General features: G+C 39.4%; 6 protein-coding genes across 30 annotated transcripts; all 6 read left to right on the top strand.

The window, feature by feature from the left end:
* The first annotated feature begins 18,876 nt into the window (after positions 1–18,876).
* LOC105357199 (triadin) lies at positions 18,877–32,273 on the top strand. Of its 7 annotated transcripts, none has more exons than XM_023953164.2 (7): positions 18,877–19,721; positions 23,260–23,458; positions 25,481–25,522; positions 30,908–30,931; positions 31,215–31,262; positions 31,426–31,587; positions 32,090–32,273. In XM_023953164.2, the coding sequence occupies exons 2-7, from the start codon at positions 23,272–23,274 to the stop codon at positions 32,110–32,112; spliced, it is 486 nt and encodes a 161-aa protein (XP_023808932.1). In that variant the 5' UTR covers positions 18,877–19,721; positions 23,260–23,271; the 3' UTR covers positions 32,113–32,273. The 7 variants fall into 7 exon arrangements, with proteins under 7 accessions (XP_023808932.1, XP_023808933.1, XP_011490166.3 ...); XM_023953165.2 differs by having other exon boundaries at positions 19,340–19,721; positions 31,426–31,557; XM_011491864.4 differs by lacking the exon at positions 25,481–25,522 and having other exon boundaries at positions 19,340–19,721.
* A 17,733-nt stretch (positions 32,274–50,006) lies between these two features.
* Positions 50,007–85,145, top strand: LOC101170142 (uncharacterized). The gene is made up of 22 exons (XM_078942778.1): positions 50,007–50,208; positions 50,633–50,701; positions 50,941–51,062; positions 51,158–51,218; positions 51,303–51,449; positions 52,738–52,821; positions 53,100–53,291; positions 53,517–54,484; positions 56,643–56,831; positions 56,903–56,957; positions 57,273–57,338; positions 58,205–58,276; positions 58,637–58,705; positions 65,963–66,145; positions 79,254–81,170; positions 81,277–81,354; positions 82,392–82,525; positions 82,659–82,709; positions 83,091–83,152; positions 84,008–84,076; positions 84,260–84,439; positions 84,613–85,145. Exons 2-8 carry the CDS (start codon positions 50,641–50,643, stop codon positions 53,891–53,893), a joined length of 1,044 nt encoding a protein of 347 aa, XP_078798904.1. The 5' UTR covers positions 50,007–50,208; positions 50,633–50,640; the 3' UTR covers positions 53,894–54,484; positions 56,643–56,831; positions 56,903–56,957; positions 57,273–57,338; positions 58,205–58,276; positions 58,637–58,705; positions 65,963–66,145; positions 79,254–81,170; positions 81,277–81,354; positions 82,392–82,525; positions 82,659–82,709; positions 83,091–83,152; positions 84,008–84,076; positions 84,260–84,439; positions 84,613–85,145.
* An 820-nt stretch (positions 85,146–85,965) lies between these two features.
* Positions 85,966–91,663, top strand: LOC101160036 (uncharacterized). Of its 13 annotated transcripts, none has more exons than XM_078942769.1 (13): positions 85,966–86,048; positions 86,288–86,408; positions 86,522–86,643; positions 86,715–86,775; positions 86,863–86,991; positions 88,152–88,235; positions 88,355–88,476; positions 88,544–88,604; positions 88,702–88,830; positions 88,998–89,069; positions 90,155–90,223; positions 90,818–91,003; positions 91,103–91,663. In XM_078942769.1, the coding sequence occupies exons 2-13, from the start codon at positions 86,348–86,350 to the stop codon at positions 91,330–91,332; spliced, it is 1,326 nt and encodes a 441-aa protein (XP_078798895.1). In that variant the 5' UTR covers positions 85,966–86,048; positions 86,288–86,347; the 3' UTR covers positions 91,333–91,663. The 13 variants fall into 13 exon arrangements, with proteins under 13 accessions (XP_078798895.1, XP_020570512.1, XP_078798900.1 ...); XM_020714853.3 differs by having other exon boundaries at positions 88,672–88,830; XM_078942774.1 differs by lacking the exon at positions 88,152–88,235.
* Positions 91,664–95,554: 3,891 nt separating this feature from the next.
* Positions 95,555–101,854, top strand: LOC101170389 (uncharacterized). 7 transcript variants are annotated; one of them, XM_011491878.4, is made up of 15 exons: positions 95,555–95,676; positions 95,950–96,019; positions 96,133–96,254; positions 96,326–96,386; positions 96,474–96,602; positions 97,368–97,439; positions 97,688–97,762; positions 98,567–98,650; positions 98,760–98,881; positions 98,949–99,009; positions 99,107–99,235; positions 99,405–99,476; positions 100,344–100,412; positions 101,039–101,224; positions 101,319–101,854. In XM_011491878.4, the coding sequence occupies exons 2-15, from the start codon at positions 95,959–95,961 to the stop codon at positions 101,564–101,566; spliced, it is 1,491 nt and encodes a 496-aa protein (XP_011490180.1). In that variant the 5' UTR covers positions 95,555–95,676; positions 95,950–95,958; the 3' UTR covers positions 101,567–101,854. The 7 variants fall into 7 exon arrangements, with proteins under 7 accessions (XP_011490180.1, XP_078798890.1, XP_078798889.1 ...); XM_011491879.4 differs by lacking the exon at positions 95,555–95,676 and adding an exon at positions 95,721–95,884; XM_078942764.1 differs by lacking the exon at positions 97,368–97,439.
* Positions 101,855–102,771: 917 nt separating this feature from the next.
* On the top strand, positions 102,772–110,942 carry LOC101160281 (uncharacterized). Its single transcript, XM_023952773.2, has 11 exons — positions 102,772–102,815; positions 106,249–106,318; positions 106,432–106,553; positions 106,625–106,685; positions 106,773–106,901; positions 107,557–107,678; positions 107,746–107,806; positions 107,904–108,023; positions 109,324–109,395; positions 110,027–110,212; positions 110,437–110,942. Exons 2-11 carry the CDS (start codon positions 106,258–106,260, stop codon positions 110,703–110,705), a joined length of 1,203 nt encoding a protein of 400 aa, XP_023808541.1. The 5' UTR covers positions 102,772–102,815; positions 106,249–106,257; the 3' UTR covers positions 110,706–110,942.
* Positions 110,943–116,659: 5,717 nt separating this feature from the next.
* On the top strand, positions 116,660–140,879 carry akap7 (A kinase (PRKA) anchor protein 7). Its single transcript, XM_078942885.1, has 12 exons — positions 116,660–116,792; positions 117,210–117,244; positions 117,358–117,568; positions 118,298–118,456; positions 118,533–118,681; positions 118,972–119,108; positions 119,484–119,644; positions 120,827–120,939; positions 121,435–121,481; positions 121,607–121,707; positions 135,487–135,522; positions 138,852–140,879. Exons 3-12 carry the CDS (start codon positions 117,391–117,393, stop codon positions 139,067–139,069), a joined length of 1,299 nt encoding a protein of 432 aa, XP_078799011.1. The 5' UTR covers positions 116,660–116,792; positions 117,210–117,244; positions 117,358–117,390; the 3' UTR covers positions 139,070–140,879.
* The last annotated feature ends 2,468 nt before the right edge of the window (positions 140,880–143,347 follow it).

Below are 143,347 nucleotides of genomic sequence, written 5' to 3'. Positions count from 1 at the left end.
GTGTGCCAAAGTGCAAACCATGACATAAATGTAAGACTGCACTCGACAGTGAACCTAATCATCTGACTGCTGCTGTTATGGGGATTTCTAAAGACTTTATGGATATCTGTCAGAGAAAAGAAGTGTTTATGTTCGTCATTGAACATATTCAAAGCATTTCCATCTGTTTTTTACAAGAATGGCAGCATTTCCTGAGCTTTAAAAGGGCAAAAGTGTCACGGTGCCTGGCGGTCTCCTCCCCCCTCCAGCTCTGCCCTAATGTTCCTGATTGCCACCAGCTGCCATCACTCTCCTCATCATCTTCTGTGGATTCAAAAGGAGATCAACGCCACTACTCGACGCCAGTTTGTTACCCCTTATGGATCCTACCGCTCACGAGTGACGGCAGCACGGACCTTCCATTCTACGCCTCAGGAGCACGGAAACTCTCGGCAGCCGCTAACCGCTTCAAGACCCTCCAGCCACGCCACAGCCACGTCTAACCTGGACACTCCTCAAACCAGCCATCTTCACATCTGGAGCAAACAATAAATCCATTCTCATCCTCCACTTACCTGTCTTCCTTCTGGGTTGCAGCATCTGGGTTCCTCATCCTTGTGAAATCATGACAGAACAAACTGGCCAACTTCCGGACCCAGCTGATCCAGAGGGACTTCGTTTTGCCGTCAGCCAGCAAGGCATCGCCCTGGGCCGCCAAGCCGACGCTCTGTCGCAAGTATCCTCTGCCCAACAGGAACTTTTTCGGCGCCTGGATGGTCTAACGCAAACTTTGATGAATTTAACTGTCCAGGGGGCTACCCCCGCACCATCACCTCCCGCTTCCAGCATCGCCGCAGTTTCCGCTTCCGGTCCGTCACCTGAAAACTACCGACTACAGCCGGAACCATTCTTCGGCGACGTCGAAGCTTGTGGAGGGTTCCTGCTGCAATGTAGTCTCCTGTTCCAGCAAGCCCCGAGGTATTATGACTCCGACCTCAGCAAGATTACCCTGATCATAAACTCACTCCGCAATAAAGCGCTGCAGTGGGCTCAGGCTTTCCTGGCCGCCAATCCTGTCACCCACCTATCGTACGAGCACTTCATTAATGAATTCAGGCTGGTTTTTGACCAACCCCGTAAGCGGGAGGAAGCCTCACGAAAGCTTCTGGCTCTTAAGCAGCGAAGTCGCTCAGTGAGCGACCACGTCATAGACTTCAGAATCCTGGCGGTGGAAGCCGGCTGGACGGATCCAGCATTGAGAGGGGTCTTCTATCAGTCTTTAAATGAAGTCATTAAGGACCACCTGTGTTCGCAACCAGAAACCCACTCTTTTGAGGAGCTCGTCACGGCGGCTCTCCGTTCGGACACCCGCTTACGTGAACGACAGCATGAAAGACCTCAGCCTCCACGCAGAAGTCCTGCTAATCCACCACAAGGTACGGCGGCACACATTTCTCCTATAACCCAGTCTGAAACCTCTCGCAGTCAGACCGACGAGCCCATGCAGATTGGACACTCCAAGCTTTCCGCAGAGGAGAGGCAGCGACGCCGGATCGAAGGGGCATGCTTTTACTGCGGAAAACCAGGACACCAGGTACACCAATGTAGCCTGCGTTTAAACTCCAAAACCCCCCGCTAGAGGACAGGCCGCGGGCGGGTCAAGTCTTGTCATCTTCTAAAGATTTTCTCCGCATTCCTGTCAAGTTAAGTCATGTTTCTGAAACTCTGGATCTCCACGCTTTGATTGACTCCGGCGCTGAACAGAATCTTATAGATCACAGCCTAGTTACTCGCCTGTCCCTGCCTACAGAGTCCCTTCCTTCCCCTATTAGAGCCGCTGGGTTGGGGGGTCAACACCTTTCGGTGATTACTCACCGTACGGAACCGGTGTTATTAATTACTTCTGGTAATCATAGAGAACTCGCCCGGTTCTTCGTAACTCAAACCCCCCAGAACCCCATTATTCTGGGGTACTCTTGGCTTCGTCACCACAACCCGCAATTTGATTGGGTCCATCGTCGTATTATTGGTTGGAGCGAGTTCTGCCTCGCTAACTGTTTGCAATCCGCTGTTCCACCCGCTAATTCTGCCTCCGTTAAATCTCCTGAGGAGATCGATCTGTCTAACGTGCCTAGTTGCTACCACGATCTTCACACCGTTTTCAGCAAAGTTAAGGCTGGTGCCTTACCTCCCCACCGGCCTTACGACTGTTCAATCACTTTATTGGACGGCGCTCCTCTCCCTAAAAGTAGGCTGTTCAATCTCTCTGGCCCCGAGAAAGCCGCTATGGAGGTTTACATTCAAGAGGCACTTTCCTCGGGGCACATTCGTCCTTCTTCCTCCCCTGTCGGTGCAGGGTTTTTTTTTGTCGAGAAGAAGGACAAAACCCTCCGACCGTGCGTAGATTATCGAGAACTAAATCAGATCACGGTAAAAGACAAGTATTCCCTTTCGCTCATCAGCTCTGTCTTTGACTCGATTCAGGAGGCCCGTATCTTTTCCAAGCTTGACCTACGAAATGCTTATCATCTCGTACGGGTCAAGGAGGGTGATGAATGGAAAACCGCTTTCAAAACTCCTCTCGGTCATTATGAGTATCTCGTCATGCCATTCGGGTTAACAAACGCTCCTGCCGTGTTCCAGCGCCTCATAAACGACGTTCTACGGGACTTTATCGACCGCTTCGTTTTTGTCTACCTTGACGACATACTGATCTACTCTAAACATCCTGATCAGCACAGAAACCACGTTCGTCAGGTACTCCAACGATTGTCTGAAAATCAGCTTTTTGTCAAAGCCGAAAAATGTCTGTTTCATTCCACCGTCGTCCCCTTCTTAGGGTACATCTTCGAGGCAGGTAGCATTCGACCCGACCCCGCTAAAATCGAGGCTGTCTCCAAGTGGGAACCCCCTACCACGCGTAAGAAACTTCAGCAATTTTTAGGGTTCGCTAATTTCTATAGGCGGTTTATTAGAAATTACAGCTCCATCGCGGCTCCCCTCACGCGACTCACTTCCACTGTTCGGGCCTACCAATGGAACTCGGATGCCCAAGAAGCTTTTGACACTCTCAAGAACCTCTTCGTTACAGCCCCCATACTAATACAACCCGACCCAGCTAGACAATTCGTGGTCGAGGTTGACGCCTCCGACTCAGGCGTCGGGGCAGTATTATCTCAGCGGGAAGAGTCCTCCAACAAATTGAAGCCCTGCGCTTTCTTTTCTAAGAAACTGACCCCTGCTGAGCGCAACTATGATGTGGGCAACCGTGAACTTCTCGCTATTAAATTAGCATTGGAAGAATGGCGACACTGGCTGGAGGGTGCGGTTCATCCATTTATTGTCTGGACTGATCACAGGAACCTTTCATATCTTCGCTCCGCCAAGAGACTGAATTCCCGTCAAGCCCGCTGGTGCCTGTTCTTTGACCGTTTCAATTTCACCATAACCTACAGACCAGGAAGCCGCAATATTAAGCCCGACGCCCTCTCACGGAAGTACTGCTCCTCTGATGACCAGGACGGCACCACGAACCCCATCATTCCCTCCACCTGCATCGTTGGAAACGTTACCTGGGACATTGAGAATAAAGTGATGCAAGCTCAAGGTGAGGAACCCAATCACCCTGAACCTCCTGACGGAACACTTTATGTACCCCGATCTCTCAGGTCCGACGTCATCACGTGGGCCCACGCCTCACGTCTTGCCTGTCACGGCAGGGTCACCAGGACTCTCTGCCTCCTCCGTCGGCGTTTTTTCTGGCCCTCCATGACTAAGGACGTTAAGGAGTATGTGGCTGCCTGTACCACCTGCGCCCGCTCCAAGACCTCCAACTCACCACCGTCTGGTCTCCTCCATCCGCTGTCCACTCCCGGGCGTCCTTGGTCCCACATTGCCCTGGACTTTGTAACCGGTCTCCCTCCTTCTCAGGGAAACACGGTCGTCCTCACCGTCATAGACCGCTTCTCTAAATTTGTCCTTTTCATCCCGCTCCCACAGTTGCCCACGGCCACCGAAACCACGGAGATCCTGGTCCAGCATGTATTCCGTCACCATGGTATTCCTGTGGACATTGTCTCGGATCGGGGCCCCCAGTTTGTCTCCCAGGTTTGGAAGGCTTTCTGTGGGGCCTTGGGGGCCACAGTCAGCCTGTCCTCAGGCTATCATCCCCAATCTAACGGCCAAGCTGAAAGAGCTAACCAGGAGCTCGAAACATCACTGCGTTGTCTCGCCGACCGGAACTCCTCTGACTGATCCAGGTATCTGGTTTGGGCCGAATATGCGCACAACACTCACCCCTCTTCTGCCACAGGCCTGTCCCCGTTCGAGGCTGCTCTGGGGTTCCCGCCTCCGCTGTTTCCTTCCCACGAGTTAGACCTCGCTGTCCCCTCTGTTCAGGACCATCTCCGCCGATGCCAGAGCATCTGGCATCAGACCAAGGCTGCTCTGCTCCAGACTAAGGAGACCAATCGCCGTACGGCCAACCGTCATCGTGTGGTGGGTCCTACATATCACCCTGGTCAGAAAGTCTGGTTGTCATCCCGTAATATTCCTCTTCAGGCCACCTCCCGCAAGCTCGCCCCCCGCTTCATCGGTCCCTATACTGTGGAAAAGGTCATCAATCCCACCTGTGTCCGCCTCCGCCTCCCAGCGGCTCTCAAAGTCCATCCCACCTTTCATGTCTCTCAGGTCAAGCCTGTCGTTGACAGCGCGCTTTGCCCGCCATCCGCCTCCCCTCCACCCGCCCGGCTCATCGATGGTGCCCCGGCTTATACGGTCAGTTGGATTTTGGATGTCCGCCGCCGGGGTCGCGGCCACCAGTTCCTCGTGGATTGGGAGGGTTACGGTCCGGAGGAACGCTCTTGGGTCTCCCGTTCCCTGATCCTGGACCGTGCCCTCCTTGCTGACTTTTTCCGTGCCCACCCGGATCGGCGTCCCGGACCGCCTGGAGGCGGTCGTTGAGGGGGGGGTACTGTCACGGTGCCTGGCGGTCTCCTCCCCCCTCCAGCTCTGCCCTAATGTTCCTGATTGCCACCAGCTGCCATCACTCTCCTCATCATCTTCTGTGGATTCAAAAGGAGATCAACGCCACTACTCGACGCCAGTTTGTTACCCCTTATGGATCCTACCGCTCACGAGTGACGGCAGCACGGACCTTCCATTCTACGCCTCAGGAGCACGGAAACTCTCGGCAGCCGCTAACCGCTTCAAGACCCTCCAGCCACGCCACAGCCACGTCTAACCTGGACACTCCTCAAACCAGCCATCTTCACATCTGGAGCAAACAATAAATCCATTCTCATCCTCCACTTACCTGTCTTCCTTCTGGGTTGCAGCATCTGGGTTCCTCATCCTTGTGAAATCATGACAAAAAGGGTAATTTAAACTGCTTTTGGAAAAGAATCTTGGACTAGAATTTGTTTTTTTAAAAACCCTTGTGCTATCTTAGATGACCCCACCCTTACATTGATGTTTTCCTCCTACCATGACAAAGGTGAATAAAGGTGGACAGATTTCATGCAATCCATGGACACCAGTGAGGTTCACAAATCATTGAAGAAAAAAGGTTCAGAGCACTGTCTAGTGGGTCTAGATCAGTGTTTTTCAACCAGTGTGCCGCGGCACACTAGTGTGCCGTGGGAGATGGTCAAGTGTGCCGTGGAAAATTGCCCTCATAACTGATCTAAAAACATTTCCCCTCTCCAGGAAATCAGCTCTTTGTTCATCCAAACAGGTCCTGAGAAAATACTGAGTAGTTAGGAATATGAAAGATCATAAAATACTTTTTTCTTTGTGTTTATTTGATTCTATTAAAGACATTTTGATAAGAATGACAGTACCGCGATTTAGCTGCAGCTATAACTGTTTTCTGAAAAGTCCCGCAGCTTTTACCGTCTCCACGACTCCACCAATCATTCTTGAAGGCAAAATCACATGTCATCAGTCTGACCAATCAGAAGTGTTTAAAGTCTTCACTTCCTTGTTCCGATTCTTCTCATAAAGTCTCTCAGTTCCAACAAAAACACCAGCTAAAGCTCGTCTTTAGCGGTGTAGCTTTCCACAGAATCTGGTATCAGACCGTGGAACAAGTGAACAAAACAATGAAACTCAGAGACGCGAGTCTTTCTGCCGTTTTCTCGCAGTATTCACACTACATCACCCATGATGCATTGGCTTAAAGCGACAGCGCCTCAGCGTACAATGAGTCGTTCTTGTTACACGTCTTGAAATCACAACGAACATACAGTTTGTATGTAACTTAACTTTTATTACATCTTTTAGAAAAAACAACTGCAACTTCCTGCTTTTTCTGCCACAATTATCACAGAAATGCACGTCAGATTGCCGGGGGGGGGGGGGGGGTAGATCAAAACAGACTGATTTTCTGCTTTTTTGTTTTGTTTTGGGATGCTGGTGTGCCGCGGGATTTTTGTCAAGGTTAAAGTGTGCCGTGGCTCCAAAAAGGTTGAAAAACACTGGTCTAGATGACCCAACCCCCAATGGTAAAGTGCCTAGGATAGCACAAGGGTTACAGACGACATCGTATAATTGTGGCAAATGGACCTCGAGTCTGTAATAAAGCTTCTTCCTCTTTAAGAACACATTTTGAAAGTCAATAATTGTTTATTTTTTCTTTATGAGCATTTTTGTATTTAAAAATTGCATGTTGATTTGACACTGGCGCAAGGAATGGTTTATTTTAATATTAACAGTTGGCCTCACTTCTTTATCTTCTCCAGAATTGCTAATAGTCAAGGTGTTGGGAGCTTTTTTGTTAACAGCAAACAATACAAGACTAAAATATGGAGAATACTTTTGTTTTACAGTTAGACTTTCTGCATGTCTTGAAGCATGTTTGTGCACAAATGTTTGGATTACTCTATAGCATCAGTAAAAATAGGTTGAATTGTAAAAAATCCCAATAAAAATTTAAAATTTTTTAAGATGGGGGACAAGTAAGAATGCTGAGTTGCATCCAAAGAACACCATACCTACTGTAAAGCATGGGGGTGGAAACATCATGCTTTGGGGTTGTTTTTCAGCAAAGGGACCAGGACGACTAATCGATGTAAAGGAAAGAATAAATGGGGCCCTGTATCGTCAGATTTTCAGTGAAAATCTCCCTCCATCAGCAAAGACAATGAAGATGAAATGTTCCTGGATCTTTTAGCATGACAATGATCCCAAACACACTGCCCGGATAACGAAGGAGTGGCTTCATAAGAAGCACTTCAAGGTCCTGGAGTGGCCTAGCCAGTCTCCAGATCTCAACCCATAGAAAATCTTTGGAGGGAGTTGAAAATCGTGTTGCTCAGCAACAGCCCCAAAACATCACTGCTCTAGAGGAGATCTGCGAGGAGGAAGGGGTCAAAATACCAGCAACAGTTTGTGAAAACCGTGTGAAGACTTAAAAAAAAAAACGTTTTACTGTGCCAACAAAGGGTATATATCAAAGTATGCAGTTGAATTTTTGTTATTGACCAAATAGTTATTTTACATCTTAATTTAAAAATAAATTCTTTTAAAATCAGACAATGAGATTTTCTGAAATTTCTTTCTCATTTTGTCTTTCATAATTGAGGTATGTCTATGATGAAAATCACAGGCCTCCCACATCTTTTTAAGAGGGATAACTTGCCAGATTTTTTTGCTGACTAAATATTTTTTTGCCCCACTGTATGGAAAAACAGAGACGGAGAGGAGGTGCTGTTTCCCAACAGATGAGGCTACGTGGGGCCCCTGCTGAGATGGCCCTTGAAGACTGACAAACTGTGACTCATTCCCCATCTCACAGTGTATTTTATTTTTCAAGCAGAATTTTGTTCTTTTATTTACATTTTGACTATTTTCATTTCAGAAAGTTTTCAGAGCACCGGAAGTTCATAATGTTTTTTACACAATTTTTGTTCAAACTTATTCAAGCGTTTGTCTTTATTAATGTTTTTCTTGCTCCTTCAATTGAGTCGGTTAGTTCAAAAGGGGCCCAAGTCCAAGAGGTTTGTTTTTCCAGGAAACAATTTTAACTAAACTATTCTATTTATTTCAGTTTTTTCTAAAATGTCCCATCATGCAATCGAGATCTTTTCTTTCCACATTTCTCTTTCTTGTTTTTGTATTTTTATCATGTGAGAACATTGCTGAGGTTGTGAAATGTTGTTGTTTTTTTTGCCTCAGATGAATGAATTTAGCAGTACTCCTATTTAAAACCCTCATTAAAGATTTATGCTTAATCTTAGTTATCTTTTTCTCTTATTCAAAATTCAATCGCCGCCTTTCCTATCATTCTTCTGACACAAGGGAAAAGTGCAAATGAAAGGGGGGAAAAACAGACATTGAGAAATAGGCGCCCTGTCTGTCTAGATAGTGAGATAGAACACGTTTCTTACCTTATCAGTGCACTGCAGATGTCATCAGATGTCTGCTGCTGCCTGTCTCTCTCTGCCCACACACACATATATCTATCATCCAGACCCTCTGCCATGCTGAACTTGAAAAATACAGGTCTTTGCCTGACGTGGAAAATGGGAATGTATATTTTTATATTGACCAAATGGTGATTTAACCCTTCAACAGGGAGAGTGGAGTTAGGTAGCAGCTGCAGTGATGGAGAGAAAACGGACTGACTAAAAAGACATGCAAAAGATGAAAGAAAAGAACGAAGAAGAGCATTTAAGAGGCACAAGAAGAATGTAAAAAACAATTTATTTGTAGAAACTGATATAAAAATACAAAAGAAAAAAAGCCATAAACATGAAAGACCCACTTCAATGAAAATTGTGTTTTTGGTGTTTTTAACATGTTCTTGTGGTATTTTTCTAATGGTGGAGGACATATATACAACAAAATAAGATTGAAATTGCATGTCCAAGTATTTCTTTATTAAAATTGTTGTAAATCACGAGCAAAAACCTCTTGAGTGACGCAGGTGCTGCAGTAGGCAGGCAACAGCCCCCCTGCTCCTCTCCGTTCTGATAGACAAATAGATCTATTTACGTCTTAGTTTTCCTCGTCCGAGCTGCTATCTGGCTCAAAACTGTACGGCTGGATAGTTCCAATATTGATCTCCATTTTTGTTGCATCGCTAATGTTAGTTGGGGTTGTGAGGGGCCGTAAGCTAGCAGGAGAGAGTTAAAACACATGGATGATGGGAAATGAGAAAGGGTTACTCCACACCAACAGTCCCATCCACAAGTCAGAAGTTAATGAACTTCTGCTGGTTCATTTATTTATTAATCTATTTTTAAAAAAAGCTATTTTTTTAAATCAATTTTAAGTATTTTTTACTGGATCAGTTTCCAGGAAAAACATAGTTGCCCTCTTTGGGAGCAACTAAGACACTCTCAGTGCTGCATAGTGTTTGTGTGTGTTATTTATCTGCTTGGTGGATATAGACATTTATGCCATGAATCACACACTAATTCAGTTTGATTTGTGCTCGCTGTCCAAAGAAGCAGTTTCTCTGTTTAATAGGCTAGCCTCTGGTGCGCGTGTGAGCAGGGACGCGTGCTGCATGGATTCAGTTTTGTGAGTGCTCGCAGGCAGAACTAAAACTGTTACTAGGCCAAGACTTTGCAGCAGTGGCTCACCCGGGCACAATGCAATTCAAAGCGTTTGTCATTTTCATCAACAGACAGGAAATGTATAATGCAAATGGCAAAAAAAAAAAAGGTTTTATGTCATCTTATCAAATCCACCCACATATAATTTTGTATTTAACTCTGCAAGTTTTTTCCTGCATATCCTGGAAAATCCACTCCTATTTGCATTCACTTTTGGTCTTTTTTTATGGCTCTTTTTTGACATTTGCTTTCTTTTCAGTCCAGATCTTTTTACTTCATAGTTATATCAAATAATCTAAATCTTTTGAGTGATCTTACCATATAGACTTCAGATACTCTGAAAATTGCACAACTTTTGATGTTTCTTTAAATGCAACTGTGCAACATATAGGTTATACAATATTATTTACCATGCATACCATAGATGATAAAAATAATACATGGGTGAATATATTTACTTTTTAACAATAACTGCTTAAGCCTTTATGTATAATTTTACAGAAAAAAGTTAAATGTTGGAATAATTTGTTTATGTGAAAGTAGATTGTTTTAAATTATTTTTGACTGGAAAACAGAATTTGTTGATTGATCTTTTTTTTCTATAAATAAAAAAGGAAAATGGTTTGGATCTACTCTGTTGTGAACACATGTGATAGTTTCACATGTATTTGTGAGCAAAGCTGTGAATATAACGTAACATTTCTTCTTTAAATAATGATGGAACAAAAGTAACAATAATTAGGCTATATGAACACAAAATAAATGTTATGCAAAAGATTGTAGCCTTCTAGTTATCTCCCACATGGAGGGGCAAGGCTAAATTTAAAGGTTAAAGAAAGTGACCCAATAAAGATTGAGAGCTTTGTTGCTGGATGCATTTTGTTGTTCTCTTTTGTTTGACAAAAGAGGTCCTGATTTCAAAATGTGCTTGAGCAAATAACTGGACGACTTGTACTGTCCACATTTAACTTTTGCAGGAGGAGCAGCAATCTACAGTCAGAACTATAAATATTTGGACAGAGACACATTCTTTCTAATTTAGTTTCTGTACATTACCACAGTGAATTTTAAATACAACAACTCAGATGCCATTGAAGTGCAGACTTTCCGCTTTTATTCCCTAGGTTGAACAAAAAGATTGCATAAAAATATGAGAAACTAAAGCATTTTTAAACACAATCCCTTCATTTCATGGGCTTGTAAGTAATTGGACAATTGTCTTCCATGCTATTGCATGGGCAGGTGTGGGCAATTCCCTTATTATGTGTTATGAGTAAAGCAGATAAAAGGCGTGGAATTGATTAGAGGACTCATGCTTGCATTTTGAAGATTTTGCTGTGAACAGACAACATGCGGTCAAAGGAGCTCTCCATGCAGGTGAAAGGAGCCATCATTAAGCTGAGAAAACAGAAAAAAACCATGCCAGAAATTGCTACAGTATTAGGAGTGGCAAAATCAACAGCGTGGTATATCCTGAGAAAGAAAGAAAGCACTGGTGAACTCAGCAACGCAAAAAGACCTGGACGTCCACGTAAGACAACAGTGGTGGATGATGGCAGAGTCATTTCCATGGTGAAAAGGAAAAGTTCACAACAGCCAACCAAGTGAACAACACTCTTTAGGAGGTAGGCGTATCAAGATCCAAGTCTACCATCAAAAGAAGACTACATGAAAGTAGATACAGAGGGTACACTGCAAGATGCAAGCCACTCATAAGCCTCAAGAATAGGAAGGCTAGATTGGACTCTGCTAAAAAGCATCTAAAAAAAGCCAGCGCAGTTCTGGAAAAACATTCTTTGGACAGATGAAACCAAAATCAACCTCTACCACAATGATGGCAAGAGCAAAGTATGGAGAAGGCGTGGAGAAGCTCATGATCCAAAGCACACTACATCATCAGTAAAACACTGTGGAGGCTGTGTGATGTCTGGGCGTGCCATGGCTGCTAGTGGCACTGGGACACTAGTGTGTATTGATGATGTGACACAGGACAGAAGCAGCCCAATGAATTCTGAGGTGTTCAGAGACATACTGTCTGCACAGATCCAGGTTTCATAATACAGATGGACAATGGCCCAAAACATACAGCCAAAGCAACTCAGGAGTTTATTAAAGCAAAGACACGGAATATTCGTGAATGGCCAAGTCAGTCACCTAATCTTAACCCAATTGAGTATGCATTTCACTTGTTGAAGACTAAACTTCAGACAGAAAGGCCCCACAAACAAACAGCAACTTAAAGCCGCTGCAGTAAAGGCCTGGCAGAGCATTCAGAACGCTGCAGTAAAGGCCTGGCAGAGCATTCAGAAGGAGAAAACCCAGCATCTGGTGACGTCCATGAGTTCAAGACTTCAGGCTGTCATTGCCAACAAAGGGTTTTCAACCAAATATTAGTAATGACCATTTTGTTTTTCAGGTATTTCTTTGTCCAATTACTTACGAGCCCATGAAATGAAGGGATTGTGTTTAAAAAAATCCTTTAGTTTTTCACATTTTTATGAAATCTTTTTGTTCAACCCATGGAAGAAAAGCTGAAAGTCTGCACTTCCATGGCATCTGAGTCATTTTATTTAAAATTCACTATGGTAATGTATAGAAATAAATTAGAAAAAATGTGTCTCAGTCCAACTACGGTATTTATAGTCCTGACTGAATATACCAGACAAGCTTTTAACACCTTAATGCATTACATTTGTACAACTTATTACAAAAGATCTTATCATATGCTTTTAAAGTTTTTCTTAACACAGGCGTAAGGCATTGGAGGTAACTTGCACAGCACCGGACGAGTCACACATCATTGTTCCACACTCAGATTAATCTTGTGCACAGTCAGCACTTTGTGATGAGATTGGTGAACAGGCCAGTGCACAGCTACCTCATTACTTTATGCAAAGTTCTCCATTGCAGTGCGGTAACAGTCTTTAACTACCACTAAAACTAAACAAAGCATCAAGCCAAACTACCAACCAACATTCCACCCAATAAAACCTTGAAAAGCAATGAAAATAGTAGAAAATAACAGAAAAAAATGTCAAACAAAAGCGCAGGAAGCACAAAAGCATTATGCCATGCTTTTATTCTGAAAAAAGTTGATAAAAAGACATAAGAATAGGATACTATAATTTATTTATTATATAAAGTAACCTAAAGGTCCGTACAAACCGGGACGAATATTCGCCAGCGTTTTTCGCCACGTTTTTCGCCACGTTTTTTGTGTTCACACCCAGGCGATTTCCGCTGACGATGAGCCGAGAGAACATGAAATTTCATTCCCTGACGTTAGATGGCGCTTAATGTAAAACAGAAATACCCCCTGTACACAAGGTGGCGCTGCGCAACTTCACGCTTCTTAAAGTCGCTTTTCACTCAGAAGAAGAGAGCAAGTATTTACGCGCTTGTCAGAATCAAACAAAGAAAACATTAACATTTCTAGCACCAGTAGCTCTAGCTCCAGTTCCAGCGATGAAGAAATTATTGTTCTGTTGAATGATGAAAGACGGCGGAAAAGACGTCGATTCTGGGTACATCCCATAGTTACGAGCAGAGAAGAACATGGGGAGTTTAATCGACTGTTACAAGAGCTGAAAATGTATCATGAGCGTTTTCGGGGATATTTTAGAATGTCCGTCAGTGAGTGCATCTTCCTCATCTTATTTCTTTGCAGCAGTGTAGACGCTACTTAGCTTATATCTTCTTTGCCGTGACGTATGTGTGCTCAGCAAGACAGTTTTGTGTTTGAGCGCCCCCAAGTTGTGTTTTACTGTAACTTCAGAAGCTCCAGACACGTGTGCAAAAGCGCCATTCTCATTGGTCGTATAGTTTTTGACGCGGCCCGTCAAACCAAAAAAACGAACCCGAGGCGTTTTTTAAAAAGTGACTCTTTGACGCGTGGCGTTTTTTTGCGTCGGTGTGCACACTGTCATTGGTGCCCTTTGTTTAGTCACGAGGCGTTAAACGTCGGCAAATGTCGCGCGAAATTCGTCCCGGTGTATACGGGCCTTAAGTGACATATTCATGAAAAAAACGGCACGTCTTCAAGTTGATTTATTGTTTTAAGCCATCATAGAAAACCTGATGGCCTATAACTGCTTTTGCATTAAAACACGATCAAAACTAGATTTATTCACAATTTAACCGTAAGCGTTTAAAGATTTTTTTTTTTGACAAGTGTGGATGGGACTGTAGGGGAGCCGGTTTAGCTCGTGCTGGTTTGCGGCGCCTTCCGTCCGTGAAACCAGGGTTCGACTCCGGGCTGCTCCCTGTTCCCTTCTCTACCTCTGTGCCGGTTCCAAGCCCGGTTTGAGAAGGTTGCGTCAGGAAGGGCATCCGGCGTAAAACATTGCCAAGTTTACCATGCAACTTGTTCGCTGTGGCAACCCCTGATGGGAGAAGCCGAAAGAGGAAGAAGAAGAAGGATGGGACTGTAGAAGTTTAGTCACATCAAAAAGCCAATTTGGTGTCACCTGCTCATGAGGAACCAGTGTAATGATGCAATAAAAGGTCAAAGGTTTGGGCTTCAACAGCCTTCAAGTAATGCACCAAAGCCCAAAATAGAATAAAATAAAAGGATGGAAGAAGACAATTATGTAAATGAATAATTTGATTGGTTAAAAATCTACAAACCTCTGATATACAAATTATTTTTAATACTTTCTGACTAGACTGTCCCTCATCAGAACATATTGCTATGTTTGATAGCTCCTTTTGCATTATTTATTCTATAAAAAGCCTTTAGTCCTGAAAGGCAGCTGGAAAGAGAACCATAAAATGAGTAAATTGTTTATTCAAGTTATTAGATGTACATTTTATACCACCTTGTTCGAAAATGGTCCAAAGCTACTTCATTTCAGCCACCTGGTGCTTATGCTTCAAGTTATGTTGAGCCACTCGAACGCCTAAAGGCTTTTCTACGCTTTTATACAGTCGCTGACGGCCTTGTTTGCTGCATGCGAAGGTTTCTTTTCTGCATTTACCTTATCTTTTAATGACATTAACTGGTTTCACGTAATCCCCAAATTCTTTACAATACAATGCAGAGTTTTTTGTTGTTTTCAACAGTTATTTTAAAGTTTGTGCAACCCATGTTTCTATTGTCAGTCATGCTGTTGGAACTTTCTCTGTCTATCCGTCTGTCTGTGATATACATAGAATTTGTGTATTATACAGTGATTCAATTTAATTAAAAAGTAAAAAATCTTTTTTATACCATACTGTTCGTACAAATGGTATCCTGTCCTCTGTTGTGCTTTCATCTGTAATTATTATTTCCACAAATAAAATAGCATTTCATGTGCCCACATATACAATTGTGATCATATTCAAAGTAAATTCAAACCTAAGGAGGTCTTTTTTAATTCCCTTGTTTTTAGTTTTCTATGCACACAGCCCTTTGTCTCCACAGTCACACCAGTGAGCACACCAGCATGAAAGTGGCATTCAGTGTTTTGCCAGAGGACACCATGACACACAGCAGGAGGAGGAGAGGGGGATTCGTCACACGTTTCTTCCTGGATGTTATTACTCTGCAACCTGCAAAACAAAGAAAGGACACTAACATTTAAAAAAACTCTTTTAAAAATGTGAACTTGAACTGTTTTTTATTTTATAATAAAAACCATAATGTTTATTTCTGAATGAAAGGATGAAAGTTTTTTTTTTTGAAAAATTAGAAAAAAGGTTTGTGCTGAAATGACCTAATTTTGGGATCAAGGATGCTTTTCCTTGATCATCATAGATGAGTGAAAAATCAAAAGCAGGGTGGAAAAAAACAAGTTTGACTCAAAAAACTACAAGAAAATACAAACCCTAAAGACCTAACAACCCCCCCTGCAAAAAACAAAGCTGGAAACAGTATGATGTAAGAGAAGATGCAAACTCAGATTTAAAGTGCTAAATAATGACTAAAATAACACGTGAAAGGGTGAAAAAGGAGGGAACCAATATATCTAAAGACATGAAACCTCATGGAATTAATAAATTATTAAAAAAAGATAAAATAGCTAATATTATTTAATCCTGTGCAAATATATTTTCTGTCAATCACACGACAAGCCATTAGCCTTTTATATTCATCAGACTTCATCTTAATACACACATCAAAGCCACTGATTGATATAATTACCTCAAACAGCAAGACCTTTTTTTTTTCTTTTTTCACTTTTGCCAGCACAACAAACTCATGTTAGTGCGCCTGTCTGGTACATCAACAGTATAGCTTTGGGCTGGTTTATATTTGCATAATGAAGTCAATAACACTGCCTCCTGGGAGGAGGCATAGTGACATTATTACTAATTTATTAAGAAGGGATGCTCATTTGTGTTTGTATATATGTTTGGGCCAAGAGACGAACAGAGATGCAAAGGCCAAAACAGAAATGTGAAAAGATGAAGGAAAAAATAAGTGTAGAGAAGATGAATACATTTGAAGAGAAAAGCAACTAAGAGGTGAGGATGATGAGAAAGCACAGAAGTAGCAAGAAGATGAAGATGAGGAAAAGGTATGGGGAAGGTTAGAGGGTCAGACAGTAATGAAGGGATGGAGAACATTGCAGGGAAGCGGATGGTTGATGTTTGATAGCTGTGTTCTTCACATTTGTTTTAACTCAGCGTCCTGACCGTCCTTGCTGTTTAAAAGTCTGCAGCCGCTTGCACGCTCACATCAGGGCCTCCAGCGCAATTATTCTCATCTTGCAAGAATACATTTTCATGCGATGATTCAAACGCATCTTTCATTACTGCATCTCCTGAACATGTACCTGTAGGGTACCACATACTGGTTAACAATCTCACGGATGAGCTCATCATTTCAGTGTTTGGACTGTATTCTATTAAAGGGCTGTTTTGATTTGCATGTCTCTGTAACTATGCATCATAAAAAAAGTCTAGGATTTGCCCCACTGAAGATCGGCAGCCTAAATGAATTAAAATGTGAAGTAATATAAAATAAAATTTCCCGAAGAGCTGCCCCTGCAGTTAGTTAAAAAACTTTGTCTAAAAATAGCTTTTTTTTTTTATTCTGTACTTGTTTTTAAAATCAAAAATAAATAGGAAAATAGCATGTGGAATCGTATGATCAAGCCTCCAATGTGTCTGTAAAAATCTCCAACAATTATTCCTCCCAAATTAGCAACTCGTTTGCATTTCATAAGATTTATAACACTTTCTGCCATCCCAGTTAATTGTTGGTTGATTTTCATCATTTCAAAGCTTGATTTGTCAATTTTTTTCCCAGCAGTGAATGTGTGTTTTGAACTGTGAAATGCTAATTCTTTCCTGTTTTATGTCCGTCCCCCCCCCCCCCCCCCCCCCCCCCCATGCCATCTTAATGTCAGCTGCAATCTGTAATTAGCACTAAACAAGACAAATCGGTGGTTGGACGTCATTAGGCGTTTTGTCATTGTGTTTTTGTGATAAAATCAAAATATTCATTGGAAAAATTGATGGTGTTACTACAGTGTTAAAAGGAGGTGGGAGCTGTCTAATTTGCACCCCAAATTGTTTATTAAAAACATTAAAATTTAATGATGATTGAAGAAATCAGAGCATGATAGCGCCAGTAAATAGTTTATTTAACTAAACAGACATTTATAGTTTACATTTTTTTTCTAAAATTTAAAGGATCCTTCACTGCAAATGTGCAGCCTATAGTCTAAAATCCTCTAAAAAGTGGAAAAACACTGTAAAGGTTTCATAGAAACACTGGCAGCAGAAAGAAACCCGATTCCGTTCCCCACATGCAGACATGAGAAAGCTTTAAAGGCTTAAAGGTGTAAACTTACAGACCTTAGTTTACCTTGAGGCTTTTTTCTTGATCATATGATGTCCAGCTTTGTCTATAAGAAGCCTCTGGTGTGAAAGGCTTTTTGTTTAGCAGCTGGTAGGAGTCTGAGAGTGTCAAAACATCACCAAAACTGGAAAGGCAATGTTATACGATCCTTTTTCCGAAATACTTTGGTGAAAACAAACCCCTCAAGTGTTAGAAATGGCCCAAAAATTCTTGCAATGGAATTCACCTTTGGTTCTTTCAATTAAAGTTAAAGAATTTTTGTGTAAATTTAAATGCCACTGACTTGTGTGCACTCTAAACCTAAATTTAGTCAATTTATTGGATGAGGGGAAAAAAACTTGAATGTCTTTGCTGTTCCTCTGGGATTTTATTTTATACCCACCCTGCAGTTTTAGACATGCTTTATCAAGCCTTTAGCTTATCTGTGAATGACCATTTTCTATTGTCAGACTCCATTTATGCTGCACTATCTTTCTGTACAGAAGTACAAATTAGCTTTTAATGAAAATCGTTGAGCCTCTACTGTCATCGTTTGATTTTCACTGCCGTGGCTCAGATCTAATTGTCCTTGTGCATGCAGTCAGATCAACAGGAAAGATGTCTGCTGTGTTTACCTGGATAGTATAGTCAGAAGTGATGTCTCAAAATGACTAACCGTTTAGCTTAAGGTTCACATTTCATGTGACTGAGAGTCATTTTACCTTAGAAAAAGACTGCATCTTATTGTTTTCATCCTTTGTTTTTTTGGGGTTGATAAATCCAATAATTGAGCTTAATACAAATTTCTTTTTATACTTGCAAACTAATAAATACCTGTCCTGTTACGAGCACATATGCGCATTTCGGCTTCATGTCATATACAGTAATTCCATCCGGGCAGAAAAAGGCAATTATTAATTTTTCCTTCATGATAATAAATTTAGAACAGTTGTTACTTCCGTGTTATGAAAAGGACACGACCCACACGTCACTACCAAATCCAAGTCTGTGATTGTTCACAGATTTCATAATGAAGTCAAGAAGTTTAAGTGGTTTTCAGCAACTGATTTGTTTATGAGCAGACATACAAAAACTTGCGTAGCGATTCGTGAACGCGAGAATTCTGAACGCAGAAGCCCGAAATTCAGGTTGATGCGCGTTTACATAGAGTTTTTATTGAAAGTGGCCGCTTAAACGTGAGTAGCGTGCGTAGCAAATGGAACCAGCCTACTAAACGACATACTTCTACAGCAGCTCATGAAAACAGAAATCATTTCTGTGATGTGATGCATTTATTTATTTATTTCAAAATCCTTTTGGTTGTTTTTCAGTCAAATGCGTGTCAAACAGTTGGATCCGCTTTCATGAAACCAAAAGACTAATTTTAAGCAAATATTCGGGGTGTGATTTGGTTCACGTCCCTGAACCCCCTTTGCCCACCCTATATTTCAAACTGTCCAGTCCAATATGACCAGCAGCTGTTGTCAGTGCCTCTAATTATAGCCTTTGCGCAGGCTCCCAGGGAAAGACTGGAGGTCAGGTTACAACTACTCAGTGCTCTCACACACAGACCCACACCATACTCAGGCACAGACACACAAATATGTTCATTAATGTAATATTTTAGGACTTCTTGGTAATTTTCATTTATTGGATAAAAAGCCGAAAAGAAGGAATTTACATTAATCTTAAATTTGTTGATAAGGAGTCTGTTTGATGTTATAAAATAGGTTTTGGAACACAGAAAGATGCAACGTTTTATTGTTTTTTACATAACACTTTCTAATTTCCATTAGATCCTTAATCATTTTCATTTAAGTATTGATTTTACTTAGATAAATAAGTTTAAGTGTTTCTTAAGGTAGCACAATTTAAAAATCAACTGTCATTTCTCAGCATTGCAACATTAATTTATAATAACTTTATAAAATTTTCCTTCCACCTTTTTTTGAAATGTGGTTGTTTACATATGAGGTTTTCTTCTCCGTCGCTCTCAGCTGCTCTCATTTCAAACTCTTGTTCCTCTTCATCCCTCTCTATTTTGGACTGTCAGAGGGGGCAGGGTGACTCAAAGAGTTGACCTCTTTCTGCCGGCCCTGCTTTCTTCTCCCTCTTTCGTCGATATTTCAAGATAAAACATTGAAAACTTTTGGGTATTTCTTGTTCCTGAAATTACAACTCCGAAAGAAACCTAAAAAGCTGTTTTTTCCTCTCTGTGTGTGGATATTTTCTCATGTATTTCCAGACCTTGTGTGATCCATCTGGAGTACCTTTTTGCCTTTTCTCAATCAAGCGGAACCCAAAAAGGATTTAACAAAGGAGTTTATTATTTGTTTCTATGGTAACTCTGCATTTCCAGAACCTCTGAGGACCAAAGGGTTATCATTTAACGTCCAGCAAACGCAAAGATTAAGGTACATTTAAAAAAATCTATTAAACCTTGGCTGAACTTTATGAGCTGATACAGATCTATTTCAAACCTGAGGGCTTTTTCACCATCTGTGCTGTTATCTTTTATCGTATTAATTTCAAATACTTTCAGAAGGCCAGCTGCTATTGATGATATCCTGCTTATCTCTTGAGCTGAGGGACTGTTTCTCCTCAAAGTTCACGTGAAGCTTCTCAGTGTCATTGTTCCTTCGATTGGAGGTTCTGAAGTGCACCTTCTCATCCAGCTGCATTTATTAATGTCACATTTGCATTTGCTTTCCACTATTCAGCATCACTTTCACCCACCAGTTCTTGGAAATAAAAACAGGGAATATCTTTTATGCTGAATTTCATCCCTAACCCTGAATTACATTTACAGTAATACCCTGATCATCCTACTCATTTTAAATGATGAGACTGGTTGACTTGTTCAACAGATGAAACCATAAAAAACAGGCACTAACTTTAAAAACTCATTTTGAATGTAATTTCCCACCTTGAAATTTATACCCTAATTTTTCTAACCTTTTTCGCAATTGTTTTTTAGTCTTTTCATTCCCAGCCTGTCATAAAGGAGGACTATTCATAGCCGAATGACAGTTTTCTATTTGCACGATTTGCATGTGGGAGAACATGCAAGGCAGCAGGATGTTGGGTCATGTTTCCATGCAGGGTGGTTGTTAATAACAAGCACTGATCTGTGATGTGGGGGGCGGTTCATTGACTGGTCCTGTACCTAAGAGTAGTGTCAGCAAATCCTGGTTGTTGTTTTTTTTTCTCCATGTGATTATATATACAATTTAAGCTCAAAATAGCATTTCTTAGTACAGTATTTCTTTGTTCAAATCGTACTGAATCAGGAGTAGATGAAAAAATGCCACAAGCTTCATGCTCCACTCCATTCTGATGCATCCACTTGCAGACAAATAGATCTGTGTACGTCTTTGTTTTCCCCATCTGAGCTGGAATCTGGATGCTCGCCGTTTTTGTTGTACCGGTAATGTTAGGTTGGGAGTGGGAAGGGCTGTAAACCAGAAAGTGAGTGTCACCTCTCTGGATGATGGAAGTGGGGGCAGGCTCATTCTGCAGCATTAGCTCCTCCCACAAATCAAAGGGAAATTTATGATGAACATCTGCCACTTTGCAGAAACCACGGCTATGTCTGAAATCCTTCACTACTCACTACAAAGTGCACTGTATAGTGTGATCGCCATTTTATAGTGCTGTCCAAATCTACAATTCTAAAATGGAGTACATTTCCCAGAAGTCTCTGCAAAATACCAGTGTGCATCGATGCATATTTAGACCACAATTTATGCGAGAAAAAAGTACTTCAATGTATTGTTTTTAATAATCAAAAGTTTTGTCATCAGAACCTGTTAATATCGATTTGATTTTCACTTTGTGAAATCAGTGATGTCATAATAAGTGGTGAGCATGGTGTCATAATTGCTTTTAAAGTCCAGGGCACTAGGTAGTCCTGCACTAAATGTTTTTTGGCAGTTAGGAATCAGGGTGGGAATTCGGACATAGTCCATTTCCTAGAATTATTCCGTTTTTGACTAAAAGCGGTATAATCATATTTTAAAGACCACTGGGAATGCTTTCAAATAGATCAAAAGATGATTGGAGTAGGACTGTATTTTTACTCAAGAATTGTAAAATTTGAATAACTTAGTGTCTCTCTCTTAGATGTCTACTTATAGCCTTGGAAAATAAATCCTTATTTTCATGCCCACTACGTTTAATCCGTACGTCATAGGACGACCATTTGTCAGAAAGGTGGGCAGTCCTCACAGCATCCTTCGCTTCTCATTTACAAGCAGGCTGCTGTCGCCTTTCATTTGCCCTCAGATACCAGTTAGAAACCAGCTCCCACAACGTTCTAATTCTGTCCTGTCCTCTGGTGTGGAGGCAGCAACAGTTGGTGTCCATGAGTGTTTGTGAATATCGGCTCAGCTCTTAACATTAACAACAGGTGGGCTGGGTCATTTCAACTCGAACAGAACAAAGATGTACAAGAAGAAAAGAAAAAAAAAAATATATATATATATATATATATATATATATATATATATATATATATATATATATATATATATGTGTGTGAGTGCTGTTTATTTCTGCAAACCTGTTTGACCTATAGTCTAATATCATCATATCATTGTCGATTTTTTTGCTACTGCTGGTCAATAAGTTGGTCTGAGAAGCTGATGCTGAGGTGCTGCTTGATCAATGGACGGTTTTTACATCGCATGGATGTAAAAACTAGACGCACATGGATGCGTGCACCCCCCACACGCTGGCTATTGTTTAGCAGATCAATGCTTACCCTTTTCGAACTGGACCCACACACAAATACACATTAGAGTAAGTGAAGGGTGGAATTATGTTAAATTGATTTTGCAGTTTGTTAACCGAAAGCTGCCACAGAAAGGTCAGTCTGAGATAAACGAGGGAATCAAAACACATCAAGTTCTCATGTTGGCGGAAATGCTGGATTGTGTGTGTGGTTCTGTGCTGCTGCTGCTTACATTTTTGCTTGTTTAGCAGCAGAGAAGATGAACGTGAAGCCGCCACAATGGATCCTCCAATTAAACCTTTACAGCATGGTCCTTACACTGATCTGTCAGAGCAAGTATCACTTCATATCGTTGGAAACGCGATGTGACAGTCAGGCAGAGAAACAGAGACAGAAATAAATCCAATCAAGAGCCACATAATGAGCACAAACAAGCTATTGCACACGCATAATCACGTTATTTTAGCACGGGCCGCTCAGCCATACATGATGAAAACTTTCTTTGGAAGGAGTAATTTGCCTCATAACTCAAATGCAATCTTCTCATCTCTTGGCTCCTTTTTTTTTCCTCCCACAATTCCCTCCAACCCTCTCACTTGCTCACATCTCTCCTCCTCACTCCTGCATAGCTAAACAGAGAGTGCGCTTATGAGTCACCAGTATCTGCGTAAATAAACAGCTTGTTTTGGGCATTAATCATATTGCTTGTATTTATGTTGATAGAGACCGAATTGAACACATTTGGCTCCGTTTTGAATTCCTCTTGTCAAGATACAAATGTTTTGACATTTACTTTCAACTAGCTCTTCGAATGAAAACATAAAGGCGGCCGACACTCTGGAGTCTGGAGTTTGTATGATTTCTAGAAATATCTTCTGTTTATGGTAGCCTCCTAAGATCTGTCAAAAACACTCGTCTCTTCCTGCAATAAGCTCAAACTGGAGTCAAAACTCACAAGAACTTAAAACATTTTGCTCTTTCTCTTGTCATATTAATCATCTAAAACGCAGTTAAGGCAGTTCTACTGTGCAAGGTTTTCACAAGTTTGTGCTGCAAAAAACACAATGTAACTCATTTCTGAAGATCACACAGTTTGTGGGAAACAGTAAGTCCTCCAAATGATGTTCATAACTTGAACTTCTGTGTGGGTGTAGCCACCCAGCATCTCCAGAACTGTGGAGCATTAATTAAAATCTCTTCTTTTTCTACTCGTCTTCAAGCTCCGTCCTTCCATGAGCCATCAGAGCAGCAGCGGGGAGGCAGCCTCTCCATCAAAGTCAAGTCAGAGGACGTTTTTGGATGACATCATGTTAACCTTCAGCAACCCCATGGCCTGGCTGCTGATTGTGGCCCTGATCATCACGTGGTCAGCAGTAGCCGTTGTTTTGTTCGATCTGCTTGATTACAAGACTCTAACCGGTAAGTGTTTGGAAATTACTCCTAATAGTATATTATTTCATTTTAATTTTGATTTTTCTCACATGTAATTTCCCCTAGAAATAATCCTATAAATAATAATCCCATAAAAATTTGATATATTTTTCTCGAGACGTCCCATCTCGCTGTGCATCACCCATCTTTCACTTGTGACTCCATTTTTCATCCAAACCCGGGACATTTTTGAAGCAGACTTCAAAAGTGGGCATCACAATTATCATCCTTTTCAACAGCATCCATGCATCAAGATACAGAAACACATACTTTTTTTTTGTCAACCACAAAAACAAACACCTAACATTTGTGGCGCTTTAGTCCATCTAAAGTGACACAAAGTGTGTTTCCCTCTCAGCAGATGCTTTGAAAATCAACACATTGCCCTCCTCTTTTTTAACCATTTAAAACTTCATCTTCAGAAGCTGTGTACGTATACCCCCTCCTTTTTGTCCCAATGGTTTGGCTCACCCTGGCAGAACAGATTGAAAGGAGTCTCATTTTGTTAGGGTGCACACAGCTAATGGAGTCAAACTGGTTGATTAAATCAAAGAGTTGAAAGTAATATGATGTAATAACCTGGTTTACATGGTTTCATATGTGTTGCTCCTGCAGCTCAGTTTCTGCACATTTTTTTGTTATCTCTGCTTCACAGCTTAATTGTCTGAAGCGATCCCATTTGTTTTTACTGTGATCATACTTAAACGGCCTCAGTGCTGTGAGATAAATGAAAATGCACTCCTTTGAGCTTGAAGCTGTGCGTGAGTGATTGAGGTAGATTAAGACGTCCCCTTTTCAAACACTTTAGGAGATGCTTACTGGCTCGGTGATCAAACCAACTACACATATCGGCCGCAACAATAAAAAAAAAGTCTCGGAAATCAATCGGATTGATTTTCCTATTTCAGTGGTCAGTGGCAAAAGGAAGCAAATATATAGTCAGTATTCAGAGAGAATAGATCTTCACAAGATTAAGCTGAATTTTTAAAACGTGTTGTGAAGTATTTCTTTTTTTCTAAACTCCGTTAGATATCTGTAAATGTAGATGGATAGTGGATGTATAAGATGAGTCACTGGTTTGAAACCATTTTTTTCAGCTCGACGGGTGTTGCCATTTGGATCAAATTTGCATTCGCCAAAAAATACGATTGGTGCCGAGCTGTGCTTGAAACTTTCACCTGTCCTTCAAATGAACACACCTATAATGTTTATGAAATTCCCCCCTGCTATAAATATAACAGAACCAAAAAAAAGGTTGGCCTTTCAGGCTTTTCTTTCAAACCTGCCTGAAAAACAAAACGCAAATGTTGCCTTAACTTGCAAGTCGTTGTCAAAATGTCTGAAGGCTAAATTGTTTTGGACACTCAGATTGCACCTAAACAGTGCACAACCAAACATCCCCTTTCAGCGTCACAGAAGGGAGAGGTGGTTAAGGGGCAACTTTTATTTTGCTGATCCAATGGATGCATGCATTTTATAAGAAACTACAGTATTTGTTTTTTTACTGAATTCAAGTTAAATCTCCAAACTTTGTGAGATTATTGTCTGCTGGTAGCTATTTGTTCCAAAGTGGTATTCTGCTCATGAAAACATGACTGTAGATATCTTTTTAAATGTGTGTTCAAATGTCATAGAAAAGCTGCAGCAGCTGTTTTGAAGCACATTCAATGGACTCCTGTTTAAAACTCAGAGTCCTGGCTTGCTTGTGGAAGTTACTTTTCAGTCTTCTTACTATAAATCCTCTTAAATAACATTGCAAGGTTTCTCTCTTTATAGTTTAATAAAGACTTTCTTTCCATCAATTTGATTGACACCTGAGTCAGATCTCTATGCATTGGGATTACCCCCCCCCCCCCAGTGGGGGGACAGTCCTTTGGGCACGTGTGTAAAATAAACTGCCATATTTAACTCCTTTCCTCAATCTCCCCCTATCTTCAACCCTTTCCAACTTCCACCCGTCCAAATCTTCTCCATCCTCATGCTGTCAATCATCTGTCATCCCACACAAAGACTACACATCATACTGTGACGACCCCGTGTGTTTATCACCTGGTAAAAGAAAAGGCGAAAAAACGACTAAACCTTAGCTTGACTGCACTGCTTGCTTCTAGACTGCTGCATGTTGTGAACCACTTTATAGATCTCCATCCAAAAAGGGGTCAATATTCCACTTTGAATTTAGCTTTTTTAAAGGGTAAATCAACATCAGATCGATGCAAAAACTGCCATTCACATGGCTAGAACTTTTTTATTTTCCACTTTCAACTAAAATCTTAATGTCTGCTTTTAAGATATGTATTTATTCATTTGGAAGTATTTCAAATTCTTAACTTCTTGAACAAACAAAACCAAAAAAAAAAAAAATCTGCAACATTTGCAGCATAACTTATTGTGTATTATGCAAATGTCTTGGGGCCTAAATAACACCAAAAACAGTTTTGCAACAATAGTTTAGTTTTCTACACAGTTTTGCTAAACCCAAAGCCTAAAAACGGTACTAAAAATGTGCATTGCGTGTGCAATGTGCGTGAACGTGTGAGTTTAAAACGCCAAAGCTAGCAATTTGCATTTACGCACGTTTACATTGACTTCAGAGGGCGATGTGAACATAGCTTAGAACAAAATGTTCTCCAATTTTTCTTCCCCTACATTTTTCTCCCAATGCAAACTCTCAGGGCAGTTTGAGCAAATCTGTTTCCTTGCAATGAAAAATTCAAGTGCTTTGCTTTCACCATATTGACAAAAATGTCAATTTTAAGTATTTATTGAACTGACTTTCATTCCAGCTATTTATTTGAGTTGAGTCTCCACTTTACCCACAGCCTCAAGAAGAAAAAATAGGTACCTAATGGTCCAAGAGCTTAAGAAGACTATAATATGCATGATTACCAGGCTCCACAAGCCAACACAACACATTGTTGATTTGCCCTTTAGCCATTTAACACCCCATGTCAAGCATGTCTGTACTGGTGTGATGTCAAGTGTGCAAACCCTGTGTTTGTCAACCTGCTCCACATAAACTGGATGACACATGAAGAGGCAAGAGAAAGAGAGATTCGGAAACGCCTCCTCAAGATGATTTGGCAAGAGTATTTTGCTGCCATTGATTGATGTGCTGATGGTTAAAATGCTTCCCAAAAAAATTGCCATCCATTCTTGTGGTTGTGTTTCTTTACCAAAGTAACGTGTGTGTTTGTAATAAGTGTGGAACAGCATGTGTGCTTTTGTTGGGTTTGCTGTTCCTCCCAGACAAACAGCGGCTTCGGATCGCGGCGTCACTCCATCCAATCTGTGAACCGCTTTTGAATTTTGTCTTCTTTTTGTAGTTATCTAATTTGCCTAAACAAAGTGAAAACAAAGTGAAACTTCACATGTGCCACTCATGTGCCACATGTGAAACTTTTCTCCTGTGTTAAATAATAATTTTTAATAGAAGCAAACGTTTCCCTTCATGTTTCAGCCATCTCCAGTGCAAACATTTGCAAGGTGACTGTGGCAAAATGTGACGCTGAATCTTTAATCACTTTGCTTTTTGAATGAAGAGGCGTGGGTGTCTGTGAAGTGGCACAAGGGGTCACATTTGTTCTTTAAAATCCCTTTTTTGCTAAAGAGACTGAATAAAACATGTTAGGAGGACACAAATCTATTGCATTTGAGCCAACAGCAGGTTCTCACTAAACAACCCAAGTGTATGTGGAAACAATAGCGATGCAGAAGGAGAATAAATACATAAATATTCATGGGTAGACACACTGCATAGAAAAATACAGTGTTTCTGAGATTTAAGCAGCAGAGCTGAAACAAATAGTGGGATAGCTGCAAAAATCCACGACAAAGTAGCTGCCAAAATGTTGATTTCTTCCATTGTAAATCAGTTTTTTCTTTACAAATGGCTTCCTTCAAAATTAAACTAGAAAGTGCAGCAGTAATAACAAATACTAGTAATCCAGTGTTTATTTTCTATTCCACACATCCATTTTGGAATTTCAAAAGGTGCTCACATTTCCAGACAGACAGCCAGGGACGGTATATATCTTTTCTCATCCATTTCCGAAGTAGCGCTGTTATTTTGGAGTCCTAAAACTTTGTATTTTTACAGCACAGCAACATTTGTGTTGTTATTTTTGCTTCTCTAGCCTTTATAGTCACCTATTGATCTGAAAAGAAAGTAAAGCTGACATAAAAACCCCAAAGACAAAAATAAATCAGGCTTAAAAGATTTCTGACACTTAAAGAGAGTTGAACACAACAGTTTTTAGAAAACTAATTTGGTGTCAAAAAAAAAAGCAGGAGCAGAGCAGTGAATGACATAGCAACAAGAAATAATGGAAGTCAGACAATTACCAAGTGAAATGCTGGTCTTTTATTCCTGGTTTCTCTGGCAGTGTGTGTGGAGTGCCAATCAAAGAAATGTCAGTGCATTAATCAGATGTTTATGAGGCTCCATTAGCCTATGCAACTCCTCCGCACGGGGAGAAAAACAGGCAAAAAGGGCCCTCCATCTGGCAAAAGGAAAATTAAAGACATCCACAGAGAAAATCCAAACAATGCATTTAGCACTTTAGAGGAGATGGTTCTCATAACACTCACAGAGCTGTGATGAATATGCCATTTTACTCGTTCCTTGGAGAAACAAATGCAAAACACTTCGCTGCAGGAGCAGAGCGTGATCAGTTGGATTTAACACTGTTAGCAGGTTAGGCGGATTTCTTTTCACACCACATGCAAAACGAAGCCCAGCTTTGTGCTTTCCAACAGCAGAAAGATGCCATTGTTTGGTTTCCTTCGCACTGTTGCATACAAATGTGCGTATGAGTTCGATGTTAGGTTATTGAAAAAGAAAACCCAGCAATTCTACATAAATAAATACAACTCTATTTAAAAGGAACAGTGAGCTTCTGTTGATGAAATTCTGTGCTCGTGCTGCCTTACTCACTGAAAACACATTTTTAATTCTGTAAATACATGTATTTTTTTTACAAACCTGACAAGTTTAACATGTGAAATATATGATCAAATTTAATTTGATCAAATTAAATTGAAAAAGAAATTTGTAGAGGCAGAGTGTCAGAAACGATTAACTTTTAATGACACAACTAAACAGTTTTCTCACATTTCAGAAGAATGTGTCAAAGGGAAATCTGGTCTATCATAGGACTAACTAATACTCAATTCGCCTTTTTATTTAGTGACAAACTAACCTTTGCAAAGTCCTAACCCAGGGGTCTGTAACCTGAGGATCCAGACCCATGTGAGGCTCTTTATCTCCTCCATTATGGCTCTCTAGTTGAATGAAAATATAAAATTCATATACTTTTTAAAATTAACATTATTTTTGAAGGCAAATCCAGCGAAACATAATAGTTTGATTAGCTAAGCTTTATTCACAAACAGTACGTATTGCTCCACAAGGCTCCTCACTACTGTAGCCATGATGCTTCAACAATCCATCTAGCGGTGCAGCTTTGTAATTTACTGAAGTCACAATAAAACACTTTGACAGATATTTGAGCAATGTGTGCCACAGAAAATCAATTTAAGGCCAGTAAGCACAACCAGAACTCACACATACAGGAAAGCTCACTGGATTGTAAAGCTGATTTAACTATTTTTGAACAAATTCAAGGATTTTTACGGAGCCCGTGACCTGACATTAAAAAACTAGACTATATCTCGTTCCCACAGATTAATATCTTGTTCTCACAAATTAATATGTCGTTCCCACAAGATAATATTCCGATAATATTTTGAGGCAAGTAGTATTTGCCTCGAAATTAAGTTGGCGAATGAAACAATTATTCACGTCATTAGTCATTCATAAACACCGATATGCTCTAGTCCATCCGGCCGTAAAAGCCGCTTTCAGCGGTAACGTCCGTGTCTCTTTGACCCACATTCGTTCAAGAAAGGAAAAAGAAAAACAAGAATGATCAATTTTCTTATTGTCTCAATGAATACAAGATAAAAATCATAAAATTTATGATACCTAGGCTGCTTTGCCATACGATTCACCGGACATAGCTCCTAGCTCCATCGCGGAACTCTTTTGGTTGTTATTTTAAAAAGCACAAAAGCATCGGTAATCATGTTCATTCACGTCCTGGTGGTACGCTCTCCGTCCATCTTGCTGCAAAATCAGCTTTCTGCCGCTACTTCCGTTTCTCTGTAAGCATTCAAAAGGGGTAAAAATAAAAGCCAGAATGATTAATCTATTATTGTCTCGTTGAAAATTAGAAAAATATCATAAGATCAGGCTGGCTGCTTTGCCTACCGGACTTAGCTCTTAGCTAAGTGTCTGCAAGATGTGAGCAATGTCCCGTCATGCATCACGCATACCCAAGATGCATTTCGACCAATCATAGTGTTCCTGTAACTGAAGTATAACAACAAGACCAATGATTGGCTGGTCAAATTGCATCTAGTATTTCGAGGGAACGGAATATTATCTTGTGGGAACGAGATATTAATTTGTGGGAACGAGATGCATTTTAGGTTTTTAACCCTTGCGCAACCCTAGGTGACCCCACCCTTACATTGACGTGTTCTCCCTACCATGACAAAGGTGGATAAAGGTGGATAGATTTCATGGAATCCATGGATACCAGTGAGGTTCACAAATCATTGAAGAAAAAAGGTTCAACGCACTGTCTATTGGGTCTAGATGACCCAACTCCCAATGTTAAAGTGCCTGGGATAGCACAAGGGTTAATGTCAGGACACGGGCTCCGTCGATTTTAAATGCTCCATATGGTCTGAAAAATACGGAAAGGGTTACTTAATTAGCTCTGATTTACTTTTAGTTGGTTAAATTTATGATTGTATGGCTTGGATGCACCAAAAATGGTAACATTAAATACAAATATTTTATCTTTTTTTTGTTTTTTTACAGTTGCAGACATTACACACTCTACTACCACATTTGCTGCACATGGTACAGATTGGCTTTTATTTTGAAAGGAAGTCATGTAAACCACTCTAAAAAGTTGTATTTAGAAAAAAAAAGGCTAATTTCTCTTTATATTTTATGTAGGCCAAAAATGTCCATTTATATTGATCATAATAGTAACATTGACAAATATGCACAGCAGTGTTTCATTTTTCTAAAGGGTGAAGTGAGACTCTGTGGCTCCTATTGGGTTGTGGTCAGTGAGAAATCAACCCAAATGGCAAAGTGTTAAAGGCTGGAAATCCCTGTCCAAAGCCTTTTTTTGCATTCTGTTAAATATTTACATAATTTTGTGTTTTATTAATGGGTAAGTGTACGTTTTTTTCCTCAGACGTACTTGTTTATGACTGAAATAACCTCTGCTTAAACGTTTTTCATGGGTGCCCTAATAGAAACATCTCTAACGTGTTTTTTTTGCACATGTATTGGTTAACTATCTCAAATAAATTTTGGAAGAAGTTGGTAACTGACAGTGTCATATTCTTACACAGACAATGTCAGACATGGAAGAGCAGGTAATAGAGAGCACGAACATCTGCCTGACACTTTCCTCCTGGGTTTATGTTGCTGTGTTCTCACCAAGCATGTTTGCACCGTGACAAATAAAAAAAACAAAAAGAAGTCTTTAAAAAGTCAGTTTGATGCATTCCTTTTAGCATACCTGTGGCTCCATAGAGGCAAAGCTCTGAACTGTGAGCTTGTTTTAGCTGTAATGCATGTTTTATTATTGTTCCCCTGATTTTTCTTGTGATCTGCTTCATATGATGCTCCTTTTGTTAACCTGTCTCTCCTGTTAAGGTCTCCCACCTCCTTCTGCCATTGCCAGAAAAGCTATAAGGTCTAGAGGTAAGTGGACCACACAGCCTTTATGGATCAAACCTGGAACTAATGAAGCTTTTTCTGTTTCTTCTTGCATAAATCAACTTGAAAGACCTAATCACAGTGTCTGTGCAGAAGAAAGTCACAGATTAGGTGTGGTGCCCCTCAGCATCTGTACTCTTTTCTTCAGGTGGGGCTCGAGTTGTAAAATCAAGATCGGCTGAAATTCATGGTGACACTACGGCTCACGAGGGAAATGACTGGCTGGACATGATGTGGACGTTTGTAATCAGTTTGGTCGCTCCTGATGAAGAAGAGGAAGGTATTCATCAGCTCACTGAAACCTTCACATGTAAGAAAGTTTCCCACACCAATCAAAATGTCCTACATAAAAATATGATTGTTTTTCAAAACTCGCCTGCTAAATACAAAGCTTCACCCGCTGGATACTTTTATTATCATTTTAATTTGAGATTTCTTAGATGTGTATTGGTTGTTGAAGAATTTAGCACTTTCTGAATAAAGGATTAGAGTGTATTTAAAAGTGATTTTAGCTTTAATAAATACATTCAACTAAAAATGTTGGTCGATTTTGGTCAAAAATGGCATTTATGTGAATCTAGATTAAAAAGCTACACTCATTCTGATGGGCAATGGGCAAAAAAGGCGTTTACCTCAAAGAAGGAGCCTGAAATTAGCAGAAGTTAAGAATAAACTGCAGAAAGATGGAGAAGTAAAAGTAATTTTCCGTTATAAACTGCAACCGTCAATGATTTGGATGTCAGTCTTCTACAGCTGAAATGTACTGAATTCTGGAGCAATTGGACTAAAACCTTTGTGGGTTTTTTTTTCAGCCATGCACTCAGAGGAGCTCTGAAGAAGGACTGCGTTGAAAGAGCGTCTAAAAAAGAGAAGGATAAGAGGCAGTGAGAGGAAGCTGTTATTGTTAATATTATCACGCTAACACTATGTACTAACTTTCTTTTTTTCTCTCAAACTGTAATTTGACCAATAAAATCTACCATATTGATAACTTTATTGATGTTTTATTCTTGAAAAAAGGGTAAAAAACACCCTAAAATATTCTGGTCACATATATTATTATGAGAACTGCACATTTCTGTTTGTACCTTTTTTGAGTTTCATCTTGAAAATGTAGTATCTACACATCAATGCATTTCATATTCAGCATTTGAAGTTGTAAAGAATGGGAGCAGGTGAACAAAATGCAACTAAATTGCTGACTTAACCAGGTGAATATGTGAGTTCAAACATAACTAAACTTAAATAACTCAAAGTTCAGTTACCTTGAGAAAGAGTTTTTGATTTAACCCCTCCACGCCTGACTTTGTTTCAAGCTTCCAAAGGAGATGTTAAATTAAGGTAAGTTTGCAGCGGAAGTGGGATGATGCACATTTGCATCAATAAACGTCAAAAGAATAACAAAGGAAACCTGTAACTGAAAGCAATCAGCTGATCCAGTGAACAGGAACCAGATAGGATCTTTTTGTCTGTGTAGTTCAAGATTCTCTGACATCAGGGGTTCAGAATTTCTACCAAAACAGCATCTAATAGAAACAGATTCGATACATGCAGGTTCTTTTCCTATTAATGTATAACATTCAATATAAGTAACATATGGTACAAAGAAAACACAACCACAATGGGTCACTTTCTATGGACTACCATGTGTGGTTAGATCTTTTGGATTTTCTTGACACCAAAAACTGAAACTTAAAAAAGTAAGAAGAACCTTGTTTCAAGAAAATGGGTCTTATTTTCTGTCTTCCAAGATAAAAATATTTTTTTAAGAAAGCTTTTTAATAGCAAAATAATCTTAGTTAGAGAAAACATGTCATAGTGACTAGAATTTTTCCTTAATATAAGAAGAATTCTTGGTAAGACTATTTTCTTATCACATTGACAGATTTTTATTTTTGCCAATTTAAAGAAAATCTACCAATGGGGTTAAAATGTTTGCTTATTTAGAAGAGGCCTGTTTTTGCAATGAGAAATATCCGTCTTAGTTTCAAAATTAGACAACATACACTCACCAGACTGCCAGACGGGCTGGTCTGAGAATTTCAGAAACTGCTGATCTACTGGGATTTTCACCCTCAACCATCTAGGGTTTACAGAGAATGGTTAAAAAAAAGAGAAAATATCCAGTGAGCGGCGGTTCAGTGGGCAGAAATTGTTGATACCAGAGATGAAGGGAAAAATGACCAGACTGGTTTCAGCTGATAGAAAGGCATCAGTAACTCAAATAACCACTGGTTACAACTGAGGTCTACAGAACATCCAACCTTGAGGCAGATGGGCCACAGCAGCAGCAGAAGACCACACCGGGTGTCACTCCTGTCAGCGAAGAACAGGAAACTGAGGCTACAATTAACACAAACTCACCAAAACTGGACAATAGAAGATTGGAAAAACGCTGTCTGGTCTAATGAGTCTCTGTTTCTTCTGGCATCATTTTGCATTAATAACATAAAAGCATGGATCCATCCTTCCTTGCCTCAATGGTTCAGGCTGGTGGTGGTGAGCCCCTTAGTATCAACGGAGCATGGTTCCAACACCACAGCCTACCCAACAAATCTGCAGCAACAGTGTGTTGCTGTCATGTCAATATGGACCAAATTCTCTGAGGAATATTTCTAGTACCTAGTTTAATCTATGCCAAAGGGGATCCAACCCAGGACTAGCAAGGTGGTCCTAACAAAGTGGCCGGTGAGTGTAGACAGTGAGTGATGAAGGTGTCCTGAGAGTCTCCCCAGTTATTTCAGCATGGGGAGCAGGTTCAACAGTGACCACTGTGGTCTTGCTGCTGGTATCAAAGAAAAAATGGTTGTCAATTTCATCAGCAAGATAATTTAATGGAGTAAGGGGGGGGGGGGGGGGGGTAACGCAAGGTGGGTAATGTTTGAGTAATTGACCAAAAATACTGACTCACAAATACTTGCTCTCTCATTCCGGGCAGTAAAAGCTATGAATAATGGATCCCGTTTTTCTTGGCCTGAGGGAGAAGCTTTTAAACATAATTTGTTGCCTTAATTTATTTACACAACCTGGCTACACCAACCCTGAGGGTGGATGTGTTTCAGGACTGGACCAGAAGAAGAAGGACACAATGAATTTGTAACACACACAGGCTACCGATAAACATTAAAAAGAAAACAATAAATCACAACAAATGTTTCTGGTTTCAATTTTACAGTAATAAACAAGTTAAAAAACACTTGTGCCACTTTTATTCAAGTGCAATACTATAAAGTCATGTGAAAGCGACCCATTAAAAGTGTTTCTTTACAATGATGTTTGAGTACAAATAATACAAAGAAAATGTTTAATTAAATGCAATAAACAGTGAACCTACCATGACAAAAATCACATTTTAAACATGTAAGATTATGGATTCGTCTTCCTCTTTGCCTTTCAGCTCCTCCCTTTTGGAGTTGGCATGGCCAATCCTCTGCCTCAATCGAAAAATGGCCACCACAATACTCCTCTATTCCTCTATTCCTCTCACTCTTCAACAGTCCAGTCATACTCTTTCACCACTTCTCCTAAACACAACATCTTCATCGCTTCATCTTTGCCTCCTGCTCCAAAACAGCCACAATTTCTTCTTTGTGCTCCCCGACATTTCCTTATTCATTCACTCTTTCACATTCTTCTATCCACTCACTTTTTATTAGCTTTCTGTTCCTTTTAACCAACTCTTGAACTTCTTCATTCCGTCACCAAGTCTCCTTATCTGTGTTCCTTTCTGCCATATGTCACTCCAAGTTCCTTCCTCCCAGTCTCCCTGATCATCTGGAAGAAACTCACCTGCTCAGCTTCCTCACCACCAAAGTCATCCTACACACCACCACTCTGTCATTTGTCTACATTTTCCCCACCCATGGCAGGTCTTGATGCCCATATCCGATTTTCTGACTATATCCGAATTTTTTGATGACCCGCTTACATCATCTTTTAAAAGTGACCCGTATCCGATTTTTGCATTTACACTATACAATGCTAAAACTATCAAACGTAGACGTTGTGAGGACTACGTAGCAGCATTTCCGCCTTCCGCGGACCTCTTTTGGACTTTCGTGTGACTGCGGTTGTCATGGAGGCCACGCAGCGACGGGCGCTCCTGAGGGGATGCACGGGGGAGTAAAAAGGAGGGCTGCTCGGCCGTCTTATGTGCTCTTTCTGAGTTTTGAATGAGGAAGTGTTTGCAGACGTGCTGTACTAACACTTTGATCCAAGTGTTGAACATTTCCTGCGCGACAACTTCTCTTTTTCCCACAGTGGGAGATTTTCTCCAGGGCCGAAGGCGGATTCTGCACAGAATGGGTTAAGAAAGACTCCAAAACTTTTGGGGGAGACACATTATTTTTAAATTACGGTTCTCCGACACTCTCCCGCTCCGCGCTCACACCCCCTTTCCTCTCCTTACACACACACACAGCACGCGCGGTCGCCATCATACACGCCCACACTCCGCATTACACGCAAAGAAATAAACGGCTTCTAGCCTGTTCCAGAGCAATGGTGTCCCGCTTGATTAGTTACCGTTTGCGTCCCGACCGGGACCGGACCGGACCGGAAATAACAGCGGTTTCCGACTACGGTCTGAAGCCTGAGGCTGAAAGGTGACACGCTGACAGCAAAATCAGCGCACAAAAGCACCTTAATAAGTCATGTGATGTCAGCTGGTGGTCTCCTGAGTTGATGTCACTGACGTACGACTCGCATTTACTGGGGAATATCCGATTTGTCTGCTTACATGACACACGCAAATGCACGTATCCGATTCGTATCCGATTTATTTCCACATATGAGTGAGGCCTGTATCCGATCTGAGAAAATCGGAATCCATGCGCTTTTTCCTGCTTACACGCTCACCGGTCATATCCGATCTGTGCCACAGGAGAGGAAAAAATCGGAATTGGGTCACTTGAACCATGCAGTGTAAATGCGGCCTTTGATGCTACACTTATGTGGAGCATGTGACGTGTGTTCAAGAAAATGCTTTTAGTGAGTTCCTGCATGCATGATTAGCATATGATATTTACACTGGACTATTGCTACTCGATCCTAGCACATGTGCCTGCAGTTGGAAGAGGCTTGGTGCAAAAATGTAGTAAAATCTTGCTCCCAGCTTTTAGTTTCACAAATTTATTTCAACGTATGAAAGAACTGGTGTCATAAAGCTCCGACGTTTTACTCGTGTTTATATAAACTTTTCATTGGAAATGGGCTATGTGACCTTATGTGAAGTATCTCAACCCAAGCATCTCTCTTTTATGGTAAAATGAGTTCACCTTTGACCTTTCCATTCTTTTTGCTAACTCTGGATTCCTGCCCTGAACACACACCCACCAAGCTTACCCATATACCAGTTAAAGTCTACAGCAATCACCACTCTGACACTTTCTTCACTTTCAGAACTTTCTTAGCAAACTCCTTCCTCAGTGTGATTCCTACTCTAGTCCTTTTTTCATCCCCACCATGCTAACACAACTTAAACCTCATCATCAACAAAAAGTGGTTTCTTGTGCATGAGGCTGTAAGCTATGTTTCCTCCTCTGCTGTTTGATTCTAAGCTCCTGCTAGTGACAGACTCAGACCTTAGCAACGGGGACATTTTTGTTTAATTTCCCAGCCTAAGCCTTTCTGTGGTAGTTTTACATCTGGCAGTCGCTGCAAAATCCTGGCACCATTGTCAAAACCACTTGGGCTGTAATGCATGAGAAAATGCATCTGCATTTGACTGTGATCAATGCCTGGGATTCTCTAAACCTGACACCAAGGAAAATCATGTGAGAATTCAGATCACAACTTGCTGTTATCTATATTGTCTAGAATTTATTTTTGAGTTATTTGCTTCAATTGAAGACAGGCTTGCTTTTTATATCCTAGGCTTTTTGGTAGCAGGTTGCTTTTACATTTAAAAAAAAGAAAGCTTCATTTAGTAAAAATAAATCTTTGATCACACTTACCTCCCATTGTGCAAGACTTGCATCATATCCTGGTTGTTTTTAATGCTCATAAGTTAAAAAAGAAATTTGCTTTCAATACAACTCATGACTGATTTAACAAAACAAAAATAAATCCTAAAAGTGCAAAATATGAGCTTTTTGATGAATTATATGCAGTTTTCCTTATTTTATTTAAATGTATTTGGCTCTAAACAGTTGCAATCATATATGATGACATTATAGCACATTTTAAACCCATGAGAGCAGTTCTATACTGAGACAGCAATAAGCACTCTAAGTTGGACCACAGCTGCAGTTTCCTTTGGCCCACATTTGACCATGAATGATGGTGGTGACTCAGGGTGAGTGTTGTAGCCTAAGCTCATTCGTGTGCCCACATGTTCAGGCCTCTGGGTCACACCTGATCCTCATCACGGTCACCAGCGCAGGAAGTGAAGCGTGCGTGCCAGAAGCAGCTCACACAAGGCCCATCTGTGTCTGCTGTCATGTTGCAGTTGGAGGAAAGCTGTACAATAGCCAGTAATATTAATGAGAGTTTACATGCAGCTGAATGGTGCAAGCAAGTCTGGCAGCTGACCAAAACCTTTTTGCTTTTGCAGCAAAGAAGCCAGAAGCATTAAGCAATGAGATTTATTTGAATTGTTGTGTCAACACCATTGCAGTATTTAGCCACGTAACTTGAACAGAGTGAAAAATTATAAGTTATTTATTTTAAATGTTCATGTTTCTGGAATTGATTTTGATAATCATGACTGATGACTCCTCAGATGCATTTACACTTGTAGATGCGGAAAAGAGAATCTTTTTTTATACATTATATTGGCAGCATGCATGTTGAATACTATCCATGTTTGCACTTATGAAATTATTTATTGCAGCATACTACACGAAAAAAAATTTTTTTGCACCCCTCATATGTGCCAAACAATTCATATTCAATCTAAACATAACTGGAGACACACAAAACAATGTATGTTTTTAACCCTGAGATGGTAAATTATCTGAAGATTGTACTTCTAATATTTTCCATATCGTGTTCAAACACAATGCAACTTTTTCCAACGTTGGACAATAATCAAAAAAGAAAAGAAAAGGAAACATAAATCAGCACTGTGTGCACTGAAGTGATGCTTCCTAACAGGTTAAGCTGGCAAATGCATGACAAGGAGGAAACACCAAGTTCTGAACAATTATAAATCATAAATGTGTGACGGGGGAGGCCAGGGGGGAGACCCAATAGCAGGAAGGAACGACTCGAAACCAGATTCCAAAACGAGAAGGGATTTAATGCCAAAACCACAAGAGTAAACTGGAGCATAGACAGAAGATGCTTCGGCACAGAATCAGAAAAATACATGGCTTAAGTAGACCCAAACATAATTAACACAGAATTAAAACACCTGTGCCACTCGCAGGAAACCTCAGGAAGGAGGAGGAGGGACTCCAGGAGGGATCCCACAGAGAAAGTCAAGCCTTTTCATGACAGAACCCCACCCCCTACGTCCGGCTACCAGACGGACGACGAGGTTGATCAGGGTGATCACGATGGAAACGGGCAACCAGGGATCGGTCAACAACGAAACGGTCAGGAACCCACTGTCGATCCGCCGGGCCGTAACCCTCCCAGTCAACCAGATATTGCAACCCACGACCCACCCTTCTGGAACCAAGGAGAGTCTTGACCGTATAAACAGGACCTCCACCCACGATACGGGGGGCTGGAGGAGATGCTGGCGCGGGTTGAAGAGGGGAGACCCTGGCAGGTTTCAGCTTGCTCACATGAAACACAGGATGGATGCGTAGGGTGCGAGGAAGATCCAATCTAACAGCAACGGGATTGATGATCCTCGAGATAGAGTAAGGACCAATGTAGCGTGGATGTAACTTTTTGGAACCCCCCTTCAGCGGAACATCTGCTGAGGACAGCCAAACTCTGTCTCCCACCTTATACTCCGGAGCACTGGTTCTCCGGCGATTGGCCACCACCGTGATACGCTCCTGGTTACGCAAGAGTTCGAGCCTGTATCTGCTCCAGGTTCGGCGACAACGTCTCACGAAGGCAGCAGGACCAGAAGAGGAGGCCTGTTGTTCTTGACGAGGAAACAGAGGCGGCTGATAACCATAGGCAGCCTGGAAAGGGGAGTATCCGGATGAGTTGACTAGAGAGTTATGGGAGTACTCCGCCCATGGGAGCTGAGAAGACCAGGTCTTGGGGCTTTTGCTGCACATAGCTCGTAACGTGGTCTCCAAGTCCTGGTTGTACCTCTCTACCTGGCCGTTAGTCTGAGGATGGAAGCCAGAACTCAGACTGACCTTGATCCCAAGGAGGTTGCAGAACTCCCTCCAGAAAGCAGCAATGAACTGGGGACCACGGTCTGAGGTGATGTTCTGAGGAAGTCCATGTAAACGAAACAGGTGTTGACTGACGAGCACAGCCAATTCCTTAGATGACGGAAGTCTCCGCAGGGAAATGGCGTGTACCAGCTTGGAAAAACGATCAATGATGGTAAGAATGACCGTCTTACCTCGTGAGTTGGGTAGACCAGTGATAAAGTCCATGGCAACATGGGACCAAGGTCTAGACGGCACAGGTAGAGGGTGAAGCAATCCAGCAGGTGGGGTCCGGGGTGTCTTGACACTGGAACATATAGGACAAGCAGCCACAAAGGCCTTAATGTCAGAGGACATCGAGGGCCACCAAAAACGCTGGGCCACCAGAAAACTGGTTCTGGTCACTCCGGGATGACAGGCCAGTCGGGAGGAATGACCCCACTTTAATACCAGGGTGCGTAGGGATGGAGGTACAAACAGGCACCCTTCCGGACAGCCAGCAGGTATGGCGGCAGGATCAGGAACCGAAGCCTTTACCTTGCGCTCCAGCGACCAGCGAGTGGTTCCCAACACCAAGTGAGGAGGGATAATGGTGGTGGTGGCTGCAGGTATTGCAGAATCCTCCTCCGTCTGGAACTGCCGTGAAAGGGCGTCAGGCTTGATGTTTTTGCTCCCCGGACGGTAGGATATAGAAAAATTGAACCTGTCGAAGAACAGAGCCCACCTGGCTTGGCGAGGGTTTAGACGCTTGGCAGTTCGGATATATTCTAAATTTTTATGATCGGTCCATACTAAAAATGGTTGTTCAGCCCCCTCCAACCAGTGACGCCACTCCTCCAAGGCAAGTTTAACTGCTAGCAGCTCCCTGTTCCCAATGTCGTAGTTTCTCTCTGCAGGAGTGAGCTTGCAGGAGAAATACGCGCAGGGATGGACTTTGTTATCGGCCGCTCTCTGTGACAAAACAGCTCCTACCCCAGACTCAGACGCATCCACCTCCACAATGAATTGTTTGGAGGAGTCAGGCTGAGTCAGAATAGGAGCTGTAGAGAAACAACTCTTCAGCTCGGTAAACGCCCCATCGGCCCCCTCATTCCAGACAAAATGTACCTTAGCTGATGTGAGTTTATGGAGGGGTGCAGCAACGCCACTGAAACCTCTGATGAAACGTCTGTAGAAATTGGCAAACCCGAGAAAGCGCTGGAGTGGTTTGCGTCCAGAAGGAACAGGCCATTCCAGAACAGCTTTAACCTTAGAGCCATCCATCTGGACACTCCCAGGAGAAACCACATGACCCAGGAACCGAGTTTGCGTGGTGTGAAACTCGCACTTCTCTGCCTTACAGTAGAGCTGGTTCTCCAGCAGGCGCTGGAGTACGGCTCTGACGTGCTGCACATGAGTGTCGAGGTCTGGGGAGAAAATCAATATGTCGTCAAGATAAACAAAGACAAACTTGTTTATCATATCTTTCAGGACGTCATTGATTAGGCTTTGGAAAACTGCTGGGGCATTTGTGAGGCCAAAAGGCATAACCAAATACTCAAAATGTCCATTAGGAGTATTGAAGGCCGTCTTCCACTCATCCCCCTCTCTGATGCGGACCAGATGATATGCGTTCCTGAGGTCCAGTTTAGAAAATACCTGGGCTCCGCTCAACAGGTCAAAAGCAGTCTGTAACAGAGGTAGGGGATAAGTATTGCGAACTGTAATACTGTTCAGACCTCTGTAATCAATACAAGGGCGTAGTCCTCCATCACGCTTCCCCACAAAAAAGAATCCCGCTCCAGCAGGAGAGGAGGACGGTCGAATGACCCCTGCTTGAAGACACTCCTGTAGGCAACAGTCCATAGCTTCCCGTTCAGGTGGTGACAGGGGGTAAATGTGACCCCTAGGTGGTTGCGTACCTGGCAAGAGGTCAATAGCACAGTCATACGGACGGTGGGGAGGAAGAGACCCAGCTCGAACCTTACAGAAAACGGTGCTTAAGTCATGATACACAGAAGGAACATTGCTGAGATCAGGGGGAGCAGCAGGCTGTTGACCTTTAACAACATTACGAACAGCAGCAGAAGAGAGACAGTTAAGCAAGCAAAAAGAACTCCAAGACAATACCCGTCCTGTGGACCAGTCTATGTGAGGGGTATGTTGACACAACCAAGGAAAACCCAAAATTATAGGTGGGTTCAACGACTCCACAACATAAAAACTTAGGAGTTCAGAGTGGTTACCAGACACAGAAACAGAGACCTTGACGGTGCGGAAAGACACTTTGTGGATAACAGAACCATTTATGGCTTTGATAACTAAGGCAGGAGACAAAGGTTCCACAGGAATCTTAAGTCTGTCTACTACCTCCCGGGAAATTAGATCTCCATCAGAACCAGAGTCGATCAGGGTCTCAAACTCCTCTGCTGCTCCTGCATGAGACACTAAGACCTTGGTTGATGGTCGTGGATGAGAAGAAAAAGAGGATGTGCAGCTTACCAGTTCCCTCTTAACTGGTAAACCCTGACGTTTACTAGGGCAGTGGCACAAAAAGTGTCCAGACTGTCCACAGTACAAACAAAGTCTGTCCCTCATGCGGTGCCGTCGCTCAGCAGAGGTGAGACGGCCTGTTCCTAGCTCCATGGGCTCCGGGGAAGGAGCAGTTACCGGTCGAGAAATGTTGGAAGGGGGCGGGGTCTCCCCTTCAGAAAGCAGTGGGCGGAGACCTGTGTTGCTGCGTAGTTCACGACCCCGTTCCCTCATCCTCCGGTCGATACGCACGGCGAGATCGATCAGCTCCTCCAGATCTTCAGGGATCTCCCTTGCCGCCAGCTCGTCCTTGAGGGCATCGGAGAGCCCCTGAAGGAAGACGTCCACCAAGGCTTCGTTCGACCAGCGGGTGCCGGCAGCCAAAATCCGGAAATCCACGGCATAATACGCGACACTACGAACCCCTTGCTGGAGGCGGAGGAGTTCAGAAGCGGCGGCCCTGTGAGGCGTAGTAGGATCAAACACCGTGAGGAACTGGGAGGAAAAAGCTGAAAGGAGCGACAAAGCTCCGCTCCGCGCTCCCACTCAGCCAGACCCCAACGCTTGGCTCGTCCGGTCAAGTAGCTCAGAGTGAACGCCACCTTGCTCTGTTCGGATGGGAACTCACTTGGATTAAAGTCAAAATGAAGGCGGCAGGAGGTGAGAAACGCCCGGCAGTCCTCTGGTGTAGAGGGCTGCATTGGGATCGGGTCCCGCCGGGTCCCGCGGGACCCAACCCAAATCTCGCGGGATTGGGCGGTTTGAATTGTGCTGCGGGCGGGAGCGGGCGGCAGAAAAAAAAACCCCGCGGGATCAGTGCTGGTATGAATATCTCATGAATATATATTAGTGGACTACGTTAGGCTGGGCAGCTGTTTGATTCTTATGTACTGAAGCTCCGTGAAGGCACCAGGTAGAGGCGCCTAATGGCCTCTGTCATCTAACCTGTTGTTGGGGGTGTGCAACGCCCCGCCCCGCCTCTTACTAAGAGCGCGCTTCAGGCCGTCTGTCTGCGCGCGCACACACGCACACTTTTAACAGAATAGGATTTGGGAAAATATATTTAATAATTAAGTTGCACATTATACAAGAGGAATGCATGAACAGTTGAGGCTGGAGGAGGGACATTAATCTCTTCAATAATATCAATACAAATACGTGTTTTTTTCCTGCGGGACGGGAGACGATACAAAATCAATGCATCTCTATTACTGTGCGGGACTAAATTCTATGAGTTTTGCGGGTGCGGGCGGGAGTGGACATAAATATTGCGGGAGCGGGCGGGAGTGTAACGCATACGTTGCAGGAGCGGGCGGGATTGGTCAAAAATTCAGCGGGCGCGGGCGGGAGCGGGATGAAGAAAATAGTCCCGCGCAGGGCTCTACTCTGGTGTACCATCAAAAGGTTCGGGAGGACCCAGTCGGGTCTGACGGGGCGGAGAGGAGGAAACGTGCTCCAGCCTAGAGAGGCGTTCATGGAGTTGTTGCATGATCGGCGTAAATCCTTGCATCTCCTGCATCAGGTCCGACAGCTCCTCACCAGCTGCAGAATCTCCGTTGGCAGGTAAGTCCCTCAAGTGTGATCTTCCTGCTGGGTTCGTCATGGCCGAAGCATAATGTGACGGGGGAGGCCAGGGGGGAGACCCAATAGCAGGAAGGAACGACTCGAAACCAGATTCCAAAACGAGAAGGGATTTAATGCCAAAACCACAAGAGTAAACTGGAGCATAGACAGAAGATGCTTCGGCACAGAATCAGAAAAATACATGGCTTAAGTAGACCCAAACATAATTAACACATAATTAAAACACCTGTGCCACTCGCAGGAAACCTCAGGAAGGAGGAGGAGGGACTCCAGGAGGGATCCCACAGAGAAAGTCAAGCCTTTTCATGACAAAATGTAAATATCTTTTTTTGTATATTTAGTATATCTATTTAAACACATATATCTTATTTTCCCAACATGTTGTATTTTTTATGGAATTGTGTTTACATTTAATGCTTATTTTAACAAAGTGTATATTTTTAATGTGTTTTAAAATGTTCCTGTTTTAGACATTCACATTTCATATCAACATAGCCCAAAAATGTTCTTTTTTTTTTTTTTTTTTTTAAATGTGGTCCACATTTTCTACTTTTCTGTTCAATTTAAAATCCCTAATAGTATAATGTTAAGCTTTACCTGAAGGGGCCCATCAAATATTGTTTGTCTGGAGTCCCAGGGAATGCAAAGCACCCACAAGATTCAATGAGGCCCAAACATTGGTAAATAAATATGCAACACCAGCTGTCACTATTGTGTTTTGCTGGCCAAGGGACATCTTGGAAGATTCCAAAAAGAGCAGAATTTTGCTTTGGTGACCAAAGAAGCGAGAACAGAGCATCTTTCCTTGGACGGCTGCACCCAAGCCTGAGTAAGGAAGTGGCTGGAAATGAATGTTTAGACTTTTATTTATGAGTGGAAAATGATGAGTTCTCCCAATCAAATGTATGCACATATTCTGGTTGTTTTAATTGATGTTAAACTGCTATTAATATGTTGTCACACGTCAAAACATGTTATCTGCATTTGCACTATATAAGGCAGTTGGAGGCGTATTTTTGATTGTCTTTTCTGTGTTAACCCCAGAACATGAGATCTTTGCACTGCATTCCCCAACACCTATAGAAAGACATGTCCTCCCATTACAAAGTGTGATATTCAGTCTGACTCTGCACTGAACTTCTTTTTAGGCCAGCATTTGTCAGTGAAAAGAGGAGGATATTAAATTTTCTGCAGAGATTTGTCAACCTGAGTGTGCCTTTCTGTCATCGCAGCAGTGAAAGGTAATCTGTTTCTCCATGCAGCTGTCATGATCAAAGGACTCACACTCCCATGTCTGCCATGCTCAACAACCCACATAGAGGAGATGGCACGGTGACGCATATGGATATACCCCACTCTTACACCATACACACACACACCAGTGCTGAACATCCACATATACTCACAACTTTGATTCACACACTAAGGAAATCTCACTCCCCCTTGATGTTGTGTACTGTCTTCAAGAGGCTTGGCTCCTGCTGTGAATACTGCAGTGAAGACGCACACACGTGAACAAACTGGTGCACAAACACACAAAGGTGCTGCACACCAGAATCTCCCATGGGAGTCAGCAATCAGCTGGAGCTCCTGCACTTTTTTAAAATAAATGTGATCATTTTACTCCTTTTTTTAAGAGTTTGTGTAATTCAGCATTCATTTCTTTTTTTTTCTTTTTGCACACAACTTTTGATTTAAAATATTCAGAGAATCTGCAAATGCCAAGGATTTTTGTAAAGACCCTTTCAGATGAAAAGTGTGTTTTTGGTGTTTTAAACATGTTCTTGTGGTATTTGTTTCTCGTACATATAGAAAATTACGTTTGAAATTAGATTTCTGAGCATTTCTTTATTCAAACTGTTGTGAATCAAGAGCAGACGAAAAAATACAGTTTGAAGTTGAGCTTATTTGTTATGTCGAAAATACAAGAAATAGCTCAAAAGATGATTGGAGTGTGTCTTTACAAAGCTATGAAGTCAACAATTAAATAAAATAAAAAAACTAAGATGTTCCAGTTTAGTTGATTGCTCCAAACGTCAGCTTTTTGACTCTTCTTTAGTTCTACTCTGAAGGTTCTGCAGCAGGTTTACACCTTATGCTGCCATCCAGCACAAGATGCTGCTGCAGCATCACTCGACTCCCCTCAGTCCTTAATGTTTCTTACATCCAGAGCAGCCCCACCCCAACAGGTCTTTCTGTTCCACTATAGCCTCTTCAAAACTGATGATGAATGAAAATTCACCAGAGTTGCACATGTCAGCCCAAAATCTGAATTCTGTCTGTTACCTGACACTCAGCTTTTCTCTCCCAACAGCAGGCTAATGACTGGCTCCTCTGGCATTTGGTAACATCATCAGCACTTTCAATTTAAAATAAATAAATAAAAATTGCCATTAGTGACCAAAAACTCACACTGAATCCTAAAATTTTCATAAATTTGTCATAATTTACACAGAAAAAGATGAGAAGAAACCTAATATGTTTTAGAGGGATTAATAGAAAGGAAGGGATCTGAATAACAACAACACGATTAAACTATTTTGTCAGCCCATCAAAATGAAAGAATGACTAAAACATTTTTAAAAGGAGCGGTGGAGTGGGACCAAAAAACAGGAAGTTCAAAGATCTGTTTTGACACCAAAATATGTGATTCATAGAAGCTTGAAAATATGACTTTAGGAAAAATAACAGCACAGAGAGCTCTTATGCAAATGATTTTCTTTGAAGAAAATATTTAAAGATTGAAATCCTAACATTATTTCTCAATGTCAACAAGTCTCGGGGGTCTACTTTCAATTAACTGATGACTCATTTAAATCATTAGGCGTCCCTGATTGGGAACTCTTCCCTACAGAGAATCCCGACTCCCAAGGCTCCACTTTCTCATTTTGTGCACTCAAAAATATCAGGCTGACTTTTATGATACTTGGAAAGGAGGTGACGCATGGCCAAACTCAAGGCTTATTTCATTTAGCTGTAGATGGAAATAATTTTTTATGAAAATTGAGGTAAGGCTTTTAGAGAACAAAATTATGAAGAGGCTGGAACTGTTTAAACTGAATGTAAGCCAAATTTAAAGACCCTCTGTGAATGAAAATTGAGTTTCTGGTGTTCTTAACATGTTCTTGTGTAATTTTTCTGATGATGGAGGACATATGTAAAGAAAATTTAGCTTAAAATTGCATATCTGAGTATTTCTTCATTCAAATAGTTGTGAATCAGGAGCAGACAAAAAAAATGCTGTTTGAAAAAGATCGAATTTGTGACGTAGAAAATATGCTGGGCGAATCACAAACGACCTACATTCCACTCTGCAACAGAGAGGGGAAGAGGGGTGGGGTTGCTCTGCACCAGTAGTCCCACCCACAACTCAGAGGTGAAATTTTAATGAACTCCTGCTGCTCTGCTGAAACTGACACAAGTTTTTTTTTACATTTTGGTTAAAAATGGCATAATCATAATTAAAAGACCACTGGGAACGCTTTCAAAATAAATCAAAAGAGGCATTTGTCCATCAAAATGCAATGTGTCTAAATCCCCACATCCACATTGATTACATTCAAACTCTACTCTAATATATGCTGAAACAGGGATGACAGGAAAACATAAGAGCAGGTTGTGTTTATCTAAAAGCACAAATGTGCAGCAGCACATCACGGGATAACCATCTTTGTATTGTCACTTCATAAATCAATGAAAAAAGCTGATCACTGATGAATTTGCCGTCTCACCACTTTCAGCAATGCCATTAACAAACCAATCTTTGTAGCTCAAGAATCAATATTTCCATCTTTTCTTGCTCCATCTGGAAGCTAAAAAAACGATGGGGAGTGACAGGAGGATGAAGAGGCATGATATAACTTCCAAAGTTAGTTTTTGTCTAGGCCTGAGCACGCTCCACAAACACAGGATCTTCCCATCCTGGGCACCGTACTGTCACCTGACCACAAATGAGGTCCAGAAAAGGTCATCTCTGTTTTTCTTGTGCTGCATTATTTGCGTCCCCATTCCACTTCAAGTCAAAGGATAGGGAGCCCTGCTTTATAACAAGCAAAGAAATAAGAAGAAGAAAGATAGAAAAAAAGGAATGTCTCCCATTTATTCAGACAAATTCAAGCAATCTCGTTTTCTAATAAAGCTGTCATATTTGCATCGGGTGACTTACACTCACCATTGTTTTAATTTAGTTCCTGTCAAACCTTTTGATTTATGAATGCATTATAATTGAGAGCAACATCTACGACAGTTAGCAAGTGTGTGTATATGAAATCTACAGAGCCTTTTAACTGAATCCCTCTATGATAAAAACATAGCAGTTAGCGATAGTTGTGATGTAAAGAGGAATGGATCAATGGGAATTTTTTTATTGGTTTCCATTTTTGGAGATGCCTCTAATCTGTCCCTTGAAGGCTGTCAACATGCGTGTTTTGTTTTCCATCTTTGTCATGTTTATTCTGAATGTTAAAGGTCAACATCCTCTCTTTTTTAAGCTGTTAAAATAAGAAGAGGGGATTTCCTTCTGCAGCTGTCCTAACAATCTTTTTTTCTGTTTTTTCTATAGTTTGACTCCCTTTTGCAAAAAGACTCACTGCTATTGTATAAATAATAAAATATCTAACTTAAATGTGTAAAGTCTAAATTATAACACTTTCAAATTATTTTTAACTCAGATTTTATTGCAAAATGACCCAAAACATTACCATCAGGCTACAAAACTGCCTAAATGCTCCTGTGAAGAATACACAAAAACAGAACAGTTATGAAAAGGAAATGTCAAAGGTTTTCTGAAAAGATTCCCACATTGCAAAACATGGAAATACAACTACATTTCTTACAACTGAGAGTCCGCCTGATGGTGCATATGTGACCAACAGTTGGTGAAAAAAACAAACCATGGCACCATGACAGTGAAAAAGACCTTCAACTTGGAAACAAAAAAAGTGGGAGGAAGAAAAATCAGAGAAAAATAGGCCACATTAAATACATGGATTTATCTTAAAAAAGATAAGGGACTTTAAAAGTGAAAAGAAAACAGAAATACATGGAAAAAGTAAGCTGAGCCTTAATTCACCAAAGCCTGAGTGTCCTTTTGTGTCCTGGAGTCATTTTTTAAGGAACTTTGCAATGAAGCAGATCTGTTCACCCTATTGATTTTTGTTGAGATTGCTTGATCTGACAACCTGATCAGCAAAACTTTTGTTTACTTTTATCCATTATCACACAATGAGCTGTAATGAAAAGTAGCCTTTAAGCTTTGAACCTACAGGAGATGCTTTTTTCTCTTAAAGATTTTCCATTAAATCCTATTGATTAGAGTCCACACAGCTTTAGCCTTTGCTCTATTTTTGACCTTTTCATAAAGCTGGAGCTGTAGACTTGGTGAGTCAAACCGCAAGGTTAGATACTTGTAGAAAGCTGGACATCACTTTTTTTTTATATTCTCTTACTTTTCTTGCTACTAGATGACTCCTTAATAGATTGTGTTTTATCACACACCTCTGAAATCACCTTGATGTTTGTAATCCAGTCCAACAAGGAGGATCAAGATGTCAGTTTGAATTAACCGTTGGCTCCGTCTCAAAATTCTCAGAAGCCCTGGCTGGCCTCCAGAAGTGGCCCGAAGCCAGATCGGCTACTGAACTTCTCTATTAAAGTTTCTGCATTTACTGGAAGCATCCCAAAGACTTCTGGTACCTGATTACCATCTTCTGGCCAAAGCTGGGCACTACTCCAACGGAATATAATGATACCAGGAATGCATTCACTCATTAAAGTCCAACAGACTGAACTGTCACACACTTCATCTGCACACTGAAATATTTATCATTGTTTTTGTGTTCTCTCGGAGGTGCCACTGAAAACACCCCCTAGATACAAATCAAAGGGATCTCAGCTGATGTTCAGCTGTTGCAGTAGGAGTCTTTGAATGTTTTCGCTGAGAGTGTTGTTACCCTCAGACGCATACACATGAAACTCGGCTTTCTTCCTCCATCAAAGGCTCAGCGAGGGAGACTGAGCTGAGCCACAGGGAGCTGTCTTTCTCCTGCAGAAAGTCTGACATAGGAGAAGAACACTTCTGTCTGCAGACAGGCTGAGAGGAAGTTCGCTTTCACACAGCTTTGCACACAGAGCTGCTTCATGTTTTGGGACTAAGCAGTTTGCTGTTCTTGGTTTCAGGGTATGTTTTTTCTCCCCCTTCATTTATCCCCTTTTTTTTGTAAATTGGAAAACTCTGCTTTTCTGGGTTGAAAAAATAACTATTAGTCCAGATGTTGCAACCTTTAGTATTCTGTTTCAACCAGAGTGTTCACATTGTAACGGTAGATGCCAGAGTGAGTCTGACAGTGGTGCAAGTGAGTCAGAACCTGAACGGTGCTGCACCCTGCTGGCTTTGCAGGGGGAACATGCCGTGCTGTTTCTGGCTGAACTCTGAAACTGAGGGGCCGCAAGCTACTTATAGCTTTAGCTGCGGAGCTGGGGGTCCCAGCGTGAAGGTCATAACAAGCCCACAGAAGCAACAAGGCAAACTCTGGTCAGTGTTCCTGTTTAAGGCAAGTTTCTCCTCTTTTGAGCTGTGAAAAATGTCATTACTTTTAGTGCTCAGTACAAAGACCTACTGTTTGTGCAGCTTTACAGGCTTGAAGATGTCCTTTACTTTCATTTTGCATGAAGCACAACTGCATAGTAGCAGACATAAACTGTAAAATGTCTTTAAAAATTAAAAATAAGATGTTTTTGCAACAAATACCCTTACAGATGAACAAATAATAAAAACATTTATCATGAAACCACTAAGTACTTGTAAGCAATGCATAAAATGACTGACGACTAATTTGAATTATAGAAATTATTTTCAGTTGTTTACATTGTGAAGGCTTCACTGTGTTTTAAAGACTTTTGTGACACCGGAGCATTTTTGAATTAGAAATATGTACATATACCTGACTATTAATTTTATTATTGTCTTTTCTTTAGGAAAAGTCATGTTTGTTTTACTCAGGAAAATAAGGCGGGCAAGTGAAACAGCTGCCTCTGTCCTACAAAGTAGGTGACCGATTCCCAATGTGTGAAATAACTGCAAAAATAGCTTCTGCCGTCAATCTATTCGTTTCAGCTCTTTTTAATCAAAGATAAACAGAAAAGCTCAAAAAGTAATGCTGTGACTAAATTCATTTGTTAGTTTTTTTACTTTTAAGGATAAAAACTATTACAAATTTTAGTATGAACAGAGAAATGCTATTTGTTACGCAGAAATTCTTTTGCTAACTCCGCTGCTTCACCAGGAGCAGATTTCTGCAGCGATTCAGAAATCCGCTCACTGACCAGAGAAGACCTGCATGAGCTGTTTCCTGGAGCAGAGAATCTGAAGCTGAGGAGGACAATCTTCAGGATAATACACAAAAAGGTGAGCAAAAGAGATCTGGAACTGCACCGGAGGCCTCAAATGATTCATCCGTATCATTATTTCAGTTTTGATTGAATTCTCTTTATTCTGCTCAGAAACCACTCAACAGTCTTCTGAGGGAACTCAAAAGTTTAATTTCGCATACTACTTTAAATGGTAATATTTTTCTCTAAACACACAGTTTTAAAATATCTGTGATTATCTGTTATTCTAACTATATGCCTCGTGTTTTTTTTCCAGCTGCACCATCTAAAAACACGGTTTTGACTGACTACCTCCATGTCCTGAGGAATCTGCAGACTCAACTAAATCATGTTCAGAGTTTTCTGGAAGCTCATATTGGTCTGCTGGAGGACATCAGAAAAACTCAGGTGGAGCAGGAACAAGGTGCTATAGGATTTAAATGCAACACTCACATCATGATGGTCCCGCTTCCGTGCTTGGGTGTTTGCTGCAGCAATAGTGTTGAGAGAAAAGATAAATGCTTCAATAAATGATGAGTCCTTCATCAGTTTTAGCTGATGCTGATAGCCTTTTTTAACAATTGGAGAACGTGAAAGCGTTATACAACGCCACCAGCATCTGGCAATATTAAGAAGAAGCAGGTCTAAGAGGGAGGAGCTTAACTGAATTGCTGGGAAGGCGCTCGTCGTAACAGACTTGGAGGTTATCTTTTTACCAATAGACAAGCATAGAAACATCCAGCTGCTGGTTGTTGATGGAACAGATGTTACATTTCCCAATAGTAAGAGTTTCATTAACATTCTGGCTCAGCAAATTCTGCTCTGTTGTTTTATTGGTTGAAGTTCGCTTGTTAGGGGTGGTGATAGATTATACGTTCACCACATCAGCTGGTGAGAGCCTTTTCTTTTTTTTTTTGCCCCAAACAAATTTTAACCGTGACTTTATAGATGAGTTTGTCAGGTTACACCAGATGTCAGGTTACACCAGATGCATCACAACTGCAGGGTATTCCATATCATCGCAGATCTCTTTGTTTGTTTCAATTCATTTCCACTAGTTGAAATGATGCATTATAGCAGAGATTAATGACTGAAAATGTTTACGGAAAAAGCAAAACATAAAGAGAGTTCATGGCAGGCTTTTGTAAAACATAAATAAAATGCAGATTATCCAGAATATTTTTAAAAATACAGCCATTATGTTTTTATATTGAGGTAAAATGCAAAAAGAAATACAGTAACATAGTTGTATTTATTTAATTATTTATTTTCAAAAGCATTGCTTGTCACTTTATGAAATTTATGTCACAATAACTGAGGAATGAACTTGGAAAATGTTGAAATTTTAGAGTGAATTTTTTGCATTAGTAGTAACTCTAGCAGTAACTCTCTTCATTTTGTAAATGTTCTTTATTAATTATTATAAAAGTGATTTAATTATAATCCCACATTAAAGGGTATTTTATTTGTAAGATGTTTTATCAACTTATCTGCTGTGAATGTAAAAAATGTGGCACAAAATAAAAAATAAGGACTTGATAGTAAAGATGAGCAGAAAGAGGGCTGTTGGACAGACTGAAGGCCCAGGAGAGGTTGAGTGATGAACTGTGAGAGGCTCTGAAATGACTAGAGACTGTCTGTGGAGGCAAACTGCTGAAGCAGAAATGAGCAAATTTGACAAATCATGACAGCATCATGTCATTGCTTTGAAGGGGATTTGCCAGAAACAAGCAGCTCTGCCGCCTGCATCCAAACGCACCGCCACCCCAGCCAAGCTGATGTCCACCCGGCTCAATGTAATTCTATGACTAACTTTATTTTTCTTTGCCACTTTGAAGTCATAGTTTTATTTCATTTTGAACCTCTAAAATATTGGTAGCTTGCTTGAGAGGCTGATGTTAAAAATGTGTTTATCTTTTTGTTTAGGTTCTAAAATTTGTGCACAGAAAGAAAGCTATGTAAAAATATCTACGGAAATGTTCAATAGATTAAATTAAAAAAAAACATAATTGGACAAAACATAAAATATCTCTGCTGATGGTATCATGCTGATGGTCTGTCTCTGTTGACACAGTGATGTACCAGATGATAGTCAGTGGTCGAACCTGGGATGCCCATCTTCAGCTGATGACCAAGGTCCAGGCTCACCTTCAGGATCGTGTTCAGCTCGTTTCATGCAGCCAGAATGGCCAGATCGTCTTTGTTTTCTGCCACGTCGGCTCACATGCCAGGGCGGATGTTGATGCTGCCATGACTGGTATAAGTGGTAAGAGGACAGAAGCTATTGATGCCCAAATTGCAATTGATGTTTTGGATTTGCAAGAATGTTTTTGAAATCCTCATTTAGATCATTGATACTTTACATTTTCAATTGTTGGTAAGACTGACTTTTCCAGTAAAATTTTGTTTGCATTCTTGCATAAAATGCTCATAATTACAGTAATTTTTTTTAGAGTAATTTTACTTTTGGTGTCTTTCCTGCCCTCCACAGATGATGTACCTGTCATTCTAGTGCGGCTGCATCACGTGCAGGAGGTCAATCAAACTACATCAATCACAACGTGGTTTTTTCACTCGAATGTTGTTCTGCAAATCAATGTTTTTTTCCACGTGGCAACTCATGGTTTGTTAAGATGTCGTCAAAATTCAGCCGCTTTCTCACAGATACAAAATAAATTATTGGAGCTCAGTTCAAGTGTACAGAGAAGGGCAACTGTTTGTCCTGATGATGTGAGGGGCTCTTGTTCTGGAAGTGGTGGTAGTGATTTCGATTTTAAGCTGTTTGGTGGTAGTGGTTGCAGTAGCAGCAGTAGCAGTAGTAGTAGCAGTGACGGTGAAACTAAAAGTATTTGGGAGGGTGGTGAGTAGAACAGCTGACTGTTCAGATTTTATCCCTTAAAGGACCAGTAAAAAATAGCTTTTCATTTGTTTCATTACATTAGTATTTTTAACATAACTTGTCATTTATATCTTTCAAATGCATTTTTTGAATAGTGTAGTTGGTGAAAGGAGCACATGTATAAGAAAAGGGAATTACTTTTACTTTTACTGTTGAATGTTCAATCTTCTCCCACCAAGCCTGGTCTTCTGCTTTGTGGGTCCCACACCATCAGTTCATGACAGTGTTTTACATTTATACTTTATGTTTACAAGCCATCAATGACAGTCACGTGACACTTTTGAATAATTAAATAAAATATTTGATCAGACTACTTGACTTCAACTGTTTGTTTAAACTGCATTGATTTACAGGTGAAACTTGCAGCGAAATAATTATCATTTGTATGTATTTCATAAAGATATGTTTGAAATTAGTAGAATAAAATAAAATTGTGTTTCATCAAGTGATTGGCGTTTCTACATCTTTATTCGTTTGATAAGCCTCAGGCTCCTCCCACATTTACGTCATCAGTGCCTAACGACTCAGAAATCAGTTTCACTTTCTCGTAACTCAAAACGGTGAGTTGCCTTTTCTTTAAATGTATATTATAGTTGTGTGTTAATGTTTGCTTTTATGCCCAAATTGATTTTATAGCTTAGAACAAGGTATGATGATATTGAGTTCTGCCTCTTTTTTAACTTAATTTGTTTTGTCATTTAAAATTTCCAAAGTCCCTCCTGCTCCTCTCGATGCCTCCTCACTTTGTTCCTATTTTATTATTGTTATGAACAAATTTTCTTTTGTCATAAATCACTTTAGTATAACATTGAAACAGGTAAGAAAAATGGGGACCTTGTTCTTCAAAGGGTGGAACAATGTCGACTATTTCAGGAAATAGAACACAAAGACGCATGCGCAGCTTCTTGACGCTCCGGACTAATTAACTGACCTTTCTTTTTTTTCCAACAAACTTTATTGTACATTTTTCAATTTTACAGACATTCACAGTCGCTTGCACAATAAACAATTGTTAATATCAAACACACATATAAGACCGAAAAAAAAACAGTAATATTTTTAACAATGTGTGTAGCTTTTTTTTTTTTTTTTTTTTTTTTTTTTTTTTTATAGATGCTCATATACAAACCAAGTTAGGGTGAACAAACGTTATAAATGCACATATAGAAAAAAGAAATAAAATGAAATAATAGGCAAAGGCAAGGCAAAAACAATTCATAATAATAATAATTTAGATATATTTTGATAAATGACTGTAGTTTTCTTGTTTTTGTTAGGAATGCATTTAAGACACTTATAATAATCAGAAAAATAATTCAAAAAAATACTAAACAAAGGGCATGTATTTTTCCATTTACATAAATGAATTAAATGTTTGCATAAAATAATAACAACTAATTAACTCACCTGCACTAATGTTAGGGTAGAAGATGTCCATGATAGAGTGAAGTGGAAAACGATGATTCGCTGTGGTGACCCCTGATGGGAAAAGCCGAAAGAGAAAGAAGAAGAATTAACTCACCTGCGCTCCTAAACTCTGACATGTCACGTTGATATTTAGGCCCCACCTCTGTATATCACTAGTTATGTTATACTTTAAGGTCTGCAACCTTCAAGAGGTATCTGGCTCAATGTCATACTGACATCATTCCATGAAGAGCCTCAAAATAGAATTTCTCCATTCAAAAAAAAAAAAAAAACAAAGAAGGCGTTGATTTGTATCCATATAAATGTTATTATGTTTATATAAAATAACTTTTGTTTGGCATAAATAAAATATAAACTTAGAGAAATAACCATTTAATTTTCTAAATATGGAATAGTTTATAACTTTTGACAGAAATTCACCTGATTTCCTTTCAAACCAAAAGATGCCCTGAACTATAAGGTCATCTCAATGCAGAAAATGTATTAGTAGGTAGTGTAATGGGAGCAGAGATTTAAAAAAACTTGCTCTACTTAGTTCATTTTACAGTTTATGGTGTGTCTCAGTCAGAAATGTGTAAATCTAACTAACTGAAACAACATCAGAGCTAATTAGTTGGCCCTTTCTGGATTTTTGAACTCCTTAAAATCCTAGTTTAATATTAATAAATAAAACATGCCCTCTAACTGACCAGTTGATTTTCTGTGGTACACAATGCTCACAAGTTGATCTAAATGTAAGACTGATAACTACAATGTGGCGTCATGCATTATGGGTATTGTAGTCAGGAGCCTAATAATGTGACGCACTGGGCTTCAACTTTTTGTAAATGAGTAGAATAAAGTTGGACGTATCTGACTGTTTAGTTTCCCTTGATGCCCCTTGATGTACAGGACCTTTTTCAAATTAAAACATTTATTGTTCTTTAACCTTAGGAGGTTCTCCTTAGGAGTGACCAGGTTAGACAGGATAAGGAACGAGTACATCAGAGGGACGGCTCATGTTGCCTGTGTTAGCGACAAAGTCAGAGAAGCCAGACTGAGATGGTTTGGACATGTTCAGAGGAGGGATAGTGGATATATTGGTAGAAGGATGTTGGAGATGGAGCTGCCTGGCAGGAGGGCAAGAGGACGGCCAAAGAGGAGATACATGGATGTCTTAACAGAGGACATGAAGTTGGCTAACGTTAGGGTAGAAGATGTTCATGATAGAGTGAGGTGGAAAAGGATGATTCGCTGTGGCGACCCCTGATGGGAAAAGCCGAAAGAGAAAGAAGATTGTTCTTTAACCAGAGAGTCACATGTGGCTCCGGAGCTTCAGGTTGCAGACCCCTGGTTTAGTCAAACCTGGTATTTTCAGAGGCAGATTTCCAAACGGACTCAGAGATCCAGACCCTGACTCTGGAAAACCTGCATGAACTCTTTCCTGGACAAGTGAATCTAGAGCTGAGAAACACAAACTTTGAAATTATTCTCATGGAGGTGAGTAAGGGTAAATATTTTCCATGCATTCACAAACACTTCCTTGAGGATTATTTCTTTCTCTGATACAGAAGCCAACACATCGGGAAGAACCTGAAGCTGTTACCCAACAATACTCTGTCAGGGGTGTGTGCAAAAGTCTCTTGTTCCTTTTACTTTGTTTTTTCTAATTGAATTATCATTTGTGCAGATGTTCTAATAACCAAATGTCCAATAACCATCATTAAAGAGAATCTGATCGTTCTCATCTTAAAATTTATGATTTTTTTAGATTAGATTTTTTCTAATGAGGATTTTTTTGTTCCTTAAATAATGTGTATACATTTTTATCTAACAATAAAGTACCGTAGATGTGATCTTATATTTCCTATTTTTTCACAAAGTTTCAGTAAAATAAAGTTCAGATCATAATTTTGTTTTATGTTATTGTTTACATTGTAGAAAGAGGAGCTTTCACCAGCGGTGTACTGTCAATTTGTCAATATGTCTTTGGTCTTCTAACTCGAGGTAACATGCAAATATTTACAGCCTAACACATTTTTGAACCGTTTGTTTTATAGTTTCATCTGTTTGCACCTCTTTGTGTTAACTTAATTGTTTATGCTATATTTTATTTTTGATATCAGAACTTCAAAAAAAGTACAAATCTGTTTTTGTATTTATACAAATAATTTGGTGAAAATTTTGTGTCTTTAAATATTGTAGTAATATATTTTCAATTGAAAATGAAGTAGATGTAGTGCATCATAACTTATACTGTCTCTTTTTACACAAAGCTTCAGTAACATAGAGTTAGAATTATTATTATGTATTTAATGTGATTGTTTCTATAGGAAGATGATGCTTCAGGTGGTTACTGTCCAACTGTCCATTCTTCACTATATATATATATATATATATATATATATATATATATATATATATATATATATATATATATATATATATATATATAGATAGATAGATAGATAGATAGATAGATAGATAGATAGATAGATAGATAGATAGATAGATAGATAGATAGATAGATAGATAGATATAGATATAGATATATAGATATATATATCTATATAGATAGATATATCTATATATCTATAGATATATCTATATACTATAGATATATATAGATATCATAACTGTTCTAACAGTTGAAATGATTTGAGTATATAGATATATAGATCTATAGATATATCTATAGATCTATATACTCAAATCATTTGCAGATTTTCTGTCCTTAAATGTTTTTATACAATTTCAGCTGAAAGTGCAGTAGATATTGTCCATCATAACTAACACTTTCCTATTGTTACACAAAGCTTCAGTAAAATAAAGTTAAGCTCATGACTGTTTATTTAATGTGATTTTTTATTTAGTAGTAAGACGAAGGTTCGGGTGGTTACTGTTCATTCCTCCCTGTGTCATTTGTCTTCTATCTTCAGATACAGGTATGCAAATTTACACAGCTTTACCATTTTGTACTTGTTTCTTTTTTGTGTCTTCTAAACATTTTAAACCATTGAATTTAAATTTTCTGCTTTATGCAGCCCTGTGTGTTATCTTCATTATTTACAGTATATTTCCTTTTTGATTTTGGAGATTTACAAACAGTAAACATTTATTTTTGTCTTTATTCAAATCATTTGCTGAAGGTTTTTTTCTCCTTAAATACTGTATTAATGCATTTTCAACTTAAAAGGAAGTAGATGTTGTCTGTCATAACTTACCATATCCCATTGTTACTCAAAGCTTCAGTAAAATATAGTTAATATCATAGTTGTGTATTTAATGTGACTGTTATTTTGTAGTAAGACGAAGGTTCAGGTGGATATTGTCCATTCCTCACCATGTCATTGAACGTCTAACTCCAGATACAGGTATGCAAATATTTGAAGCCTTACCTTTACAAATTCATAAGTTAAGTTAGTCTATTGCATGAAGCAGATGTGGTATCAGCAGTTTATTGTCTATTTTTCAATATTTGATTTTATTGATTTATTTCAAGCATTGTAGTCAAAGCAATAAATAATTTACACATATTTATCAAACTCATTACAGAAATGATGAAATACATAGATTAAAAAGACAGAAAACAAAACAAAAATGTCACTTAAATCATATATGCTTAATTAAATACAGTGATAATTAACTGAGGTATTAGTAGAGTTTGATTTATTACTTGAAAAGGAGTGGGAAGAAGCAAGCTTATATAATCCCACCCCTACTGAGTTCATTCATTTGATAGTTTTACAGTGTTTTTAAATCCGGTTCTGATCAGATAGATTCTCTTCAAGTAACAAAATCCAGTGCCCAGAAATGATTGATGATCTTCAGAAAACATTCATTCATGATTTCAGTAAACAGTAACGATACCGATATGTAATAATAATTGATTATCATTAGAACACATGATGACATCAAACTAGTAATTATTACTTCACATTTCAGATCAAGTAAATAAAATCAATAGCTTATTGATTGTAATTCAAACATTTCAGTAATCATTATTGCACATTACAATGTAACACATATTGGTTGTAATTAAAAGAGCTTTGATTATTTCACCACAGTCAAGTTCACACATGGATTTGGAATTATTCAAACACCTGTTGATCCTTAAATCCTCTTATCTTCATATCCTGAAATAAGAGTTTCTTTATACATTTTCTTGAATATTTTAATATTTGAACAGTTTTTGAGCTCATTACTTAAACCGTTCCAAAGTTTAGTGCCACACACCGACACACAGAAACCTTTCTTTGCGGTTCTTATCAGTTTGATCTTGAAGTTCCTACATCCCCTCAGTCTGTAGCCTCCTTCATTTTCTAAGAACTGTTTTTGTCCAAGCACCCCCCCTGGTAAGGGGGGTGCTTGGACATCACTGCCAGCAAGCAGCGGATGTCCTCCTAGCACCCTACCCGCCAATTTTAACCGCACCTTAGACATTTAGGGCCCCTTGGTGGGGAGGGTGAGGGGACGTCACTGTGAGTAATCAGGAGATGTCCCCTTAGTGCCCTACCCGCCAATTTTAACTGCACCCCCCTTAGTACACACACCCCTCCCCCCTCAATATATACATCCCAACATAAACACACACACATGCACACACACACCATCTCAAACACACATACACGCACACACAATTTGCAAGGAAGGTGGGACCTGGGTCCATCTGTCCCCTGCCTCTTCCCTGGTGGGGGGTGCGGGCCCCCCTTTGCAACGGCGGCCGTGTCCCCGGGGTGCCGGCTTCCTGGGCCCGGCGGTGCTCTCTCCGCGCGGTGGGGGAGTTCACATTACATCTGAGCCGGGGGTGTCTGGTCCCTGGGGGGTGGGTTCTGGTCCTTGCTCCTGAGTGCTGGGCCCCGCCAAATTTCCAACTGTGGCCGAGCCTGGTCGGGCCATATTTATAACACCCCTTGTGGGCCCTTTTTTTTTCCCCGGGGTTCCCCCCTCCTGGGCGGGGGCGGCGGGCCCCCTGCCTCGCTCCTCCCTGGACCAACCGTGGGCCGGGCGGATGGTTGCCTGGAGTGCGGAGCGGGTCTCCCTTGGGGGGTCCTGGCTCGTACCTGGGGTTGGGGCGGGGGGATGCCCGGAACTCCTGGGTGGTGGTGGGGTGCTCGTTTGGGGCTGTGGGCGTCCTTCTCCGGTGGGGCTCTGCGTTGGGTTCTCCCGGCGCGGCGGGGGGGCTGCTCTCCTGGTTGGGCTGGGGCGGCGCTCTCTTTCCCTCCGTGCTTCCCTGGCCTCTGGCTCTGGGGGCCTTGCGGCGGCCCTGCTGGCCCTGGCCTGGGTGGCGGGCTTGGTCGCCCGGGCGGCGGTTGTTCCCTGCCGGTTCCCGTGTGGCGTTGGGGGGATTCCGGCTGCCGCTGCTGCTGCGGTGGGGGTCTTGGGGTGGGGATGGCTGGGCACTCTCCCTCCTTCTTTTCACGTTCCACCATCCATTTTAGAAGAACATAAAACCTCACCTGAGCACAGGTGTTAGCTCACCTTTGCACTAATAGCTTGCATGACTGAATGACTGAAATATTTCACACTAGTTGGTTATCAGGCATAAGTATGCGTGTGAACACTATCTGTTTTGTGTACATGTCGACAGGTGGACATTTTTACAGCTAGCAGGTGTGTTTATAACATTTGAGTGTGTGTGTGAACAGGCCCCGCCCTTTTTGTACTGCATTTGAACCTTACCATAATGATTAACAACCAGTAAACTTGTTGCTGTATGCTGCTTCATGGTCTTATCCCCCTTCCCCTCCTATTATCACCCCCTACCCCCCCCCCCTCTCTCTAACGTCCCTCTCTCTTCTTCCCCTCTTTCCTTTTCCGTCCGGTCCAACACCAAAGATTTTCAGACATGATTGAAATTAATAAAGTTTGGCCTCAATTACAAAAGGGGTTTATTCAGACATACCTTTGGTTTGTCAGAAGATTAATAACCCCTCTTGTTAAAGCAAAATATGTCCAACACAAGAGGCCCTCAGCTCTCGTCTGTCTGCCCAGCTGTTGGACAGGACAAGTTAAAAAAAAAAAAAAAAAAAAAAAGAACTGTTTTTGGATAATTAATGGTAACGATTTCCCACTATGGAAGCGATTATGTAGCATAAATAAAAAGCAAAGTCAAAACCAGAAATGCTTTTTCATTTTCAAAATGAAGCTGCATTTTTTGACTCAAAAATATAATGAAAAAGCAATCCACCAAAATGCTTTTTCATTTCCTTCCTCAACACAGCTTATTCTGTCACTTAATTAAAATTGAAATGAAAATGGTATTTGACATTTCATTTTCAAACAGTTCTCTGGTAAATGTGTAGCATAATTCATTTAGAAATGTCTAATTTGACCATTAAAACGGATTAACAGAAATGCTTTTTAATTTTCAAAATGAAGCTGCATTTTTTGACACAAAATTAAAAAGAAAAAGCAATATTTCAAAATGCTTTATCATTTTATACTTCAACACAGCTTATTCTGTCACTTAATTAAAATGATAAATAAAATGGTATTTGACATTTCATTTTCAAAAAGGTCCATGGTAAATGTGTACCAAAATTCATTTAGAAATGTCTCATTTGACAATTAAAATGGATTAACAGAAATGCTTTTTAATTTTCAAAATGTAGCTGCATTTTTGACTCAAAATTAAAAAGAAAAAGCAATATTTCAAAATGCTTTTTCATTTTATACTTAAAACCGCTCATTCTGTGTCATAATTAAAATGAAAATGCAAAGAGGGGATTGCATTTGCATTTTAACATCCACCCCGCGCAAGTTGTCACAATATTCAATTCGAAAAAGCATTAGCAGAGGGGAGGCGGGGCGATGACGTCACTGCTTTCTCCGTGTGTCCGGCTGCTGACTGACGCACACACGCGCACCAAGAGCAGACTGTGTTAGCGGCAGAGACGAGGGTTTTGTGATGGTTGTGAACTTCTGATGAGTTTCCACAGCTTCTCAGGACTAAGTAGCTGCATGTCCGCCTTCTGCGGTCCTCCTCCCAACGCACCGCGGACAAGCTTTGTTCTTCGGACCGCCAGCTGCCTTCGCATAGCGGAGCGCGAAGCTGCCGATGATCGCTGAAGGCGGAAATGCTGCTGCGATCTGAGAAACCATCATATGAATTTGTGTTTCCAGTGGTGTCCAGAACAAAATAAAGACTGATGTAATTCACAGATATTTACACCTTGATCTGCAGCTTCGCGGTGAATTTGCTGTTTGATGACAGGTGGAGCTCCATCATCAGACAGCAGATTTCTCTATGCTAAACGTTGCTGGTTGGACCAAAACACTCACTTAGCGCGAAGCTGCAGGAGACTATCTTCATAATGTGCTTTTATTACGGTTATGCTAATATTTAACGGCCTGCTCTGCTCGATTATATATTTTTAAATCCGTGCGGTCAGACGACGCTAAAGTTGGCTTACGATTCACAGCTTCTGATTCGCGAGGGAGCTGAAGGAACATTCTGCTGCATTTTTCACATTAAGATCACCTAAAACCGGGTCCTGTTCAAAAACCGCTGGACCTGGCCTGCTCAAACCTGGATTCCTGGATCTTAATAAATCAAACAGCAAATTCACCGCAAAGCTGCAGATAAATGTGTAAATATCTGGGAATTACATCAGTCTTTATTTTGTTCTGGACACCACTGGAAACACAAATTCATTTGATGGTTTCTCAGATCGCAGCAGCATTTCCGCCTTCAACTATCATCATCGGGAGCTTCGCGCTCCGCTATGCGAAGGCAGCTGGCGGTCCGAAGAACAAAGCTTGTCCGCGGTGCGTCAGAGGAGGACCGCAGAAGGCGGACATGCAGTTACTTAGTCCTGAGAAGCTGTGGAAACTCATCAGAAGTTCACAACCATCACAAAACCCTCGTCTCTGCCGCTAACACAGTCTGCTCTTGGTGCGCGTGTGTGCGTCAGTCAGCAGCCGGACACACGGAGAAAGCAGTGACGTCATCGCCCCGCCTCCCCTCTGCTAATGCTTTTTCGAATTGAATATTGTGACAACTTGCGCGGGGTGGATGTTAAAATGCAAATGCAATCCCCTCTTTGCATTTTCGTTTGAATTATGACACAGAATGAGCGGTTTTAGGTATAAAATGAAAAAGCATTTTGAAATATTGCTTTTTCTTTTTAATTTTGAGTCAAAAAATGCAGCTACATTTTGAAAATTAAAAAGCATTTCTGTTAATCCATTTTAATTGTCAAATGAGACATTTCTAAATGAATTTTGGTACACATTTACCATGGACCTTTTTGAAAATGAAATGTCAAATACCATTTTATTTATCATTTTAATTAAGTGACAGAAAAAGCTGTGTTGAAGTATAAAATGATAAAGCATTTTGAAATATTGCTTTTTCTTTTTAATTTTGAGTCAAAAAATGCAGCTTCATTTTGAAAATTAAAAAGCATTTCTATTAATCCATTTTAATGGTCAAATTAGACATTTCTAAATGAATTATGCTACACATTTACCAGAGAACTGTTTGAAAATGAAATGTCAAATACCATTTTCATTTTAATTTTAATTAAGTGACAGAATAAGCTGTGTTGAGGAAGGAAATGAAAAAGCATTTTGGTGGATTGCTTTTTCATTATATTTTTGAGTCAAAAAATGCAGCTTCATTTTGAAAATGAAAAAGCATTTCTGGTTTTGACTTTGCTTTTTATTTATGCTACATAATCGCTTCCATATCCCACTGGCTCTGTATAAAAGTTGCGCAGTGTAAAAATCAACAAGGTCATACAGTTTTAAAAGTCTTGATTGATAAAATACATTGTTTGTATGATCAAGATATCCGGCTTTATGTACAATTCTGACGGCTCGCTTTTGAAGTAAAAAGAGAGGATGTAGTGAGCTCTTGTATTTATTCCCCCAAATTTCTATACAGTAGGCGAAATATGGTAGTATTAAAGAACAGTACAATAAATATCTACTGTTGTATCCTAATATATGTTTAGATTTATTTACGATTGAAATACTTTTTGAGACTTTAGTTTGTATGTGTCTGATGTGTGGCTTCCAACTTAGTTTGTCATCGATAAAAACTCCTAAGAATTTTATTTCTGTAACACTTTCGATTAAGACATTATTTATTTCAATTGAGAGCTCTTTGTTTGGATTGAAGTTTCCAAAAAACATCACTTTGGCTTTATCTAGGTTCAAAGATAATTTGTTGTAATCCATCCATAATTTTATTTTATTTAACTCTGTGTTCACCACCTTGATAAGTTCCCTATGATTGTCTGTAGAATAGAATATGTTTGTGTCATCAGCAAATAATATGAGTTTCATAAGCTTTGAATCATTGAATATGTCATTTATGTAAATATTGAATAGCAGCGGGCCTAGAATTGATCCTTGTGGGACACCACACCTTATCTCTTTGGTTTCTGATGTATATTCATCAATCTTGACAAATTGTTTTCTTCCCGTTAAATAGCTTTTGACCCAAGTTAACGCTAGTCCTCTTATCCCATTCACTTCCAGTTTGTCAAGTAGGATGTCATGATTGAGAGTATCAAATGCTTTTTTTAAGTCAATGAAAATTCCAGCTGCATATTTCTTTTTGTCCAGAGCATTTGTGATTTCCTCCACAGCATCAATGATAGCCAATGAGGTAGATCTATTTTCTCTAAAACCATATTGGTTTTCATTTATAATATTGTGTTTTTCAATAAATAAAGCTAATTTATCATTGAATATTTTTTCTAAGATTTTTGAGAATTGTGGAAGAAGAGAAACAGGTCTATAGTTTGTAAATTGGTGTTTGTCTCCACTCTTATAGATAAGAATCACTTTGGCTATTTTCATTTGGTTTGGGAATCTCCCAGTTCGTAATGATGAGTTATGTATGTTAGAGGCTTAGAGATACTATTAATTACCATTTTCACCACTGTCATATCTATATCCTCGCAATCTTTTGAGTTTTTACTCTTGAAATTATTCACAATTGATATCAGTTCATTTTCGTCCGCATGAGAGAGAGATTGAGTTTGAGATCCTGTCGATGGGTGGATTATTGTCTTTGCTGGTTTTGCATTTTGGAATTTCCGCTGCCAACTCTGGACCCACGTTTACAAAATAGTTATTGAGACCGTTTGCTGCTACATTGATGTCATAGCTTTGACCCTTCTCATCTGTAAAGTAATCTGGATAAGTTCGCTTTAAATATGTCTTTAGTTTTCTACAAAAAACCTCACAGACAGTATATAACCACAAAATATGTACTTCCTTACTATTTTTGTACATACTTTAATTAATTTTTAAAGTCTTATAAGCTTAAATAGTTGATTTTAACTTTGTATCTGTGCGTTGACTTATTCTTTATTATTTATATGCTATATAGTATTTGTGATTTTAGAACTACTTAAAATGTTAAACATCTAATTCTGTCTTTGTAAAAATCATTCACAGATGATTTTCTGTTCTAAAAATATTACATTCATGCATTTTCAACAAAAAATGAAGTAGATGTAGTCCAAAGTATCACTTTAAAATTAATTTTACACCCTAATAATTGAATAACAATCAGGTAAATACATACTTTCTCTTAAATAACTTGTTTTTCTGCCTTGAGGTTAATCTTTAATTGAAGATTTTTACTTTTGTATCATTAATATATTTTCCAGTAACTGTGAGCTACAAGATGGTGGTCAGTGGTGAAACCTTTGGTGCTCATCAACAACTTTTGGACATAATTAAGACTCCAGTCTTAAAGATAAATAATGAAGAGAGCCGCATCACCATCGTTTTCTGTCCTGTTACGTCTCGGCACGGAACAGATGCTGAAGCAGCCATGAGGACGGTTCCAGGTATTATCTCTTTCTTCAGTAGGAATGTTAAAAAAAAATCATATTATTTGTTGATTATTTATGTTATTCATATGATCAGTGGTTTCAAGAGTATGAATGAATATAATCTTTCACTTATTTTTTCATTGTTTTCTTTATAGATGGTGATTCTGTCATTTTGGTCTTGATGCATTACTCCCAAGAGCCCAAACATGTTTCTTCTTCAAAAGTCTTATCTAGTTACCCTAATGTTGTCCTGGAGGTCAATATTTTCTACCATGACAAAAAGAACGGTTTATTGAAGTGCAGACAAAATGAAAATGCTGTTACTGAGTTAAAGGAAGAACTAAAGGAGTACAGCAGACCACAGCGTTCTGGATCCAACCATGTTAATCGCAGGAACAGATGTGCTATCCTCTGATGTGTTGTTAGTGTTGGTAGTGCAGTTTTTGTAACAAGATAAAGGTACGTAATACTATAAAAAACTGTAAGTATTAACTGCACAGACGGGTTTAAATCAAGATCTTGTTTCAAATTAAATATAAAATGAGACAGTTCCAAATTTATTTCTGTCCATATTTACTTTTTTATTCATAAATAAAGAAATTAATTTGTGTTGTTGCATAAGGTTTAACTTACAAAATATAAGTATTCTGTTGTTTGCTGCAGAAATGTGTGGTTATGGAGGGGAAGGAATAAAGGCCCTACCTATGTTGATTAAGTGATAGTTTTCTAATATTTCATTCATGGTGTAAATTTTCTGTCATGTCTTAGCTTGTTTCTCTCATGTTTGCAGTAACATACTGTAAATGTGCAAAGAGTTCCTTACCCCAGCCTGTTTTCAAGATCCATTTTCTTTGGCTTTAAAAAACACTTGCTGTTGACACATTTTAATAAACAAAACAAAACAGCAAAAATGTTCATGTTTGTAATATTTTTTTAAGACTTATAGGAACTTGGGGCAGTCATTAACAGATTGTGATCATGTGATCATGTGACACGCTTGACTAATTCAATAAAATATTTTAACAAACTTATTGACTTCGCCTGTTTGTTTAAACTGTTTAAATTTACATTGAACAGTCCACAATTTTGGTAAATGAGAGTAATTAGCATTTTTTTAAACATATTAATGTTCTGGAAAGCTTGTGTTTTTTGTCTTTAAACAGTTTTATTAGCCTGTAGGTTCCTCCTACAGCTCACAAGTTACTTTCACTTTCTCTTAACTCTAAATGGTGAGTTGACTTAACACCTGTAAATGTTCATTATAGTTGGGTGTTACATTTTTGCTTTTACGCTTAAATTAATTGTTTCACAAATCTTTATAAAGTCTCTCCTTTTAGTGTCTCCTCTGTGTTTTTAGTTTTTTTAAGACTTCAGAAAATACAAATCTACGACAGGTGGATCTTCTGGACTAACAAGTAAGTGATATTTTTCATTCCGTCACAAAAGCCAACTCATCATCTTTCTCTAAAAGAATTCTGAGGTTTTATCCCACAAGAGTCTCAGTCACAGCTGTTGGTTTGTGCAAAAGCCTCTTGTTACTTTCATTTTTGTGTTGTCTTACCCGGAATTCTATAAACTGATATTTTTGTCACTAAAAGTAAAACAAAAGTCAGAGTTTTGAAAAGAAAAAATGGTCAAACTGCAATCAAAAAGATCAGTTTTAAAACTGTAATACTCTAAGCTGTAAATGAAAGGGTTAAAGGTTTGCTGACTCAGTGTCCCAAATACGGTGGCCTTGAATTGCAAAACAGACCAACAAATACTTCAACACAAAAACATTTTACAGAGCACAACTTCAATGTCGGCACACTAATAAAAGTTTTACGATCAGTACGGAGCTACGGTGGCCGAGAACCGCAATTGTAGCAAAGAAAAAAAAAAAGCAACTGCAGACAGAAAAAAGGAAATGCAAATTAAAAAAGGAAAGATTTACATTTCTTTTTTTGTTTGTATCACTTGTGTTTTGCTTGTATTTCTTTTTTTTCTCATCACTTTTCTTTTGCTGTGATGGCGGTTATTATTTGCAGCTTTTATTTTTTATTTGCATATCCTTTATATTTGCGTTTCCTTTTTATTTGCGTTTCCTTTTTTTGTTTGCAGTTGCTGCTAGTCTTTTTGCGATGGTGGTTCTTGGCCACCGTTCTAATGTGCCATACTGGCCATCTTTTTTTATTTATTCTTTTGTTTTGCTTTTAAACATTTCATTTTTATTTCTGGAAATTACTTTAGTTTTTAGATTTTTTTTTACTTTTTTAAGATGATGACGTTTGTCCATCCTTTCACCTGAAAGTTATTTAGTCTGAAGTAACACTGGATATGCTCCGTACTAATCATAAAACTTTTATTAGTATGCAGACATTAAAGAAGCATTTGAAAAAACGTCAAAAATCAAACCTGAATATCTAATCATTGATGTGTCATTGTAGCAACATTTTCTGGTTTTGTTTTTTTAACATTTCAGTTTGATTTCTGCTTTCTGAAATTTTTCATTTTTTTTTAAATTGTGTTTTGGTTTTCTGGAACTTTTTCGTCTTCTAAAGTGTAATTTTTTTTTTTATTGTTTTGTTTTTTGATTGTCTCTGTGATCTTCATGTTTTCACGTTGTCTTGGTGTGATTTGGACTTCAGGGCCACTGTAAACAAATATTACTTCATACTATTGTCATCTGTGCAGATATTCTAAAAACCAAATCTCTTCATCCAGACGTTGGAGTTGTAGCTGAGCAACTTGAGAGGAAAAAGGACACAAAGGATCAGCTGAATAATTGCAGGCTGTTCTTAAAGCTCGTGTTAAAATGGGAGAAGACATCAACAGAAGTCTGGATTCTGAAAGAAGACGTCAGTATGAGTTTTTTGTAATACAAATATACAGCTACAAATACATTCTTGTATACACCTCAAATATGTAGGTCCATCTATGTCTCATGAAGATATGATCTTTGTTGTAGAAATTTTTCTTTTTTCTTTTTTCAGAATCATCAGACAGCAAGACTACATTGATAAACAATCAGAACCAAGAAAATGGTATGTCTCTCTGGGAAATAATATCTTGTTTTTATGTAGAGAATGTGTATTTTCTTTTATTTATAAGCTTCACCATCCTAACTTTAAAAAAACAAAGCTTTAGTAAAATAACAGCTGTATTTTTAGTTTATTAGGCTGACAGAACTATTATTTGTGCATGTGTAGAGTATACCCTTCAACTGCTCCACTGTTGTTTGGGGTTCCACAGGGCTCCATTTTAGAACCTCTAATGTTTTCTCTAAACATCATTCCTCTTGTCTTCACCCCCTTGTTCGACTGTGGTCATTAAAAGCAGCATATAATTCTATAAACTTAAAATTTATTATTAAAGTTCAGATCATAACAGGGTTTTATGTGATTGTTCTTTATTTAACACTAGGAGGATGTTGCTCTTCGCTGTGTCAGCGCTTCAGTAAGTGTTTATGGAGCACACTAGGTGACGTAATGTTTAAAAACTTGTAATCTTGTACTTATTTCTTTTTCTTGTGTCTCTGTTAACACCTAAAAAGTTTAAACTGTTTATTTTACATTTACTTCTGTTTGAAATAGGGCTGCACAAATAGAAAAAATCTTGCGATATGCGATATTAATGATCAATATTGCGATGAGGATATAACTTGCAATAAATAAATGAATAGCAAAACAACAAAAAATATTGTTTCCATTTCACTGCAACAGTTTAATTTAAATAAGAGGTAACCCTAGTGTACATAGGAGGCAAACATCTAACATAAAAGAGCCCTATCCGGTTGCTCAACGACTTGAGGGTCTAAATGTGGTCAAATGCATAAATGGATATACTTTGATTCATTAAGTACTTTAAGCTGCCATAAGCATGTTTTAGCACATTTAAGGTAACTATTTAGGCAATTTTTGCCTTTTTCGATATATGTTTGCACACCTTGATATCGCGATAACAATAAATTTGCGACACTTTGTGCAGACCTAGTTTGAAACAGTGTGTTTAACTTAATATTTGTTACCTGTTTCCTTTTTTCCATTTTTGAAGGGATTTTTTCTCATGCTTTTAACTTTTGATTCAAGATTTTCACTTTTGGGTCTTTAATGTCTTTTCCATCTACAGTAGATATGTCTGGATGTTACTCTTCAACTGCTCAGCTGTTGTTTGGGGTTCCACAGGGCTCCATTTTACAACCTCTAATATTCTCTCTATACCTCATTCCTCTTGGCCCCACCCCCATGGTTGTCTGTGGTCATTAAAGGCAGCATATAATTAAATAAACTTAAAGTTTATTATTAAAGTTCAGATCATAATTGGGTTTTATGTGATTGTTTTTTATTAAACACAAGGAGAATTTTGCTTCTGGATATGGCAGCTCATCTGTAGCTGGTGCTGTAGCTGTTTACGGAAAACACCAGGTAAAGTAATGTTTACAACCTTGTACTATTGCACTTATTTCTTTGTCTTGTGTCTCTGTTAACACCTAAACTGTTTAAACCGTTGATTTTAAAATGTACTTCTGTTGGAAATAAAGTGTGTATATTAATCCTTTGTTACATATTTAATGTTTCAGTGTTTGACTTTTTTTTTTTTTGCTTTTAACTTTTATTCAAGATTTTAAATTTTGTGTCTTTAATGTTTTTTGAATCTACAATAGATATTTCTGGATGTTACTTTTCAACTGCTCAGCTGTTGTTTGGGGTTCCACAGGGCTCCATTTTAGAACCTCTAATATTCTCTCTATACCTCATTCCTCTTGGCCCCACCCCCATGGTTGTCTGTGGTCATTAAAGGCAGCATATAATTAAATAAACTTAAAGTTTATTATTAAAGTTCAGATCATAATTGGGTTTTATGTGATTGTTTGTTTATTAAATACAAGGAGAATGTTGCTCCTGGATACGGCAATGCTTCTGTAGCTGTTGCTGTTGCTGTTCACGGAAAACACCAGGTAAAGTAATGTTTACAACCTTGTACTATTGTACTTGTTTCTTTTACTTATGTCTCTGTTAACACCTAAACTGTTTAAACCGTTGATTTTAAAATGTACTTCTGTTGGAAACAATGTGTGTATATTAATCTTTTGTTACATATTTAATGTTTCAGTGTTTGACGGGTTTTTTTTTGCTTACAACTTTTATTCAAGATTTTCACTTTTGTGTTTTTAATGTCTTTTCTATTAACAGTGAGATACAAGAAGGTGGTATGTGGTGAAACATTTGGTGCTGATGAACAACTTTTGGACCAGATTCAGACTTCAGGCTTAAATCTGACAAATGATGAAGAGAGCTGCATCACCATCGTTTTTTGTCCTATTACGTCGCGGGCAGGAACAGATGCTGAAGCAGCCATGAAGAAGGTTCCAGGTATCTTCATTCTAGGTTTCAGGTTCAGGTTCCAGGTATTTTCTGAATAAATTAATATAATCTTTAACATATTTTTCCTCTGCTTTTGTATACTCATTAGGCGGGGATCCTGTCATTTTGGTCTTGATGCATTACTCCCAAGAGCCCAAACGCGTTTCCTCTTCAAAAGTCTTATCTAGTAACCCTAATGTTGTCCTGGAGATCAACATTGTCTACCACAACAAAAAGAACGGTTTACTGGGGTGTGAACAAAATAAAAAAGCAGTCCTTGAGTTAAAGGAAGAACTAAAGAAGTACAGCAGCTCAAAAAGCTCTGGATCTAATGGTGAAAATCAAAGCAACAGTTGTGGTTGCCATTGTCTCAAGTGTTGTTAGTTTTGGTTGTGCAGTTGTTTTTGTAACAAAGTAAAGTTAGGTAATAGGTTAAAGAACTGTAATCATTTACTGCACAGAGAGGTTAATATCAAGATCTTGTTAATAACTGAATTAATTTAAATTTTTAACAATTTAATGCATTTTAGCAGAGATCCTTCTCTTGACCCATATTTCTTGAAAATATTGGTCTGCTTATCATTGTTGAACATCTTTCTTTGTAGTTTTTTTTTCCTTTAATTAAACTCATCTGACAAACTAACTATCACAGGTGTCTGAGATTCATGTCAGTGATCCAAAGAACTCCAAGACACAATATCATCCATGAGTGTATTGAAAAACAAAGAATTTTATCTTTTTTTACACTTAAACACAATTTTCATAGCAATTTGGAACAAACTGTATGCATTCAGTTTGTATGAGACAAAAATGAAAAATTAAAGAAAAATTGTGTTTTGATCAAGCTCAATATTAATTTTGACTTTTATCATAGGCTACTGTAATTTCATTTAGTGTCATCCTGCAAGTTTACTCCAAAGAAAACTTAACAACTAAAGTAAAAAATTGAATTTACTTCTAAACTTACAACCACTGTGGTGAGACATAATCTACTTACAGTCTCACTGCTGTTTAACGGAACTTTAATGCTTAATGATCCAACAGAAAAACTATATAAATGATGTACAAATATTTTTCTTTTTTTTCCCTTTCTTGACAGAAACTAAACATTGTTGTGCAGCATAAGATAAAATGTGCTTTCAACACATTTTAGTGATAAACAAAGCTTACTGAGGATTACATCTTTCACCAATAAATGTTTTGTCATTTATCAAATATTAAGTCCCTCCACTCTTTGTTCCTTATTATTATTTTAATGAAAAAGTTCCATCCCAAATGCAGCACCCTGAGACTGTATGCTAGCCGCAAGGAAGGAGGCCAAGGACTAGTGAGCGTAGAATCAAATCAATTCAAACTTTATTTATAAAATAGCGCTTCTCATGCATTTTGCTCGAAGCGCTTTAACATTAAAAACAGAACACACACAACATTACAGTAAAAACCCAACCCACCCTTCACCCATCCCACTCCCCTCCGTTAAAACATATGACCCATGGCCCCCACGTACAAAGAATGATGACTATGTAACTTAAATAAATAAGCAAACAAACAATCAAGTATGGCTTGGCTCTGCTGTAAGGAAACGGTATTTGGGAATCTCTTCATACCAGGAGCCAGCCCGGCCACAGGAGCATCGCCACAGCACCCACCCAGACTGGGACAACACTGGGGTCCACTTCACAGACGTGAAGCTGCAAAGTCAGACCCCAACTGCCCCAGTAAGGGCGACAACCGCGGCAACAATCACCGACCAAGCCAGCAAGCCCTGGAGGAAAAGATCCCCATAAGAAACACTGGGGCTAAAGTCATGATAAGATACTAAAATTAAAGACATAAGATGTATGTAAAAACATAAAATTAAGAATAAGATACATAAAATGAAAATAAATACCTAAATTAGCCAAGACTAAAACTAATAGAATAAATCAGCAGTTAAAATCAACTAAAAGCTAAATTAAAAAGGTGAGTCTTGAGGCTCTTCTTAAAAACCTCTGCAGTCTCTGCGGCCCTGAGGCTCTCCGGTAGGCTGTTCCACAGGCGAGGACCATAATTGCGGAACGAAGTCTCACCATAAGTTTTGGTCCTCACCTTAGGAGCAACTAAGAGGCCAGTGCCAAAGGACCTCAGGGTTCGCGAGGGTTCATATTTTAAAATAATTTCATTTAAATAAGAGCGCCCAAGACCATAAAACATTTATAAACCAATAAAATAATTTTAAAATCAATCCTGAAATGCACAGGGAGCCAATGCAGCGATTTTAAAACCAGTGTAATGTGTTCCCACCCTCTGGTCCTCGTCAGCACTCGTACCGCTGAGTTCTGTAGAAGTTGTAAGTTTGAAATAGACTTTTTTGGTAAACCAGAGAGCAAGGCATTACAGTAATCTAAACGACTGAAAATAAAATCATGCATTAGCATCTCTGTGCTGGTAAGAGAGAGGAAAGGGCGGACTCTGGCAATGTTTTTGAGAAGATAAAATCCTGTCTTAATGACATTTTTAATGTGTGATCAAATTTAGCTCAGAGTCAAAAAGTACACCCAGGTTTTTCACACATTGAGAATGTTTAAAATATTGAAGATGTGGTAAAATCATCTCTCTCTTGAAGCCACTATCCAGGATGAAACATTCAAGATTCATGAGTACATCAAGCTCAAGGCCCCAACTGACAGTGTGCTCAGTGAATGTCTCAGACAATGGAGAGCAGAGGATACAGTGCTGGAGGACAGATCCTCATGGGAGGACAAACCCCTGCATGGGATGTACCACCGGATCATAACTGAAATGGTCTACATCAGGAAGTCCTTCCAATGGTTAGAAAAGGCTGGCCTACAGGACAGCACTGAAGCACTCATCCTGGCAGCTCAGGAACAAGCCCTGAGCACCAGAGCGATAGAGGCTCAGATCTACCACACCAGACAAGACCCAAGGTGTAGGCTGTGCAAAGAGGTGCCTGAAACAATCCAGCACATAACTGCAGGGTGTAAGATGCTGGCAGGTAAAGCATACATGGAGCGCCACAATCAAGTGGCTGGAATAATATACAGGAACATGTGTGCAGAATATGAACTGGAAACCCCAAGGTCAAAATGGGAAACACCTCCGAAGGTGGTAGAGAATGAGAGGGCAAAGATCCTGTGGGACTTCCAGATCCAGACTGATAGAATGGTAATGGCAAACCAACCAGACATTGTAGTGGTGGATAAAGAACAGAGGAAAGCCGTTGTGGTGGATGTGGCAGTGCCAAGCGATGGGAACATCAGGAAGAAGTAACATGAGAAACTGGAGAAATATCAGGGACTCAGGGAAGAACTGGAGAAAGCATGGAAAGTGAAGGTGACAGTGGTGCCTGTGGTAATTGGAGCACTCGGGGCAGTAACCCCCAAGCTGGACGAGTGGCTACTACAGATACCTGGAAAGACCTCAGACCTCTCAGTCCAGAAAAGCGCAGTGCTAGGAACAGCTGAGATACTGCGCAGGACCCTCAAGCTCCCAGGCCTCTGGTAGAGAACCCGAGCTTGGAGGAGAAACCACCCGCGGAGGGTGAGAGGGGCGTTTTTTTAGTGAGGAATGGGAATATATATATATATATATATATATATACATATATCCTATATTTAAATCATTGGCAGAATATTTTCTGTCCTTAAATGTTTTTATACAATTTCAGCTGAAAGTGCAGTAGATATTGTCCATCATAACTAACACTTTCCTATTGTTACACAAAGCTTCAGTAAAATAAAGTTAAGCTCATGACTGTTTATTTAATGTGATTTTTTATTTAGTAGTAAGACGAAGTTTCAGGTGGTCACTGTTCATTCCTCCCTGTGTCATTTGTCTTCTATCTTCAGATACAGGTATGCAAATTTACACAGCTTTACCATTTTGTACTTATTTCTTTTTTTGTCTTCTAAATGTTTTAGACCACTAAGTTTAAATGTTCTGCTTTATGCAACCCTGTGTGTTAACTTCACTATTTACAGTATATTTCCTTTGTGATTTTGGAAATTTAAAAAAAGTAAACATTTATTTTTGTCTTTATTAAAATCATTTTGTGAAGATTTTCTCTCCTTAAATATGGTTTTAATGCATTTTCAACTAAAAAACGGAGTAGATGTTGTCCATCATAACTTACCATGTCCTATTGTTACTCAAAGCTTCAGTAAAAAATATAGTTTATGTTACGTCCCTCTTCAGAGAGGAGGGAGAAATGTGTAACATAAAGAAAATTATGATAACCGGGCGGGGTTAAAGTTGGCCACACAGCCGTTTATTCAGTGACAAATATAACACTCATAGGGGACTAAAAGAGAAATAATCAACTCGCTCTGGGTGTCACCCGCTTCGGCTGCGGGGTCTGGGGTGGGGTGGGGTGGGGGGCTTGTCGGCCCTGTCCTGTGGGGGGGCGTTCTGGGGGGGAGGGGGGGCCCATTATTAGTACGGGTCGGGGGGGGCTAGCGGGTCGGGGTCTCCGCTGAGGCAATCAGTGGTTGCCTCGGCCGGTTGGCCTCCTCGGTCCCGTCGAGGCCTGACCAGAGCTCTTCTAGGGCCGGCGTCTGGGGGTGGGGGCCTGGGCTTGCTCCGGGGGGGGGCGACGCTTTCTGGCTCCTCTCTCTCTGTGTGGGGTGGGTGGTGCCGGGCCTGGGGTGTCGGCGCCTCCGGGGGTGGGCCCCTGGGCTGGGTGGCCCTGGCCCCTTTGCTGGGGGTGGGCTGGGGGACGGCTGTTTGACCACCGGGGGACAGTCTACCAGCTGTCCCCAACTTACCCCCTTCCTTATATAACCTCATATTAGGGTGAGGGGGTGGGGGGTCTAGCCTGCGATGCGCCTTGGGGGGGGGGCTACTTGGGAGTGGCCCCCCTCCTATGGTTGCCGTATGGAGTGGGCCCCCCCTCTTTCGGTTTTATTTGCACCTTAGACATGTAGGGTCCTTGGTAGGGGGGGTGCTTGGACATCACTGCAAGCAAGCAGCAGATGTCCTCCTGGCACCCTACCCGCCAATTTTAACCGCACCTTAGACATTTAGGGCCCCTTGGTGTGGAGGGTGAGGGGACATCACTGTGAGTAATCAGGAGATGTCCCCTTAGTGCCCTACTCGCCAATTTTAACTGCACCCCCCTTAGTACACACACCCCTCCCCCTTCAATATATACATTCAAACATAAACACACACACATGCACACAAACACCCTCTCAAACACCCATACACGCACACACATTTTACAAGGAAGGTGGGACCTGGGTCCATCTGTCCCCTACCCCTTCCCTGGTGGGGGGTGCGGGCCCCTTGGCGATGGCGGCCGTGTCCCTTGGGTGCCGGCTCCCTGGGCCCGGCGTCGCTCTCTCCGCACGGTGGGGGGGTTCATATTACACCTGAGCCGGGGGTGTTCGTGTCCCTGGGGGGTGGGTCCTGGTCCTTGCCCCTGGACGCTGGGCCCCGCCAAACTTCCAACATGGCCGAGCCTGGTCGGGCCATATTTATAACATCCTTTGTGGGCCGCCCTTTTTTCCCCGGGGTTCCCCCCTCCTGGGCGGGGGCGGCGGGCCCCTGCCTTGCTCCTACCTGGACCAACCGTGGGCCGGGTGGGTGGCTGCCTGGAGTGCGGAGCGGGTCTCCCTTGGGGGGTCCTGGCTCGTACCTGGGGTCGGGGCGGGGGGATGCCCGGAACTCCTGGGTGGTGGTGGGGTGCTCGTCTGGGGCTGTGGGCGTCCCTCTCCGGTGGGGCCCTGCGTTGGGCTCTTCCGGCGCGGCGGGGGGCTGCTTTCCTGGCTGGGCTGGGGCGGCGCTCTCTTTCCCTCTGCGCCTCCCTGCTCTCTGGCTCTGGGGGCCTCGCGGCGGTCCTGCTGGCCCTGGCCTGGGTGGCGGTCTTGGTCGCCCGGGGGGCGGTTGTTCCCTGCCTGTTCCCGTGTGGCGTTGGGGGGGCTCCGGCTGCCGCTGCTGCTGCGGCGGGGGTATGGGTGTGGGGGTGGCTGGGCGCTCCTCCTCCTTCTTTTCACATTACACCATCCATTTTAGAAGAACATAAACACTCACCTGAGCACAGGTGTTAGCTCACCTTTGCACTAATAGTTTGCATGATTGAATGAATGAAAGATTTCACACTAGTTGGTTTAAAGGCATAGGTATGCGTTCGTGAACACTATCTGTTTTGTGTGCATGTTGACATGTGGACATTTTTGCGGCTAGCAGGTGTGTTGATAATATTTGAGTGTGTGTGAACAGGCCCCGCCCTTTTTGTACTACATTTGAACCGTACCGTAACGATAAACAACCAGTAAACCTGCCTGCTCTATGCTGCTTCATGGTCTTACCCCCCTTCCCCTCCTATTATCACCCTCCTACCCCCCCCTCTCTCTAACGTCCCTCTCTCTTCTTCCCCTCTTTCCTTTTCCGTCCGGTCCAACACCAAAGATTTTCAAACATGATTGAAATTAATAAAGTTTGGCCTCAATTACAAAAGGGGTTTATTCAGACATACCTTTGGTTTGTCTGAAGATGAATAACCCCTCTTGTTAAAATAAAATATGTCCAACACAAGAGGCCCTCAGCTCTCATCTGTTTGCCTAGCTGTTGGACAGGACAAGTTAAAAAAAAAAAAAAAAAAAAAAAAAAAATATAACACTCATAGGGGACTAAAAGAGAAATAATCAACTCAACACCAAAGGTGCAATAAATAATGGGATAACTTAAATTCTCAGGCTTTAAAGCAAGGCACGAAATTACTCAAAATGCAAACAAAAGACTACAAGAGTAAATGTAACAAAAGGACAAAACCAGAATCAAAGCTAAGGGGGAATCCAGAAGCTTTCATTGTCCTTTCACTATCATTGTTGTGTAATTAATGGGACTGTTATTTTGTAGTAGGACGAAGGTTCAGGTGGATATTGTCCATTCCTCACCATGTCATTGAACGTCTAACTTCAGATACAGGTATGCAAATATTTAAAGCCTTACCTTTACAAATTCATAATTTAAGTTAGTTTAGTTTATTGCATGAAGCAGATGTGGTATCAGCAGTTTATTTTCTATTTTTCAACATGTTTTTAGTTTTCTACAGAAAACACAGAGACAGTATATAACCACAAAATATGTACTTACTTTTATTTATTTTTAAGTCTTATAAGCTTTAACAGTGGATTTTAACGTTTTGTCTGTATGTTGACTTATTTATTATTATTTTAACGCTATATTTTATTTGTGATTTTAGAACTTTTTAAAATGTTCAACATCTATTTCTGTCTTTGTACAAATCATTCACAGATGATTTTCTGTTCTTAAAAAATGGCATTCATGCATTTTCAACTATAAATGAAGTAGAGGTATGTCACTTTAAAATTAAATTTTAACCTTACTAATTGAATAACAATCATGTAAATACACACTTTCTCTTAAATAACTTGTTTTTCTGCCTTGAGGTTAATCTTTAATTGAAGACTTTCAAGTTTGTATGTTTAATATATTTTTTTTAGTAACTGTGAGCTACAAGATGGTGGTCAGTGGTGAAACTTTTGGTGCTCATCAACAACTTTTGGACTAAATTAAGACTCCAGTCTTAAAGATAAATGAAGAGAGCCGCATCACCATCGTTTTCTGTCCTGTTTCGTCTCGGCACGGAACAGATGCTGAAGCAGCCATGAGGACGGTTCCAGGTATTATCTCTTTTTTCAGTAGGAATGTTTAAAAAAAATCATTTTCTTGATTATTTATATGTTATGCATATGATCAGTGGTTTCAAGAGTATGAATGAATATAATCTTTCACTTATTTTTTTGTTTTCTTTATAGATGGTGATCCTGTCATTTTGGTCTTGATGCATTACTCTCAAGAGCCCAAACATGTTTCTTCTTCAAAAGTCTTATCCAGTAACCCTAATGTTGTCCTGGAGGTCAATATTTTCTACCATGACAAAAAGAACGGTTTATTGAAGTGCAGACAAAATGAAAATGCGGTCATTGAGTGAAAGGAAGAACTAAAGAAGTGCAGCAGACCACAGCGTTCTGGATCCAACCATGTAAATCACAGGAACAGATGTGCTATCCTCTGATGTGTTGTTAGCGATGGAAGTGGAATTTTTGTAACAAGATAAAGTTATTTAATACTTTAAAGAACTGTAAATATTAACTGCACAGACAGGTTTACATCAAGATCTTGTTCCGAATTGAATATAAAATGAGACCTTTCCTATTTTATTTCTGTCCACATGTAACGAGGGAGAAGGGAAGTACCCAGGCGCAGAGAGGAGAGGAGGCAGGAGGTTGCAGGGGAACGGGGGCTTTCATAAACAAAACTAAAGATACCAAACCAAAACCACTGCATACGGCAGGCTAGAGACTCGAAACATGAAAATACAGAAACGCTCAAAACCAGGGAACAGCACAATTACAAACTATGGACCAGCACAGGAGGAAGGGAATGACAAGACTTAAATACATGCAGACAAACGAGACACAGGTGGAAACACTCAGGAAGGATGAAGGCCAAAGTAAAACTCAAAACTACAACAAACCAGGAAACACTACAAAATAAAACAGGAAGTAACTCAAAACATGCCAGAACAAAAAGGAAACAAACCACAAGGGCAAAGAAAAAGAAACCGTAACACCACATTCACTTTTTATTCATAAATAAAGAAATTAATTTGTGTGGTTGCATAAGGTTATACTTACAAAATATAAGTACTCTGTTGTGTGCTGCAGAAATGTGTGGTTATGGAGGGGAAGGGAAAAAGGCCCTACCTATGTGTGAAGGAATTTGTTTTATTATCTTTGTGTAAATGTATTTGTTTAAATGTGTGTTTAAATGTTAACTCAGACTAACCTTTTTAGACAGCTTTGTGTTGTTTGTACATCTGCTTCTCATCCCAGCTAGGAAGAGGGGGTTTTACGACACACTGTCCTGAGCTGATAAGGGATACTGTTTGAACTTAGAATCCAACCAAAAGGGTCATTTGACGACACCCCCTAATGAACTTTTTCTCTTTGTCTTGAAATTGTTACCTCCTTCTTGTGTCCTCAATAAAAGCAGCACGAGGAGAGGCAGACCTTTGAGAAGAGAAGCGTGGTAGACGTTTTCGTCACTCTTGCTCCTCTCCCTTGTGCATGAGAAACTTGATTCTTGTTGTGGTTTGTTGTTTATAATTGTGTTTTTCTTTAATGTCTATATGCATTTATCTGACACTATGTTGGTGAAGTGTTTTCTAATATTCATGCTTATTTCATTCATGGTGTAAATTTTCTGTCATGTCTTAGCTTGTTTCTCTCATGTTTGCAGTAACATACTGTAAATGTGCAAAGAGTTCCTTACCCCAGCCTGTTTTCAAGATCCATTTTCTTTGGCTTTAAAAAACACTTGCTGTTGACAAATTTTAATAAACAAAACAAAACAGCAAAAATGTTCATGTTTTTAATATTTTTTTAAGACTTAAAGGAACTTGGGGCAGTCATTAACAGATTGTGATCATGTGACACGCTTGACTAATTCAATAAAATATTTTAACAAACTTATTGACTTCGCCTGTTTGTTTAAACTGTTTAGATTTACATTGAACATTCCACAATTTTGGTAAATGAGAGTAATTAGCATTTTTTAAAACATATTAATGTTCTGGACAGCTTGTGTTTTGTGTCTTTAAACAGTTTTATTAGCCTGTAGGTTCCTCCTACAGCTCAGAAGTTACTTTCACTTTCTCTTAACTCTAAATGGTGAGTTGACTTAACATCTGAAAATGTTCATTATAGTTGGGTCTTATATTTTCTTTTACGCTTAAATTAATTGTTTCAAAAATCTTTATAAAGTCTCTCCTTTTAGTGTCTCCTCTGTGTTTTTAGTTTTTTTAAGACTTCAGAAAATACAAATCTACGACAGGTTGATCTTCTGGACTAACAAGTAAGTGATATTTTTCATTCTGTCACAAAAGCCAACTCATCATCTTTCTCTAAAAGAATTCTGAGGTTTTATCCCACAAGAGTCTCAGTCACAGCTGTTGGTTTGTGCAAAAGCCTCTTGTTACTTTCATTTTGTATTACCTGGAATTCTATAAACTGATATTTTTGTCACTAAAAGTAAAACAAAAGTCAGGGTTTTATAAAGAAAAATTGGTCAAACTGCAATCAAAAAGATCAGTTTTAAAACTGTAATACTCTAAGCTGTAAATGAAAGGGTTAAAGGTTTGCTGACTCAGTGTCCCAAATACGGTGGCCTTGAATTGCAAAACAGACCAACAAATACTTCAACACAAAAACATATTACAGAGCACAACTTCAATGTCGGCACACTGATAAAAGGTTTACGATCAGTACGGAGCTACGGTGGCTGAGAACCGCAATTGTAGCAAAAAAAGAATAGTGACTGCAGACCAAAAAAAAAGAAAATGCAAATTAAAAAAGGAAAGTTTTGCATTTCTTTTTTTGTTTTTGTAACATTTCATTTTGATTTCTGAAAATTACTTTTGCTTTTAGAAATTTTTTACTTTTTTAAGATGATGACGTTTGTCCATCCTTTCAACTGAAAGTTATTTAGTCTAAAGTAACACTGGATATGTTCCGTACTAATCATAAAACTTTTATTAGTATGCAGACATTAAAGAAGCATTTGAAAAAACGTCAAAAATCAAACCTGAATATCTAATCATTGATGTGTCATTGTAGCAACATTTTCTGGTTTTGTTTTTTTAACATTTCAGTTTGATTTCTGCTTTCTGAAATTTTGAATTTTTTTTAAAATTGTGTTTTGGTTTCTGGAACTTTTTTCTTCCTCTAAAATGTAATTTTTTTTAAATTGTTTTGTTTTTTGATTGTCTCTGTGATCTTCATGTTTTCACGTTTTCTTGGTGTGATTTGGACTTCCGGGCCCCTGTGCACAAATATTACTTCATACTATTGTCATCTGTGCAGATATTCTAAAAACCAAATCTCTTCATCCAGACGTTGGAGTTGTAGCTGAGCACCTTGAGAGGAAAAAGGACACAAAGGATCAGCTGAATAATTGCAGGCTGTTCTTAAAGCTCGTGTTAAAATGGGAGAAGACATAAACAGACGTCTGGATTCTGAAAGAAGAAGTCAGTACGAAGTTTTTGGTAATACAAATATACAGCTATAAATACATTCTTGTATACACCTCAAATATGTAGGTCCATCTATGTCTCATGAAGATATGATCTTTGTTGTAGAAATTTTTGTTTCTTTTTTCAGAATCATCAGACAGCAAAACTCCATTGATAAACAATCAGAACCAAGAAAATGGTATGTCTCTCTGGGAAAAATGTATCTTGTATCTTTTACGTAGAAAATGTGTATTTTCTTTTATTTATAAGTGTCACTGTCTTAACCTATTAAACAAAGCTTTAGTAAAATAACACAGCTGTATTTTTAGTTTATTAGGCTGACAGAACTATTTTTTGTGCATGTGTAGAGATAAACTCTTCAACTGTTCCACTGTTGTTTGGGGTTCCACAGGGCTCCATTTTAGAACCTCTAATATTTTCTCTAAACATCATTCCTCTTGTCTTCACCCCCTTGTTTGACTGTGGTCATTAAAAGCAGCATATAATTCAAAAACCTAAAGTTTATTATTAAAGTTCAGATCATAACTTGGTTATGTGATTGTTCTTTATTTAACACAAGGAGGATGTTGCTCTTCGCTATGGCAGCGCTTCAGTGACTGTTTATGGAGCACACTAGGCACAGTAATGTTTACAAACTTGTATTCTTGTACTTATTTCTTTTTCTTGAGTTTCTGTTAACACCTAAACAGTTCAAACTGTTAATTTTAAATTTACTTCTGTTTGAAATAGGGGTGCACAAAAGGAAAAAATCTTGCGATATGCGATATTAGTGATCAATATTGTGATGATGATATAACTTGCAATACATGAATGAATAGCAAAACAACCCAAAACATTGTTTTCATTTTACTACAACAGTTTAATTTAAACAAGAGGTAACCCTAGTGTACAAAGGAGGCAAACATCTAACAAAAAAGAGCCCTATCCGGTTACTCAACGACTTCAGGGTCTAAATGTGGTTAAATGCATAAATGGATAGACTTTGATTCAATAAAGACTTTAAGCTGCCATAAGCATGTTTTAGCACATGTAAGGTACGCAATTTTTGCCTATTGCTATGTACGTTTGCACAGCTTGATATCGCGACGACAAGAAATTTGCCATATTGTGCAGACCTAGTTTGAAACTATGTGTTTCACTTAAACTTTTGTTACCTTTTTTCCGTTTTTGAAGGGTTTCTTTTCTCATGCTTTTAACTTTTATTCAAGATTTTCACTTTTGTGTCTTTAATGTCTTTTCCATCTACAGTAGATATCTCTGGATCTTACTCTTCAACTGCTCAGCTGTTGTTTGGGGTTCCACAGGGCTCCATTTTACAACCTCTAATATTCTCTCTATACCTCATTCCTCTTGGCCCCACCCCCATGGTTGTCTGTGGTCATTAAAGGCAGCATATAATTAAATAAACTTAAAGTTTATTATTAAAGTTCAGATCATAACTGGGTTTTATGTGATTGTTTGTTCATTAAATACAAGGAGAATGTTGCTCCTGGATACGGCAGTGCTTCTGTAGCTGGTGCTGCTGCTGTTCACGGAAACCACTAGGTAAAGTAATGTTTACAACCGTTGATTTTAAATTTACTTCTGTTCGAAACAATGTGTGTGGATCTTAATCATTTGCTACATGTTTCATTTCCACTGTTTTAAGTTTTTAACGTTTTTTTTCTGCTTTTAACTTTTGATTCAAGATTTTCACTTTTGTGTCTTTAATGTCTTTTCTATTAACAGTGAGATACAAGAAGGTGGTATGTGGTGAAACATTTGGTGCTGATGAACAACTTTTGGACCAAATTCAGACTTCAGGCTTAAATATGACAAATGATGAAGAGAGCTGCATCACCATCGTTTTTTGTCCTGTTACGTCGCGGACAGGAACAGATGCTGAAGCAGCCATGGAGAAGGTTCCAGGTATCTTCATTTTCCTCAGTATGAATGTTGAAAAAAATTCGCGCTCCTCAGCTTCTATATTGTATTTATGGCCATCCAAACTTGTAATTCAAAACGTTTACTTTCTGCTGACTTGTAGAATATATTAATATAACCTTTTACATTTTTTTCCTCTGTTTTTGTTTTCTCAATAGGTGGTGATCCTGTCATTTTGGTCTTGATGCATTACTCCCAAGAGCCCAAACACATTTCCTCTTCAAAACTCTTATCTAGTAACCCTAATGTTGTCCTGGAGATCAACATTGTCTACCATGACAAAAAGAACGGTTTACTGGGGTGTGAACAAAATAAAAATGCTGTCCTTGAGTTGAAGGAAGAACTAAAGAAGTACAGCAGACCACAAAGCTCTGGATCTAATGGTGAAAATCAAAGCAACAGTTGAGGTTGCCATTGTCTGCTGTGTTGTTAGCTTTGGTTGTGCAGTTGTTTTTGTAACAAGGAAAAGTTAGGTAATGGGTGAAATAACTTTAATTATTTACTGCACAGAGAGGTTAATATAAAGATCTTGTTCATAACTGATTTAATTAAATTTTTTACTATTTCATGCTTTTCAGCAGAGAGATCCTTTCTCTGACCCATATTTCTTGAAAATGTTGGTCTGCTTAATAATGTGGAACGTCCTTCTTTGTAATTTCTTTTCCTTTAATTAAATTCATCTGACAAACTATCACAGGTGTCTAAGATTCATGTCAGTGATCCAAAGAGCTCCAAGACACAATATCATCCATGAGTGTATTGAAAAACAAAGAATTGTATCTTTTTAACACTTAAACTCAATTTGCATAACAATTTGGAACACACCGTATATGTTATTTTTGCATGAGAAAAAAATGGAAAAGTGAAGACAAAATGGTGTTTTGATCAAGCTCAATATTAATTTTCACTTTTGTCAAAGGCTGCTAAAATTTCCTTTAAAAAATATGACAGTCTGTGCAACACAATATCATATTGCAAGTGTACTCCAGAGAAAATATAAAAACTAAAGCAAGACATTGAATTTCTCCTGTTAATCTTATAAGTCCACGGTGGTGATTATAAAATTTACATATAACATTTACAGTATTACTGCTGTTAACCAGGACTTTAAAAACCTACAAATATTTTTTTCTATCTCCTTCCTTGACAGAAACGAAACATTGTTGTGCAGCATTAGATAAAAATGTGCTTTTAACGCATTTTAATGATAAACAAATCTTACTAAGGGTAACATGTTTCACCAACAGTTTGCTCTGTCTTTGAAGGTTAAAAACCACCAAGATTTGCACCTGCACCTCCACCACATACACAATTTATGCAATTTTGCCTAATTCTTTGACTAAGTAAAATATTGCTATTAAACCTCATTGGACTGGATTAATGTACAGTGACATTCAGTCTACAGTTTTGGTAAATAAAAAAAAATGTTTGCTCTTTTTATTTTCTTAACATATTTCATAAAATTTTGCGTTTGTAAATCTCACTTCACATTTTTGATTGATGAAGTGAAAAGCCTCAGACTCCTCCCACAGGAACACGTGATCCGTGTCGTCACGACTCAGTTATTAGTTTCACTTTCTCCTGTCTCAAAACGGTGAGTTGACTTTTTATGTCTGTTAATGTACATTAAGCTAAAGTTGGGTATTATATTTTGCTTAATGGTTTAATTATTTTAGAGCTTAAAACAACTCATCATGTTGAGCTCTGCCTCTCAATTTTGTTGTGTAATTTTATGTATTTATATTCCCCCTTGGCGTCTCTGTTGTCGCTGTTGTTTTTTTTAATACTAAAAAAATATTTAAGGTTTTTTAAATATTTAACGATTTGAAACAGCATCGAAACAGGTACATAAAAACGGACAAACTCGAAGCTCTTTCTCCAAAGACTGGAACAATGTCGACTCTACTACATGAAATAGGAAGCTACGACGCATGCGCAGCTTCTAAACTGAAAAGTAAGTGACATTTCGAGCTAATTAACTCACCTGTGTTCCTAAACTCTGTCACGTCACATCCATATTTAGGCCCCGCCTCTGTATATCAGTAGTTACAGTTCTGGTATTTTCAGAGGCAGGTTTCCAAACTGACTCAGAGATCCAGACTCTGACCCTGGAAGACCTGCATGAACTGTTTCCTGGACTGGAGAAACTAAAGCTGAGAAACACAATCTTTAAAATAATTCATAAACAGGTTAGTAAAGCTTAATCTCTTCCATGCATTAACAAACACTTCCTTGAGGATTTTTTTAATATCTGAAACAGATGCAAATTGATCCGTTCCTGGAAAAACTTGGAGATGTTTCCCAACGAGACTCTCTCAGAGGTTTGTGCAAAAGTCACTTATTTTGTATTTTCTTAATCTGAATTATCATCTGTGCAGATGTTCTAATAACTACATCTCTTTATTCAGGTGATGTGATAAAGGAGTGCCTTAACAGGATAAAGAACATAAAAGAACAGCTGGATGAGAAGCAGACTGTCCTTAAATTTCACAATGATTTTCCAAAGGACATCTGCAAAAGTCTGGATTCTGAAAAAGGTAATTATGAATTTCTTTGATTAAAATATACATTTATGTGGAGTTTGCATGTTCTCTTCATGTCTATGAAGACTCTCATTCATCCAGGTTGGTTCCATTGTAGTAGGTTTATATGGAGTTATTTCAGGTTTAGGGGATGTCATCTGGACTTGGTTTTTAAAGTTGAAAGACGTTTCACCTCTTATCCAAGAGGCTTTGTCAATTCTGAAATAGCTGGTCTAGGAGCTGGTATATATGCGCTCATGGGGGAGGAGTCAGACCTGAAACTGGAGGTGTTGTCCACTTAGCCTACGTGGTTTCGGGTCGTTAATAGTCCTTTGTCCTCAGCTGGGGGTTGGGGAGCCAGTGACTCCCTCTCCAAATTGGTCGTCTCTTTCAGCGGTTAACGACTCAGGTGGAACTGGTTTGGTTTGTTTAGGTTTCAAAACACTGCCGTAGATGGATGGAAGAATAAACCTGAGACCACCATTCTTATTAAGAGAAGGTTTATCCTTCTTGACAAAGATGGCTTCTTTCACTCCTCGCTCAAACCATCCTTTCTCTCTGGCTAGAATTCGGACTTCACTGTCCTTGAAAGAGTGGTTTGTGGCCTTCAGGTGGAGATGTACTGCAGACTCAGGTCCACTTGGGTTGGCTCTGCGATGTTGGTAAAGCCGCTTGTGTAGCGGTTGTTTGGTTTCTCCTATATACTGTTCATTGCAGTTCTCTTTGCAGTGGATAGAGTACACAACATTACTCTGTTTGTAGCTGGGAATTTTGTCCTTTGGATGAACCAGTTTCTGTCTGAGGGTATTGACTGGTTTGAGATGAACTGGGATGTTATGTTGTTTGAAAATCCTTTTGAGTTTTTCAGACAGGCCTGAGATATATGGAATTGAAATACTGTTCCGTTTCGGCTCTTGTTCCTTCTTGTCTTGTTTTCCTGTATGTTGGGATCTGGTGAATGCCCACTTGGGATATCCACAGGTTCGGAGGGCTTGGTGGATATGTTGCTCTTGCTTCTTCTTTCCGTCAGAGCTCACTAAATATTTAGTTAGTGAATTTGATTTAAAAAAATGTTTTAAAGGTGAAAATATGCATTTGACAATTGAAACCTGTTTTCTTCTCCTAAAACAGGTTAAATTACCAAAAAAAAATGCTGTTAATATTTGACTCTGCAGCTTTACAAATGGAACCAGGTCAACTTTGTTTGAAGGAACCGGAACGTTATGAAGCAGGCGCAGCTTCTGTAGAGATAAGTACAGGTAGATATCATTTATTTCTGAGTAATGAATTAACCCAGGTACTGAAAGTCTGTGCATGTAGGCCCCGCCTCTCTATATTAGGCCTGAGTCCTGCTTTTAATCAAATCTGGTATTTTAAGAGGTGGATTTCCAGACTGACTCTGTGGTCCAGATTCTGTATCGAGAAGATCTGCAAGAACTGTTTCCTGGACCAGAATATCTAAAGCTGAGAAGGACCATCTTTCAAATAATTCATAATCAGGTGAGTAGAGCTTAATCTCTTCATGCATTTACAAACATCTGAGAGGATTTGTTTCATTCTGATACAGACGCCAGCACATCTGCTCCTGGAAGAACTTAAAGGTTTTACCCAACAAAACTCTTTCAACGGTGTGTGCTAAAGTCACTTGTTACTTTCACTTTGTATTTCATTTAATCTGAATTATCCTCTGTGCAGATGTTCTAACAGCCAAATGTCTTGATCCAGACGTTCCTGTAGCCAGATACCTTGAAAGGATAAAGAACACAAAACAGCAGTTGGATGAGATGCAGATTATCCTTGAAGCTCATAATAATATGCGAAACGATAGAAGCAAAAGTCTGGATTCTGGAAAAGGTCAGTAGGAAGTTGTCGTATAAATATCTTCTTAAAAAAAGAGTTTATGTAGAACATGTTTTCTCATTTATTCATAACTTTCTACTACTCTGCAAACTTTTAAACAAAGGTTCAGTAAAATAAAGCATAAATCATAACTACATTTAATGTGATTGTTTATATTGTAGAAAAAGGAGATGACTTCAGCTTTATCCATTCCTTTTCTTCTTGGTACATTGGTCTCTCACAGAAAACCCAAGGTAACATGTAAAGGTTTACAGCCTAAATTTTGTGTGTGTGCGTCTCTTAATGTCTGTACTGTGAGTTTACAACTCTATGTGTAACTTCTAATTATGGTAGATGTGACTTTTTATTTACAGAACTTAAAAAAAACTATTTTTTTCTCTTAGTACAAATCATTTATAGAGAATTTTCTATTCCTTAAATGTTCTGTTTATGCATTTTTAGCCAAAGAATAAGTAGATGTAATCCAAAGTATTTGTTTGAAATCAATATTTAACCCTAATAATTAGATAAAAATGGTGTAATGCTTACTTTCTCTTAAATCCCTTCCATCATTGTGGGTATTTTATGTGTAAATAAAGTTTGTTTTGTACTACAGTCACTTGTTACTTTCACTTTGTGTTTCCTTAATCTGAATTCTTTGAAGTGTTATTTAACTCACTATAATGAGAGGATGGATAAATTACTAAAGTGCAATCAAAATGATCAGTTTTAAAACTATAACATTTTAAGCTGCAAATGACAAATTTATATGTTTGCTCACATAATCCTACCTGTTTTCCAAATCTCTCACTTTGGTTACAAATCTGCGTTTTTCATTTTTACTTTTATAACACTGCAAATGCAAACATTTATTTTGTGAGATTCTGAAAGCACAGGTGAGATTTTCCAAACAAACATTTAGTATTTTCATTTGCAACCAGAAGTTGTAGATTTAAAACTAAACCTTTTGTTTGCAGTTTAGGAGATTTTTATGGAAAACTCTGACTTCTGTTCTAATGTTAAATATTCCTACATTTGTGCAGCAGTACTAATAACCAGTTGTCTTCATCCAAATCCTGATGTTTTAGCTGAGGATCAGCTGGATAAGATGCAGGCTGTCTTTACAGCTCATCGTAAAAATGGACAGAAAATCAGAAAATGTCTGGATTCTGAAAAAGTTAATTGTTTGTAATAAAATATAAAACTATAAACACTATAGGTCTTCAAATTTGCATTAACCTCAAATACATACAGTAGGTCTAGCTGGTGTCACATTGATGAAAACATCTTTTGATCTTTTTTTTCTACTGGTTTGGAACTGACTGCTTTATTTTATCAGATTCTTCATCAGACACCAATGCTCCCCTAACAACCAATGAGAAGAAAAGTGACTCAAATGATAAGAAGAGTATGTTTCATCTGAAAAAAAAAACTCTTGTAGTAGAGGATTGTCTTTTGTTCTTAACTTACAGTCCTATTTTTTTTTAAACAGAGATTCAGTAAAATAAATGTAGGTTCAGAATTGTATTTAATGTGAATGTTTGTTTTTAATGAACATTTAGGAAGATTCACCAGTTAATTTTATAAATGTACCTGTGGCTGTTTTATAGAAAACAAGTAAATGATCACAGTCTAGTACTGTTGTGGTATTTATGTTTTTGTCTCTCTTAAAGTCTGATCTGATTTTAAATTTCCATCTGTTTGCAACACCGTGTGTGACTTCATTTCTTTTTTGATGCTCTATTTCATTTGTACAATTTGGGAACTTTTTGGATACTTTTTATTTTTTTTCAAATCATTTGTATTTTTACTGAATTTTGCATTTATGTATTTTCAACTAAAGATGAAGTAGATGTTCTATAACTCAAAATATCAAATTAAAATGAATATTTACCTTTAGAAATGTAACTAAATTTAAATTATGTTGCTTCATATCAGTGGATTCTGTTGTTGTTGTTTTAATTCCAGATTCACATGTTTGTATCTTTAATGTCTTTTCTAGGAGTAGTGAGGTTCAAGGTGGAGGTCAGCGGTGAAACTTTTGGTGCTGATCAACAACTTTTGGATGAAATAAAGACTCCAGACTTGAAATGGATAGAGGGGGAAGAACACGACATCACCATTGTTTTCTGTCCTGTTACATCTCAAGTAGGAACAGATGCTGCATCAGCCATGAGGAAAGTTCCAGGTATCTTCACTTTCCTCAATTGAAATGTTGAAAACAAAAATGAGTCTTAAGTTTATGCACCTTGATTTATATTCCATGTTGTTTTTGTTTTCTTTATAGATGGTGATCCTGCCATTCTGGTCTTGATGCATTACTCCCAAGAGCCCAAACACTCGTCCTCTACTAAAGTCTTATCTAGTAACCCTAATGTTGTCCTGGAGGTCAATATTTTCTACCACAAAAAAAAGAAGGGTTTATTGAAGTGCAGACAAAATGAAAATGCTGTCATTGAGTTGAAGGAAGAACTAAAGAAGTACAGCAGACCACAGCGTTCTGGGTTTAACTATTGAAATCACAGCAACAGTGGTCCTTCTCTTAGTAAAGTCTGATGGGTTGCTAGCTTCTGTAAGGCTGTTAATTGTTGTAACAAGGTAGAGTTATGAAAAATTAGTTTAATGAAACGTTTTAATAAACTACACAGACAGCTTTTATATCAAAATGTTGTGTATGTCCACATTTACATTTTATTAACAATGAAGTATCTTATTGTATGTTGCAGAGAAGTTAGAGCTCATTTAAACAAGAATGTGATGTGGGAAAACAATAAAGGTCCTTCCTATATTCAATCAGTAATGGTTTATAATCTCTGTGCTTATCAACAATAAAATTGACTTCCATTAATGTTCTTGATGGATTTTAATGTGTTTGTTTCTGTAAATCCTACAGGAACATACTGTATGTGTGCAACGTGTTTTTAAACAAGTTATTCTTGCTACTGACATTTTTAACATGCCTCCTTTTTTTCCAGTGACTGTTTATGCTGAATCCTTAAGCTGTAATAGGGTGTCCCGCTCCAGGTCTTTACACTTAAAGTTTAATTAAGTATGCTTGAGTATACTAATTATTACCGTAAATATAGTTAAGTATAATATGTGAACTAATAGCAAGTCTACTATCCACAATGTATGTGTAGCATAAAAAGTTTGTTAAATACTTTCCTCTTTTCTCATCTACTTCTACTCTCCTTCTCTTCTCTATTCTTGATTATTGTTATTCATCATTTAGTTCTCCATGCCTCTGTTTGGTGCAGTGCGATTCATGTACTCTCCCTCTTTCCCTCTCCCCACTGAGGAGGTGGAAGTGATTCCAGTTGGCTCGTCCGTGCTCCTGTACCTGACCAAATACCTTGTCTCTGGCTTGCATCTACTACTGCTCCTGCACCTGGCTGTGGATTCTGCCTCTGGCTAGTCTCACGCACCCGGCAGTCCCTCCAACTCCATCTGGATGAAGTTCATCTGCTGGACTTTAAGTATAGTTGCAGAGTCAGATAAGTTAATTCTTCTCTGAGTTCCGGTAAATCGCCTGTCCGTCCTGGGGGAGGATCCCTCCTTCATGTGGACGCAGAATCCGTTTTTTTAGGAGTTTTTCCTTACCGGGAAGGGGGGTCTAAGGGCAGGGATGCCCAGTTTAGCTTAGTCTGAATAATTACGGTAGTTCAATTTAGTATTTTCCTATTGAATTCTATGTACTCATGATCCTTTTGATTTTATGTTTTACTTTTCAATTCCCGGACGAAGTTCATCGAGACGACTGTTGTTGTGATTTTGGGCTATACAAATAAAATTGAATTGAATTGAAAATTAAAATACTTATATGGACAAAATTGGAATATTTTAAGCTTGCAATATAAAGATACTATAATAAATGTAAACTTCAACATACTGCCTAATTTTTAGCATATAGACTAAATCTACTTGAAGTACTGATAAACTTTTTGCTAAGGTTGGCCTTTGAAAACTTTTGAGAGCCTTGATCAGCACAGATATTTAAAAAACTATAAACCATCATTTATTGTTTTTACAAAAAACATTATTTTTTTTAATCGTTTGTTTTGTTTTCTGATTGTTGTGATCTTGATAATGTTTTCACGTTTTCTTGGTGTGATTTGGACTTCAGGGCCACTGTAAACAAATATTACTTCATACTATTGTCATCTGTGCAGATATTCTAAAAACCAAATCTCTTCATCCAGACGTTGGAGTTGTAGCTGAGCACCTTGAGAGGAAAAAGGACACAAAGGATCAGCTGAATAATTGCAGGCTGTTCTTAAAGCTCGTGTTAAAATGGGAGAAGACATAAACAGACGTCTGGATTCTGAAAGAAGAAGTCAGTATGAAGTTTTTTGTATTACAAATATACAGCTACAAATACATTCTTGTATACCTCAAATATGTAGGTCCATCTGTTTCATGTAGATATGATCTTTGTTGTACACATTTTACTTTTGTCAGAATCATCAGACATCAATACTTCTATGAGAACCAAATGAAAAGTATGTTTTTCTAGGAAATCATGTTAATGTAGAGAATGTGTATTTTCTTATAACCATCACTGTTTTAACTTTTTTAAACAGATCCGTAGTAAAATAACCCATCTGTATTTTTAGTCTTGCTGACAGAAGTATGTTGTTGTGCATGTCTGGATGTTACTCTTCAACTGCTCCACTGTTGTTTGGTGATCCACAGGGCTTAATTTTAGGACTTTTAATCTTTTCTCTATACCTCATTCCTCTTAGGTCAAGACCCTTGTTTGTCTGTAATCATCAAAAGGCAGCATATAATTCAATAAACTTAAAGTTTATAATTACACTTCAGATCATAATTGGGTTTTATGTGATTGTTCACTGAACACAAAGATGATGGGGTTTATGGAAAACACCAAGTAAAGTAATGTTTACAATCTTGTGTTATTATACTTACTTCTTTTTCTTGTGTCTCTGTTAACACCTAAACTGTTTAAACCGTTGATTTTACATTTACTTCTGTTGGAAAAAATGTGTTTGACTAAGTCTTTTGTTACATATTTTATTTTTCAATTTTTGAAGTTTTTAAAGTTTTTTTTCTGCTTTTAACTTTTGATTCAAGATTTTCACTTTTGTGTATTTAATGTCCTTTCAATCAACAGGGAGATACAAGAAAGTGGTATTTGGTGAAACATTTGGTGCTGATCAACAACTTTTGGACCAGATTCAGACTTCAGGCTTAAATTTGACAAATGATGAAGAGAGCTGCATCACCATTGTTTTTTTCCTCATGTTCTATTGTTTATTTATATTCTATTCATGAAATTAGAAGTTTTTATGGCCATCCAAACGCATAATTTAAAATGTTTACTTTCTGCTGACTTGTAAAATAAATACGAACTTTTTTCATATTTTTCCTCTGTTATGTTTTTGGTGATTCTGTCATTTTGGTCTTGATGCATCACTCCCAAGAGCCCAAACACGTTTCCTCTGCAGAAGTCTTATCTAGTAACCCTAATGTTGTCCTGGAGGTCAATATTTTCTACCACGACAGGACGGTTTACTGGGGTGTGAACAAAATAAAAAAGCAGCCCTTGAGTTAAAGGAAGAACTAAAGAAGACCACAAAGCTCTGGATCTAATTGTGAAAATCAAAGTAAAAGTTGTGGTTTCCTTTGTCTGCTGTGTTGTTAGCTTTGGTTGTGCAGTTGTTTTTGTAACAAAGTAAAGTTAGGTAATGGGTTCAATAACTGTAATAATTTACCGCACAGAGAGGTTAATATCAAGATCTTTTTCATAACTGGGTACATTTAATTTCTTAACTATTTCATACATTTAGCTTTTTCATGCTTTTCAGCAGCAGAGATCCTTTCTCTGACCCATATTTCTTGAAAATGTTGGTCTGCTTAATAATGTGGAACGTCCTTCTTTAGGATTATTTCCTTTAATTAAACTCATCTGACAAACTAACTATCACAGGTGTCTGAGATTCATGTCAATGATCCAAAGAACTGCAAGACACAATATCATCCATGAGTTTATTGAAAAACAAAGAATTGTATATTTTTAACACTTAAACACAATTTGCATATTAATTTGGAACACACTGTGAACTGTTTTTGCATGAAAAAAATGGAAAAGTGAAGACAAAATGGTGTTTTGATCAAGCTCAACATTAATTTTCACTTTGGTCAAGGGCACCTGAAATTTACTCTAAAATTAAGACAGTCTGTGCAACACAATATCATCCTGCAAGTTTACTCCAGAGAAAAAGTGACAACAACAAATTATGAAATTGAATTTATCCTGTTGAACCTTAAGTCCAATGTGGTGATTATAACATTAACATTAAACATTTACAGTGTTACTGCTGGTAACCAGGACTTCAAAAACTATATAAATGATGTACAAATATTTTTTTCTATCTCCTTCCTTGACAGAAACGAAACATTGTTGTGCAGCATGAGATAAAAATGTGCTTTTAACGCATTTTAACGATAAACAAATCTTACTGAGGATAACATGTTTCAATAATAGTGAAACCCATTGAATAGTTTGCTCTGTCCTTGAAGATTTATAACCATAATTATCTGAATCCCGGACCTCCACCACATACATATTTTAATGCAATTTTGCTTAATTTTATAACTAAGTAAAATATTCCTATTAAACCTCATTAAATTCACCTGGTTGTTAAAAACTGCATTAATGTACAGTGACATTCAGTCTACAGTTTTGGTAAATAAACAAAAAATAATTTGCTCTTTTACTTTTCTAAACATGTTTCATATATTCTTTTATTTAATAAAGTTAAAAGCCTCAGACTCCTCCCACAGTAACACGTCATCTGTGTCGTCACGACTCAGTTGTCAGTTTCACTTTCTCTTAAAACGGTGAGTTGACTTTTTATGTCTGTTAATGTGCAGTAGGCTATAGTTGGGTATTACATTTTGATTTTATGCTTTCATTATTTTAAAACCCAAAACAACTCGTAATGTTGAGCTCTGCTTCTTTATTTAACTTAATTTGTTGAGTAATGTATGCATTTTTAAATCAACCCTTTCGGCGTCTCTTCTCTTGTTTTACTGAAAAATATTTAAGGTTTGTCAAAACATTTTAGAACAACATCGAAACATTTAAAATAGCTGGAACCTCTTTCTCCAAAGGCTGGAACGATGTCGACTCTACTTCAGGAAATAGGAAGCTACGACGCATGTGCAGCTTCTGAACTGAAAAGTAAGTGACATTTCGAGCTAATTAACTCACCTGTGTTCCTAAACTCTGTCACGTCACATCCATATTTAGGCCCCGCCTCTGTATATCAGTAGTTACAGTTCTGGTATTTTCAGAGGCAGGTTTCCAAACTGACTCAGAGATCCAGACTCTGACTCTGGAAGACCTGCATGACATTTTTCCTGGACTGGAGAAACTAAAGCAGATAAACAAAATCTTAAAAATAATTCATAAGCAGGTGAGTAAAGCTTAATCTCTTCCATGCATTAACAAACACTTCCTTAAGGATTTTTTTAATATCTGAAACAGAAGCAAATTGATCCGTTCCTGGAAAAACTTGAAGATGTTTCCCAACGAGACTCTCTCAGAGGTTTGTGCAAAAGTAACTTATTTTGTATTTTTTTAATCTGAATTGTCATCTGTGCAGATGTTCTAATAACTACATCTCTTTATTCAGGTGATGTGATAAAGGAGTGCCTTAACAGGATACAGAACATAAAAGACCAGCTGGATGAGAAACAGACTGTCCTTAAACGTCACAATGATTTTTCAAAGGACATCAGCAAAAGTCTGGATTCTGAAAAAGGTAATTATGAATTTCTTTGATAAAATATACATCTATGTGGAGTTTGGCTGTTCTCTTCATGTTTTCTTTGGGTACTTTGGCTTTCGTTTATTGTCCAAGTATAGGCATAGTTGGTACTATTTCTAATCTGTTCAGGCTAGATTCTAAAGTTGCAGAAAATGTAAATAAAATTTGATATAAAATGGGACATTTTGCTTAGTATTTTCGCTCATATTACATTTCATTAACAAAAAAAGATTTTTCTTCAACTGTTGTAGCTTCATTGAGTTTAACATTGCAGAAGAATCTTATTGTGTGCTGCAGGAATGTATTGGCTCACATAAACAGGATTGTTATAGAGACGAGAGAACAAAAGCCTCTATAGTCTAAGTAATGGTAATAATCAGGCTTTAATAAATAAGTATCAAGTTCACTGATGCATATAGGGCATCGAATGTAAAATAACAAAAACAAATAAACATTAGTTTACAGTTTTTTCTGATTTGGGTAAATATTTTTTTAACATTTGCTGTTTTTTATTATTTTTATACCACAAACACGTGTGTTCTCTGTGTCATTTAAAAACATGCTATTTTAAAGGATAAATAGATAACAATATATCTAAAATAAAGCTAAATATTACCTATAAAGTTTATTGCAATTGTGTCTTTTTTATGGTTGATTAGACTACAAGTCCAGAATAAAAGATGTATATTAAACTATTTGACATATTTTATTACATAAAAAGAACGTTAGTGTCATTTAAATCATGTTTTTGTGCATCAGTCTGTCAGCCTCCAGCTGCTCCTCCCCCTGAACCTGAAGAGCTTCCACACCAGGAAGTAGATGACCAACTGTGTAAGATCAAAAAATAAAAATAATATATTTGACCACAATTTAAAAACAAAGGTGAATCTGTCATAAAAATGAGTCATTAAGGTTAATTAAATAAATCCCTTTTAACTATTTGAATAGTATGAACAAAATAAGCTCTTTATAAAAAGGTCCAATCAGAAAAGCTTACAAGTTGGTGACTATGCTATTAAAAAAATATATATATTATAGGAAGTACTATGTATTTAATGTATGTCATGTACACTTTACAGTACCAGGTCCAGGACCCTCCTCTGGTCTCTCAGAGAATGTAACGGACATGGAGGAAGAGATGGAACAGGATACAGGTAAAAGTCACACAGCAGGAACACTGATGACAGAGAGTGAGGAGGAAATGTTGAAACAAATTCAGGAGGACGGACTGAATGAATGCAAAGAAACATTCAAAAAGATAACAGAGATGCATTTAGAAAGACAAGCTGATGTTAAAGTCTTTGAAAAAGAAGAAGTTAATCTGACTGATGACCCTGATTTCTAGCCAGCAGGTTTTACTGATCAGGATAGAGAAAAAATAGTCATGCGTAAACTGCCGAGAGACATTTGGAAGTGGCAGTCCAGAGCGTTGGGCCATTTTTAAAGAGAGTAGAAGTTGCTCATTGCATCATCTATCTGATCCCCATCTGGGACTCTCTCCTCGCCGAGGCAAAGTTTGTAGCTGGGGAAATGAATCTCACATCTCAGTTAAGCAAAGAGTCCAGCCGCCATGGCCACTGTTCTGAATGTTGGGCAGATTCATGACAGCAAAAGCTGTTCTGTGTGTTTATCACTGATCATAAAAAATTCTGCAATCTGACTCCTGGTTTTGAAAATCAAGTAAGACACCAAAACAGTGTGTTTGCTTCCAACTTTTCCCCTGACCTGTCTCCCCTTGAGCTCCTGTAGTTGATACAGAAGTTAGATTAAATATATATTATAGAACTTTTTTTTTACTTTAAATGTTTAGCTTGCTAACTAAATATTTAGTTAGTGAATGTAACATTAAATACATTAATTAAAAGGTGAAATTATGCATTTGACAATTGAAACCTGTTTTCTTCTCCTAAAACAGGTTAAATAACCAAAAATATTGCTGTTAATATTTGACTCTGCAGCTTTACAAATGAAACCAGGTCAACTTTGTTTGATGGAAACAAAACGCTACGAAGCAGGCGCAGCTTCTGTAGAGACAAGTACCGGTAGGTAACATTTATTTCTGAATAATGAAATCACCCGTGCACTGAAAGTCTGTGCATGTAGGCCCCGCCGCTTTATATTCCTGCTTTTAATCAAACCTGGTATTTTCAGAGGTGGATTTCCAGACTGACTCTGTGGTCCAGATTCTGTATCGAGAAGACCTGCGACAACTGTTTCCTGGACCAGAATATCTAAAGCTGAGAAGGACCATCTTTCAAATAATTCATAATCAGGTGAGTAGAGCTTAATCTCTTCATGCATTTACAAACATCTGAGAGGATTTGTTTCATTCTGATACAGACGCCAGCACATCTGCTCCTGGAAGAACTTAAAGGTTTTACCCAACAAAACTCTTTTAACGGTGTGTGCTAAAGTCACTTGTTACTTTCACTTTGTATTTCATTTCATCTGAATTATCATCTGTGCAGATGTTCTAACAACCAAATGTCTTGATCCAGACGCTCCTGTAGCCAGATACCTTGAAAGGATAAAGAACACAAAACAGCTGTTGGATGAGATGCAGATTATCCTTGAAGCTCATAATAATATGCAAAAGGATGGAAGCAAAAGTCTGGATTCTGGAAAAGGTCAGTAGGAAGTTGTCGTATAAATATTTTCTTAAAAAAAGAAAGTTTATGTAGAAGATGTTTTCTCATTTATTCATAACTTTCTACTACTCTGCAAACTTTTAAACAAAGGTTCAGTAAAATAAAGCATAGATCATAATTGCATTTAATGTGATTGTTTATATTGTAGAAAAAGGAGATGACTTCAGCTTTTCCAAGGCCTTTTCTTCTTGGTTCAAAGGTTCCTCACAGAAAACCCAAGGTAACATGTAAAGGTGGCACAGTCTAAATTTTGTGTGTGTGCGTCTCTTAATGTCTATACTGTGAGTTTACAACTCTGTGTGTAACTTCTAATTATGGTAGATGTGACTTTTTATTATAGAACTTTAAAGAAAAAAACAAACTATTTTTTTCTCTTAGTACAAATCATTAGAGAATTTTCTATTCCTTAAATGTTCTGTTTATGCATTTTTAAATAAAGATGAAGTAGATGTAATCCAAAGTATCTGTTTAGAATCAATATTTAACCCTAATAATTAGATAACAATGGTCTAATACTTTCTCTTAAATCCCTTCCATCATTGTGGGTATTTTATGTGTAAATAAAGTTTGTTTTGTACTACAGTCACTTGTTACTTTCACTTTGTGTTTCCTTAATCTGAATTCTTTGAAGTGTTATTTAACTCACTATAATGAGATCATGGATAAATTACTAAAGTGCAATCAAAATGATCAGTTTTAAAACTATAACATTTTAAGCTGCAAATGACAAAATGATATGTTTGCTCACATAATCCTACCTGTTTTCTAAATCTCTCACTTTGGTTACAAATCTGCTTTTTCATTTTTACATTTATAACACTGCAAATGCAAACATTTATTTTGTGATGAAAGAGATTCTGAAAGCACAGGTGAGCGTTTCCAAGCAAACATTTAGTATTTTCATTTGCAACAAGAAAAGTTGGAGATTTAAAACTAAACCTGAAATATAAAACTATAAACACTATAGGTCATCAAATTTGCATTTACCTCAAATAAATACATTAGGACTAGCTAGTGTCACATTGATGAAAACATCATTTGATCTTTTTTTTCTACTGGTTTTGAGCTGACTGCTTTATTTTTTCAGATTCTTCATCAGACACCAATGCTCCCCTAACAACCAATGAGAAGAAAAGTGACTCAAATGAAAAGAAGAGTATGTTTCATCTGAAAAAAAAAACTCTTGTAGTAGAGGATTGTCTTTTGTTCTTAACTTACAGTCCTATTTTTTTAAACAAAGATTCAGTAAAATAAATTTAAGTTCAGAATCTTATTTAACGTGAATGCTTGTTTTTATTGTACATTTAGGAAGCTGTACCAGTTAATTTTATAAATGTACCTGTGGCTTTTACAGAAAACAAGTAAATGATCACAGTCTAGTACTGTTGTGGTATTTATGTTCTTGTCTCTCTTAAAGTCTGAACTGATTTTAAATTTCCATCTGTTTGCAACACCGTGTGTGACTTAATTTCTTTTTTAAAGCTATATTTCAATTTTAGAATTTGGGAACTTTTTGGATACTTTTTATTTTTATTCAAATCATTTGTATTTTTACTGAATTTTGCATTTATGCATTTTCATCTAAAGATGAAGTAGATGTTCTATAACTCAAAATATCAAATTAAAATGAATATTTACCTTTAGAAATGTAAAATCAATCATGCAATACTTACTTCATCTTAAATAAATTTCCATTATGTTACTTCATATCAGTGAATTCTGTTAAATCTAAGTTGTTTTAATTCCAGATTCACATGTTTGTATCTTTAATGTCTTTTCTAGGAGAAGTGAGGTTCAAGGTGGAGGTCAGTGGTAAAACTTTTGGTGCTGATCAACAACTTTTGGATGAAATAAAGACTCCAGACTTGAAATGGATAGAGAGGGGAGAACACGACATCACCATTGTTTTCTGTCCTGTTACATCTCGAGCAGGAACAGATGCTGAAGCAGCCATGAGGAAAGTTCCAGGTATCTTCACTTTCCTCAATTGAAATGTTGAAAACAAAAATTCACGTTTATGCAGCTCGGTTTATATTCCATGATGTTTTTCTTTTCTTAATAGATGGTGATCCTGTCATTTTGGTCTTGATGCATCACTCCCAAGAGCCCAGACACATTTCCTCTTCAAAAGTCTTATCTAGTAACCCTAATGTTGTCCTGGAGGTCAATATTTTCTACCACAACAAAAAGAACGGTTTGCTGGGGTGTGAACAAAATAAAAAAGCAGCCCTTGAGTTAAAGGAAGAACTAAAGAAGTACAGCAGACCACAAAGCTCTGGATCTAATGGTGAAAATCAATGCAACAGTTGAGGTTGCCATTGTCTAAAGTGTTGTTAGCTTTGGTTGTGTAGTTAGTTTTTGTAACAAAGTAAAATTAGCTAATGGGTTAAAGAACTGTAATTATTAATGCACAGAGAAGTTAATATCAAGATCTTGTTCATAACTGAATTAATTTAATTTTTTAACTATTTCATGCTTTTCAGCAGCAGAGATCCTTTCTCTGACCCATATTTCTTGAAAATGTTGGTCTGCTTAATAATATGGAACGTCCTTCTTTGTAATTTCTTTTCCTTTAATTAAACTCATCTGACAAACTAACTGTCACAGGTGTCTGAGATTCATGTCAGTGATCCAAAGAACTCCAAGACACAATATCATCCATGAGTTTATTGAAAAACAAAGAATTGTATCTTTTTACCACTTAAAGACAATTTGCATAATAATTTGGAACAAACTGTATGCATTCAGTCTGTATGAGAAAAAAAGGAAAATTTAAAGAAAAATTGTGTTTTGATCAAGCTCAATATTAATTTTGACTTTTATCAAAGACTCCTGTAATTTCATTTAGTGTCATCCTGCAAGTTTACTACAAAGAAAACTTAACAACTAAAGTAAAAAATTGAATTTACTTCTAAACTTACGACCACTGTGGTGAGCCATTATGTACTTACAGTCTCACTGCTGTTTAACGGAACTTTAATGCTTAATGATCCAACAGAAAAACTATATAAATGATGTACAAATATTTTTCTTTTTTTTCAAACTAAATATTGTTGTGCAGCTTAAGATAAAATGTGCTTTCAACACATTTTAGTGATAAACAAAGCTTACTGAGGATTAAATATTTAACCAATAGTTTGGTCTGTCTTTGAGAAGAATGTCTTCTGGATGATTTACTGCTCACTATTAGAAGATTTGTAACCACCAAGATCTGCACCTGCAGCGCCTCCATGGGGGCTTGGACATTTATAATTTATGTAATTTTGCTTAATTTTATAACTAAGTAAAATATTCCTACTAAGCCTCATTAAATGTTGTTAACAACAACAATCTGGTTGTTAAAATCTGCATTAATTTACAGTGAAATTCAGTCAACAGTTTTGGTAAATAAAAATGATCTGCCCTTTTTAGTTTTCTAAACATATTTCACAAAATTTTGCGTTTGTAAATCATTATTTACAACATTTTTATAAATAAAGTTTAAAGCCTTAGGCTCCTCCCACAGCAGCGTCATCTGTGTCGTCACGACTCAGAAATCAGTTTCACTTTCTCTAAAACGGTGAGTTGACTTTTTATGTCTGTTAATGTACATTTGGCTATAAATTTAGCCACAGGGGTTGCAAGCCAGTTACTTCTGTGCCGGTCCCAAGCCCGGATAAATAGAGAGGGTTGCGTCAGGAAGGGCATCCGGCGTAAAAAATGCCAAAATAACTATGCGAATCATCCACAACACTTAGACATACCGGATCGGTCGAGGCCCGGGTTAACAACGACCGCCACCGATGCTGTTAACCTACAGGGTGTCGGTGGAAATTTGACTACCGTTGGTCGAAGAAGGAGGGGAGGCAGAAGGGTCCGTGGCCAGAGAGAGAAGGGAAAAGGCAGGAACATAGTTTGAGAATAGGGACTCTTAACGTTGGCACAATGACAGGGAAAGGCAGAGAGCTGGCAGACATGATGGAGAGAAGGAAGGTAGATGTACTGTGTGTGCAGGAGACAAGGTGGAAGGGCAGCAAGGCACTTGGTATTGGAGGAGGATACAAACTGTTCTATCATGGTGTTGATAGGAAGAGAAACGGGGTAGGAGTGATTCTGAAGGGGGAGTTTGTAAACAGTGTTCTAGACGTGAAAAGAGTCTCAGACAGGATGATGAGCCTAAAGTTAGAAATTGAAGGGGTGATGGTGAATGTAGTCAGTGGGTATGCGCCACAGGTTGGCTGTGAGTTAGAAGTGAAGGAGAGATTCTGGAGTGAGTTGGATGAGGTCATAGAGACTTTTCCCAGAGGAGAGAGAGTTGTTATTGGAGCAGACTTTAATGGGCATGTTGGTGAGGGCAACAGAGGTGATGAGGAGGTGATGGGCAGGTTTTGGTGTGAAGGAAAGGAATCTGGAGGGACAGATGGTGGTGGACTTTGCAAAGAGGATGGAAATGGCTGTAGTCAACACTTACTTCCAGAAGAGAGAGGAACATAGAGTGACGTACAGAAGTGGAGGTAGGAGTACTCAGGTGGACTACATCCTATGTAGACGAGGTCACTTGGGAGAGGTTAATGACTGCAAAGTGGTGGTAGGAGAGAGTGTAGCCAGACAGCACCGCATGGTGGTGTGTAAGATGACTCTGGAGGTCAGGAAGAAGAAGAGAGGGAAAACAGAAAAGAAGACCAAGTGGTGGAAGCTACAGAATGAAGAAACTTGTGAGGAATTTAGGCAGAAGTTGAGACAGGTCCTGGGTGGTCAGGATGAGCTTCCAGATGACTGGGAAACTACAGCAGAGATTATAAGGGAAACAGGTAGGAAGATGCTAGGTGTGTCATCTGGAAAGAGGACAGACGGTAAAGACACTTGGTGGTGGAATGAGGAAGTACAGGAATGCGTCCAGAGGAAGAGGTTGGCTAAAAGGAAGTGGGATGTAGAAAGGACTGAGGAAGGTAGACAGGAGTACAAGGAAGCGCAGCGTAGAGTGAAGAGAGAGGTGGCAAAGGCCAAACAGAAAGCTTACGATGAGCTATATGACAGGTTAGACACAAAGGAAGGAGAAAAGGACTTGTACAGGCTAGCCAGACAGACAGAGATGGGAAGGACGTGCAACAGATAAGAGTGATAAAGGACAGAGATGGAAAGGTGCTAACAACCCAGGAGAGTGTACAGAAAAGATGGAAGGAGTATTTTGAGGAGCTGATGAACGTGGAAAATGACAGGGAAAGAAGGGAGGAAGATGTGGTTGTTGTGGAGCAGGAAGTAGCAGAGATTGGAAAGGATGAGGTTAGGAAGGCTCTGAAAAGGATGAAGAGCGGAAAGGCCGTTGGTCCCGATGACGTACCTGTGGAGGTATGGAAGTGCTTAGGAGAGACAGCAGTGGAATTTCTAACGAGGTTGTTCAATAGGATTTTAGAGAGTGAGAAGATGCCTGAGGAATGGAGGAGAAGCGTTCTGGTCCCGATCTTTAAGAACAAGGGTGACACGCAGAACTGCAGCAACTATAGAGGAATAAAGTTGATGAGCCACACAATGAAGCTGTGGGAAAGAGTAGTGGAAGCCAGGCTTAGGAAGAAGGTGGAGATCTGTGAGCAGCAGTATGGTTTCATGCCCCGTAAGAGCACCACTGATGCCATTTTTGCTTTGAGAATGTTGATGGAAAAGTACAGAGAAGGTCAGAAGGAGCTGCATTGTGTGTTCGTAGATTTAGAGAAGGCGTATGACAGGGTGCCGAGGGAGGAGCTGTGGTACTGTATGAGGTCGTCTGGAGTGGCAGAGAAGTATGTCAGAGTAGTTCAGGACATGTATGAGAGAAGTATGACGGTGGTGAGATGTGCTGTAGGTCAGACAGAGGAGTTCAAGGTGGAGGTGGGACTACACCAAGGATCAGCTTTGAGTCCTTTTTTGTTTGCTATGCTGATGGACAGGCTGACAGATGAGGTAAGACAGGAATCTCCCTGGACAATGATGTTTGCGGATGACATTGTAATTTGCAGTGAGAGTAGAGAGCAGGTGGAGGAACAGCTAGAGAGGTGGAGGTTTGCTCTGGAAAGAAGAGGCATGAAGGTCAGTCGTAGTAAGACAGAATACATGTGTCTGAACGAGAGGGATCAAGGTAGAAGCGTTAGGTTACAGGGGGCTGAGGTGAAGAAGGTGCAGGAGTTTAAGTACTTGGGGTCAACAGTTCAGTGTGATGGAGAGTGTGGAAAAGAGGTGAAGAGGCGAGTGCAGGCAGGTTGGAGCGGGTGGAGGAAAGTGTCAGGAGTGTTGTGTGACAGAAGAGTGCCAGCAAGACTCAAAGGAAAGGTGTACAAGACAGTGGTGAGACCAGCTCTGCTCTATGGGTTAGAGACGGTAGCAGTGAGACAGAGACAAGAGGCTGAGATGGAGGTAGCGGAGATGAAGATGTTGAGGTTCTCCTTAGGAGTGACCAGGTTAGACAGGATAAGGAACGAGTACATCAGAGGGACGGCTCATGTTGCCTGTGTTAGCGACAAAGTCAGAGAAGCCAGACTGAGATGGTTTGGACATGTTCAGAGGAGGGACAGTGGATATATTGGTAGAAGGATGTTGGAGATGGAGCTGCCTGGTAGGAGGGCAAGAGGACGGCCAAAGAGGAGATATTTGGATGTCTTAACAGAGGACATGAAGTTGGCTAATGTTAGGGTAGAAGATGTCCATGACAGAGTGAGGTGGAAAACGATGATTCGCTGTGGCGACCCCTGATGGGAAAAGCTGAAAGAGAAAGAAAGAATGTACATTTGGCTATAGGTGGGGATTATATTTTGCTTTTATGGTTTAATTATTTTAGATCTTAAAATAACTCATAATGTTGAGCTCTGCCTCTTTATTTAAGTTAATTTGTTGTGTAATTTATGCATTTTTAAATCAACCCTTGGGTTTCTTCCCTCTCTCTGTTCTTTGTTTTTTTAATATTGAAAAATATTTAAGGTTTGTCAAAACATTTTAGAACAACATCGAAACATTTAAAATAGCTGGAACCTCTTTCTCCAAAGACTGGAACGATGTCGACTCTACTTCGAGAAATAGGAAGCTACGACGCACGCGCAGCTTCTAAACTGAAAAGTAAGTGACATTTCGAGCTAATTAACTCACCTGTGTTCCTAAACTCTGACACGTCACATCCATATTTAGGCCCCGCCTCTGTATATCAGTAGTTACAGTTCTGGTATTTTCAGAGGCAGGTTTCCAAACTGACTCAGAGATCCAGAATCTGACTCTGGCAGACCTGCATGACCTTTTTCCTGGACTAAAGAAGCTAAAGCGGAGAAACACAATCTTTAAAATAATTCATAAACAGGTGAGTAAAGCTTAATCTCTTCCATGCATTAACAAACACATCCTTGAGGATTTTTTTAATGTCTGGAACAGAAGCAAATTGATCCGTTCCTGGAAAAACTTGGAGATGTTTCCCAACGAGACTCTCTCAGAGGTTTGTGCAAAAGTCACTTATTTTGTATTTTCTTAATCTGAATTATCATCTGTACAAATGTTCTAATAACTACATCCCTTCATTTAGATTTTGTGATAAAAGAGTGCTTTAACAGGATAAAGAACACAAAAGAACAGCTGGATGACAAACAGACTGTCCTTAAACGTCTCAATGATTTTCCAAAGGACATCAGCAAAAGTCTGGATTCTGAAAAAGGTAGTTATGAATTTCTTTGATAAAATATACATCTATGTGGAGTTTGCATGTTCTCTTCATGTTTTCTTTGGGTACTTCGGCTTTCGCCCATGGTCCAAGAGTTTCCACATTTTTCACTACATAAACTGCCTCTACAGATTTGGAAGTGGCAGTCCAGAGCGTTTGTCCATTTTTAAAGAGTGTAGAAGTTGTTCAGCGCATTATCTATCTGATCCCCGCTGTAGTGCAAGGATGGAGGCTGTTAAACATGTGGCAAAGCATCTATACCTTCTGTCATCAAAGCCCTTGATAGCATAGTTAGGACCTGCAGTCTCAGCTTGCTCTAGCTTGCTAACTAAATATTTTGATAGTAAATGTAACATTTAAATACACAAATTAACAGGTAAAAATATGCATTTGACAAATGAAACCTGTTTTCTTCTCCTAAAACGCGTTAAATAACCAAAATTATTGTTGTTAATATTTGACTTTACAAATGAAACCAGGTCAACTTTTTTTTGATGGAAACAAAACGCTACGAAGCAGGCGCAGCTTCTGTAGAGTCAAGTTATTTCTGAATAATGAATTCACCCGTTCACTGAAAGTCTGTGCATGTAGGCCCCGCCTCTTTATATTAGACCTGAGTCCTGTTTTTAATCAAACCTGGTATTTTCAGAGGTGGATTTCCAGACTGTCCCTGTGGTCCAGATTCTGTATCCAGAAGACCTGCGAGAACTGTTTCCTGGACCAGAATATCTAAAGCTGAGAAGGACCATCTTTCAAATAATTCATAATCAGGTGAGTAGAGCTTAATCTCTTCATGCATTTAGAAACATCTGAGAGGATTTGTTTCATTCTGATACAGACGCCAGCACATCTGCTCCTGGAAGAACTTAAAGGTTTTACCCAACAAAACTCTTTTTACGGTGTGTGCTAAAGTCACTTGTTCCTTTCACTTTGTATTTCATTTCATCTGAATTATCATCTGTGCAGATGTTCTAACAACCAAATGTTTTGATCCAGATACTGCTGTAGCTGAAAGGATAAAGGACACAAAACAGCTGTTGGATGAGATGCAGATTATCCTTGAAGCTCATAATAATAAGCAAAAGGATAGAAGCAAAAGTCTGCATTCTGGAAAAGGTCAGTAGGAAGTTGTTGTATAAATATTTTCCTACTACTCACTTTTTGTTTTTTACAAATGTGTTTTTTTATTTCTTAACTACATGATGACATGATGAGACACCAATAGTTCTATGACAGCCAATAAGATGCAAAAGAAAAGTATTTTAAATGAAAAGTCTTTCTCAAGATAAAAAAAATAGTAGTAGATATTTTCTTATTTATTCATAACTTTCTACTACTCTCCTAGTTTGTAAACAAAGGTTCAGTAAAATTAAGTTAAAGATCAAAATTGCAGTTAATGTGATTGTTTAGATTGTAGAAAAAGGAGATGACTTTTAGACTCTGCTGCATGGTTCCTCACAGAAAACCCCAGTTGACATGTAAAAGTTTACAGCCTAATTTTTATTCTTAACCTTTGTTTGTGGTTTGTGTGTGTGTTTCTCAGTACAAATCATTAGAGAATTTTCTATTCCTTAAATGTTCTGTTTATGCATTTTTTAGCTAAAAATGAAGTAGATGTAATTCAAAGTATTTGTTTGAAATCAATATTGAACCCTAAAAATTAGATAACAATCATGCAATACTTACTATCTCTTAAATCAATTTCAGTTATTGTGGGTATTTTATGTGTAAATAAAGTTTGTTTTGTTTCTGAATTCTATGAAATGCTATTTAAATTACTAAACTGCAGTCAAAATGATCAGTTTTAAAACTATAACATTCTAAGCTGCAAATGACAAAATTATATGTTTGCTTAAAAAATCTTACCTGTTTTCTAAATTTCTTACTTTGGTTACAAATCTGCGTTTTTCATTTTTACATTCGTAACACTGCAAATGCAAACATTTAATTTGTGAGATTCTGAAAGCACAGGTGAGAGTTTCCAAGCAAACATTTAGTATTTTCATTTACAACCAGAAGTTGTAGATTTAAAACTAAACCTTTTGTTTGCAGTTTAGGAGATTTTTATGGAAAACTCTGACTTCTGTTCTAATGTTAAATATTACTTCATAGAATTATCATCTGTGCAGAAGTACGAATAACCAGTCGTCAGATCCTGGTGTTTTAGCTGAGGATCATCTGGATAAGTTGAGGATGTCTTTGCAGCTCATAGTAAAATGGGACAGAAAATCAGCAAATGTCTGGATTCTGAAAAAGTTCATTGTTTGTAATAAAAATAAAACTATAAACACTATAGGTCTTCAAATTTGCATTTACCTCAAATACATACAGTAGGTCTAGCTGGTGTCACATTGATGAAAACAGCTTTTGATCTTTTTTTTCTACTGGTTTGGAACTGACTGCTTTATTTTTTCAGATTCTTCATCAGACACCAATGCTCCCCTGAAAACCAATGAGAAGCTAAAGAAAAGTGACTCAAAAAATAAGAGTATGTCTGATCTGAAAAAAAAACCTTTCTTGTAGTAAAGCATTGTCTTTTGTTCTTAACTTACAGTCCTATTTTTTAAATGGAGATTCAGTAAAATAAATTTAAGTTCAGAATTGTATTTAATGTGAATGTTTGTTTTTAATGTACATTTAAGAAGTTGCACCAGTTAATTTTATAAATGTACCTTTGGCTGTTTATAGAAAACAAGTAAATGATTACAGTCTAGTACTGTTGGACTTATTTATGTTCTTGTCTCTCTTAAAGTCTGATCTGATTTTAAATTTCCATCTGTTTGCAACACTGTGTGTGACTTAATTTCTTTTTTAAAGCTATATTTCAATTTTAGAATTTGGGAACTCTTTTTCTTTTTCTTTAAATAATTTGCAGGTAATTTGCCTTTTGATTAAATATTTATGCATTTATGCATTTTCTGCTAAAAATGAAGATTTACTATAATCCAAAATATCAAATTAAAATGAATATTTAACTTTAGAAATGTATTATCAATCATGCAATACTTCCTTCCTCTTAAATACATTTCCATTATGTTACTTCATATCAGTGAATCCTGTTAAATCTAAGTTGTTTTAATTCCAGATTCACATGTTTGTATCTTTAATGTCTTTTCTAGGAGAAGTGAGGTTCAAGGTGGAGGTCAGCGGTGAAACCTTTGGTGCTGATCAACAACTTTTGGATGAAATAAAGACTCCAGACTTGAAATGGATAGAGAGGGGAGAACACGACATCACCATCGTTTTCTGTCCTGTTACGTCTCGAGTAGGAACAGATGCTGAAGCAGCCATGAGGAAAGTTCCAGGTATCTTCACTTTCCTCAATTGAAATGTTGAAAAAAAAATCACGTTTATGCACCTTGATTTATATTCCATGTTGTTTATTTTTTGGTTGATAAATGAATCTCTAGTTATTGTGGACCTTCAAACTCATAATTTAAAATATTTACTTCCATTCTGCTGCCTTGTAGAATTCTCTATATTAATGCAATCCTTCATTTTCCCCTGTTGGTTTTTGTTTTCTTCATAGATGGTGATCCTGTCATTTTGGTCTTGATGCATTACTCCCAAGAGCCCAAACATGTTTCCTCTTCAAAAGTCTTATCTAGTTACCCTAATGTTCTCCTGGAGGTCAATATTTTCTACCATGACAAAAAGAAGGGTTTATTGAAGTGCAAACAATATGAAAATGCTGTCACTGCGTTGAAGGAAGAACTAAAGAAGTACAGCAGACAACAGCGTTCTGGGTTTAACCATAGAAATCACAGCAACAGTGGTCCTTCTCTTAGTAAAGTCTGACAGGTTGCTAACGTCTGTTAGGCTTTTAATTGTTGTAACAAGATAAAGTTATGCCAAATCAGTTTAATTAAATGTTTTTAACTACTCAGAAAGCTTTCATATTAAAATGTTGTATGTTTCCACATTTACATTTTATGAACAAATAATGAAGTATCTTATTGTATGCTGCAGAGAAGTTAAAGCTCATTTAAACAAGAATGTTGTGTGGGAAAACAATAAAGGTCCTTCCTACATTCATTCAGTAATGGTTTATACACTTGAAGAAAACAGCCTCACTTTTAGCATATAAAGTTGCTATACTTAAAGAACAAATAAAATTTTGACCACTCCTTAAATAAAAAACTTTTAGCCAAGTTTAGTTCTTAAGATTATTGTTTGTACAGCGTTAGTCAACACTAATATTTCACAAGCCATAAACCATCATTACATTTTTGTAATCCAGTTTATGTACGGGGTCCGGTGCCTGGGTGGGGGCGGGCTGGGGCGCTGCATGGTCCTCTGGGCTTGGGTGGGGTGGTGGTCTGGCTTGGCTTGGGGGGGGGGTCCCTTTGCCTGTGCTGGGTGGGGTTGGCGGGGGCCCTGCTCAGGGGGGGGGACAGCGGCACTGGATGGGCTGCCCATCTACACCTGGGGCTGGGATCAGCCCTTCCCTGGCTCTGGGACGGGACGGGACAACCCTCTTGGGACCCCCGGTCGCTATGGGTGTCATCCGCTTCGGCTGCGGGGGGTGGGGTGGGGAGGGGGGCTTGTCGGCCCTGTCCTGTGGGGGGGGGGGGCGTTCTGGGGGGGAGGGGGGCCCACTATTGGTACGGGACCTTGGGGGATTGACGGGTCGGAGTCTCCGCTGAGGCAATCGGCGGTTGCCCCGGCCGGTTGGCTGCCTCGGTCCCGTCCAGGCCTGACCAGAGCTCTTCTAGGACTGGGGCTTGGGGGTGGGGGCCTGGACTTGCTCCTGGGGGGCAGCGCTTTCTGGCTCCTCTCTCTCTGTGTGGGGTGGGTGGTGCTGGGTCTGGGGTGTCGGCGCCTCCTGGGATGGGGTCCCAGGCTTTTTGACCACCGGGGGACAGTCTACCAGCTGTCCCCAACCTACCCCCTTCCTCATATAACCTCATTAGGGTGAAGGGGTGGGGGGTTTAGCCTGCGATGCGCCTTGGGGGGGGAGCTACTTGGCTGTGGTCCCCCTCCCATGGTTGCCGTATGGAGTGGGCCCCCCCTCTTTCGGTTTTATTTGCACCTTAGACATGTAGGGCCCTTGGTAGGGGGGGGGGGTGCTTGAACATCACTGCCAGCAAGCAGCAGATGTCCTCCTAGCACCCTACCCGCCAATTTTAACCGCAGCTTAGGCTACGTTCACACTGCAGGCTGAAACGACCCAATTCTGATTTTTTTTGCCCCTATGCAACCCAATTCCGATCTTTTCATGACAGTCTGAACGACACAGATCCGATCTTTTCAATTGCGACCCAGGCCACTTGGGTATGCCGTCCTGATTCCGAAACGTATCCGATCTTTTCAATTGCGACCGCCGTCTGACCGGCCAGGCGGCTTGATTCCGAACCATACGTCATCGATACGCAACAAACGTCATCATTTTGCGTTGAAGTAGGCGGGAACGAGAACATAAACAACAACCATGGCAGACGATGCTGCTGAGACCAGTCAGTGGAAGAAAAGTGATGTCCCTGATTGGATTAATATTTGGGGTGACAGCTCTATTCAGGCCAAACTCCAGGGCTCTTATCGCAACCGGGCGGTTTTTGAAAAAATTTCCAGCTAAATGGCCGGGCGTGGTTGTGAACCTTTCCCGCGATTACTTTTTTTTCTTTCTCCCCTTTTCCGACCATGGTCAGAAGCGCGGGGGACCCAAGGCGGATCCTCCTCCTCCCTGTTCTGAGCCTTAGATTCTCCAGGATTCTCCAGGGCGGGTTAATAAAAAATCAATAGAATTTATTCTGGAGGAAACCTTCTCCTATTACCGTTCTCCTTCCTCCGTTACACACAACATGAATGCGTGCCCACACTGCCCCCCCCCCCCCAATTCTCCACCGCTGCACGCGCTCTTCTCCTGTCTGTACGGCTACTACAGTGGGTACAGACGATTTGCAAAAAGAGCTCCACTGTTGACAACACTGTTGTTGACATCCATTGTTCACGTTGGCTCCGCAAACAACGAGTGACGTCGTTCCCTGTTGAGTAATCTTCTGCGCATGCGGGTCAGTTTTGGGTCGTCTCACGGTCAAACTAGAGACCACAAAAGTTCGGATTTACTTGGAAATGTGAACGGTCTTGCAAAAATTTGGATTTTTTGAAAAAAATCCGAATTGAGCATTAAGCCCTGCAGTGTGAACGTAGCCTTAGACATTTAGGGCCCCTTGGTGAGCAGGGTGAGGGGACATCACTGTGAGTAATCAGGAGATGTCCCCTCAGTGCCCTACCCGCCAATTTTAACTGCACCCCCCTTAGTACACACACCCCTCCCCCCTCAAAATATACATTCCAACATAAAACACACACACCCTCACAAACACACATACACGCACACACATCTTGCAAGGAAGGTGGGACCTAGGACCATCTGTCCCGTACCCCTTCACTGGTGGGGGGGTACGGGGCACTTGGCAACGGCTGCCGTGTCCCCTGGGTGCTGGTGTCCTGGGCCCGGCAGTGCTCTCTCCGCGTGGGGGGGGGTTCACATTACACCTGAGCCGGAGGTGTCCGTGTCCCTGGGGGGTGGGTTCTGGTCCTTGCTCCTGAGTGCTGGGCCCCGCCAAATTTCCAACTGTGGCCGAGCCTGGACGGGCCATGTTTACAACACCCCTTGTGGGCCCCCTTTTTCCTCGGGGTGCTCCCCTCCTGGGCGGGGGTGGCTGGCCCCTGCCTTGCTCCTCCCTGGACCAACCGTGGGCCGGGTGGGTGGCTGGAGTGCGGAGCGGGTCTCCCTTGGAGGGTCCTGGCTCGTACCTGGGGTTGGGGCGGGGGGATGCCCAGAACTCCTGGGTGGTGATGGGGTGCTCGTCTGGGGCTGTGGGTGCCCTTCTCGGGTGGGGCGAGGGGGCTGCTCTCCTGGTTTGGCTGGGGGGGGCACTCTCTTTCCCTCCGTGCCTCCCTGCTCTATGGCTCTGGGGGCCTCGCGGTGGTCCTGCTGGCCCTGGCCTGGGTGGCGGATTTAGTCGCCCGGGGGGCGGTTGTTCCCTGCCTGCTGCCATGTGGCGTTGAGGGGTTCCGGCTGCCGCTGCTGCTGCGGCGGGGGTCTTGGTGTGGGGGTGGCTGGGTGCTCCCCCTCCTTCTTTTCACATTCCACCATCCATTTTAGAAGAACATAAACACTCACCTGAGCACAGGTGTTGGCTCACCTTTGCACTAATAGTTTGCATGATTGAATGAATGAAATATTTCACACTAGTTGGTTTAAAGGCATAAGTATGCGTGTGTGAATACTATCTGTTTTGTGTACATGTTGACATGTGGACATTTTTGCAGCTAGCAGGTGTGTTGATAACATTGGAGTGTGTGTGTGGACAGGCCCCGCCCTTTTTGTACTACATTTGAACCTTACCTTAATGATAAACAACCATTAAACTTGCTGCTCTATGCTGCTTCATGGTCTTATCCCCCCCTCATACTATCACCCTCCTACCCCCCCCCCCTTTTTATTTTATTATTATTTTTTTTTTAACTTGTCCTGTCCAACAGCAGGCAGATGGCAGGCAGATGAGAGCTGACGGCCTCTTGTGTTGGACATATTTTACTTTAACAAGAGGGGTTATTAATCTTCAGACAAACCAAAGGTATGTCTGAATAAACCCCTTTTGTAATTGAGGCCTAACTTTATTAATTTCAATCATGTTTGAAAATCTTTGGTGTTGGACCGGACGGAAAAGGAAAGAAGGGAAGAAGAGAGAGGGATGTTAGAGAGAGGGGGGGGGTATAAGAGGTTGATAATAGGGGGGGGGGGGGGATAACACCATGAAGCAGCATAGAGCAACAACTTTACTGCTTGTTTATCATTACGGTAAGGTTCAAGTGAAGTACAAAAAGGGCGGGGCCTGTCCACACACACACTCCAATGTTATCAACACACCTGCTGGCTGAAGTCGTAAGACAGGCCTCTTCTGTGTTCATGTTCAAATCTAGACTTAAAACATTTCTGTTTAGCCGTGTATATGACTGAAAGGTCCTATCTGCACTTTTTTTTCCTTTCCTTCCTTTATTTTTAAATCAATTTTCAAATTTTTTTTTTTTCAAATTGGGGGGGGGGTTATTTCTGTTCTCAGTCACTCTGTAACACCAAACATGAGCGCGCACTGTTAGATTTCGATGAATATCACTACATGTTTTGTTTGGGAACTATTTTGTGCAGTGCAAAGTTACCTGTCTGTATAAACAAAGGTGGAGCCTCCTGCCCCACGTTCTTCATGGGTGTCAGGCTTCATGGCTACCGGAAAGGGGACAAAGTGGCTGCAGTCTGTTTATTACTGGGTAATATATAATATTCTGAGAAGATGTCAGAGAGCACAGGTGAAACTCGCGTGCAGCTAGAGAGCGGTCGACTGCAGAAGAATCAACACGCACCCCCAACAACACACGTGCTCCCTCCTCCCAGTCCTACACACGACGCAGCGCGCTCACACAGTCACAGTCAATCTACAACACATATATAATTAGTTCATGAGTTAGATAGTTAGTAGTTAGTTGTTACTGTTATTTGTTAATAAAGAATACTACTTTATAATTGTATTTATTTATCATGCGGCCACCCGGGGATTTTGTGTGGGGGTTTTTTTTGGGGGGGGGGGGGGGGGGGGGGGGGCTGCGGTTAATTGCGACACCGCGCCCCCTGGTGGTTCATCACCGTGGTGATCAAAAATCCGACATGTCACAGCTCTACCCGCGAGAGCATAAAAGTTTTTAATTTCTTAAAATAAAAATTGGTGTGTATTTATTCATATCTAGGGGGAATTGGACTTGAAATATCGGATGTGGCAACTATACATTAGGACTTAAACACTGTCTCTATATAACCTAACCTGACAGAACCAAATTTAAAAGATTAATGCTAAAGTAACAAGCAAACACATGTTTCTATGCAACTGTAATTGTCACTTCAAAAAGTTATAATAAATAAACAATGAGTTATTTAACATTAAGGGGTAGTTATTTTTCATTACATTTAGTTACATGTATAAGTTATATCTGGCCCTTTGAAGACAGACACTATGCTGATGTGGCCCTCGGTTAAAATGAGTTTGACACCCCTGGTTTAGAGCATCAAGATAATGTAAGTTGGATTTTTGCTTCACACTTTTTTTATTTTTTACTTTGAAGTCGTAGTTTTTACGCTGCTTTGAAAATTAGACCAGAAGAACCCAAAAGCACCTGTTTCATTGTTGTAATGTGGTTGAAATTTTCTGGAAGGATTTATATAGTTTCAACAAAAAACAGAATCGTAATTCTAATTTAATCCTAATTCAAATCATAATCTTAATTCCATAACATTCACTTTGTTTGTACAAAAAATAAAATAAATAATCCAGTTTATTTTTATAAATGTTTAAAAAAACATTTATTTGTATTTTTATTCATAAATGTCGTTTCTGAAAGAGATGCCACCTTTTTTGTATTTAAAAAAACGATCTCATGTTTTTTTTTATCCATAGAAAAAATACATAAGAAAACTATAAAAATTTTGAATTGTTTATCGGTTTCTCTGGATTAATTTATTTGTTTCTTTTAATTTACTTTTAATAAATTGTTATTTTATTGCTACTCTCAGTTTGGTGTTATATGGCTATTTTGTTTTTAATATTTTCTAGTTTACTACTTGTCAGATGGTATACTGCCTTGTGTTTTGGATTTCAATTTTCCATACGGGAAAAACGAAAAAACCTGTGTGATTTTAATTCGGAATTTTGTCAATTAAAAAACAATAACTTGGCCGGAAGTCACGTGTGTTTACAAACGGTCGCATCCGGTTAGTAGCCCTCCATCTGCATGTGCTAAAACTGAACGTCTATTTGATCGAATTGTGCAGTTTTTTGGCGGCATGGTTCCTACAGGGTAGACAAAAGGCCACCCACACATTAACAGGCATGTTAAAAATATTTATTTAGTTTTATTGGCTAATTGGCAGTCTGTGTTCAGATGTACAAGAAGTTAGCATCACAGTTAGCTAGGTAACTTACATGATGATCCAGTAAGTTTGTTAGCAGATATTCTCTTTCTTCCACATTAACTCATTCAACAGTTGCAAGCTTTATTATTATTTTTTTAATGTTGCTTTTCGTAAAACGTATACATTACCTTTACTCTGGCTCTGTTGTTCTGAGGTAGATCTAGATGTTTGTTACCTCTGTTGTCAATGTGTCATGTTCTCTGGTCGTGTTTTATTTAACCTCACGTTGCAGTTCTCAAAAACTCTCGATTTACTAAATGCATTCAAAGAGTTGTCATATAATTATAAGAAGCAGTTTTCTGTGTATACGTATTGCTGCGGAAACGTCACAGCTTTAAAACCTCCTGTACACTCGTTCCGACATCAGGTAATCCGAAGTTCAGCCTGATTATTTTTTTTTTTTTTATCCTTTTAATCAGTTTCCTTTTTCAGAATGAAATGGTATTTTAGTAACCCAACTATCTACATTCTCTGTTAAAGGTTCGAGCACAGACTGGTCTTTACCTGCACAACATGAAGCCAGCCACCATCTATGGAAGAGAAACCATAGAAGTAGGGTTAGATGAAGATGAGGAAGATGGAGGAGAAAGTCGGGATGGACCTGAGCCTGGAGCGCCTCTGGAGCACAAAATGACCACAGATCAGGTGGAAACAGTGAGCATGGCTGTCAATGAAGTCTCCAAATTGTCAGGTAAGTAGATTATAGACTATGTCATCCTAAAATCTTTTCTTTTTTCAGTCAGCAGCATCGCCTATAGGTAAGATAAAGGCTTCAAAGAGATGTTTTTAAGCAATCTTGCATTTTAATACTTCAATTTTTTGTGCCTACATTGTACTTTTAATGGTAGTTTGGAAAAAAAACCACTATGATGAAAATGGCATTTCGGGTGTTTTTAACATGTTCTTGCAGAATTTTTCTGATGTAGGACATATACTGTATAAAGAAAGTAAGATTAAAATAGCTTTTTAAAGTTTTTCTTTATTCTAATCATTGTGAATCTGGAGCAGATACAAAAATGCTGTTAGAAAAACCTTGTAGGTTTTTGACACATACTACTCCGACGGGCCACAAGCTCCATTCTGATGCATCCACATACAGACAAATAGATCCATGTACGTCTCTATTTTCCTCGTCTGAGCTGGAATCTGGATATAAACTGTTTGGCTGGATAGCTCCAATGTCGCTTGCCATTTTTGTTGCACCACTAATGTTAGGTTGGTGGTGTGAGTGGCTGTAAACCAATGCTGCTCTGCAGAAACTATGTCCTCCAAAATCACACAGGTTGTTTGATTTAGGCTAAAAGTGGCATGATCATAATTAAAAGACCTCTGGTAACGCTTTGAAAATAGATCAAAAGATGATTGAAGTGGGACTTTAAATACTTTTCTACCACCTGATGTCTTTGTTTGCTCTTTAAAGGTCCTCCAGCATCAAGCAAGAAACCCTCAAAGAGTCAAAAGAGGAGGGAAAAGAAGAATCTATTTAGAAAAAAGTTCAAGGCCTCTAATATTTCTGCTGACTTGATGTCAGAACTTCCATTTGCACTTACCAGCCCCACCACATGGAAAGAACTGGGCTGTATGTACACTTTTACTATTTAAATATAACCTATTGGTAGTGGGGTTTTAGCATCTTTGTCTTTTTTCCCGTGGAGTCCCTATCCCAGAGGCAGCAGAGAAAAAGAGAAAGAGAAAAAGGGGCGACCGAGTGGACAGCGAGGAGGACGGAGACGGTAAAAAGAAGAAAAGAGAAGAAAGCAAGCGACCCAACTACTTCCTTTCCATCCCCATCACTAATACTCAGGTAAAAGCTGCACCAATGCCTTATTAAAAACAACCCAAAAACAACCGGTTTTAGAGGACATGAGTTTATTATTTAATTTATCTGACATGTACATCCTCCTTTATTAACCCCTTTAAGTCGTCTGTTGCTCATTTAGAACTTGCCTACAAATCCACGACTGCTTCTAAAATTTAACATCACCAGAAAGAACATGGAAGATTATATTTTTATATAATTAGAAATAAATTCAGGTGCGAATGGGTTAAGGAGTGATCAAAATGAGTCGGAAATTGATGTTTGTGTGCTGACAGATAACCTCAGCTGTTACTGAGGTCCAGGAAAGCATGCTTCAGCAGGAGCCCCGACTCGCCAAAGCCATGATCCCTGTCCCGACTCTTCACATCACACTACTGGTCACTCATCTGGCCAATCAGGAGCAAGTAGACCTGTGAGTTAAACGCTTCAAACGTTGGTTTTAATAATTTTTTTCCCTTAGGTTTATTGTCAGAACGCATTTTTTGTGCCAATTTAATCTAACTGCTGTTTTTCATTTATTGTGGTAAAACAACAAATGAATGTAAGATTCCTACAATGGCTGCTTGAAAATAAAAAATAAAACATGTCAAATATAAGCTGGTTTAAGTGGGCTGTAGAAAACATAAGCAGTGATGATACTCCTATGTAATCTGGATGAAGAAGAAGATTTCTGCCCTCTAATCCTGAGATTCTCTCATTATGTAATGTGGAAAGGAGGGTGTGAGAGGATTAAATGTGGTTTGATATTTGTGTGTTATGCGTATTTCTGCGTGGATATTCTCTCCAGAGCCGCGGCAGTGCTGGGTCAGGCTGAGCCGGCGGTGGCTGAGCTCCTGGGTGGGCGGGATCTGGTGCTGCCCTTCTCGGGGATCAGACATTTCCGGAAGGATGTGGTGTTTGTGGGACTGGCTGATGGGCAGCACAGACGCACGCTGGACCGGCTGGCAGGTAAGCAGCTCCTCCACACATGAATCTATGTTTTTGTTTTTTTGTTTTTTGGAAACATTTGGAAACAAGTGTGGATTGTGGTGTGAATGATTTTGGACTTTGCATTCCAGGAGGATACCTTGGTAAGTGTTGGTTCAAACTAAGTTAAGTATTTATTTATTAATGAAAGCTGTAAGAATTATATTGAAGATTAGAACATTTTGTTAATATTTGAGGCTAATCATCTCACTCAAGAGTCTGTACTGAATGTGTAAATGTAATGTAATTTCATTTAAATGGTGATTTCTTCATTGCTTCTGTTTTGCATTAAGTCCTGCTGTAGTTAAAATATATACTTTTCTGAAAATGAGTCAAAGATTTAAAATCTTTATGTAATTAATGTCAATTCTATTTGAATTACATCAAATATTTTCCATTTTTACAATGCCTACCTGTAAAACAGAGGTTGACTGTGCAACTTTTCAGCCATATGCTGTATTTTTATACTGCTACTGTCAATTAGGTTGCCTGTTTTTTGTTTTGGTTTAAATGTTGAATTGAAGTTTAAGCAACAAGATTTTGTAGTGTAAATTAAAAATAATCAAAAACACTCTTATCCTACAAATTGCTCATATATTTGACGTTGCTGCAAAATCCTTTTAGTTGGGGGGAAGAAATGACAGAAAAGTCCTAAAAAATGCTAGCTACCATTATTTCACAGTATTTATATACATAAAATGTATTAGCTTGTTTAATTTTCTTATCTTCTTTTGTTTTTAAGATGAAAAGTACTGGTTGAATAGCATAATGCCAAACACAGGAAGGGTGAAGTAGGAAGACAGACCTTCTTATCATCTTGTCGGCTCTTTCCACTCATGTTATTGATTAAATACAAAGCTTTCCCTCCCTGCAGATTTCCTCGTCTAAAAATACCCTTTTAGCTTCCCGGTAAACGTCATCAGCTGGGGTCTCAGTCTTTGTGCATTATTGTGGGGGTTTTCTTTTTTGATTTTTCATTTTTTTTGGTAAAACTGCATATGGAAGTGCAGTTGGAGAGTTAGTTGAGAGTCGATAGCTATAATTCTCACATCTGCATGGCAGGATGTCACTGTTTTTAATCGGAATTCTAAAATGCAAATAAAATAATCATTATTTAGCATTTTTTATGTTTTGATGTGATGCGTCTTCATCAAACTGCTGCAGAGTTGTTGAGGAGCCGCTTCGAGGAGCAGGGTCTTCTGCAGGGAGACTGCCGGGACTTTGAACCCCACCTCACCATCATGAAACTGTCCAGGGCATCCAAACTACGCTCTCAGGTCTGCACACATGCATGCAGCAGCCACGTTTGTTTCATGGTTTTTACCAGTGGGTTTGTAAGTGAGAAAAAAATACTTTTGGTAAGGAATATGCTTTTATATAATTTACTGTCAGATATTTCTTAATTTTCAATTTTTTGAGTATTAGTTATTTTTTACCTTTTTATTTTGAGGGAGTTCCTATTAGTTTCTCATAGAAAAGCTTTTTTGATAATCTGATCTAGTAAGAAAAAACCATAACTAAATAATTTAGGATCAAGTGTGAAGGATAAAAAAAAAGCCTGGAAGAGTTTAAAAACAAAAGATGAAGAACAGAAAGGTGATGAGGTCAAACCAGGATTCCACAGAGCATCTATTTTCTTCCCCTCAGACAGTTTGTCCTGCCTCATCCTTCCTGGCGCCTACTTTGTCACTTTTTTTTTCTGCTGTCTATGTACATTATATTGTGTTTCAAGAGGAAGTGTGTCAACCGAATGTTCATTTGTCTTTTGACAGGGTGTGAAGCGCGTTGATCCATCTCTGTATGCAGAATATACAAACAAGTATGCTCTTTATTTGTCATTTAGAAATGAATTTTAAACTAAATGTATTTTTCTTTTTGTCGTCATAATTGTGCACTATTTGTATTTGTGTGTTTTTCTAATCTGTGCCTGTTTACTTCTTTCAGATTCTTTGGAAGCCTGACGGTGGAGCGGGTGGACCTGTGTTCTATGTTAAAAAAGAAGCAACAAGATGGATATTACCACACGGAAACGTCACTACAACTGGGTTAGTCAACACTGACACACACTTCATTGAGCTAGGTGTGTATGTGGGGCTCGAATATTGCAAAAGGAGCCACTAGAGGGTGCTGTCTGCTCAAACAAACAAATTTCTTTTAGGTTGTTTCTATAACAGAAGGTGAATGGTAACTACTTATTTGAACATTTCTTAATTTTTAAAATAATGTATTTGTTTTATTTTTCCTTAAGTCTAAATGTGTGTGATGGCAGAAATGTATATGGCAGCTTTTTGGCTTCTGGATGAGTTGAAATCTAAGGTTTACATGGGTGCAGTTCACAGAGAAACCACTAGAGGCTTTACATCCTTTCCAACGTTTACTATGTATATATATTTTAATTTTTACAAACTTTTTTTATTAAATTTTATAAGAGATATTTTTTAAAGGGGGGGGGCTCTGACATTGAAGAAGACGCCACTAGAGGGTGGTGTTAGCACAAAGATGGATGATGAAAGCTGCCTCTTGATTCTCAATATTTTTAAAAGTATTCTATGTGTGTAAATGCAGAGATATATATGGCAGCTTTCTGGCTTGTGGAACACATGAAACTTAAGCTTTACCCGGGTGCAGTTCCTCAAGAGACCACTAGAGGCACAAAGGCAGTCTATTCCAGGGTTCACCAACCCTGTGCCCGCGGGCGCCAGTGCGCCCGCGAGCACCCCTTGTGGCGCCCGCAGGGAATGCACCCAAAAAAATCTTTTTTTTTTTTTTATTGAAGCAAATATTCAACAAACAACCACGGCATGTCTGTCAATGACAACAATATCAATTCTGAGATAAAGGTAGACAAAGAAAACCCAAATATGTAAACAAATATAACTTAAAAAATAATCACTAAAAGTAAGGGTCTATTACAAAAGTTTAAATAGATCAAATAAATTACACAATTTCTGGACATTCTTATGATTCATGTAATGTAAAGATTTTGAGAATAGGTTGAGGTGGTTGAGTAATCCATTAATGTGAGGATTAATATTCCTGTCTGTTTTTATTTACATTTATGTTTAAAAAGTTAAAATTAAGTTAAAGTTACAAAGGTTTAAAAGTTTAGCTTTAGTGTGTTCAATAAATATTTATCTTGTTCGGCTGCAACCTAAAGTCTGTTTTAAAATTAGGCTCCCTCTGCAACTGAGTTTGACCCCCCCTGTAATACGAGTCTAGAAAATTCATGCATGTTTTTGTGTGTAAAATGAGCAAATAAAAATAGGGCACAAAAGGAAGTCCTCAAATTGTGTTGTTTTTTTTTGGGGGGGGGGGCTAGGAGGTTTTTAGTGGCGCCCTTCATACCACTTGGTGCCCATGAAATAGCCCTCGGTCTCAAAAAGGTTGGTGAACCCTGGTCTATTCATTCCAATGTTAATCAATGGCAACTGTGATTAGATTAGATTTTTGAAAAAAAAGTATTTAATTTTATATTTGACCTCAAAAATGGGGCGTGGCTTTTTGATTTACAGATGACTGATTGACCTCCTGCTTGTCACTGGACAGCAAGTATTTAATCTGTGTTATTCAGGGTCAGCTGTGCAGAGTTTATCCTAAATCATCTGTTATCTGCTTTGAACCCTGACGGATCAGTGGTTGTAGGTTTTTCCCCAAAAAAACAAAAAAAACTGGTGTTAAGTTAAACTCCAGCTTCTGCTCATCACAGCTCTTATAAGCTGATAGATCAAACAAAACGTTCCATAAATGATTGAAAAAAATGGTTGGAAAAAAATGATTTAAAGAGAAATTATTGAATAGATAAAAATGTCATAGGATCTGCACTGATACACACAGTTTGGAAACGCAAACAACGTCTGTTTGACATTCCCCTTTGGGAGAAAAAAACATGCTTTTTGTCTTTGTTTGTTGTTTTTTTTACAAGACATGTGAGCTAAATCAGACGACGACATAAAGGAGGATTGTTAGAATCTTCAAAAATGTTACCAGAAGAAATTCCCATGACATGGTTTGGTTTTGCAACTCATTGGGATTCTCTGTGAGGAAGCACTGCCAGCAGAAGCATAATATGTTTTTTCATGTTTTTTCTTCTTCTTGTCAGAGAAGAACAGAGTTTACTCTTATCCTCTAACAGATGAATCAGTTTTGAAAATCCCTAACAAAGTGAAAATCTGCTTCAAACATTTATGGCCAAATGATTCAGATTTACGACATTTGTTTTTGTCGCGTTTCCTTTTTTTTTCTTTGTTAAATCCATTAAATAAAGCAAAAGTGCAGACTGACCGAGCTAAGAAATGCAAAGACAACGCAGCTGTGACAGACTGGAAAAATCCTGAGAGGGTGAGAAGGTCAGGCCAAGGTAGAAGACTGAAAAAGAATGATAGATGAGAGTGGATAGAGGAGAATAAAGCAGACACTGAGGATGAGGAGGTCAGACGGCGCAGACAGGGAGAGAAAATTAAGCAGGACTGGTGACATTAAACAGACAAGCACAAGTTTGATTTGGGAGCAAAGAAAGCTGGTGTGATTAAAGAGGCTTTTGATTGAAAAACGGGAATTGGTGTTGAAAAATCACCGTTTTTTGACGGATTTTACACATTTATCAATGTGTGTTGATAGTTGAGAAATTACAAATATTTTCCCCACTTCATGCACAAAGTCTACATTTTCAGACTAAACTTCAGTGAAAAAAATGATAACCGCATTTCTTATTGATCCACTGAAGCAAAGCATAATGCAGCGTGAGTTAGAGAAGCTTTGAAGGGTTTTTGAACAAATGAAAACGCCGTTTCTGTTAAACTCAAGCCAGCAAGTAGCGAAGTGGTGTGTTTGCTCACCAGTCTGTGGAGAAACACTTGTTAGTGTGTGTTGAAGTGTAAAAATCTTAAGACCCACTGTGATAAAAAGTGGTGTTTTGTTGTTTTTACCATGTTCTTGTGGCATTTTTCTGATGATGGGGGAAATATAGAAAGAAAATCCAGCTTAAAATTGCTTCCCTGAGTATTTCTCCACTCAAATCGTCGTTTTTGATGCACCGGTAATGTTAGATTGAGGTTGTGAGGGGCTGTAAGCGATTGTCACTCTGCAGAACCCATGTTCTAAAAAAACGAGAGAGTGGAAACAAAAGACCTCAGTTACGGGTGATGGGAAGGGTGGGCGGGGTTGCTTTGCACCAACAGTCCCACCCACAATTTAGAGGGGAATTTTAAACAAACTCCTGCCGCTCTGCAGAAACTATGTCTTAGAAAATGACACAGGTTTGCTGGTTTTGGCTAAAAATGGCAAAAATATCATTAAAAGATCAGAGTTTAACTTTAACTATATACTGTATTTGGAAATTTAATCAGTCAGAAAAAAATACTGCTAGTACAAATACATTTAAAAAAAATATAAATATATATTTACCTGTTTCTCTACAAATTTATTTTATTTTACTGTAAAAAATCTCGTCAAAGTGCAGCCTTTCCTTTTATTAGCTGCAACAAATGGCTACTTTAGTTCAAACTTCTAAAAAGCTGCATCTATTTCCAAAACCACAATAAAACTGTACTTTTATAAAACGGCAGTTAAATGTATTATATTTAGCTTAAGACTTAAGACTATTTTCTATGAACTGCTTTTAGCCTGAGGCATGAAAACGAACAGTTAAGCAGAGAGGAATTTCCTTCGTAGCCGTGTGAGGTTACAAAAATATCACTTGAGTCCAAACTCTAGATTCCTGCCATGTTGATGCTGTAAGGGCTCTGCTTGAGGAAAAGGTCATCGCAGGCTTTTATCATATGTGTTCATGGTTCATATTGATCTCCGGGTTAATAATGAAGCGCCTGCTGACTGCAGATGTCTTACTGGCTTAGTGTGCAGAACCGGCCTTGTGGCTGAGGAAGTGCTGAGGCTCTGCATGTGAGTGTGGAGCACAGCAAAGTCCAGCAGTGTTGCAACGTCTCCTGAAGTGCAAAAATGTATTCAAGAATACACCAACAATTAAAATAATATGGAAAAAAAAACGGCAATTACATTTTAGAAATCAAAACTAAATCCAACAAAAAGGTCAATCATCAAATCAGTGACGTCCCATAATACTTTGTTTCATTCTCTATTTTATTTTATTTTTTGATTTCTAAAATTTACTTTTTTTTCTTTTTTATTTGTTGTGATCTGTAATATGTGTTTTAGACACCTCCCATTCGAGTGTTTAAGCTAAAATAACAGGCAGCAGAGAAATTCCTCCTGCTGTTTAGCTTTTTTTTGTGATTTAGCCGAACATTGAAAGGAACGTGAGTAAACACATGCAAGTGTGGCGTAAACAACTCTCAACAGTGATCAGGCTTTGGCGATGGCAACATTTTAGCAAATCTTCGCAGCTGTGAGTGTGAGGAAGCAAGGGATTGTGGGTGAAGGAGCAGCTGTGAGCTGAAGGCAGATCTCCCGTCTCCTCCACCAGCACAGTTGAATCATTTTCCTTCCATGTAATCCTTTATTAAAGATCTAAAGAGGTCATGTGACCAAATCTGCTGAAGGGAATTTGACTAAAAATGATTAATTTCATGCATCTTCAAAGAAAAACCTTTCAAACTGTAGATTTGTTGAGTCAATATTGATTTGTGTTTGCCGTTGACATCATTTCATGTTCACAAATGGATATTTACTCAAACGTTTGATATTTTATTTGTCAGATTGAAGCTTTCAGTTGACGTGAACCTGCACTCTGGTTCTGCTGGAGGTAATTACATTGGAGTGCATTGTTATCACTTTACTGAGGAAGTCTTTATGGGCATAAATTACATCGTAACTTATGGGCTTTGCTATTACCCAACCGTACTTGCTGACTTTTTGTCGTCAAATTAAATGGAGCCCAAACCAGAGTAATGGAGAATTAAAAGCAAACGCCAGGAAACGGTTATCGATGGTCGTTCAGGGAGTGAGTCACACCTGCAGGACTCGACTGAATCACCTGATTGTTAACTTATATTGACGCAACAGTAAACAAGTGACACATTGGCCTGTTTTATTCCTGCTACTTAAAAAAAGAGAAGTGGAATGGCACAAAAATGCCATTAAAGTGACAAAGACGTGGTTTTAGGAGCTTAAATCCTTCAGACCTGGCAACGTTGTCAGGAAGATGAGATGCCATTTTTTTCATTTTTTCATTTTTTTAAACCCTGAAAGATAAAAAAAAAAGTCACAAAATTTATGTTTAATACTTTGTTTTGAATCTTAATGTGTCACATTAAGATTCAAAACAGAATAAACCTAAATGTCTTGTTTTGTATGTAAGAAAGACGTTTATGTGAATTCGATTTTGAATTGCAAAAGCCGATCCATTCTTCCTTTCTTTTGTTTTCTAAACAGTGGGGAAATTCTATTTATTAGTTGATGAAGTGTATAGAATAACAGAGCAGTTTTAAAATGTGGTGTCATGTAAACTTAACCCAGCTTTAAATCATTTTTTGTCAGTTCCTACCTTCACAGAAATCTAACACCGACTGAAAGTGTGCCAACACCCTGCTGACTTCATGCCCAATGATTTGGCTGTTTGTCCGGCATAATGTGAACATTCCCTTAAGGCAGGAGCTCTTAAGAGTTGTGTAATTAAACTTTCAGACGTCCCGAGCTCCTGACTGCACTTCTCGGATGGAACGGTTATAAAAGTCCCAATTGGAGTAAGAAAAACATACATTTAAAGGAAAACCTGTACAGTTTGAGGTCAACGACTTAAACTTAAGTTCCCAGACTTCAATTCAATACAATGTCCCTGTTACAGGTGTAAACCTGGATGATATTCTTGTTTGTTTTTTAAAATTTCTTTGTACAGATAGAAAAAATGACGAAAACTAAAAGAAAGAAATCTTAGGCTAAATTCTGGCCCTAAAGGTGTACTTAAAGGAACAGCCAAAGTAGCTTAACTTTGAACAAAAAACATTTTTATCTTTTCAAAAACCAATAAATCACTGTACCTGGTAACAAACCGATACAGGCAATGGCATCACTGAACCCTGTTGGCTTTATATTTTCTTTAAAAAAAAAAAGATGGACCTTACAAGAAAACAAACAAAAACAAATCAAATACATAGAGTTATATCAGCGAACAGTTATCAGTCCGACAGACAGCAAACAAGCTGGATCCGCTTAAGGTCAGAGATGCTGTCAGGTGTGAAATTGTCCCAGACAGGTGTCGATTGGAATCCTCTCCATCTGTGTGGGTTTTCACCACATCTAGTTGGTAGCACCCAACTTCCTGTGTTTGTAAAAATTATATCTTTTTGTGTCACTTAGAGAGGCAAAAACTGTTTGGGATATTTGAGTTTAAATGTTGTGTGTGCATGCTCACATTGATATGTATTACTTATACATAGTACTTATTTGTACTTGTTTTAAAAACACCTATGGATTTTTGATTATTTTTTTTGTTATTTAAAAGGATTTTTCTAAAGAGTTTTAACAAAAAAAGAATTGAGTAATTCAAAGGCATTTTATACATGAGACGTGACATGAAGGAGATGGATTGATTTCTAGGATATAGTTTCTGCAGAGCTGCAGGAGTCCATTAGAAATTCACCTCTGAGTTGTGGGGCTATCCTGGGGCAATAATGGGGCTACAATGGGGCTATCCCGCCGTACAGTTCTGAGCCAGATGCCAGCTTAAACCAGGAAAACAAAGACGTACATGGATCTATTTGTCTACAAGTGGATGCATCAGAATGGAGATTTTAAGCTAAATTATCTTTATATATGTCCTTCATCATAAGAAAAATGTTAAAAACACAACAAACACAACTTTCTTCGGTGTGGGTCTTTCATATAATTTTTTCTTTTTTTAAAATTCCTAATAAAAAAAATAGTTTACATTAAACTAGCACAATCTGGAGATAGCTGAGGGATCAGCTGTCCCGAAACCCAATTCATGCTACTGTTATGAGAGGGGGCGGGGCTTTTGTCCCCTCCCCCTCCACACAAACAGAGTAGTGTCCCCTTATAAACACTTGTTTTTCCTTTCTTCACCCTTTTGAGGATCTTTTTTTGTTGTTGCTGCCTCCTCCGTCCCGTTGAACGCACATTGACTTTTCCCTCTTACTCATACGCTCCTCCGTTTTCCCCACTTCAAAAACACAAAAATACTCTTTTTTTGTGTGTGTCTCCTACACACGCTCTCTAGATCCCCCCCCTTTTTTTGCGTCCTTCCTCTTCCACTCTTCCTCTCTCCTCCCTCTTTCTGATGCATGCAGCCCCTCCTCCCTGTGTCGGTGCAAAGTAGAGCAGGAGCGAGGAGCCTCCCGTTCATTCTTTTTCCCAGCATCTGCTGCCTCGCTGTGGGTTGCTCGAAGGTAACGTGGAGGGGGTTGCTTCCATCTTCGCCTGCCCTTCGAACTGGGGGGGGGAGACAAGTGGCTGCTGCAGCTGGCAAGACTGGAAAAGGGGGAAAAAAGGGGGACGAGGAGGCAGGAGGACTCAACGTTGGCTGTCTGTCTGAGAGCAAGTGGCTGAGGAAGAAGAGGGGTGACAGCAGGGAGAGAGGGGGGACAGGAGGAGAGGGAAGGAGGCACCATGGGTCAGCTGTGCTGCTTCCCTTTCTCCCAAGCAGAGGAGAAAATCAGTAAGTGTCTGCTCCTGCCTTCATATGTGGGCGTGTGTTGTCGGTGAAGCCAGTTGGGCTTCTGCAGAGGGAGGCTGCATGCGTAGAAATATGGTGCACACGGTGTGTTGCTCCCATTGTGTCTCAGCGGGAGCGCACAGCAACATGCGAGACCTGCAGATGGGGCTCGTGAGGGACAATGACCACGCCACTTCACTCCACTCGTGTGCAGTTTGGTCGTGTAAAGTAAAACACAAAAGAATGATGGCCATCTTTCAGCACCCCAGTGTTGTCGCCGGGGGGGCGTCTGACCATGACAGCTCTGGTTATTGACTCCGTTCTGTCTCATAAATCTGTACAACAAGGTTCCTCATCAGCACTGCATTCATCAAACCTTTTTAGCAGAATCTCTTATGTTAAAGTCAATTTGTCGGCTGCTTTTCTCCAGAAAACATTGGTTCTATGTTTTGAGTGTCTGCAACTTTTTAGCACTGTGTAAAAAAAACCCACAGATGTTCCCAAATAAATATGTCTGAAACACTCTTCAGGGTTTCTCTGTGATGCTATAGCAGTCTTTGGAGAGAAACGGTCAATGGAGAGCTGAAGAAAGGGAGTGGCTCGCCAACTTTCTGCTCTGCATTTAAGTGTCCCCTCTTGCGATCAATAAAGGTTGCAGAGCTCAAGTATCCAATCTGGCGAAGGTCAAACACTGACAGATTGGCCAAATGTCTCCATATTTATAAGGCCAAAACCTGAGTATTTGTTTTTTTATTCACGGTAAAAAACCTCATAGTTTAAATAGAAATGAATACTTTCCTCTGGATTGACAGCAATAATGATTGGAGCTTTTGTTTGTGACAGTCTAATGTGTTCTCAGGGATCATTAGTGGTGCAGCTTTCTGTTTTGTTTTTGTCATTCTGTAGCGGGTGAAGTGCGGTTTTTGGACGTTTTACTCAAATGCCCAGGTTTCACTTTGGTGTGGCATCCTCCAAGCTCCCCTGGGAATGCATGATCTCTGATTCATCTGCATCAAGTTGTAGCTTTTCGTCCATTAGCGAGGAATGTTAATTCCAGAAACTGAAAGCACATGCTGCTTTTGGCTCCGCTTGTGTAGCTTTGGTTTGTGCAGCTCCTGAGTTTGTCCTGAGGAGTAACATAAAGTTTTCATTCTAGTGCAGGTAGAAATAAATGGATTTGTAAGAAATCTAATATGAAAGCGTCTCTTTTTGCAACTTGTCTCACTGAAAATAAAAGAATAGTCCCTTTAAAGCATTTAAAAGGTGAAGGTTTTGAAATTTTCTGTGGCAGCATAGAGGAAAAATATCCTTTATATATTTTCCTGCTTCCGTCTCTGTCACTTCCTCCCTGCTGTCCTGTCCCCTCTCTGCTCCTCTGTCTTTCCCCGCTTGCAGCTGCATTGCTATAAACAGGCGAGCCACTGTGCCCTAATTCTGAGCCGGCATGGATGGAGGGAGAAAGGGAGAGGCTGAAGCAGGGATTTGAAGACTAATGAGGGTGGGAAAAAGGGAGGCGACGGGCTTAAAGAGTAACGGCGGCGTAGAAACAAAGGCCGAGGAGGACTGTGACCATGCACGGCGGGTTCGACGCTCCCCCGTCTGTGATGTGAGGACAGCAGGACGCGTGCGTGCTTGCCCCGTATCCGACAGACTATAGCCTCTGCCCCCGCTGAATGCGACGGGCACCGGGACAGTTCAATAAGTCAATAATGTGGCATGACCCTATAAAAATATGGGCCAAAGCTGCACACTTTCTGAAAGTCTCCCCCAGAAATGGAAGCCAACAGAAGTCTTATTGTAATTTATCAGCTGAGTGGTACAGCCTGCATGAAACATGCAAATGAAGGCGCTGGAAATGTGGATCGTCTCCGCGGTAACCCCTCACCTGCATCAGCTGCACAGCCACAGCTCGCACACGACCTTGACTTGCTCCCGCGTCTGCTCCTCAGGCTTGGTTCTACACTGCCATCAGCAATCAGATATTTTGAGATGTGGATGTGAGAAACAGTGAGGAGACACACACCAAATAGTTAAGGAATAAGGAGGAGGGGGAGCTCAACACCCTCCAATTCTGCCATTTTTCTGCCCCTCTCTCCTCCAAGCCGGGTTTCTCTTGTTTTTTTTCCCTTCTGCTTGTGGAGGCTGTCTTTTACCACGAACCCAAATGTTTACGTTAGCGCGCTCTACAAATCTGGACGGTTTTTACGTAAGTGACAGTGAAGTGGCCCGGGTCAGTGAGCAGGAGAATCCATCTCCAAGCTCTTAATGCTTTTCCCATATGCAAGGTCCTGACTTGGAGGTCGTACCAGCAGTTTAAATTACAGCATGCTCTCCAGGCTCGCCTCAGAGGAATCATGGCTGCAGTGTTTTTGCTGTGCACGAGGGTTTGAAGGTGCAGTGAGACGGGATCACATCTGCAAGAGGGGACTTCTTTTTTTTGAGTTTTTAGCTTTGCTTTAGTAACTAACAGAGTTTACTGTCAAAGAGGATGAAAGACGACACCGATTCCCCGTGTTGCTTTGATCTCACCTGCGCAGTATTTGTACATTTCCTTTTTCCACTGGAGCCAAACTCGGAAGAACAATCCAAGTGATGTTCTGCAGATTCAGTTGCTGTTGCATCATTTTCCAAACCCGTTTCATCACAGCGTGTCTTCCCCCCCCCCCCTTTTTATGTTGTCACTTGGCTCTATAAAGAAAACAAAGTCTTTTTTTTCACCTCCTTGTCAGTTCTCATCAGAGAGACTGTGGTGCTTATTTTCATCTTCAGACACGCAGAGTCCACAGGTGATACACCAGCTGCACGGCTTAAATGTCAGCTTTCATTATGGGCCAAATGTTTTCAGATTCTCTGTTAGGTTTTCCTAATCTTTTATTAAATAAAGCTATTTTGTTTCTTTCTTGGTCTTTATTTCAGTTAAAGGACCACTTCCATCACCTTTTAATCTAGTGTAAAATCATTCCCTAGTCCTTTGGTTGAAACACGCCTCTGAGTTGTGGGCAGGGTTATCGGTATGGAGCAACCTCCCCCCTCCTGCCCATTGCTGAGAGCTCTCTGTTTACACCCTCTGCTGCTAGCTTACAGCCCCTCACAACCCCAACCTAACATTACTGGGGTAACAAAAAGGGCGAGCGATGTTGGAGCTACCCAGCCGTACAGTTTTGAGCCAGATACTAGCCTCCTACTGCAAGTGGATTCATTAGAATAGAGCAGCGTAGGGAGATTGTGGCTTGCTTAGCATATTTTCTGCATGAAAATTACACTTTTTTTTTCATACAACACTTTCTCATCTGCTCCGGATTTACAAAAATTGGAATAAAGACAAAATCAGACAAAAAACATGTGATATACACCAAAAAAACATTTTAATTGGAGTGGGTCTTTTATTCTCCTTTTTTTGTTCATAAATCATGTTAATGCTTCTTATTCTCCTTTTTTCATCTTTCCTTTGAAACAATTTTGTTGGCAAGTGAATGATTTAGAATGTGGAATATCAGAAATGAAAGGACTGGTTCCTGAAGGCTCCAAACTTAAAGAGGCTTTTGTTCTGGCTCTAAAGCCGTCCCCCTGCACTGTTTGAACATTTTTAAAGTAAAGTACTTTAAGTAAAAAGATTTTGCTAAAAGCATCAAATACCTTCTCTAGTTTTTTTATATATTTTTTTTGGTACCGGATCATTTAACATCTCAGTGTTGGCTCAGAATTAAATTTTGCTATTAAAGGCTAGAAAGGAAGTTTATAGATTTGACTTCATGTCAGTGGCCAAATACATAATTAAGTAAATTAATTTGAACTTTTTTGGCAGCTTAAGGTCCGAAGTTAAGCGGCTGGGTAGCTCGGTTGGTAAGATGGGAAGCTACCATGCAGGAAACCAGGGTTCGATTCCCGTAGGGGAATGAGCAGTGGTACTGGGGGCAATTACCATATCAATGGCAAGCAATGAACATCACCAAGTGAGGGTCCTAAGGCAAGACCGCCTACCGGATGGGTCAAATGCGGAGAAAGAATTTCCCTTTGTGGGATTAATACAGTGAAAAAAAAAAAAATTGGGTTTGTGTTTTATCATGTCAATGTATGAAGAGTTTATGCTTACTAGACCGTCTGTCAGTAGGATGTGAGCCGCTGGAACGAGGCGTTAAGACTCCTGGCAGGATCGTGGGCCTGGACAGATCTTTGGCAGTTCCTCAGGAAACCTTATTAATGTTCCCAGTCTTTCCGTCAGCGTCTGTCTTTCTCCTTTCCTCTCCTTTCCAGATTATTTTCTCCGGTCATTAATTTTTTTTCCCCTTCCTTTTGTCCTCAAGCTGCCTTGTCGTTTTCACTCTCATTTAAACCTCCATACTTGATGATCCTGGCTAGTGCTGCGCCACTCCCTCCCTCATCGGCTCCCTTTCCTCCTCATGAGCTGCATCAGTCTTCTGCCGGAGCTTTCAGGAAATCAGCTGAATTAGAGTGAAAAGAAATGAGTCACATTGAAAATAATAGGACAGGATGAAACCGTTATCAGATGGGCTGATGCAGGCCAGTAAATGTAATGTGGTCCTAATGGGACATGACGGGTCCTTCTGTTGCTGCGTGTGGTCACCATTTGCTACCAGGGGTAGTGTCATCTGTTAGCAAACCGGCAAACCTGTTGACTATATGCAGGAAAATCTGAGTAATGATAGTATGAAAGCGTCAGAAGAAGCAGCATCTAAACTTGCAGGGGTGCCCAAAACCAGGCCTTGAGGGCTGACCTCCTGCTAGATTTTCAGAAACCCTACTTTATCTGCTTTTGATGACCTGGATCAGGTGTGTTAAGCCAATAAGGAGCTTCAATGGTTGGAAAACACGTAAGACACGGCCCCTCAAGGCCTGGATTCTGACACCCCTGACCTAAAGGCTGTTAACAGTTGAGGAATATTTACCAGAAGAGGACAAAGAGAATCTAATCTGCTCATGATGGACTCATCATCAAACCTTTCCAGGCTCCAGAGTCCATGAGGAGGAGACAGCACAAGAGTCTGGGCTCCTTTCTGTCTGTAAACATGGTCTCATTAGACAATAACATGCTGTCAAACCCCACTGTAACGGCTCGGCTCCATTGAAATATATGTCGCCACTCGACTTACGCAGAGTCAAGAAAGTTAGCGTGACAGGACAAGAAAGGCTGTCAAAACCAGACTGAAGTCACTTTTTAGTGTTCGGAGTACCGTCTGGTTTTTGTCTCTGTCCCCATGACAACGCAAGAAAAAGGTCAAATGAAGAGGGGGACAAATGTTTAGAAAAAGAGATGTCATAGACGGAGGAGGGAGAGTGACAGGGACGGAAGGACCGGGAGGCGGGCGATGGAGCATTAGGAAAAAGCACGGCGCGTTCTGTCGGACACGTGAGCGGTTATCTGGGTGTGCGAGCTCTCCGTCCTCCTTGTTACTTTGGAACGGCTTCTGCTGCAGCGAAGGCTTATCTGCCGCGCTTTAGCACATGTGAAACGGGTCCGGAGGTCGGCTTTACTGCCTCAATAAAGACCTTTCTTTTTGTCAGCGGAAGAATGAATGGCTAGATAAAAGGAGCTCCTCACAAACGGACAACCCAATCACAGATAGAGACAGTCGACCTTTGAGCTGGATTGTCGCCGGGGAAAAGAAAATTGCAGCCAATTTCTTGTCACTGTTCAAAAGAGAAGAAACAGGAGAGCAAATGTTTGTCTTTCTATATTGATGAAGCCACTAAATCGCATCTAAATTAATATTTCTTATGTCCCCAACTATGAATTTTCACATTATAATATTAAATGCTTTCAAACACAACTTTTATTCTGGGTTTTTCTGTGTGAACACATCAGAAATTGAGGCTTTTAATCATTTTCCGTTTGCCCTCCCACAGCTGGATGGGACGGCGATTGTTGACTTCATCGTCAAGTGATCGATTGTGTTTTATGAGCGCGTATGTGAAGATAAGTAAAAGCTTAGCTGTAAAAACACGGCTTTATGGTTTCTGCATGACAGCCTGGCTTTAATGAGTCAACAGAGGAATTCTGAAACCGTTTGCACTCGTTTAAACGTCGTCATGCGGAGGTTCTGCTGACGTTTTGAGTGCAGAGAACGATGAGAAGCTTCCCTGTGTCGTTACTTTCAGAAAGGTTCACTTTATACAGCTTTGATTTTTCAAAACCGACAGTGTTGCAGTAATAAATGTTGCCATTTTTGCGTTGTGTGCATAAATGTCTTAATGTTTGATGTCTTTGCTTGTGTTCCAGATTTGACTCAGAGTCCACTCCATACCACACGCTCAAGTACGTTTCCTCCGGACGTGTCCTCAATCAGACTTTAGAGGATTGTGATAATCATAATTTAAATAATCACTTCCTTCCAATCATGATCTGGTTTCTAAATCTGAATAAAACCGCTGATTTACCAAAATTGGAGATCTCTAAATACACATTAATATATAATTACATTTCTCAGTGCGATCGTCTGAAATTCAGCTAACTGGAATGGTCCGAGTGGAGCCAGCTTGTGTCTGTGTCCCAGCCGCCGGGCAGGAAGTGATTAAACAGCCTGTCTGCTAACGCCACAGCCTGGTTTCTGCCTCTTTAATCAGCCTCTCCCAGTTTTTCTTCAGGCAAAAAAACTTTGTTCACTTACTTTTTTCCTCAGACCACATCCATGAACCTTTCTGCCTTCGTCTCTAAAGCCTAAAGGTGGAATCACAAAAGCTCTTCATGTACATGGAACTTGAAGTAGTGCAGTCATGATTGTGGACGCCTCTGCTAAACAGATTTATTTATGCTGCCTAGCAGCAGGGAAGGAAACTAAAGGTCTGCTCCCATTTGGGTTCTCCCTCTTGAAAGGGCACCGATGTGGCGTAGATTTACAAAAAGAAAGGAAAATGTTGTGTTTAACCGTCATGTCGCTTGCTGCTGGTCAATCAGAACAACGTCCAAATCAGCAGTGATGAGTGGAGCTCGTGGATTTAAAATGGGAGCCATTAGTGGCAGAAGCAGCAGATTTGCTTTAAACGAGTCTGGATGTTATGAGAAAAAAACGAGATTTGGGTAAAAACTAGACAGCTGTGAGGGGGAAATAAATGCACCAACACTAGTGATCGTCACAAGTGTTTGTCAAAGTGGACCCGAAGTGAGCGTGTTTTGAAGGGACCTGGAGGAGTGAGGGGTTTGCGCAGACGCCGCCTGCTCTGATGAATCTCGGGTTGCGTTCGGGGAGCTGAAACTTCAGCGTAAACGAGTGGAATCCACAGCTGCGCTGCGCTTGAGTCAACAGAACATGCTGCTTGGTGTGTTGACAAAACCCCAACACACCAAGGCACCTGCTGGACCAACACACAACAGTGTTCATTATTTAGAGGTGTCCTAGTTTGTTCTGGTTTTTATCTTATTTCCTCTTCATCTACTTGCGTGGCTGTATTTTGAGGATTTTTCACAGTTTCTAGTTAACTTTAGTTATTTCAAAAGCACCGCAGGGCATCCTTGAAATTTAAATTAGAACGAATTCATAGCCTGACATTTAAAGAACAGTATCAATAGGAAAAGTGATGTGGATTTCTCCATAGTGAGCGATTCTTAATCATATTTCTCTAGAGTGTGGAAATATGTAAAATGTGTCAAAAGGATAGATGTGGGGATTAAAAAAAGGCTGATTTAGAGAATTATTTGACCTTTACCCCCGTTTCCCTCACAATAGCTGATAAATCAGAAAAGTTGCATTCTCTTCTGTTGATCCCTAAAATCAACCATTCTTCTTTTTATTTGTTTAAAATGTACTTTTTTCTATTTGTTTTAGGGATTTTATTTTAAAATGGAGAGTTTGGCTTAAAAGCGGCTTAGATCAGCCTCAGAGTGAGCTTTTTTCATTTTGTGCTCTCAAAGTAAAGTTAGCTTTTTTATTTTTGTTTTATTGTCCTTGTATTTTTCTAAAGCCTATAGTTTGGGTTGTTCTGCATTTCCTTTAATGTCATTTTTAATGTAATAAGTGCATTTAAATGCATAAATAAGTAGCTGCAGTTGTTGGAAAGTACAGAAAAGCAGAAAAACAATTTAATTGAACTTGAATACATTTATAAACCTGGGAGGAAAAACCGCTTTACATCACAGTGCGTGTTGCATCATTGCAGTGATTTTATTCATGGTTTGTTTCTTTATGTAATCCACTGACCTCACAGATGAGGCTGAACATGTATGGTAGACAAACAACAATGAAGAGGCTCCACATCATCCCGAGGATTTGGTTGGGAACCTTGTCATCCTCCCCTGTTGTCTCACCTTTCCCCAGGATTTTGTGGTGTTGAGGATTACCTCAGGGATTTTCTGCTCTGCCTCGCTAATCAAATGATGTGGTCTCAATGGTGTGTTTTTGAGCACCTGCAGTCATCTGTGTGACTCAGACAAGCTGAGTGATTTTCTAACAGTCTTTTTTTTTGTTTGTTTGTTTTTAAATGGCATACCGCTGGCTTTCCACCTTACAGCCAGACTGCCAACCATTTCTGTGTTTCTGCATGAATTATTGACTCCCTGCCTACCTGGCAGTCTTCTTTCCTTGCACTACTTTACCTTCCTTTTCCCTTTTTTCTGTCGGCATCTAAACGTCTGTCCTTTGCCTGCCGCACACGCAGCGCGTTAAAAGCTACGCCGGGTAAACAGATTCCGTTTCTCATCACTGCGGGGGGTTGATTAAAATCAATATCCGCCGAGGCGCTGCGAGAGACAGCTGCTTATTTCAGCCGTTATTTTCTAGAGCTGTCACATTTTCAGGCACCCACAGTCTTATCTTTCTGCTGTCAGTCTGCGGTGACGGCCTGCATCTCCGTATGTTATTGCCGGATTAACGGTGATCTTCCTCATCTTGAAAAGTAAACTGAGCCGTAATTTATGGTGTCATTTAAGACTCAACAAACTGAACCTTATGTACTGAAGCGATCTCTTGTACTTGTCAAGTAATCAGTTCATGTACTTTTTCAAGCCTTTACTCGACTGTTTTCCGTTTTTCTGATGCAACAGAACAGATCTCTGGTTCTTCAACATTTTTTTACAAAATTCACCTGATTTAACCAACTTTACTTCATTTTCAACCATTTAGACGTTTACAGTTTATGAAGGTTTTGTATTGTTTTGCATATCTGCATATAACACTTATGAAGTGAGTCCAACTTATCATAAGCATTAGATAGAGCTGTTTGTCTCAAATCTGTCTACTATCATACAAGGTTTTCTAGAAAATGTTTCAGGGAGTCCTATTCCATCGACCCAAAATCTTTTAACTTGTGTTTTTGGTGTTTTTAACGTGTTCTTGAAGCATTTTTTTGAGGGTGGAGGACATAAATTTAAAAAATGTAAGTTTAAAATTGCTTATTTCTTTATTGAAATCATTGTGAATCAGGAGTAGACGAAAATATTGCATCAGTATTGCTCGCTATTTCTGTTGCACCGGTAAATTAGGTTGGGGTTGAGAGAGAATGTAAGCAAATGTTTTTTTTAAGGCTTAAATTATCAGTTAATTTTTTTGGGCTAAATGGTTGATCATTTTAGCTTTGTTGCTGTGGAAACAGATGTAAAAGTCCCTAAATATTTCAAATTAAATTTATGTTTTTTTTACTTTTTTGCCTCAGGTGGGCGTCGCCGGTCTGAACCCGATGAGGCGGAGCTTCTGAAAGTGAGCAAACGATTGGTGGAGGACGCCATCAATCGTGCTTTGCAACAGTACAAGCAGGAAACACTTCAAAATGGGGGCGGTCCCAACGCAACTGCGACGAAGCCCCCAGGAAGTACAGAGGAAACCTCTGCCAAGACGGACACTATAGCAAATTCCACAGACAACAGGAAGTGACATCATCTGGCGCGTCGTGATTAAGCAAGCAGCCCTGAAAACCTCAACTCGGGCTCGATGACCAGGAGAGAAATTCCTTACGTTGAAGGCGTGACGCCTAAACCAGCCTACCGGTCATCCACCCATCTAGACATGCTGGACCTGCTCCCAGCTGAGCTAGCTATACTACTTTATATTACAGCTTCAAATCAAAGCCAGTCGACCGTTCCAACTGGTCAGCGAGTTGATCCAGTTTGACTGATTCTGCTGTCAAACATCAAAGAGGAAGCGGCCCCAATGACACGTTCACTTCACTGTGACCTGCCACGCACAAACTGCCCTTTTAGAACAAGATGTTTATCTTTTATACACAGTTTGGGTAGTTATATAGAAGATCTAATAAAGGACCCCATCGATCCTGCCGATTCCAGTGGAAAATCTAAAGTATATGGCTACAGTCGATAACCAGTGAAACCTGTTTCTTGCACTTTGGTTGAGCCTTGATGGTTGGTTTGTTCACTACACAACATGGATTCCTTTTTTTTTTCAGCGTTTTCTTTTAAACCTAAGACTTCCGCCGGCGCTCCCAAACAGCAGCAGAGGTTACAAGCTAGTAAAAGGTTTTGAATAAAGCAGATCCATTTGGGAGGAAACTTGGACAAAGTGGTCTGTTGATCCAAAGTGGACCTTTTTGCTTGGATCCACGGACGGCCGTCGTGATCTAAAACCACTGAAAACGCTAACACAACAAAAGACGATGAGAGACGGCGGCGGCGATGCCAGGAAAGAATTCACTACACTCTTAAGTGGCCAAGAACACGTCTTGACATCAACAGTGCCAAAACCTCAAAGAAAACTGTCCAACCTTCACTTCCTGTCTGCTTGTGCGTGGATCTCCTTCTTTTTTTTTTTTGCATATGATTATGTGTGAAAACCACAGGCTTAATATTTATTACATGAGTGTTCAACATGTGTGACACATGGGAGTCAGTGCTGTCTAGAGTTTTTAGCCCGATCTTAGAAGTTCTGTTATTTGGTTGTTTTTCAATTTAACCTTTATTTTGAAATTGTAACATCCAGATTGTTACCCATCAATGGAAAACTAAAAGCAATGATTGGATGGACTTGAGGCCAGCAAAACAGCATTTTGATCAAGTTGAATGTTTGTTTAGTTTAGAAATTTTTTTTGCTGTTAAAGTAAAAAAAAGATTAGGAAAATAATCCCTGTTAGAAAAATATACTTTAAATGAAGATTTTATGTTTTTTAAAGGAGACTATAACTACTTAGTTTGTATTTTTCAAACCTTAAAAAGCACAAAATTGTCTTTTAACAACAAAGCAGTCCAAAAAAAAAAAAAGAGTAGAAATCTTTTATTTCTGGGTTGTTTTAAGTGCAAAGGTGAAAAGGATTTGCCAAAGTCTTTCCAAATAAAATGAAGCTGTGGCTGAAGGGTTAAATTCTTGAGTTAAATGTAAAATGAAGAAAATGTATGATGGAGTGGAATGGGTTTTTGACATCCATGGATGAAAGCCGAAAGGTCAAAAACACAGGAACACACAAAATCAACAAATCCCCTTTAAAGCACAGAAAGACCTGTTGTCTGTTCATCAGTGTGTTTGTGTTTGCAGGAGGCGCACCTCTCTGAGTCAGTCACGCCTCCGTCGGGCACTTAGTGTGTGTGAACACACTCTCACCTCTTGTGTTTTTTTTACTCCCGTGTGCTCATGTGTGTGCCGGGCCGTGTGGGTGTGTTCTTTGTACTGTGTTCTGTAGATCCCAGCTCTGACATGTTTGAACAATAAAAGAGGATATGAGATTCAAAAGTGATAACTCAGTCTCCGTCTCCGGCTGTGAGTCTGTGTGAAGCTCCTCTGTGGTCACAAACGATGCGTTCGTGTGTCCGCTGCACCCTTTTTGACTCACAAAAAAACCGGAAATGTTTGTTTTACGTCACTTTAAAACCAAAGCTAAGCTCCTGTTGGGAAGAAAATCACTTGATTTAATGTTTTAAGCCTTTGACATAAACAAAAAAACACGTTTGAAAATTCATTTGCAGCTTTGATTGAGCTTTTGAGCGCCAGATGAACAAATGCCTAACTAGTTGCTAATTAAATATTTTTATCAATAAGCAAACCCACACACGTGTTCCTTCTAAAAGCAGAAAAATGAACACGGGTGATTGATAAATCTTATTTTTACGGGGGGAAAAAAAATCAACATTTAGGTTTCCAATTGACTTTAAAAGCACCATAATAGTTTTAGCAAATATCTTCAGACTGGCCTTTACTTTGCTGCTGAGAAAGCTCTAAAAGGGAAGTTCTGATAAAACGATGTTCTGACATTTAAAGTAAAACCAATAATAAAGGACAGTTGCAGAGCTTCCCTCTCTGTAACCGAGATCCCCCTTCAGTAAATGGAAGCTGAGCGTCGGCTCTGTCAAACAGGGTCATGGCGGCGTTAGCAGCCAGCGTGAAACCCTCCATTGCTCTCACATTTCACAGCTTTCCCTCACAACGTGAGAATCTGTTGAATCACATGGAGTAATGCACCACGCCCGCTTCTGCACTTTAGTCATCAGCTGACCTGTACAGCGTGTGATACGGAGCACTGATGGCACATTCGCTGTGATTCACCAGGACTGGGAGAGAGCCAACAGCTTGCTGACAGTGGCGGTGTCCTAATGCTCTGCAGAGATGGACATTTTTGCAACATATTGTAGGTTTTTCGTGACTGTTTTTGCTCATTATGTTGGGAAGAGTCTTGTTTGCAATTTGTCGTAACCTTTGTGCTATCCTAGGCGCTGAACCTTTTTTCTTCAATGATTTGTGATTTTCACTGGTGTCCATGGATTACATGAAATCTCTCCACCTTTATCCACCTTTGTCATGGTAGGGAGAACATGTCAATGTAAGGGTGGGGTCATCTAAGATAGCACAAGGGTTCAGGGAAGGGTCACACCTACAGGGGCCTCATCCTGACATGAAATCACTGCAGGAATTTCTCCACAGGTTATACAGTGTCAGGTGGTAGATCAACTAGGTCTGTGTCCATTTTGTTGGGTTGTCTGAATCTACAACTCCAATATCCAGTGCTCTGGAAATTTCACAGAATTCTCGAGGCATTTGATTGACAGATTCTCCCAAGCTCCAGAACCATCCGGTTTCAAGTGGTAGGGGTGGGGTCTTCCAACAAGCTCGCTCCTGATTGGCAAGAGGGATTGCCAAAGAAATATAGACTCGGACTAATGACTGCTTACTGACGATTTCTGGTTCCAACATTATCAACATGTATCATGAAAAATGGCAACTGAATTGATGTCTTTTGTTGGGGTCATTTTTTATGGTGACGTCACGCTCACTTGGTCCATACAGTCAATAGTGTGTGTCGCTACCCATTGTTAAATGGCTTGGACAATTGTAAAGTAGATAAAACTGTCAAGAAATGCCACCTGGAGCAAAATCTTTATGAATTTTTTCAAATCAATTAAAAGTTTCACAAAATGTAAGGATTACGGAGTCTAATTCAAATTGTCACAGTGTTGGAGACGAGGAAGTGGTGTAAAATTTGCACATGTGGGGACCGATCGGGTGGCGGTTACAGACCTGGTAGTGACACCGTGCTCATTAAATTGCTGTCTATAGACCACAATGCATTTGTGTTCAAGCAATTTGTAATTTGAAAACATTTATTCAAATTCCTTTTATTAATGAATCGTTCAATTTTTCATCATCAGGTCACAGTGGATTCAGAAATAGTAAAATGTTCATAATAGGTTTTTACTCTGAAAAGTGGGTGACATATTTGCCATTTAAAAAATAAATAGATAAATAAACAACAGTAGTGAGCCTGTGTCCAAATTTTTTAAGGTTTTAAGGTTTCCCTCAAATGGAATGTGTGTTTTATAGTTTTTAAAATTGGTCTCTGCAGGACAAACCATCAAAGGATTCTGTTCTTCTGGACTTTAAATGTTGATATAGAAGATGTTTTACTGCTCCTTCTCAGGGTTTCCTTATGTGATCATTAGCATCAAAAGTGTATTCAAAAAACTTTTTTTTGTTTTAAAATCAGTGAGGGATACTCTGGTTAACATTATTTTTTGTCATGTGATTCAAATGTGTAAAAACTTCAAATTAAAATGAATGCAAAGGCCGGTTACAATGTCCTAATTCCCGTTTCTGCATGTTTTCTGTCTACATTCTTGCATTTAGCCATTTAGTCAGTAGTTTCTTTCTTTTCTTCTTTTGCTTTTCTAGCACAGGGAGAACAAGAATCCTGGCACGAGTCTGTGCAGTTTTAGC

The sequence above is a fragment of the Oryzias latipes genome, chromosome 24 (genome assembly GCF_053564925.1).
Source record: "Oryzias latipes strain Hd-rR chromosome 24, Olatipes_Hd-rR_3.1".
NCBI lineage: Eukaryota > Metazoa > Chordata > Actinopteri > Beloniformes > Adrianichthyidae > Oryzias > Oryzias latipes.
The sequence above is the reverse complement of the archived record's forward strand: the minus strand, read 5'-3'. Positions and strand labels throughout refer to the sequence as shown.

Coding starts and splice junctions, on each gene's coding strand:
- LOC105357199 (XM_023953164.2), top strand. CDS start 23,272: ATGAGCCATCAGAGCAGCAGCGGGGAGGCAGCCTCTCCATCAAAGTCA. Junction 25,523..30,907: donor CCCCGTGTGTTTATCACCTG/GTAAAAGAAAAG, acceptor ATTCTTACACAG/ACAATGTCAGACATGGAAGA. Junction 31,263..31,425: donor AAAAGCTATAAGGTCTAGAG/GTAAGTGGACCA, acceptor TCTTTTCTTCAG/GTGGGGCTCGAGTTGTAAAA.
- LOC101160036 (XM_020714853.3), top strand. CDS start 86,348: ATGTCGACTCTACTACATGAAATAGGAAGCTACGACGCATGCGCAGCT. Junction 86,776..86,862: donor CCAACGAGACTCTCTCAGAG/GTTTGTGCAAAA, acceptor CTCTTTATTCAG/GTGATGTGATAAAGGAGTGC. Junction 88,236..88,354: donor TTCTGTAGAGATAAGTACAG/GTAGATATCATT, acceptor TGGTATTTTAAG/AGGTGGATTTCCAGACTGAC.
- LOC101170389 (XM_011491878.4), top strand. CDS start 95,959: ATGTCGACTCTACTTCAGGAAATAGGAAGCTACGACGCATGTGCAGCT. Junction 96,255..96,325: donor TAAAAATAATTCATAAGCAG/GTGAGTAAAGCT, acceptor TATCTGAAACAG/AAGCAAATTGATCCGTTCCT. Junction 99,236..99,404: donor AAGTCTGGATTCTGGAAAAG/GTCAGTAGGAAG, acceptor TTTATATTGTAG/AAAAAGGAGATGACTTCAGC.
- akap7 (XM_078942885.1), top strand. CDS start 117,391: ATGAAGCCAGCCACCATCTATGGAAGAGAAACCATAGAAGTAGGGTTA. Junction 120,940..121,434: donor CATCCAAACTACGCTCTCAG/GTCTGCACACAT, acceptor GTCTTTTGACAG/GGTGTGAAGCGCGTTGATCC. Junction 121,708..135,486: donor GGAAACGTCACTACAACTGG/GTTAGTCAACAC, acceptor CTTGTGTTCCAG/ATTTGACTCAGAGTCCACTC.
- LOC101170142 (XM_078942778.1), top strand. CDS start 50,641: ATGTTTGTTTTACTCAGGAAAATAAGGCGGGCAAGTGAAACAGCTGCC. Junction 50,702..50,940: donor AGCTGCCTCTGTCCTACAAA/GTAGGTGACCGA, acceptor CTGCTTCACCAG/GAGCAGATTTCTGCAGCGAT. Junction 51,219..51,302: donor TTCGCATACTACTTTAAATG/GTAATATTTTTC, acceptor TTTTTTTTCCAG/CTGCACCATCTAAAAACACG.
- LOC101160281 (XM_023952773.2), top strand. CDS start 106,258: ATGTCGACTCTACTTCGAGAAATAGGAAGCTACGACGCACGCGCAGCT. Junction 106,554..106,624: donor TTAAAATAATTCATAAACAG/GTGAGTAAAGCT, acceptor TGTCTGGAACAG/AAGCAAATTGATCCGTTCCT. Junction 107,679..107,745: donor TTCAAATAATTCATAATCAG/GTGAGTAGAGCT, acceptor ATTCTGATACAG/ACGCCAGCACATCTGCTCCT.